The following is a 144,179-nucleotide window of genomic DNA, read 5'->3' as shown; positions in this document are numbered from 1 at the left end:
TGATAGTAGAGGTGGTAAGAAGTGATTGGATTATGGATATCTTTGAAGGTTGAGACAACTGGGTTGCGGATGAACTTTTTTTTTTCAGATTGTAAGATAGAGACAGGAATCAAAGATGACTTCAAGGCATAAAAGTCCTGAGCAACTAAGAATGGAGCTGTTATTATTAAAGTAGATAAGACTAGGAAAAGCAGTTTTAGGGGAATTGGTCAAGAGTTCTGGCCATGCGAAGACTGAGTTGTCCATGAGACATTCCAGTGGAGATACCTGGTAAGTGGTTGGATATAGACGTGTGGAGCTCCATAGAGAGGTCTAGGCTGGAGATACATAGGTAAGAGTTATCAGCATGAGTGTAGCACTTACAAAAGAGAAGAGGTCCCCAGACTGAGTCCCATGGATCTCCCGCGTTTAGGCGTCAGGAAAAGAAGGTGAGAATAGCAAAGATCTTTGAGAAAGAAGAGCCACAGAAGCGGAACGCAGAGTCCTGCAAGCCCAGTGAAAAGAGCATTTGAAGGAAGACAAAGTAATACATTTTGTCAAATGCTGCAGATAGGACAAATAAGAGGAGAACTGATAATCAGTGATTGGATGTGGCAATGAGGAAGTCACTGATGGCTTTGATAAGCGCAATGCTGATGGAGCAGTAAGGGCCCAAGACTAATTAGAAGGGCTTCATGAGGGCACCTGGGTGGCGAGTGAATAAGCATCTGCCTTCAGCTCAGGTCAGGATCCCAGAGTCTTAGGATCAACCCCCACCCAACCACAGGGCTCCCCCTCTGAGCAAAAGGGAGTCTGTTTCTCCCTCTGCCCCTCCCCCTGCTTGTGCTTTCTTGCTCTTGCTCTCTCAAATAAATAAAATCTTAAAAAAAAAAAAAAAAGAATGGGCTCATGAGGAAATGGGAGAGGAATTGAAGAGGGAATATGGATAACTCTTCCAAGGAGTTTTGCTAGAAGCAGGAGAGAGAGACAGGGCAGTACAAGAAAGAAGTGGAGAGAGGGTTTTGTTTTGTTGTCTTTAGGATAGGAAAATGTTTCGGTATGGAAAAGCTCCAGTAAAGAAAGAAAAACTGCTGATGCAGGAGCATGAAGAATTGTCAGAGTAACGTCCTTAAGCAGGGGAGAGGTCACTGGCTCTAGCATATGGGCGAGAGAGCCTCTGCTAGGCGCTAGGGCAGTGCTTCCATAAACAAGGCACAGTATAATGAGCACAGCTATCAGCAGGTGGGAACATGTAATGACATGGGCCTAGGACAAATCCCTGACGAGTGCTTCTTCTAGCTTCTCAGTGAGATCGCAAGCAAGTCCATCAGCTGAAGGTGAGGATGGGAAAGGAGATGCAGGAGTTTGAGAAGAGAGGAGACAACATGAAACCACTGTCTAGGGAGCCTGGGTGGCTCAGTCCCAAGAAGTGTCCGCCTTCAGCTCAGACCATAATCTAGGGGTCCTGGGATCAAGCTCCACATTGGGTTCCCAGCTCAGCAGGGAGTCTGCTTCTCCCTCTTCCTCTCTGTGATGTCTCTCTCTAATAAATAAATACAATCTTTGAAAAATATCTTTTAAAAAAATCTGTCTAGGAGAGTAGGAGAATGAACGAGCTAGAGAAATGTCTTATAACCGGCAGCAGCACTAAGAACCCACTGGAGGTTCATTGCCATGAATATAAAGTAAGATAATTCCCCAGGGTTCTGCATTTTTCTCCAGCCATGCTGATCCAGGTTTCAGGCTACCTATAATTAACGTATGATTCTTAACTGTTTCTGGAAGCAAAACAATCAACTGTCCACCAATAATCCTAGTAGGATACCCCCAGTGAGAAGTGTATCAGGAAAGTAGCTCCAGGAAGGAGAGAATCTCAATAGGCCACTGACCTCCTTTCCCAAAGGGGAGAGCTGTATCCCCAGCTGGACAGATGTTCAATGGTTAAAAGAACAAAAATCTAGGAAAAGTTGGGGGGGGCAATTAATCTCCCACCATGCAGATGGAAAGATTTCTTAAACATTCCTGGCTTCTTTCCTCACCTCTGACAGAGAAGAGACTGACACAATTGGTGAGCTTGCACCGATAACCTGGGCATCTTTGCCTTGGCCGCCTCCTTTCTTCTCTCTTGTGACCCGCCTGCCTACACAGCCTGGTGCTTTCTGGTCTGCTTGCTACACTTTCCCAGAGGCTTAGTGGGGCGGGTGAAACCCCTGTGGGGCAGACCTGAAATGTCGCAGTGGATAGTTTCAGTTAAACATCGGTAAGGTCCAAAAACCCCAGGTATGTTGTCCCATCAGCTGTATGAGTAGTAAAGCTGATTATTTTGATTTCCATTTGCCTGACACCTGGTTCTATCTCTCCATTGGTTCTAACCTCAGATAGGAGTTCAGGGGTATTTAGTAGTTCCCTCAAACCCCAATACAAATGCTCACACTGTTCAAAATAAAACCAATTAGTTAAGGGGATGGGAAATAGAACCATATTTTGGGAAACTATAGAGCTATATGATAAAATAGAAAATTACAGATCTGCCCAAAACACAGGGAGTGTTCATTGAACATATACTTAATGAATTTTGGACAGAGGTAGGGATAGCAATCCAACCAGCCCAAGAGCCACTACAAGCCTCATGTTGACTAGAACAAAGATTTTGCTGTCTTTTTTTTCCTCTTTACTTCATTGCTAAAATTTTTATCACAAATATAAGATAAAAAGCATTTCCCCACAACTCCCCTTTATAAAACAGGATGGAATCTAATAGAGGATTAGGCTTACCTTCACAAAAGGCCCTAATAATAATAGCGAGCCAAATGTTAATACTAATCCTTGTGAGATCTAACATTTATTGAATGTTTCCTTTATGCCAAGCACTGTTTTCAGTGATTCACATACATTATCTCATTTAATTCCCACACCAACCACACAAGGCAAATATTATTATTATTATTATTATTATTATTTCTGTTTCAGGCCAAATTAATTAACTTGGTTAAGGTCCGACAGCTAGTAAGATAGAAGAACAGGACCTCACATTCAGGATTCCAGAGCCACCTTCTTAACCATTAAACATTCAGTAATTGAGCAGGCAATATATGCTCCCTAACAAGAGCATCAAGGAAAAGCACCTGCCGGGAAACTGCTGAAATCCACAGAAACAAGCTCTGGTTTCCAACGGCATTTGTAATCTACTCTACGCAACAAGAATGTACATTCCATGGATAATGAGACTATGTGAGCCTATTTGCTGACACTCACTGTATAGGTCCTAGTTAAATAGGTCCAGAAATAAAAATTCTTGGTTTTTTAAGATTTTATTTATTTATTTGTCAAAGAGAGAGAGAGAGAGAGAGAGAGAGAGAAGAGAGAGCGAGCGAGCACAGGCATACAGAGTGGCAGGCAGAGGCAGAGGGAGAAGCAGGCTCCCTGCCAAGCAAGGAGCAGGATGTAGGACTCGATCCCAGGAGGCTAGGATCATGACCTGAGCCGAAGGCAGCTGCTAAGCCAACTGAGCCACCCGGGCGTCCCCAGAAATAGAAATTCTTAAGTGGATTTAAAGGGAGACTCTGACCTCTCACCTTGAGTCAAAAAAGTGAGTGCCAATCTCCCAAATGATTAAAAAAAATCACCAGTGGTTGAGAGGGCAAATCCTAATCTTACAGATTGGATCAGCACATAGCGGGGGTATACTGTACTGTAGGGTAAATAAACAGAGGCAGGAATCTTGCTAATGCAGCTGAATTCATGGCCAGACGCTCCCAGAAGAAAATTTCCTTGTCATCTGGCGCAGGCACTCTTCTTTGCCCGTTCAGCAGCGAATGGAAGCAGTTACTCCGCATCACCAGGCGCTGCAGAGGGCAGTGACGCTTGTTTTTCGCACTCCCCTGACCATAATTTGTGGCCACACGGAGCAGGGAAGAAAGAAAGGAGACAAGAAGGAAACTAGTAATTGCTAAGTTCTAATGCTGTGCTAGGTGTTTTCTTGTATGCGCCCTCATTTAATGAAGTAGGTTTTATCTCCAATTTACAGAGAAGGAAACAGAGGCAGGGAGCTGTGAACTGATTTCGCTCAGAATCACAGAACCACCAAGGAGCAGAGATGCGGATGAGATTTGCATTTATCTGTTTCGAAGCCTGTATGTTTTCAATATCATCTCTTTGAAGGAGCCTGAAATCTCCTCCAGGAGGTCCAATTCCTTTATTTTAAAAATGCAGAAATTGAGGCCAAGAGCATGAATCACCTTGCCCAAGGTCAGAGGTCTCACTAACTTCCCTGTGGGTATACACTCTAAGGAATCAGAGTGACGACATTCCCAATCCCTGCAGGGCCCTAAGTAGTAGGCAATTTTCTTGTCCCCTTCACAGGGCGCACATCACCCTCCTTGGCCCCTGGGGTGCAGTGGAAACAACAGTAATATCTGGACGCCCTTTGGAAGTAGTTTTTCTCAGCATCATGATGAACACTTTCCATGTATGACTCACAGGCCAGTATTATTTTCCCATTTTCTGAGGAGAAAAAGACACTGTGTGGCTTGAATCAAATTTTAACTACAGAGTCCCTTTTAAACTGAATCTCAAGCCATGGACAGCTCTGAAAGACTAGGGCAATGAAGGTCCACGCCTGCCTTCACTAAGACAGGGAAGAAACACAGAGGAGTGCCTCTTCTCATTTCTTACCCCATTCCATGTCAAGCTGTTTTTTGCACATGCTTGGCATGGGCCTTGCTGGACTATACCCTGGGGTCTGTAGAACTCTCTAGAAATGGATCTAGGGCAAAGATTTCGTGATTTTGGGCCATGAGATTTTTAGGACCCTGGTGAGGACCAGGCTGGGTCTCAGGGCTGATCAATATCCCATGACCCCTTATAGAAAATCCTGAGATTTTAATAGTTATTTAGGGACCAAGGAGGTACAATAGTCCTCATTACATTGAACAGGAAGTGGGACAGCAGACTTCATAGGCAGTCAGGGACTTGGAATACATTTACTGAGTGCCCGTTCGATGCCAGAATCTGTGCTTGCAGGATCAGGTTAGATGACAGTGAATATCACCGATGGGTCCCTATCCTTGCGCAACTTCCCGGAGAACACGTTTTATCACCACTGAGACAACTGAGAAGCCTCCTTTCCTTGGAGAATGATGGAGATAAGATGATGGAGGTAAGAGGGAACTCACTGGACAGTGTACCAGAGAGAAAATGTGCTGTGCAGAGAAACTGAAGTCATGTAACACCATCAAGGACTTGATTCAGGCTGCAATGACTAGGGGCAGCCCTGAGTTAGGGGTAGTTTAGAAAGGCCTTAGAAGAGGAAGTCACTTCTGGAAGCAACTGTCTGGCAGGCTAAGAGGAAGGCTCTAAGGAGAGACTTGTTAAGAGATGCTAGCAGAAGTTCTGGAAGGACACAGCCTTGGAGTTGAGTTTAGCTGCTAGCCTAACGAGCAGTCTCAGACTGAAACTCAAGGGTTATGGCTGGAGCTGGCCTAAGGAGAAAGGATGGAAAGTCTTCTAAATCAGGAGTAAGGAAGAGCTCACCAACCAGTATGAAGGGGAGGGGAGGAATTGAGTGGGGTGGAACAGAAAAAAATCTATGGTTCGAACCTCATTAGCATGACCTGAGCTATACGAGGGAAATCAGGTCATCCCAACACTTTGTCTACTAGGCATTGCATCACTTCACCAGTCCCAACGAACCATAGACTATCAGGACTGGAGGGGTTGTTATCAACCTTATAGAACCGTGGTGCTTAACCTACCTAATACTTGCTCTCAAAACAAAGTTAACACCTCCCGTTATCCCGAAATGGAAAACACTGACGATTCAACCTGCCTACACGTGTAATTAAAAATAATAAAAAAATAACATCCTGTGATGTAAATGAGGGGCAAGTGGGAAAGTGATTTCATATAAAACAAATATTTATTTCTACACTCAAAAGCTTGGGCAGAAATACAGGAGAAGACAAACATGCCCCCAAGAAATTTCTAAAACTTCATCTGATGGGCAGTGCCAGCCTGCTGAGGACCACTCTTCCACCCTGTTCTCAGTTCCCACGAGGACAAACTGGATCCCAGAGGAAGGACGCATCATGTCATGGGGCCCTTCCTTTGCCGAATCACTGCAGCCTTTCACTGGGGCCCACCAGAGTGATCCTTCCTTTTAGTCACTGGGCTGTATGATAGCAGGAGTGACTAGAAGCTTGCCATCACCTCTCTGATTCTGTTTTCTCATATGTAAATTGGAGGTCAGCCAGTACTGAGTCCATGGGATCAAGATAACTTAGAAACGAGGCCCGACACACGATAAGCTCCAGTAAGTTGTAGTTATCACTATTAGTGTTTGGGGCAGACTGCTAACCATTTCCTGTGCCCTGTGCATACAGTTGTCACCACTTCATTACCACTGTTGCTGCCACTGCCACAGCTAATGGGGTCTCCAATGGGGAGCATCTCTTCCTTTCAATACCATTTGCTTGACCAGCCTGATGTGATCTATCTTTATAGGCATACTACCTTGCATTAGGAGAGGTATTCCGAAAATTTTGGTTTTGTTCCTTCCTTTGCTATAGAGTCCAAAAGATCAGGCCAGAGGGCATATGAGGGCCACCCTCCAGTGCACCACTAAATGCAATTCTCGATGTTCCCAGACTAGTGTCACAGAAAAGAGCTCAGGGCACTTTCTCTCCTACTTTCAAGTGAGTTCCTGTCAACCATGTTGGAACAGTCTTTGTCTCCCTTCTTTGTTCACATTTTCAGTCCAGCTATGCTGAGAGCCTTCACAATTATCCCAGGAGGCTGGTGTCCTTATGCAAATGAGACTCCCGATGGCTTATTCTTCTTATCACAAAGTTCCCAAAATAGAAAATTGGATTTGGTCTCCATTGTGACCTTGTCTAAGTAATTTGGATAAACCCTATGGTTCCTTTCAATAATAATGAACCTCTGACTTGGGTCTTAGCCAGCCTGTAAGCCTGCCAGGCTCACTCTCCAGGGTCTGGAGTCTCACAACAGCAGAGGAGGTGATGTACGTAGGGGTCTTGGATCTTGGCGAACAACTGACTTCCACCAGCAAGTATGTTCTTCCCACAGCTGTTGAGTCACCTGAACACACATTCTTTCTCCTGCAATCCTTTCTGCCCCCATGTGAAAGCACATTTCTCCAACAACCAATATAAACAAGAGGTCTTGAGAAGTGTTTGCAAGGAGTATGTGTAGAGGAGGGGTGCTATGCCTCATCCTTTCTAATTTATGCTGGCTAGAGATACCAGTACAAATTTTATATCTAGCCATACTATTATATCCCTAAGGCCCAAGTAAATGAAAAATAATTTCTTCAACCTGATTTCTCCTTTCTTTTTCACAACCCTGAGAATATCACACTACCAGTAGCCCTCAGGGTACCTGCCAGCTTCCTGGTGGGTAGAGGCAGGCAGGCACATGTATATGCATGCAAGAGCACATGCATGTGCATATGCATGCACGCATGCACATATGCACGCACGCACGCACGTATGCACATAAACACGCACGCAAGCACAACTCGGCATAAAGCCAGAGTTGGCAGTCCGTACTCAGAAGTAGCTTCTCTACACCCTTAGAAACTTTCAGACAAAAGGAAAAAAAACCTGAAGTCCATTTTTAATGTTTGAAATTGCGAATCATCATTAAAACCCCTCAAGCATGCATATCACACATATCTGAACTGAGCATTCTTGAATATAATTTCCCTACCACTAGAGATATGAAGCCAAAGAGAAATAAGCAGGGAACTGCATGGGTACAAATATACTTATGCCTCCAAATCATTACTTGAATTTTGTCCCAGTGGGACCCAGCACTGCTTGGGAGAATATTTAAAAATGGAGATTTAAATTTAATGTAAATTGTACTTGGGTGACCAGGAAGAGAACAAAACTGGGAAGTCAAGACTGACAGGTTTTGTAAAAATCAGGAAATCAACAAAAATGTGAAGAAGATGACGGCTGGAGATAGAGCAGCTATCCCCTTTAAATTTACAGAAGCCACAGACCAGCACAGGCCACTCCCCCACACACACACCGCATCTGTTTCTCGAATGGCATCATTCTCCCATGTTGTCTCCATCATCCTCGAAGTCACTGAGCCGGTTCTCCACCCTCCCTACAGAATTCATCGCTCAGTACCTTCCACTCCATTTGAATCACAACCGCATGATCTGGTCACAACAGCCTCCCTTCCCAGGTCACACTCTGCTCAGCTAGTTTAAGGGTGCCCTCCTCACTACCTTGGACTTGGACTCCCTTCTGTTCATGTTTCAGCTGAACTTGTTGCAACTATATGACTTCCTGGCGATGAGAAGCTGCAGCTCAGCATGGCAGTAAAGAGTTCAGGCTCTGGAATCTGATGCAACTGGATTTGAAACGACTTGCTACCTGTATGAGCAAGTTACTTAACTTCTCCAAGCCTCGGCTTCTTTTTCTGAAAAACGGAAAGCATGATAGCACTGAGATCACAGGATTATTGTAAGAATAAATAATATCACCCAGGTTAAGTATCTGACCCAGAGGAGGCATTTTCTTTGTTGTCCTCGCCATCGACATCATCGTCATCATTGTCACCATCATCAGTCCTGCTCCCAGTGTGATAAACCTGTTCAGGGGATCCTTACACAGAAAGCTCCTTCTGTTGAACTCTGAAATATTCCACGTATCAAACAATGGAAATAAAGAAATGTCTTCCTTTCACCCTCTGATCTCATTTCTGTTGCTATCCTATGCCCCCAGTCTTCCATAGTTATGCAAATTAATTCCAGAATGTTTTCTTACTGTTACCTGCCTGCCCCATGGCTGCAAAGAACTGTGGAGAGCAAGATACTGGCCCTTGGGCTACCATAATGAAAGGTAAGCAGTGCCGCCCACTGGGCCCACAATGGAAAATTCCTCAGTGGGAGACTAGAGAACTGTTAAGAAGTTCAGCAGTAGATAGCCAAAGCTGGGCAAATGTCTATTATACCCTTGCTGCGGTGTGCAAACTACTAAGCCAGACCTTCTGAAGACAAAGCTTAATAAATGTTGGCCATCTTCATTTTCCTAACTCTTTTGGAAATCTAGAAGAAGAGTAGCACAGCAAGAGAGTCATCACATTCCGGGATGCTGAGCCATTGTGCTAGTATTTTGAGGGTCTGCCTCTTTCTTGGGATCTCCTCTTCAGGCAATCTCTTGGCTTCCATGATGTTAGGCAGGTAACAGCTCTGTTCCCTTCGTCTCCCGCTTCTCCCTCTCAGTCTTTTGGCTTGATTCCCTGCATGAGGTAAGGTGATGACAGGAGGGCCACAGGTGCAGAAAGATGGGCCAGTGTTTCTAGGTACAGAGGAAAATGCCCTTGCTCAGATCCTCTGAACTTCTCTCTCCAGTTTTTGCCCCCAAGATCATCCTCCGTTGTTAGCTATGACCACTCTGGTAGCAAGAAAGTACATGTCAGTCCGTGGCAAGCAGATTAACAGATTAAGGCAACAGAGTAAGACAGCCAGAATCAGAGTCAGAGCTTAGCCCAAACCTTAGCCCAGTAGCCTGACACCCCATAGGATAAAAGCCCATTTGAGTTTCTCCTGATATAACAGGTATTGTCAGAGCTCCCATAACTTCCCGTGGACCTTTCCATATCCTCAGGCCGAGTTCCCGCAGTCAGCATCTGCACAACTGCTTGAGACCTCTTCCCCAGAACAGCAGATCTCCATGCGGTCTCCATGCACAGCAACCCAAAAAATGGCAGTGAATTAACCTCCCCGCGCCCTCCCCACACCGAGTGGTGAGATGGGGCTCCTGAGTTGGTGTATAAATACTTCAGCTGCCTTGCCCCTCAAGTGGGGTAACTCTGAGGCATGGTGTGTGCTGTGGCATTTTCCAGAGTTGCCCTGTCTGATTAGGTGTCGGTCCACCACTATGGTAGCTGGCTTAACAGCACCATCGTTATTGAGTGTTTTCATTTCCTTTATAAGGATCCCATTCCCTTAGAGTTGTCAGCTGCAATTCCCAAACAAACTGCATCCATTCAAAAACCTTGTCTCAGAGTCTGATTCCTGGAGAACCCAAGCTAAGACTCCGCAATTATCCTTGAGTTAGTCCATAAAGAGCCCTGAATGAGACGGTCTTTGTCAAAGTATTTTTGCTATTGTATCTTACGATGATCTGTGTAACGAACCTTTGGTTCTTAAATCATAGCTTAATGAGGACTTGCTAGCCAAATGGGATATAGAGAGAGTAACTATGGATCAGATGAAGTATAATATACTTAAATAATTTCCTCTTGAGAGTATCAATCTTGTAAATATAAGGGATGTGGAGAATCATCCTTTGACTAGGAGGTAGGAATGTTGGGATCAAGGGTCATTTTCACAAATTGGCAAATTAAGGGGATTAGGAAAAACCACTCCTGATCACTAAAAAATGTAAACTTTCTCTGAATAATCCAAATGAATACACAAATGCTTGCCGAGATTTGTTTGAAAAAGTTGTTTGAAAAAATTAAGGATAAAGATTTCTGGAATAAGCTGAATCCATTTAAAAAGAAAGTGTAAATGGAACAATATGTTATCAGCCTCAACAAGCGAATGACAAAATCAACAACAAAAATACAAGATCATTTTTGGAGCACTTAACGTATGGACAGTTTGCTAAATGTTTTATGTAGACTATTTCACTTAATCCTCACAATAGACTCTTTTTTTTAAAGACTTTATTTATTTATTTGACAGAGATCACAAGCAGGCAGAGAGGCAGGCAGAGAGAGAGGGCAGGGAAGCAGGCTCCCCACTGAGCAGAGAGCCCAATGCTAGCCTCGATCCCAGGACCCTGAGATCATGACCTGAGCTGAAGGCAGAGGCTTAACCCACTGAGCCATGCAGGCACCCCCTCACAATAGACTCTTAAAGGTATTATTATTATTTTTTAATCCTCATTTTACACATGAGAAAACTAAGGCACAGAAAGGTTGAGTCACGCAGCTAGTAAAGGGTACAAATAGGATTTGAAATCATGTTTTTCTACTCCAAAGTGTATGCCTATTCTTTTTTAAAAAAAGATTATATTTATTTGACAGAGATCACAAGTAGGTAGAGATGCAGGCAGAGAGAGAGGGAGAAGCAGGCTCCCTGCTGAGCAGAGAGCCCTATGCTGGCCTCGATCCCAGGACCCTGGGATCATGACCTGAGCCGAAGGCAGCCGCTTAACTCACTGAGCCACCCAGGCACCCCTGCATATTCTAATTTACTTCTTTGCTTCTCACTCATGTACATTTTTATTAGTATAGTTCTCTTCATGTGTGTTTATTATTTTCAATAAAGATCAGTTATAAAACATAGAGCTGAATGTGATTTAATGTCTGAATCTTAGAATAGCTTATAATAACTATGTAAATAAATTTAATCATGAGAAAAAAAAATCCTTAGTTGGATCATGTATCCAACCTGGGATTTGTAAATTATAGTTGCCATATTCATAATGAATCTATAATAACAAATCTATAGCACATCATATGTCCAATCCGGCCTGGAGATTCCATACACTTGGCTTTTTGACAGAACCAAATCTGGTATGGTTTACACTCTTGATATGGCTTTGGTGTTCCTAATCGTCACATTCCTGATTCAGAACCGAGCAGGGTGCTTTGCACATAGTAGGCTTTTGATAAATGCATTTAATTGAGTCCCAAGGCCCTCAGCTCAGATTGCAAGTCCAGTCAACCTGATCACCAGGATTTGAGGTAACTGCTTTCCCGTTTCTGAGGTCAAGAATGAGAAGCTCTTTCCTTGAACGCACCTCACCGGTACTGGACAGTTTTCAGTTTTCTCCCAGGTCTTGAGGCTTGATTCCCATGTCCTCGGGCTTCTATGTCCCCCCGTGTTCCTGGGTACTAACAATACACCCCCCTCTTCCTCAGAAGTGCTCTGAGCCTTCCTGCTCTTTGCCTTCGTTCACAGAATTCCCCTTGGCCTGACATAGCCCCTCCCCCATGTCTTGGCTTCTGCTGGATCTTGTCTCAGATTCCTGAACCTTCCCTGAACCAGGTACAGATGTAATTCCAGCCTCGATCTCTAGTCCCAGCTCTCCAGACCAGCTGGGAGTACTTACTTCAGCCTACTGGGGTCTCCAACCTTGACCTGGCCCCTCAGATCTGGTGGTTGGCCAGCGTGAGCCTGATAAGAGCCCGGAAAATCACCACCAGTGTGTGTGTGTGTGTCCACAGGAGGCCCGGTTTCCAGCCTGCGCCTGCAAATATCTGACTTATTTACTCGTCCTGCCTTTTGTTTGAGTTCTTTGAACACAGCAGGTTCCCCCAAACGATTTCAGACAGCACAGAAAGAAACCTGCCCTCATCAGTCCAGGAGTGAAATGGCAAGTCAGGCCTGTAAATGGGATTCTGGCCTTTTCTATGGCTCCGCTGCCTGTCGAGACACGTAGCCCCACAGCACCCCCCCACAGAGATGCATGGCCCGGACGGGAGGTGCCAAGATGAGTATTGACATGATTCGTGCACCTTTAGATAGAGGATTTTATCTGAAAGGGAGACTAGGCTCAGAGTCCTGTGGACCCCATCAAGGAGAGCAGTCATGGGATGTTAACGAGGGTCTCCCTGGCCATTTAGGAAATCCAGTCACTTGGCCCGAACTGTGCCAGCCCTCAGCATACATCATAAAGAATTCCCCAGCTTTGTTCCTTTATTGCCTTTAGACAACTGAGCGTGCTTTGGATACACTTCTGGAATAAGAGAAAAGCAAAGCACTGCTGTGTTTGCCTGAGATACATTTCCACGCACGGTTACAAAAGAGAAGTCTGAGCCGCTCCCCGCTTCTTGCCACACTTCACCCTCAGCTGGAAATGAAAGCTCCAGGTGGTTGGAACCCTAACTGTCCCTGCTAATAGACCAGCCTCGCCCGGCACAGGGGCTCCTTCCCATTACCGTGCGGCCCCCAGAACACAGGTCCCGACTTGCCTGGGCGTGCGCTGCTCTGTAATCGCCCGACCCTGACCCCGATCCGGTCCCCTCCGCACCAGCTCTTCAGGCCCCTGCCAGTCCTCGCCACCTCCATAGTTCCACCCGGGCTATTTAAAATTATTAGAACACTCATATAATGATTGCTTTCAGCTCTATGAAAACATTTCTGCCAGGAAAAACAGGATCACCCATTGGTTTTGTTTCCAAACTGTCCGCATCCGCCCCCCCACCCCCAGAGTTGAATCCATTTGTTAATGCTGTTTACTCTATTGATTGGAAATACCAGGGGGTCATGCTCCCTAACGCGTCCCTTCACACAGTAAAGGGCAACCCAAATTGGATTAGTTGATTTAGCAAGGGTGTGAGCTCTTCTCAGGCGTGTGTGTGCCTCTGAGACAACCCCTTCCATTTTAAGTTACTGTTCTTAAGAAAGTTAAGATCCTTTTGAATAATCTGAGATGTGTGAAATAAGGTTAGTCACAGGATTTCCTGCCACCAGAGCTCACAAACAAACTTTCCTCACTTCCTCTTTTTTAAAGTTCAATTTAGCCTCACTGATCTAGTTGCTAACTCTTGCTCTCCAGCTCTTTCTCGCTCTTTCTCTCCCTCCCTCTGTCCCTCTTTGCCTGCTTCACTCTGTCTCTGCCTCTATCACATACACACACACACCCTAGAGGCACTGAAACGACATTGTTTCATTCATAAACTTAGACTCAGAAAACTCAAGTTTGCTCTAGTTTTGGCTTCTTCCTCTCTCTTCCTCACAGGCTTTGTTATCGGTCTGCCAATCCATGGAGCTGGCCACCCTCTTGTGCTAGCCCTTCTCTTGCTAGCAGCCTCTTCCCACCTCTTTAGTTTAGGTTGTCATTCCTCACAGAGCTCCAGGCTCAACTTTTCCTAGCCTCCCACAAATCCCCCACCACCACCACGTTGTAACCTCATTCCACCTACACCTCCCATAAGACCGATGTTCCTATGCCATTGTCATGTAAGGCCCCAGGCAAGGGATTCAGAGTTAGGTTTGACACACATCTGCATCCACTACCTTTGCACCCGGCCCTCAATATTTGTTAAATAAATGGAGACAAAAGTAACAAATCGGATAAGGTGTTACTCCTCCCAGATAGGGATATCTTAGTTCAATTAATGCACATGTTTCCACAAGGCCATGAAAGATAGAATCTCACGGTGGACATTTCAGACCCTGAGGCAGTTAGTTACCCCGTCCGGACATATCTCAGGTTATTAAGACACGGTGCTGATGCGTGATGAGGCTAGAGATTTCTTTATTCAGAGTCATAGGTTCCCCATTCTCACAGACTGTCCAGAGTTTCTAGCACCATTCCTCTCCTTCCACCTTATCCCCTGAGGACCAACACAACAAGTAATTTAAGCTTATAACGAAGTCTTCTCTCTGTGTCAAGAAATTCCAAGTTCGGGACGCCTGGGTGGCTCAGTTGGTTAAGCAGCTGCCTTCGGCTCAGGTCATGATCCCAGCGTCCTGGGATCGAGTCCCACATCGGGCTCCTTGCTCCACGGGGAGCCTGCTTCTGACTCTGCCTTGCACTCTGTCTGCCTGTGCTTGCTCTCTCTCTCTCTCTCTGACAAATAAATAAATAAAATCTTTAAAAAAAAAAAAAAAGCAAAGCCATAAAAAAAAAAAAAAAAAAAAGAAATTCCAAGTTCGCTTTACTTTCACCCTCCAGTCCAGAGTGGATCTATTATTTTTGGTTGTCATTCTGGTTTCTAGAGGAGTAAGGTTCTTTTTTTGCTTGAACCCTAGATGGAACCCATTTGCTTCTGGAAGAACCCATTTCTGTGTATGCAGCCTGCATCCTCATTACCAACACAACTGGTACATTCTGACTATTCTGTTCAATGAATGATGCTTCTTTTTACCTCCCTTCCCCAGCCTATGACATAGGCCTTGCTCTCGCCACCAACTTTCCTATGACCTTCACTGTCTTAGGAGGTTCTGCCTGGCATTACCCACTACCGTGCTTTGGATCTTCCTTTTCTCTTTTCTTAACTCTTAAGCCAGTCCCTGTCCCCAGCCTACATTTTCCTATCATAGCTTGTCTGCTCTTTTTGTTTTCTGAAAATGCCTGTTAATTGAGGGTCAACTTCACTTTTTCTTCCCATCCCTGATCCAGGCAAAGGGACCCCTCTGCCACCGAATTAAACAGTTTAAGGACAAGGACCATGGCTTATAGTTCTGCATGTCCCACACCACGATAAGCACAGGGCTTTACGTAGAGCCAATCCTCAGTAAAGATTTGTTGATCCAGTTTTCTTGAATGACATTCACCACCTAGCATCCCCCACAGCACATCCATGTTTTAAAGACAATTCGGATTTACTTTAACTTTACTGGGAAAATACTTAAGGTCCCACACTTTTTTTTTTTAAAGATTGTATTTATTTATTTGAAAGTGAGAGAGGGAGTGAGAGAGAGCGTGAGAGGGGAGAAGGTCAGAGGGAGAAGCAAACTCCCCATAGAGCTGGGAACCCGACGTGGGACTCGATCCCGGGACTCCAGGATCATGACCTGAACCAAAGACAGTGGCCTTAGCCGACTGAGCCACCCAGGTGCCCGGTCCCACACTTTTAAATGAAAACAACTACTTCCAGCTCTCCGGAGTGGTGATTGGGTGGCAGTTCAAAATCACTTCTGTGGGAAGACACGTAGCTTCCCAGTCAGCCAGCGGAGAGTGGAAGGGCACATTTCTACAGGTTGTGCTCTAGTATTCCAGAGAGTCTAAGCCCTACGCAGGAAGACCACTGGCATCACATTCTGTTTAAGTGTAAGGGGAGACTTGGCAGTGCTGACCTGGGAAAAGCAGGCCAGTGGGCAGCGCCAAATGTCCACCTTGATTTATTCAAACTTTGATGGGTTAAATGAAAAGCAAGTGTGCTTTCTTCTCCTCGATGAAAATAATGGATATGAATTCCCTTCAAGAAGGTATTCCAACCATGTGACATCCCAGCCAGGTAGAATTCTGCCTCCTAACACTTGGAGGAATTTAGTTTCAGTTTCTAAGTACTTTCCTTGAGTCAGTCTCCTGGGGGATGATATTTCTCCCTAAATAACAGAAAACACCTTCACTTTTCAAAGGACTTGGTTTTATTAAATCTGATTTACAATGAGTACTGTGACAGTTGCCAGATGGCAAATATTCAGTTGCTGTTGGCCCTTCGTAAGTAATCATCGGTTTCTAAAGGAAAAAGGTGTCTCCCTAGTTTCCAATCTTCTCCTGAACTGCTATAGACTTTCAGTCGGTACCACACAATATCTCAATTATAAAATGTCGTCTGTTGCTCCTTAGCAAAATGAATCGCGTAATTCTCTTTTCAGTTAAGGCTTGGACCTAGTACCTCCCTACGTGTCACAGAGTTGGGCATACGGCATATAATGAATCATTGCTTAGGAGTTTCACACAATAAACAGCTTTTACTCCCTACTATGTTCCAAATGTTGTTGTAGGCAAAAAGACTGGATATACCTTTCATCAGACAAGTCTTTGGCCTTTATTGCAGATCAGATGGACACGTAAATCACTAATTACAGCCAAACTTGTTAAATGCCATAACAAGAGTTTAAATGAAGACGAATGGGAGCACTACTTCAGGGTTAGACCACACCATCGAAGACATTTGTTCAAGGCTGCGCCTACACAGTAAGGCGGACAACAGGAGAAAGAAATTTTTCCAATAGAATGAAAAGCACAGAAACAAGATCGGTCCTGAGAGGTTCAAGGAGGAGAAGAGACCTAGTTACAACCAGAGCATACCGTCGTGTATAAGAAGGAGAAGAGGGAAGACAGGAGGCACGGCCATGCTAAGGAATAAGGATCTCATTCAGAAGGAGCTGAGGAGCTCTTGAAGGGTTTATAATCATGTGAGTGTTGTGGCCAGATCTGCATGGTTAAATAGCCCACTTTAGCAGCTGCAGGTGGGACAGATCAGACTATCCAAAGCAGACCAGTTAGGAGACAACTACAATTACCCAAGTGAGTAACAATGATGCCTTAGGCTAGGACCATGGGAGTGGGGACAGGAAGCTCAATAGGGGACAGATTTGAGAATTATCATGGGGGTAAAATTAATGGCTTCTTATGACTAGTAGAAGAAGGAGACTGAAGGAGGTCAAATGGGGAACCTTGGCAGATAGGGATAGCGTTCATCGAGATTAGCTGTGAAGTCAAGAGCCCAGAATTTGGAGTCAATGCTGGAATGTTCGTCACTTAGCTGTGAAGTCCAGGGCAAGGCTTCTCTCCCTGCAAACTCGGTTTCCTCACAGGAGAAGCGAAAAATAGCTATGATTTACATCACAGATCTGTTGTAGTAGTTAAATGAAATCATGCGGGAAAATGTGCTTTACATGCTGGAAGGAGCTACATACAAATGTTAATTGTTATCTCACTGACGTGAAAACTCACTTCTTGAATCTAACAGAACCAACTCTGACCTTTTTCCTTAGAACAAGTTACTGACACTGTGTCTCTCGTAATTAAAGAAAATGTTGCTTGTGCAGGATAGGTAGGCAGAAGGGCTTATTCAAGTCCTAATGACAGGTCAAGATGACAAGTCAATCACCCACACTCCCCAGCGCTCTCCCCTATGCTGTCAAGCAGGAAATGGCTGTCAGGGGTTATTGTGCGGGTGACAGTTAACAGCCATACTTTTAACATTCCATCAAACCTAGTGCTTTGGCCTGCTTTTAGTCACATAGGTAAGAACTCATTGTATATGTCCTTAAAAAGCAACAGTTGTAACTTGGTGATTTGAGATTTGTTTATACCAGCTAATCAGCAGATTCTGAACAAGAAGAATGTCCTCAGGCCCCAGGAGGACACGAACACAAATGTTATTTTCTCTGAACTATCAATTAAAAGTCTACATGCATAATAATAAACATGACCTTTGAGTAGGTCACCAGTGATGTCTTGCCCCTAAACTCCTATCTTGAAAAGAGGTTGCACTTTCATTGCCTTCCTCTAAATGGTTTTTGCAAAGGAAACCACATCTTATTTGTACAGGCTGACCAGAGATCACACACACAGCTTCTCTGTGAATAGGTAATGTGTGCTTCTACCTCTAGCTCTGTTTCACCTGTTGACCTTCTACACTACTCTGAGTTCTCCTGGTACTAATTCAGTTGTCAACTTCGCACATTTGATTAGACCTCATCTTTCCAAAGTGTGGCTTTTGGGTCTCTGCTGGAACACAGGGACCCTTGCTGACCTTTTGTTTTTGTTGGGCTTATTTCTCATGTTATTTCAGGTTTATTTCTTTCTAGCATCAAAGAAATTTGCTAGAGTTTTTATGTTGGGGTGGAATAAATCTGAATCCATGGAAGCACTGGTCCACTAAGAATACAGTATATATAGTTGAGGATAAAATACAACCTTAGATTTTTATTTATATAGTAATAGCTAACATTTCTTGACATCTGCATTTTCACAATAGAATCTTGCCTGAACCCAGAGTCAGTAAGAGGGGACCTGAAAATTTCAAGTCAGGGTCTTCTCAGTGCTACCTGTCAGTCATGCCATCCATATACAGGCTGTCTGGTGCTCACCACATCTCTGAATGAGAAAGCTAGTAGAAACTGCACACTGTTTTGTTATTCATTCAAGAGAAAAATGGGGAAAATCATACGTAGGATTACTACAGGATTTATCTGGAGTTATGTTAAAAATTATTACCCAAGTCATCATTAGAGGTGGCATTAGCATTATTGGACAGGGATTGTATAATTAGGAAACTACTATCGGAATGAGATATTTGCTAAGCATTCTTTGGGGTCCTTGAAGTACCATTCTGGAGAATCATTTTGTCTCTTTGTCTAGATAATTATTAATAAAACTTCTTTGTGTAACCGAATACACAAAACTCTATATAACACTAGGGAGTCAGCATTATATTTGAGTTTTCAAGAAACAGGGATGGAGTCGTGGCATAGATTTATCCATATTCTGTTACCCATGTTCCACTGGGACCTGCAATTGTGAAATAGCTAGCTGAGGTTAGGGTTACAAACTACGTCCATGAAACCGAATGAGGCTAACTTAAACAAATGGGAATTGAACCACCAACTTTGACCTCAGTAATTACATGCTCTAAACAACTGAGATTTGCCAGCATCCGAATAAGATTTAACAAGATCATTCTCTGGAACTGAAAGTTTGACTTTTTTCTGGAGGACCTAAACTAAACACTTTGCCAAATAGATGCAATACATAATTTGTAAATATCTGACACACACTATGTACCATTCACTATACATAGAAGTTAGACTCTCTTCACAAATAGAGATAAAATAATAGCTGAGTCACAGGATTAATATCTTATAATTATATAATAGCGGTGAAAACACAATATAGATATAGTAGATCAATACTATTGTCATAATTATCAGAGTCTATTTTCCAGAAAACATATCATATATCATATATATAATAAACATATATATAACAAGAATCATATATAAATATATATATTATATATATATAATAACAATCTGATACATACATGGGAATGAAAAGTATTAAGAGGAGGAGTAACATGAACACATCTGTGTTTTAGAAAGATTACTTTGGCAGAGGTGTGAAGAATGGACAGGCAGAGGGTAAGAAGCATGGAAAAGTAGGACAGGGAGAGACACTGGCCGCAGGGAGACCAGTTATTAGGACACTATTGCAAACAGCTCAGGCAAGAGATGATGAAGTCAAGAGACATTACGGAGGGTAGACTTAATGAGTCTTGGCCACCAACTGATGGGTGAGCTGCTGCAGGCAGGTGGGTATGAAGGAGAGGGGAAAATAAGTAATAATCCTTCACATCTGAGAAGCAAGAACTACTAAAGAGTAGAGGCTACAAACCATCACTTTTCTTCCTCATTTACTTTAGGCGATACAGAAATTCAGTTGGCTCCTTGGTAGATACTGGTTGGGCAATCAAATTCCTTCCTTTCCATTTGTTTTCTGTTCCTTCTGAGACCATTATCAAGGAGCCACAAATCTCTCAAGTCTGAGTTCTGCTTCCAGGACTCAGTCCACTGGGCAGCAGTACCTTCCACGGGTGCCTGTGTAGAAGTCCCAGGAAGTGGGCTGGTCCCAGTTCAGGGCACTCATCCATGGCTGTCCCCCACAATCTAGCCAAGTGGAGAATCTGATTCTTGGCCAAAGAGGACTCTGCAAAAGGCTCAAGTCGAAGAAGTAACAGCAAGTGCCAGGTCCTAGGGCGAGGCAAAGTGGTAAGAGGAAAAATGAGTCATGAGGTCAGAAAGGAGAACAGACTGAGGAAGGGTTAGGAATGAGTGTGAGATAAGCTGGGGTGAATGGTTCAGGACAGAAGCCATGAATTCTGAAAGAATGAGGGAGGCCTGTTTTCATGTAATGTGGGCAGGTTGGTACAGGCAAATACCTGATAGCTTAAAGGCACTAAACAGGCCTGGACACAGTATATGGAATCCCTAATCTCAAGTATCTCTGCCTCAAGAGCTAAAGAAACTTGCATTCTTATAATTACAGCAATGTTTCCTATTTGCATGTCAGTTTCTGAAAATTTGCACTAGAAATAGACATTCTCGGTAAGTGAAGCCACGAGCTCTTTGGCTCCCTTGGAATTCATGGGACAGATGATTTCTAATCCCTAAATCTAAATACAAGGCTATCCATCTTTCTTATTCTATTGGGTTACTATTTTCAAAGACAAATCCTCTAATCTGTAAACACAGACTGCTTCATTAACTGTGTTTAACAGGTAGCAGAGGCTTAGTTCCTGACAACTGCCAGGCAGTGACTTGGAATCCAGCCCTTGATTTTTTTCGAATTTGCTGTAACACGATACAGAGCACACAGCACATATTTTGCTTTAAGAGAGATGTCTAATTTTGTTAAACTTTTCGCTCAGGCTTCCATCATCTGTGCACGCTGCTTTAGGCTCTACAAGAATTTCATACTGGCCGTGCGGTTGACAAAGAGTAAAACAAGGAAGTAGGAAAAGCGCAAGAAGAAACTATAGTGAATCCTTCCCCTACCGTCCCCCAGCAGCCCAAAGATAGTAGTAGTTATAAAAGGGAGAAAAAGCTTATGAGGGAAAAATCAAGCTGGGAAAGGCTCTGTAAAACCCATCTGAGTTTTGACCTTTGTTCTACTCTAAGGCTGTCCCCAGCCTTGCGCCGGGGCCACCACTGACACCTGGTGATCCCTGCTTTCCAGTGGTCCTCTACACTAGCCCTCCTGGACCACTGATGGGCAATTCCCTTTCTTCTGCCAGAACAGGGGAGGCATTTTTCAAGTGGATTTTTACTGAGGAGAGAAGAGGAGATGAAAGCAAGGAAAAACTCTGATGCCTAGAATGGGAAAGGATTCTTTAAGACAGTGATTCTCCAAGTGGGCTCCCGAGGTCTATCAGCAACACCAAGGGACTCAATAGAAATGCAAATTCTCAGGCCCCATCCCAGATCTTCTAAATCAGCAACTCTGAGAGGGAGGCCTAGCTGTCATTGAAGAAAGACTTCAGGTGATTCTAACCCAGGCTCAAGTTTGAGAACCACTATTCTAAGGAAACCACAACCTCACTCTAAGTAGCCTTGACCAGTGGCCCCTGCAGAGCACCAAGCCTCCTCTTTCTCTCCTTGCGTCAGCCATGTTTGGTTCTGTTTGCCAATGGCCTGGTCTCTAGTAGCTAACTCCACGTTTGGGCCAGTGGACTCCATGTTCTGGGCCGGCATGTGTGCCAAGTATTACTACCACTAACCATCATTCCAGGAGCTTCCACAACTTTTGCCTGTTGCTCATGTGCTCTGCCCTGTCCTGAGTGCATTACACTCGGTGTTGCATGTAACCCTCACAACGCTCTTATCTGCATCTTCCAAATGAGGAAACATAGAGCCAGAGAAGGGAGCTGTCAAAGAGATGCCAGGTCCCAAGGGACAGGGACAGGATTCCTACCCAGGTGTGTGTGACTCCAAATCCCATCCGAATAACCTTGGTATCAAACTGCCTCCACACAGCCGCATGCCTCCTGCGCCAGGCACCGCTGCCTAGGCAGCTTCTGTAATCCTGTGTCATCTCACTCTCTTGGCCAGCTGAGTCTTCTCCTCGTGCCTGGGCCCTTTCACATACCATCCCAGGACAAGTCACTTAACCTCACTGAGCTTCAGTTCCCTTGTCTGTCAAATGGAGAACTAGTCCTTACCTCAGAGGGTGGCCGTGAAGATCCCAGAGGTAAATGTATATGAAAGTGTTGTCAACTGTAACAGAAACAAAAGGCCTAATTATCTCCTCTCTACAGATGAGGCAACCTATGGTCAGAGTGGCTTACCTCGGAGACTTTCCACCTGTTATCTGAGTGGGTGAGGAGGTCTCTGCTCCCCGAATCCCTCTCTCTACTTGCACTTAGACGTAGAGAGCCCTGTTTAGTAAGTAGTCTCTATTAAGATGAGGAGGTTCTCCAGCAGGGCAACGAAATGGGCAAAACATAGATACATTTGGATCCAGAGAGATGAGAAAAGCCCAGAACCAGGGCACAGCCTGGGGGAGTACTGGCTCAGCCACTAGCTGCCAAAATGGGCTTTGGACAGTCAGGGACACAGAGTCAGGGTCAGGGGAGTGGACAGAGAGCAGAGACTCTTCCGTGAGAAGTAGATGAGCTCAAAGGATTACACACCTTCATCATTTGGCTAATGGCCCGATTATCCATATTAGCACTGAAATCCACATTTTGTCCTCTCTCACTTTTTAAAAGATTTCCATGGACTTCAGAACAATCCTATCGTTTCATTTGTCCTTTTACCCTTTTTCTATTTCTCAGCTTTCCAGTTTTCGTTTTTCTTTTCATACATCCTTCCCACAGGTAAGGCGAGTTCCCTGTGAACTAGATGTTCACACTTAGGCTTCCTTCTCTTCCCCATTTCTTTTTCATGGTGTGCCTATAGCACATACAGTATTTCAGTAAGGCAGAGGTCACCAAGCCAGAGGAGGACAGGGGTACATTTTATGGAAACTAACCATGTTACACCATGAAGACAGAAGCAGCCCCGAGCAACCCTGGATGGCTCCATCCTTGGGATTTTTGAGCACCGATGTGACAGAGAAGATACTGTGTAGCTTTCATGGAAGGGGTTGTTATTGTAGTTCCTAAGTAATCTCTACACCCAACATTGGGCTTGAACTCCCAACCCCGAGATCAAGAGTTGCCCACTCCTCTGACGGAGCCAACCAAGCGCCCTTATGAGAGGGTTATTATACAGGGATACTCTTATAAGCTATTTTTCCTTATGTGAAATCTATTTTCTCTGAAATGGAATTTCTTAAAGAAATATGGGCATGAAATGCCCCCAGATGAATGCTGGCCAGAGAATGGTGTTAAAGGAAAACTCTCCACCTACCCTCTTTGCAGCAAATTATTCTTCTGCAAGTAATTGTTTTTTAGATTCCATTTCTACATGGGAAAGCTTTGCTCTCAGTAAGATTCCGTGCACATTAGGCTATCAATGAAAACAACAGCCTCAAGCATAGGATAAAGTACAACCATTTTGAAATAGCCACAAAGAATTTGCATGTTATTCCTCCATAATTAAAAAAGAAAAGCCATACTTGACCAAATTTTTGGTCTACCCAGCCCCAAATTTTTATAGGAGGACTCAGAGACATGTTGGCAGTATGAGTGGGAAGGGTGTGGTTGGCCTCCTTAATGACAACCTCAAAGGTTAAAGACATTTCACAAGATTCTCTTAGTAAGCTATCATGGTTTTATCTTCTACAAATATAGCCTAAATCCTTCCTGAATGTGTTTCACCTCAACTTGTTGCTTGAGGTGTTGAGTTCCCTAGGTTTTACTGCCCACCCCATGTAGACTCACTTTTGTTAGTCTCGAACTTGGTTCTTTAGAGTTCTAGCCAGTAAACAGCTTTGATCATTATTTACTCTGTACATATTCTTCATGATGCTTTTATAGTGTGGATAATAGGGGGGCTCGTCTCATAGGGGTAATAGGTGCTGAATGATCCAGGACATGTCAAGTCACAGAGGAAGCACTAAATAAGCAGTTATTATTCGTAGTGCCAATATTAGTATGGACTTTGGCCATTGCCTCAAATCTTTAATTTTTGGGGTTAAAAACTCCTAATACTTTCATTCCATTGTCCTGCCTGCCCACCTCTATACCATCTCGGATTCTGTTTTGCCTTTCTTGAATTAAACATTGTGTTCCTGCCCCAGGTTCTTAATTTTTTTTTTTTTTCAAAAACAGGATAATATATCATTCTGTTTCTAATCTGTTTTCTACGGACGCACAGAATTTTGTTGACCTTTCTGGCCAAAATGGTGCAGTGAGCTAAAAATGACAACAATCTTATCATTTGTATGATGCAGTTAGGGTTTCTTTTTTTTTTTCCCTAGACGCTTTACCTTGCTGAGATAATTGTTCATTTTTTCCCAGTCCCCCAATCCTTTTTTTTTTAAAAAAGGATTTTATTTATTTGACAGAGATCACAAGTAGGCAGAGAGGCAGCAGGAGGCGGGGGTGTGGGGGGGGGAGCAGACCCCCCGCTGAGCTGAGAGCCTGATGCAGGGCTTGATCCCAGGACCCGGAGACCACAATCTGAGCCAAAGGCAGAGGCTTAACCCACCGAGCCACCCAGGCATCCCCCGACTCTCCCAATTCTGAGACTTTCTTGCCATTTATGCTACATCAGCTTGGCATTTCACTACTGAAAAGAGCTTAGTGGCAGCTACAAACACAGAAATACCACTGTGTACACCTTATTTTATACCACCTGTAACACTTAAATAAATCTGGGACCATAGGAGTCTTAATGCTGACACTTCTCCATCCACAGAAGCAGCCATTCTTCTTACCCTCCGTTTCTTTTCTTTTTCTTTTTGAAGGGAGGGAACACGAGCATGAGCACAAGCAGGGGGGGTGGCAGGCAGAGGGAGACGCATGTTCCCTCCTAAGCGGGGACCCTGACTCGGGACTCGATCCCAGGACCCTGAGATCATGACCTGAGCTGAAGGCAGAGGCTTAGCCAACTGAGCCACCCAGGCGTCCCTCTTACCCTCCATTTCGTTCTGTAAGTTCGCTTGCCTTCCATGACAAAATGTTTTCCCGGATCCCACAGGGACTCATTTAATAACAAAAAAGTCAACAGTAAGGAAGCTTGTCAAGGGTTGTTTTTTTTTTTTTTTTAAGTCTGTGTAAATTCTATCCCCTGGTTCCTCCTCATCCATATGTTATTTACTCTCTTGAGGAGTGCTAATAGATTAGTCAGACATGATTTTCCCCTCACAGAAACCCTGCTGCCTTCTTTCTGAAAGGTCATGTTTGACTTTGACTTTAGATTTATTATTTGGCTATAAAATAATTGTTCAGAGAGTTCCAGATTTTGCTTTTTAATAATTTTTTTATATAATCATGAAATGTCAGTACTGGAAAGAACCTTACAGATGGCCCAATTCTCTCCCTTTTACAATGAGGAAACTGAGGCCTAAAAAACTTCTGCCAAATGCATTTTCCATTTCTTGGTCTCTTAACAATTTGAGTAAAAATTCTTACTTTGGCTCACACTAATATGTTTGGGGCTCGATCACAGCCGGGGCTTGATCTCACAACTGGAGCCAAAACGGAGAGTCCGTGGCTTAACTGACTGCACCATCCAGGCACACCTCCACAGTCCCTGCTCTTAATAAGCACACTCTCTCTCTACCAGCTTGCAGAACTGATTGTTTTCAGCAGCAATGTTAGTGGCTTCCTGATGGTGACTTTGTATTTGACCCTAACTGCACTTATTTTTGTATTTTCCCCTCATTATATATCACCCCCTTGCTCCAATGCATATACACATGCACGCATGTATATACAGGAAAATGCATTGATGACATAATTTCCCTGCCCTTGCCATCTCTTTTTATGCCCCTCTGTGTCCATTAGAGATGTCCATGGTGAATTTCCCCATGAGACTAAAGTATATAAACCCTAAGCTGAAACTCGAAGAATATTCTCATCATTAAAGGAAAATAAACACCCTAAAAATCCTTGCAATTAATCTCTAAGGGCAGAAATCACACTGCAGGGGCGGCTGGGTGGCTCAGTCGGTTGGGTGACAGTCTCTTGATCTTGGCTCAGGTCAGGATCTCTTGGTTTTGGAATGGAGACCCTCACTGGGCACTGGAGTCGGCTTGAGATGATCTCCAACTCCCTCTGCCCCTCCCCCAACTTGTGTTCTTGGTCTCTCTCTGTCCCTCTGGGTCTCTTTAAATAAACAAATAAAATCTTTTAAAAAAACACACTGTAATTTTTTGTTAGAACCTAAACATTTTAGGGGTTCAAAAAAAAAAAAAACCATGGAATGAAAGAAAATCTTTTAGGCACTGAATTCCAGCTGACTCAACCACTGATTGCTATGTAACTTCTGAGTGAGTGAAGACACTTTTGTACATAAGCATTCATGGACCGTCAGTTCTGTAAAGCAGTTTATGTTCATCATCTCATTTAATCCTGTCCGCATTCGAAAGAAGGATTAATAACTCCCATTTTGCAGATGAAGAAAAGGAGGCTCAGACATCAAGTTCACAAAGTTAATAAGGTCTGTGCTCCAAAGCCCATGTTTATTTTTCCCCCATTAAATTGTACTGCTTTTCAAAAAGTAGATGCCACTTACTCTGGTGTAGAGTAAATATTTCAAAGTAGGAAGAAAATGGTGGGACACCTAGGTGGCTCAGTCAGTTAAGCATCCACCTTTGGCTCAGGTCATGATCCCTCCCAGCTTGGTAGATCCCACATCTGGCCCCTTGCTCAGCAGGGAGCTTGCTTCTCTCTCTCTGCCTCTGCCAGCAGCTCCTCCTGCTTGCCTGCGCGCACATGCTCTCTCTCTCTCTCTCAATCTCTCTCTCATAAATAAATAAAATTTTAAAAAAGAAAAGAAGAAAATGGTGTGAGTAAATTATCCTATATTTCTCTTTTAGAAAGCCCTTAGTCTTTATAAACAACATAAAACTGTTTTGTGAAGGAAGAAAAATGGGTTTTGAACAACAGTACCTATCAGTTAATTCCATTCGTTGTAGTGAAGCACACTTTTTTTTAAACCTCTCCTACTGGAGAGCACGGAAGGAAAAATTCATTCAAAATGTTATAGATCTTACCAAGTTTAGAACAAAAATTCCCATTAAAAATGCTGTGCCCAAATGATATCAACAATCAGAGTAAATGAAAAGAAATTCAAACTTGTAGACCTGTGATCTCGCCCATGATATATTCATCAGCCATGATTTTTTTTCAATATTCCACATAGAGAAAATGAAGCTCTCTACCCCCCATTTCTTATAATCAGTAGAAGCATAGTGGTTAAAAGCAGAAATTCTGATGTCATAGTCCCTTGGTTCAAATTCCAGCTCTACCCGTTAAGAACTATATGACCTTGGCCTGAAGAGTTGTCAGATTGAGCAAGTAAAAATGTGGGATGTCCAGTTAAATTTGAATTTTAGATAAATGATGTTTTTCAGTATAAGTATGTCTCATGCAGGATTATTCATTACTTATCTAAAATTCAAGTTTAGGGGGAGCCTGGGTGGCTCAGTTGGTCGGGCATCTGCCTTGGGCTCAGGTCATGATCCCAGGATCGAGGGATCAAGCCCCGCACTGGGCTTCCTGCTCAGCAGGGAGCCTGCTTCTCCCTCTCCCTCTGCGGCTCCCCCTACTTGTTCTCCCTCTTCAATAAATAAATAAAATCTTTTAAATAAAATAAAATTAAATTCAAGTTTGACTGGGCAACCTGTATTTTATCTGGCACTCCTACCTTGGATGAGTTACTTCATCTCTCTGTGCCTCAGTTTTGTCACTATAAAATGGGAATGATGTTACAATCGTAGTAACAAGCCCATGGCGTTGTGAGAATGACATGGAAATAGATGTAAATTGGAACCATGCCTGACACAGAGCAAGCACTACATGAATGATAGCTCTTATAATTACCTAATTTTCTAGGTAATACAAGTTGTATTACTAGGTAATACAAGTCTTAATACAAGTTGGGCTTGGGCTCCTGCTTTAAAAAGGACAATGAAAGAATAACTTTATATCTCATTTACTAGGTGCAGAACCAGAGTGGAAGAGCAATACTGAAGTGTATTGTTATGCATACTCACATCTAATACCTTACTTTTTTACTGGGAAACCTATTCAATAACTCAGCATTTTACAACCAAGACACCATTTCTTCTGTTATTGTTCATATAAATGACCTTTCCAAACAGCAATAACCTTTTTATGCTTTGAGAGTCTGGAAAAAAAATAAGAAAGTATCTTTTTTTTTAGTATATATTTCATGAATTAAATCCATCCTTCACAACATACTAAGCACCCAGTTCTCTGTATTTGCATAGCAGGAATCTGTACATCGTCAGATGTGAAAGTAACATTAAAATTTAAGAGCTGGTATGTTTCAGTTTCTTGTAACACCTGAGAAAAACCCAAACACATAATAAAATGCATTGTACAAAACATTTAGAACACAATCTATTTGTATCTGCTTTCATGATTTCAGATTGTAAATGTCTACCCCTATTTTCCCAATTTATATGAAAAGCATGATTTATCTATGTTAATTTCAAGTTGGCATTTAGCCACTTGAATGCTTACCTTCACATATGGTAAACTACAGGGATGTGTGAAGTTTCACAAAAGGTCAATAGCACAGAAAGAATGGAAGAACCAGAATAGTATGAATGAGTCTGAAAAACTGGAGGAATATTAACTAAAGTTGCTGTGCACTTTCACAGCAGGCAACTAACATGGCTTTGCCAGTAATCTGCGCTTTAGATTGCAATAAATTCTTCCTGTTTTTCTTTCCACTGTAGAAGACACTAACTTGGCTTCATGAAACGAGGCATGCATGTCATCTCCCACCTCATTTTCTTTAGAGTGTAGGAGGAGAAATCGAATACAAACTGCTCTGGTGCACAATAATCTGTTTTACAGTTGCATGCAAGAAAACTGTCCCAGAAAACCTGGCCACGTAGCATTCAGATCTCTTCACGTCACTCCTGTTCTTTACTCCACTCTTTTCTTAGCTGTCATTATCATGCATTCAAAGGGCTATCTATGTATGCAGGGACACAGCAGAAATATTTAGTAGCATAATCTTATAGAGACGAGATTAATCATCACTGCTTTGAAGAAAATGGTATGCTTTCTGCAAACAGATCTGATGTCAGTTGGCACAGGCAGCATCTCACTGGACCAAAACATGGGACAATTATTCAAGAAGTGACTCTCGAAATAGGAAGTGAATGATTCCAACTTGGCTTCTATTTTTTATGTCCCTTATTGACAACTTGCCATCAGGTAACAAAGGATTCTTCTCTGCAATTCTCAATCTATATTTGCAATTTGACCTCTTGTTATTTTTAACCAGCTTCTGGACATCCATGCTTGGATATCACACAGGCACTTCGAACTCAGCGCACCCAAACGGAACTCCTTATCTTTTCCCCAAACCTGGTCCTCCTCCCTTATTCCCTGGCTCAGCTCCAGGAATCAACATTTACCCACTTCCCTAAGCTAGATGTCTCTGGCATTTTATTTATTTATTAAACCTCTCCCTGTGGTCCTGGCCACTTGCAATCAATTGAATGCTGTTGATTCCACCCCCAAATTGTTTCTGGAATCTATCCCCTGCTCTTCATCCTCGTAGCCATAAATATAACTCGGTCCTTCCTCTGTACTATTACAATGGCCTCCTAATGGCCTCTTAATAGGTCCCTCTGCTTCCAGTCTCTCCTTTATGTACTAACCAGAGGGGCGTATCGAATCTATCGAATCTATCCTTTATGTACTAACCAGAGGGGCGTTTTGTTTTTGCTTTTTGAACATTCAAATCTGGAGCAAATTCCTCTCTTCCTTAAAACCACTCCGTACCCCTAGGAGCTTACAGGATCAAGTCCAAAGTCTTTAGCATGGGCACACAAGGCTCACTGTCTGCCCCTCACTTCCCCTTCCAACCTCATTACTAGGATGCTTCATGAACTCTGTATTTTTGCCTGTGAAACCAAACTACCAGCTAGTCCCCAAAGAAAGCTTGTCACTTCTCTAAGCTAGTGATTCATAACCAAGAGGACACATCATGATCACCCAAGGAATTTTTTTTTAAGATTTATTTATTTAGGGACACCTGGGTGGCTCAGTTGGTTAAGTGGCTGCCTTCGGCTCAGGTCATGATCACAGCATCCTGGGATCGAGTCCCACATCGGGCTCCTTGCTCAGCCGGGAGCCTGCTTCTCCCTCTGCCTCTGCCTACCACTCTGTCTGCCTGTGCTCACTCTCGCTCCTCTCTCTCTCTGACAAATAAATAAATAAAATCTTTAAAAAAAAAAAAAGATTTATTTATTTATTTTGGGGGGAGGGGCGGAGGGAGGGAACCTTTCAAGCAGAATCGTCGTGGGGCTCCATCCCACAACCCATGAGATCATGACCTGAACTGAAACCAAGAGTTATACACTCAACTTACTGAACCACTCAGGAGCCCCACCCCCTGCTCTTTTTGTGTGTTTTGTTTTGTTTTGAAATAAAATACACAAGCCCTTTCTCCACCTCAGATCTACAGAACCACAATCTCTACAAATGGAACGGAATATGTAGATTTTAACTAGATCATCAGGTGATGATGCCCGGCTTAGGCATTTGTTTGTGCTATGCTTTCTATCTGGAAGGTTTTCTCTACTCCCTCTCCCCAAGGCTTGTCCTGGCCATTTTTCAAGGCTTAGTTCAAATGTCACCTTTTCTGTGACGCCTTCCAGGATCTATACAGGTCAAATGTACTTCTCTCTGGTGCCTACTGCCTTAACGTTCAAATGTAGTGTTATTATAATCAGTATCACTTTGAGTGCTCCTTGTTTTTTATAGTGTTCTCCTGAAGGAAGGCAAACTCTTTGCATTTCTTCGTATTCTCAGCACTTAGCACAGTTCCTAGCACTGTGCTCAAGAGATATGTGAGGAAGAGAAGAACAGGGAGAAAGAAAAGAAAAAAGGGAAGGGTGGTGTGGCCTCGGCTGGCTCTGGAGCCCAAGTGCAAACATAAAAAGACATCCTGTCTTCTATTTCTCAGCAAAAACCCCATTACAGTCTACAGTTGGACCCTGTGGTGGGCCTCATGGGATAACACACTGACTTTTTACTAATCTTCAACTTTCAATTCGGCACAGGAAAGAAACAATGAGTAGGGTGGAAGCTTTGCTTGTCTACAGTGTTGAGTTTCTGCCCCCAGAAACTTCTGGTAGTCCCTGATAATAGTCCTGCAAGGGCTGCCTGTTACTCCCCGGCTCTGTTCATGTCCTCTTGAGAACAGCAGTAACAAAACTATGGGAGCTTTTACCACAGGGTGACAGAACCTCACTGAGCAAGTTGAAGGGTGGTAATTTTACACAACTGCCTTTCTTAGAGGTTCTGGCGACAACTTCCTTTTCCTCAGTGAGAGCTGATGGCATAGTCACTTCCTATTTGGTCTCAACTGCCAGTTTTTTTTTCCTGTTTTTAACTGCCACCTTTGACTAGAACTGTTTTCTTGAGGAGCCTCCAAATTCAAGAACAAGGGGTCAATTCAATGCATCCTAAGAAGGTAACTCAGAGGGGAAAGGATCACGCCGATTGGGTGTTCGGCGTCGTTTCACGGTAACACATGAAGGGTTCTCCTGTGGCTAAAACCGGCATCTGAAGTGCACAGAGAAGTTACCTGACTCCATTACAAAGAGCCCAGTCTCCCCAATACTCTCTCCTAAGAAACTCCCCAGTCTTCATGTTCCCCATGGCACCACAAAACTCTCATTATGGGATGACTGGTGCGGCAAGCAGTGTCTCTGTCACCCCCAAGGAGGCTGGGAGTGAAGGCATGCTGGGTTCCGAGGGCCTTTGCCTTAGGTCCAAGGCCCAGAAAGATCCCCAGGGGAATTGTGTGAGAATTCCAGCAGCCAGCACAACTGGAACCAGGAGGAAACCTCTTCTCATGCCATCTTTTGACTCCTACCTCGACATGGGAATGACATTGTCTGGGCTGCACTTACCCCTTGGCTCTCTAACTCATCAGTGAGGGCAAGAGGTAACGAGCTCAATTCTTTCCGTACCTAAATGCAAGTGAGTGCGCGTACATGTAAAGAGATATTACAAGCAGGAAACCACTGAAGCAGCATCTGCCTCCACCCACCTCCTCTGCGGCTCTATTCCCTGCAGTAGCATCAGGAAGTAAGGTTAGCAAGACAATGCGGCTGGGCTGGGTCCTAGACATGAGTGTTTGTTGTAAGTGATACTGTGGTAGAGTCCTGTGCAAGCCCCCAAAGGTTTCACGCTCCTTGACCGAGAACTGATTCTCTAGGCTTTTCTCCAGATACTTTGCTGGAACAACAGCGAGGCTGCAACATCTACAAGAACTGTTACGTCATGGTTTCCAATCTGATGCCCGCAGACAGTAAAGAGGAGCCTGGAGGCATCACTTAGGTTTTTACGTATTTTAAAAAAAGGACCCTTGACCATCGTCCTTCCAAATATCAGTATGGAGTTTAGCAGCCTGAATCCAAATCTTCCTACCCCTGGACGGTGAGCTTCTGGAATTACCAAAATAATTCCCTTCCATTCCCAATATTTGGGTAATTGAAAGAAATTCAGATAACTGAACCGCTCGTCCCTGTGCTTCATACATTGACACATATCATACATTTCGATGTAGTTCTTTTTTTTTTTAACAATTTTTTTTAAGATTTTATTTATTTATTTGTCAGAGAGAGAGGGAGAGCGAGCGAGCACAGGAAGACAGAGAGGCAGGCAGAGGCAGAGGGAGAAGCAGGCTCCCCGCCGAGCAAGGAGCCCGATGTGGGACTCGATCCCAGGACGCCGGGATCATGACCTGAGCCGAAGGCAGCTGCTTAACCAACTGAGCCACCCAGGCGTCCCTCGATGTAGTTCTTAAGTAAGGCTCAAATTGTTAGAAGTCCCAAATGTGAAACCCTACCTCTAAATTTTGTCAAGTGGAGTAAGAGGTCAAATTTACCTCAACAAAGTCATATATTTGAAGGTTCCTAGGTAATGCCTAGTGCACTACAACCTGCTCCATGATTAAATAGTTTTTTAAATACGTGGTTACCACTTTATTATTTTTAAAGATTTTATTTATTTATTTATTTATTTATTTGACAGAGATCACAAGTAAGCAGAGAGGCAGGCAGAGAGAGAGAGGGGGAAGCGGGCTCCCCGTTGTGCAGAAAGCCTGATGTGGGGCCTGATCCCAGGACCCCTGAGATCATGAACTGGGCCGAAGGCAGAGGCTTACCCCTCTGAGCCACCCTGGTGCCCCCATGATTAAATATTTGTAAGTCAATCATTAAATTTTTCTTAAAGTTATTTTCTGTTCAATATTACTTTTTACCAGGTAGTATTCACTCTTTGGGGGAAGATGATCTATGGTTTCATACAAAGGTAACATAAAAATAACTGCTTTGTTTCCAGTACTGTCCCTTGATGGGGCCCAATATCTTTTGGAGTGGTTTTTTTTTTTTTTTTTGGTGATGGCTTTTCGGGCTGTTTTTTGGGCTTTGTTTTCTGCCCCAGCCACCACACTGAACTGAAATGCTCAGGGAACAGTATTTCCCAAGTCTGTTTCTTGGTTAGTAATCCTTAATGCAAAGAGTACAGAGCGTGGTTTCTCAAAGCTTGGCACCACTGACATTTTGGGCTGGGCAGTCTCTTGTTGTGAGGGCTGCCTTGCCCACTGGAGTATGGGTAGCAGCATCCCTGGCCCTTACCCACTCCCGATGGCATCCTTTCTTCCCCATTGGTGACAACCAAAACATCTCCAACAGGCAAAACTGCCCCTGGTTGAGAACCAGAGCCCTAATACATCATTACCTCACCACGGCCTACATCAAAGTTTGTCTGGCCATTTCTATCTCCCTACACTGTAGCCATGAACCAATTCACTCAGTAAATATTTAAAAACATGGGTAAAGTTAAATATTTAGTATTGAGGGTATGACACATGTCAGGAAATTGAAACCACAGATTGTAAATTTAAATTATTAAGCTTTGGTGGGCTCAAAGACAATGTCTAACTTCACTGACTTTGCTTAATCTGTATATGAGCTTACTTGACTTACACAGTTATTAAGTATTCATAGCCACTCAGGTCCCGACCGACAAGCAGGTAGCAAATCCACTCCGAGGTACAATCTTGCATTCTATGAGGCTACCAAAGAGCATACGATGTGGTGTTTCCCCTCAAGGAACTTCTTCCATCAAGTTGTGGGAATACATGGTAACGTATCATTTGACTCTGGGCTGACATTTTGAAGTAAAGCATTCAAGTGTCCTTTTTGGTTGGGGCGTAACAAAATCACACATGAATTTCTTGTCATTTTATTTAAATTAAGAAATATAGAGCACCTGGGTGGCTCAGTTGGTTGAGTAACTGCCTTCAGCTCAGAACATGATCCTGGAGTCCCCGGATTGAGACCTGCATTGGGGTCCCTGCTCAGCAAGGGGTCTGCTTCTTCCTCTGACCTTCCCTGCCTCGTGCTATCTTATTCTCTCTCTCTCTCTCTCTCTCTCTCTCTCTCAAATAAATAAAATCTTTAAATTAAGAAACATATATACGTATATATGAAAAAGCATAACCAAACCACAAGGAACTCCATGTCACAACTCAAATGATCATGATCAAGTATAATAACGACAACAGATAATTTCTTTAATAGCAGTGGACCTAAATAAGGGTCAGAAAGTTTACTAAGATTTCAAATGCAGTGTTTTTAAGGAAATGTCTCATAGTTCAGGTCTCAAAATTTAGCATTCGGTCTTCCACAGTCTGGCTCAGAAGGACGTCAGGGAAAGTCACTTCTCAGATAGGTGTAAATTCACTTATTTATTAAAATTACACAACTCACTCTTAGGCACTTGGGAGATTAAAGTAACTGGAAAGAATTTAGGACATAAAAAATTAACAGTGTAACATATAGTAAAGCGAACAATTTAAAGATTCAACAAGAGCAGTGACCAGGAGGTTAGCCAAGAATCAATTAAAAATACAGTGGACCCATTACTAGCCTAGCACTATACTAACCTCAGTGAACAATTCAAAGGAATCATTCATTCATTCATCATTCATTCATTCAACAAATATCTCCTGAGGGCTTATTATGTGCCACACACTCTTCTAGGCTCTGAGGATACAGCACGGAACAATCCAGACAAAAATCTTGCCTTCAGAAAGCTGACGTTCTACCTGAATAATTTCTAGGTAAGAGAAGCTGGATCTCTGGCCTCAGGGAGTTAATCATCTTGTTGGGCAGACCAAACAAATGAAATCCATGAAATAAGAAGAAAGAACTACAATGTTGGGCACTACTTCCACCAATATGCAAGAGGAGGAGTATCGAAGGAGGATCTGGAACAATGAGGAAGGTTCTGTGGGGTTGGGACTTGAGATTTAGACCGTTGCTACTCAAAGCACCACCTGAGAATCACCCGCACTGGCACCACTTGGGAAACAGTTAGCAATGCAGAATCTTGGGCCCATCCCAGACATGCTAAATCAAACTCTGCACTTTAAAAAGAATCCTAGGGAACTTCTTTTTTTTCTTTAGGATTTTATTTATTTAGGGGCACCTGGGTGGCTCAGCGGGTTAAAGCCTCTGCCTTTGGCTCAGGTCATGATCCCAGGGTCCTGGGATGGAGCCCCACATTGGGCTCTCTGCTCAGCAGGGAGCCCGCCTCCTCCTCTCACTCTCTCACTCTGCCTGCCTCTCTGCCTACTTGTGATCTCTCTATCTGTCAAATAAATAAATATAAAAAAGATTTTATTTATTTATTTGAGACAGAGAGAGAGAGCATAAGCTGGGGGGAGGCAGAGGGAGAGGGAGAAGCAGACTCTGCTGAGCAGGGAGCAGGATGCAGGGGCTCAATCCCAGGACCGTGGGATCATGACCTAAGCCCAAGGCAGACGCCTAGTGACTGAGCCACTCAGGCGCCCCCAAAGGCAGATGCTTAACCAACTGAGCCACCCAGGTGCCCCGAGAATTCTAGGGAACTTATAAGGACATTAAAGTTTAGGTGGAACTACAGATTTCCGGCCAGGCTGGCATTGTTAAGTGTGAGCTGGGCTGGTGGAAAATGGAGAGTGGATTGGGGCCTATCATAAGGTTATAAGTTGTGAGGGCCTGGACAGGGGGAACTAGGAGTAAGGAGAATGCAATTATATCCTTTATCATCTGAATGGATAATGAAATGTGATGGCTCTACATGCAATGGAATATTATTCAACCTTGAAAAGGAAGGAAATCCTGCCATTTGTGACAATATGGATGGACTTCGAGGGCATTTATGCTAAGGGGAAGAAGTCAGAGAGAGAGAGAGAGAGCGTGCGTCTAAATACTGAATGATCTAAAAATATACCAAACTTATAGGGAGAAGACTGGTGGTTGGCAGGGGCAGGTGAGAGGGGACATAAGTGAAGGTGGTCAAAGGGTACAAACTTCCAGTTAGAAGATGAGTAAGTTCTTGGGATGTCATGTACAGCATGGTGGCTATAGTTTACAACAATCTATTGTATCCTTGACAGTTGCTAAGAAAGTAAATCTTAAAAGTTAGAGGGACTTGTGTTTGGATTCTCAGCTCTACCACTTCTTAACTGTGTGATATTTGGATCAAATTATTTAACCCCACTGAGGCCTTTTCATCACCTGTAAAATGGTGGGGGAGGCAGTCTGACATCAGAGGGCCCTTGTAACGATTCAATCCGGTAATGCATACCTAGCACTAGCCCGGCAGTCCGGGCACAAAGAAAATGACAACCATTAATAATAATTATATTGATAACAATAAGATGCTATCTTTTGAGAAAGATTCAAAAGCACCCAAACCACCACAACAACAAAACAAAAGAAACTTTTTAGCGAGTGTCTACTAGAGCCCCAACACTGTGTTGGGTATAGACTTATAACAACCTGCAATGTAAGGAACTTCACCCTTGTCTTAAATTGGCACTTGGACATGACATTTTTAAATTTAATTAACCTCCGTTGGTCCGCAAAGGTGCCTTCGTGCTGAGATTTCTGTAATTGTTACTATTATCATTGTTACTGTTACTATCATTAGGGTAGTCTCAAAAGGACTCCTCTCCCTGCTGGAGTGGAATTTAAGAGCCAGCAGAGACAAGGAATTGCTGAAACCGCGGCTGCCTGTGTGTCGAGTTCAGTAAGGCATACTGCTAATGATCCAGTCTCGTCTTCCATGCCTCTACCATCCTCATTAATTTTCTGTTGATGTACTATCTGTTTTCCAATTTCCCTCTCTCTCTCTCTCTCTCTCTCTCTCTCTCTCTTCCACGTGCAAACTTGGGAAGAGAAGCCCCAGTCTGGCCGCCTTCCACGAACTGACAGCCCAAGAGGCAGGGGTAGCCTCAGGTTCAAGTCACCTGAAGCATGTCTGGGGGCGGGGAATCCAGAACGCGAGCGAGCGGCTAAGAATCCGTCCAGAGGCGCCGCCCCCGCCCCCGAGGGGTGGGGGGTGGGGGGGCAGGGACCCGACTGCGGGGATGAGTCGGGGTCTACCGACTCGGTGGTTTTCCGTGCCTCCACCCTCGACTAGATCGGGGAACCCAGAGGGACTTCCAACACTCCCCAAATTTCAACTCAAGTCGTCTCCGAAGCTGCGTGTGCCCCAGCTTCGAACGCTTGCCTGCAACGTGGCCGCGTCTGGGACGCCCTCCTACCCCCAGGGTCACCCAGACTCCTCCATTCCCTTCCCAGGCCGAGCCGGGTGCCGGGTGCCCCAGCCCCCGGCTTCTCCTCTCCGTGTGCGCGGGGGGAGCCCGCCCCTCCGCGGGCAAGCCCAGCCACAGCCCTGCACCGCGAGCAGCCCCGGCGCTCCTGACACCGCCCGGCGGCAGGGCGGGGGCAGGGCCAACGGCGGAACCGCCCCCAACCGCCTCCCGGCCCGGCGGGCTTGCTGGGGCTCCTCCACCTCCTCTTCCTAAAGCGGCGAGGCGCAGACGGGCGGCATCACTCGAGCCCAGGTCCCGGCCACCGCCACACGCTGTGCCCCGCGTTCGGGAGGAGGAGCGGCGGCGGAGGCGGCGGAGGCGGCGGAGGCGGCGGCAACAGCGGCGGGCGGGCGCCAGAAAGGTAGACTGAGTCCCGGGCAGCCGCGCCGCCAACCGCCCACCCCACCCCACCCCCCAGCCCGGGGCTGCGCGCCACCAGCCCCGTCACCCCACTTCTGTGTGTCCTTCCAGGCCCTGGTCGAAAAGCCTGGGAGGGCCGCCGAGCTACCCCCGGAGGAGGAGCCAGTCCGAGCCCCAGGCGCCGCCGCCGCAGGAGCAGTGCGGAGCAGCCTTCGCCTTCATGGCCCACTCACCGGTGGCTGTCCAAGTTCCCGGGATGCAGGTGAGGAAGCCCAGGCCGCCGCTGCCGACCACGTGACTGCCCCGGAGCCCCGAGCGCGGTCCCCGGCCACCGGAGGCGGCCCCGGGACTCCCCTGAAGGCAGGGCCGAGCGCAGGGGCCAGGTGACCCTGGAGTAGGGCTCGAAGCGTTTCCCGGCGTTTCGGCTAGCTGGTGCGCTGCGCGGGGGTGCGCTGCGCGGGGAGGGCGGGGAGGGACCCGGCGCGCGGCGAGGTGCGGGGGGAGGGGGCGGGGGAGCATAAAAATAGGCCAGATCCAGACACCTGCGTCTGCAGAGCTCGGTCCGGCTGGGGAGTGGAGGTGGGAGGTCTTAACCTGGGAGAGATGGAGGTGTTTCGGAATTTGTGGGGTAAAATGCAAGTCGTGCCCCCCCTCCCCGCACACACACAAGTTGGGGCGGAGCAAGACAAGGGGGTGTCGGTGGCGGCGGCATTGAATTGGGCTCTTCCTGTGTTCGTAGAGTGAAGAGCGAGGTGGCTTCTTTCCCCCTTTTGCTGTTGCTTCTTAAGGGCGAAGTTCTGTCTCGCTCCCCCCACCTGGCCCAGCCCATAGTGTGGCGTGAGAAATGCAGGGTCCTGTGTCAGAGTGGCCAAGGTGATGACTCCCCAGACCCCCCCCCCCCCCCCCGGCCTTTCCCACAAGAGACTGTTGCATGTGGTTAAAGGAAGCTTTTTGTCCTGGACAAGGGACTAATGATTGGGACCCACCTCCTTACTCCAGATTTACCCAGACCCCTCCCCCCGTTATATTTTTATTTTTGTTCAAGAAGAAATAAGCGATGTGTCCCTACACTTTTTACGCGGTTAGGTTTTTAAGTTGGTGCATTTCAAGCTATCTACTAAATGTTACTCAGATCTACTAACTTTTTTAAGAATTCACTTTTTTTTCCTTTGCTAAATAGTCTAAACAACCCATTTGTGAACAGATCAGAGACTAGAAACCCTAAAGCCTCAGTCCCTCATTATCTTCTAAAAATGTGAAAGCAGACTTTCAAGTTCAGAAAACACGTTTAGAGTAGTAAATAGACACCTTATGTTTCTAGTAAAAATCAAGCGCTGTGGATTGGGGACTCAGTTTACTAATCGATGCATGGAATTCATCCTTTTTTTTTTTTTTTTTTTAGCAATAGGTCATATTTTATGCATGGTCACAAAAAAGTAATTTTAAAAATACTTCATCACAAAAGGACCATTTGTGTGGGACATACATCAATTCTAGGACTCCCGTGTGTACTAAGCACCAGGCCTTTTAGCTGAGTATAGAGCATGTCTGTGTTGAGTCCCAGGAAGTCGGTGTGTATTTAATAAAAAGAGAGAGAGGGAGGGAGGGAGGAAGAAAAAGGGAAATGAGAAATATTGGGGCTTTTTAAAAGGTTAATCCATTTAGGCTTTACAGAATGCTTCAAACTTTTTTCTGAGGCCACCCCCTCCCCGCCTTGCTCGGTCCCCTATCCACCCTGCTCCACACTCCATTCATTCAGTCTGCCTTTGGTTGTAGCCAGAGATTAGTCGTTTGCAATACTAACTCCCAATTTTGCCCCGTCTGATGTGGAAGAAGTGCGAAAAACTTCTCACCCTGCTCTGCTTTCCTTTATGTGGAGAGTAGAACGGTACAGATGGAAAGTTTTTCTCTGGGGGTCTCCATGCTTGTCTCCATTGTGTGCGCCTGCGCCAGCACAGAGAGTGCCTCGCGTTCATCAAGTTTGCGATTCTGGGGAACTCTGTGTGCTAAGGAGAAAATGGTTTCTGGTCCTTACTTGATTTGTGTTTATTTGATTTATATGGTTTAGGACCTACGTGCTGTTCAGTATTTCTTAATGTTCCCTGTTTAGTTATCGGAGTTCCCTATCTCTTGAACTTTAAAATCTTAATTAAGGTAGTTTAGAATGTGAATCACATCTTTTAATTTACAAGTTCTGCTGTTCACTGTACGCCTTCTCAAGGTTGTGGTTACTTTGTCCCACATTATTTGGGGAGGGCATCATCTCCATATTAGCAAAGAAGAGAGGGATATTTGTCACTTTCTCCATTGTAATGAAATGGTAAATTCTTAGCTGCTTATTTCTACTTTATTTGTAGATGTAGTCCTTAAGCATTTGAGCAACACAAAAGTTTTCCACTGTTAAAATTGTACGGTACCCTAAAAATAAATTTGATGGCCTTCAGTGTGACTCTTGAGCCTAGACTACTTTGACTATTCTTTTGTTCCCAAATACTGCAGATGATATGCAGAAATATATCATGAGCTTGTAAAATTCTCCTGGACTTTTGTTCAAGACTTAGGAGCAACTTTTAAACTCTTAGAGTAGTAAGAAAACTTCAAGAACCCCATGTGTTCTTGAAATTAATGTCTAGTATTTCCACAAATCAGGGTGAAGTGGTTGACCGGCCTATAACTTTTTAACAGTTTATTTTAGAGAATTATGAAGATTGATGGAAAAAATGATTTTTCCAGAAATAAAAACAAAATTACTTTATCCGCAGTGTTTTTCTCCCCCTGAGGAGAGACATGAAGTTAGAAGCTGAGCTACCTGTTCTATCACTTAAGACTTCCAGCATTCCTGACTTTCGAACAAAGAAATTTCTGTTGCCACTAGTTTAAAATAGAAAAGAAACTTGGAGTGACGAAAGAAAATCCAGGATTTGGTCCAGTTCAAACTCTTCCTTATGAATTAGTTATTCAAACTCATATTGTTGATGTTTCTTAATATTGTGGGAATGAACATTTTTGCCCTATTACACCAAATGTTGAGGGTATGAATTTGTTTTGTAATTTGTGCTTACTTTGTTAGTGTGTACCTAAAGGAATTTTCCATACCAGGAGCTAAACTCTTGAAAAATATTTAAAGCACAACTTTAAAAAAATAATAATAAACCAATAAACCTGTTTCTTTCCACTCGAATATTTACTCTTTAATGATTTAAAACATATTTTTCTTTGAAGTTTTCAGTTATAAGTTACACTTAAGTTTAAGATATTTTCCCTTAGAACCTGCATTAGTATTTATTAGGCAAGTATTCTAAATTGGTTGTTAAATCTTCCATAAAATGTAGGTGGGAGAATAAAGTTAAATGTTGACTTGGAGTACTCAGTGGTATTATGTTATGCTTTATGTTAGGTCTCTTGTGAAAGCTTTTTAAAGTGTCTATTAAAGAATTTTAAAAGTAGCCTTCATCTATCCTTAAGTATGATAAAGGTGGTATGGTTTTGGTTTTTGGTTTTGGGGTTTTTTGCTTTGTTTTTAAGTCCTCTCCACACCCAGCGTGGAGCCCAGTGTAGGGCTTGAAGTCAATGACCCTGAGATCAACAGTCAGATTCTTAACTGCCTGAGCTACCCAGGCACCCCTAGGTGGGACAGTTTTTAAGTGGTTATTAATTGAGATGTGAAATGGAAATGAAGTTTAAGAATTAATGAACACTTTATTAAAGACTTTTATCTAAGAGATGGAAAACACTGTCTTGCATTGCTTAACCTCATTATTGGGTTCTGGGAAGGACACACAATTATACTGCATGATCTCTAGCCCTTGAAGGTCTTACGGATGTTGAGGAGTTAAATCTAGTACATGAAATATAAAATAATAAAAATTATTCTAGAATAGAACTTACTGACTGGAGGTGTTGAAGGCTTACAGAAGGTAAACTAACCACTAAGGATTATTGGGGTCCATATTGGGGAGGATGTTTCCAGGCAGGGACGTATCCTGAGCAAAGGCTTGTAGACAGGGAAAAGCGCACCCCCCACAAGTGTGCATGCACACAGAATCTTTGAGAGCGAGATAAGATCATTTGGATTATGATGAATTCCTCTAGAATAATAAGAGTTGAGATTGGAAAACATGACTGGGTCTAGATCATGGTGGTTCTTGAATGCTAAGGAAGGACTCTGGCCTTTGGACTGGCTGTGAAACTTCTCCAAGTAAAGGAGGCTCAGTGAACAGTTACATATAGAAAGAGAAATCCCAAGATGGGGTGCACTGATGACATGGAGGTTTCAGAGTCTTGAGGCAGTTGGATCTGCTGAGGCTGTTTCAGGGGGATGGTGATCATCTGTACAGAGGCAGTGGACCTTGCATTGACTGATTGCTTTCCATATGCCCAGTACTATGAAGAAAAAAAATATGATTACTAGACTTAATAATTAGCTAATTACAGAAGGAGGCATCGAAGGTGTTATGGTGTTGAATATGGGAAACTGGGAGTTACAGTACATATATGAAAGAAATTGGAAAATCAAGAGGAAGAGCCAGGTCTGGTAGGAAGCTAATGATTTCTGTTCTACAGTTGGGAAGTTTGAGGTAACAATGAGATGATGAAGTGAAAATGGAACATTCGTCTGTTACCTTGATTGTGGTGATGGTTTCACAGGTGTATATGTCTGTCCAAACTCATCAAATTGTATGCATGAAATATGTACAATTTTTTTGTACCACAGTATACCTTAATAAGGCTGTTTTTTAAAAAATGTCCCAGGGCACCTGGGTGGCTCAATTGGTTAAGCAGTCAACTCTTGATTTCTGTTCAGGTCATGATCTTGAGGTTCTGGGACTGAACCCCGCATCTGGCTCCACACTCAGCGGGGAGTCTGCTTGAAACTTCTCTCCTCTCCCTATGCCCCTCCCCCCAATAAATAAATAATTTTTTTAAATGTCCAAAAAATATTTGAAGATACAGATCTGGAGCTTTAGTCATTCATCAGGCATTTACTGAGCATTTATTATATGCTGGTCTCTTTACTTGAAACTGAAGAGGAGCCACCAAGAAGGGAGAAGTTGCTAAGGCCAGAGAGAATATGTGGCAGGTGTGGGCCCTCGGGAGACAGGAAGTGTAAGTGGGGGACTAGCTTGTAAGAAAAGGAGGGGTGACTTCAAGATCCATGGGAGGATGAGAAAATGTGTCAGCACCAAGAAGGGGTTAACTGGGGCAATGCTTTAAACTAACTCTGATCTTGAAGAAAGTTGGAGAGGAACTCAGCTTGGTGCCACAGTCTAGTATGTGTAGTTCTTACCTCCCTCACACCTTCCGAAGGTGTCATTTGAGCTTTGCAGTTTGAGGTGGAAAGAGTTTTGAAAGCATCGGCTTGGACTGATAAAGCCATACCATTGTCCATATTGATGAGTGGTTGATGCAGAAAAGTTGAATATACTAATGATAATGGCTAAGACCAACTGGAACAGAATAATCGGAAACAACTATTCGCTGGGAGAGTTGGAGGTGGGGGAAAGGTGTGGAGTTAGAGGGCCAGGGGCTAGAGGGAGAGTAACAGGAATGGGGGTGGTAGGATACGTGTCTTGAACACTAATGAGGGTCTGGAAATGGCACTTGAGGACAGAGGTCCATCATGTGCGTCCCTTGCTTGAGTCATAGAAAATAAGAGAACATAATTTAACTGGTACTTAGGAACCTATGGGCATCATGATACTGTGTTTTTTTATTCTGCCTTTTATTTATTCAGTGACCTTGAGCAAATCATCTCCAAAATGGGGACTAATAAAAGCTGCATTTCCTTTGCTTCAATGAGCTGTTATTAGGATGAATTAACTGTCATCTGTGGGGTATATTTCGAGCCCCTATATAAAAGGTGTTATGATGTATACGGGCTGTTCATCCTGCAAAACAACGCTAGACTAATCACATGAAAACACTCTCATTATCTTATCTCTCTCCTACTTGATAACCCACATTTTTCTGCTGAAATCCTGTCTTCCTCTTCTCTTCCCCACACTACCAGTACCCTACCCAAAGTCTTCTGCTCAGCTTTCCAGACTTTTCCGTTATCTGGCTCTGGTCTAGAGATGCAAACTTTGCATTATCACTATTTCCCTGGCAAGAAATCCCTTTTGTTCCACCATGCCACTTACCTTTTAGCAGTTACTGGCTGACCAGATCCTACCTGATTCTCAAGGTCTGCAAACTTACTATCTCTGTGAACTATGCCTGAGTGGTCCAGGCTACAGAAATCTCTGGTATTTCCAGGCACCCATTATATCTCTTGTCCGTAGTATGCAGTCCAGTCCTTGGCTTCATACACTGCCTTAGATTTTTTCTAACATACTTGTCTTCCAAACGGGGTTGTAAATTTCTTGAATTTTACTTTTTCATACTTTATTTATATTATGCTTTACTATATTTATATTTTACTTTTATTTATGCCACTAGGCATGAATTGTATGTAAAATTGTTGGCTAATGAGTCCCATATAGACTAGACTTTTCTAACTTTTTTTCCATTCTTTGTCTTTGAGTATATTGTGTAATGCTTGAATTCTTAAATGGTCATGGAGGCTGATTTATGTGTACACGGTGTAGACTTTTTATACTCACTAAAATGATTTTAATACATTATATGTAACATGTCTGACAACCTATACTTCTAACTAATCAGCTGTCCACACAAGGAAATTCTCATTTCTCTTTCCAGGGCCTTTGGGCGAAAAAGGAAACTCGTTGCTTTTCTTGTAACTCAGGCTGATTGCAGACAAATTTGTGTCTTTATGAGAAATAAACCATTTGTCTCTTCTCTCTGTTCCTCTCCCCACCCCACCGTCCTCAAAAGGCAAACAAATAAATAAAAGAAATTGTTTTGCTTCTCTGTCCCAGCTGTCACATTAGAAAGAATCTGATAAATTTCATATTAAGGTATTTTTGATTAATGGCTCAGTGAATGACCTCTCCCATGGATGTTCACATTTTACAGGGAATAATGTCTAAAAAATAAAAAAAGGAAATCCAGTAGTAGCACTTTAGATAGCTTGATGGTTGTTTTTGACTGAACCGTGTCTTCTGAATGAGGGCTGGTTTTATTCATCTTATTTGTTGCTAGAAAATGGAATTAGGAGAACAAAATTAACAGCAGCAACTGCTTTTCATTTCTTGTCATTAAGACCCGAACAATTTTCACCACAGGTACATGTAAAGAAATGTCTCTGGAAGAAAGCTGTGAGGTAATTTCGCTTTTAAGAGAACAAAAATTAATAAAATAGGCACTACTAAAATTAGGACTGTTTTTCATTTTGCCATCTGCCATTTTAGACTACAGGTGTTCCGTGGTCATCTTTGAATTAATGCTTGTGAAATCAAACATTTAAAAAAATACATTGACTAATCTGGGGCGCCTGGGTGGCTCAGTCAGTTAAGTGTCTGCCTTCAGCTCCAGATCATGATCTTGGGGTCCTGGGATCGAGCACCGTGTCGGGCTCCCTGCTCATTGGGGTGTCTGCTGCTCCCTCTCCCTCTGCTTCTCCTTGTACTCTGTCTCTCTCTCAAATAAAAAAATAAAACCTTTTAAAACATATATATTGACTAATTCCTCTCAGTAGTCCTGTGAGCTAGGAAGAGCTATCCAATCGGAAAATGCCTTTACATTTGGATTTTAAAGCAAACCACATTGCTAGCCAGCTCTACCCATCATCCTCTTCGTCGTCACTCCCCCAGATCCCTTGTAATTCAGGCGGTTTACTTGACATGCCCATTCAGAGAAGCCAGGAAACCTAGTGCAGCCTGATCGCGTCTTTCTCCTCCATTCCTGCCTCTGTCAACGCACCACCTGTCACCAGCATTTACCTCACTGGGGATGGAGCTACGCACCCCTCTCAGCCTGTTCTGGGCTTGTTCCAGCATTTCCCTGACTGTACCCTGCTGGCCTTGCTTTTCCTTCATTTATCATACATACCGTCATGGATTAAAATGATCCGTGTCCTGAAATATCAGATCAGTCACTGGTATGGCATAGCTTCGGCTCTTCTAGCAAAATGAGAACAGAATTGTGGTTCATACTTCCTGAGAAACTAACGCAAGCAAAATTGCAGACAGCTTTAGGTGAAAGAGTTGAAGATACTCTTTCTTTAAAGATTTTATTTATTCATTTGAGAGGGAAAGAGATGGAGAGAACACAGGCTCGGGGAGAGGTGGTGGGAGAAGGAGAAGCAGACTCCTATCTGAGCTGGGAGCTCAGTGCGCAGGACTCGATCCCTGGACCTAGAGCTCATGACCTGAGCTGAAGGCAGATGCTCAAACATCTGAGCCATCTGGGCGCCCAGAAATACTTTTTTTTTTTTTTTTAAGTGGCTACTTTCCTCCTCTTCGGTCAAGTCACTTCGAAAATGTGCTGCTGAGGAAATGGAAGACATTATATTTTTGTCTTTTTCTCACGAAAAATGTTTACAGGAAAACTTTTCAGTCTTTCTTTGTGATCCTGGTAGCAGATCGTGTGTTCTTTGTGGTGTTTTTCTGCTCTCTCCTCCTTTCACCTGTTCAAAAAATACGTAGGGAAAAGAAAGCGGTGTAAAACCCTATCAATTTTAAATGCAAAGGACAGAGAAAAGTAGTGTTCAAATCAGCCACCATTGGAATTTTCAGTTTGTTCATTACAGAACAATAGGGTGTCTAGCTGAAGAGTAACAGTTGCGTTGAATTATAGAAACAGCTCACCAGTACCAACTTAATGAAGTTTTACTGGATTTGAAATCCATACCACACTAGATAGGTTAGGGAATTTCAAAGCATACTAGTGAATTACTCTACCAGGTTTCAGTAGTGCCTGGTAACACAATCCTAGGAGTGAATTTTTGGCAGGTGGAGGAAATACTTTAAGGACATCTAGACGCATCCAGATTTTTTCTTTGAAAATGCATTTTTGAGTTGCTCTGTTAGTGCCCGTTTTATCCCCCTCCCCCCAGCTTTCCATTAAACCTTTGGCTTTGCAACATATCACTTTACAGTATGTTATATTAAGCTAGGACTTCACTGCTTGATGCAGTGTCGTATAAATAACACAGCAGTGGGTGACAGGAAAGGGATGGACAGCACAGATCATCGGGGGGGCACAAGTTGTTTTTATAAATTCAAGAAAATTTGGGGAAGCCAAGCCAGTAGAAACCATAAAGTCCTTATTTCTTCCCAGAGCCTCTGCCTCCTCTTTGTCACTGCCCACTCGACCTGGGAAAGTTTCTGGACTCCCTGGTCTCAATTTCCTGCTGCCTGCCTTCACTCTGAGCAGAAACACAAAAGAAACCAATCAGCAAAGCATGCACACATGCTACTAAGTATGGTGACAGAAAATAGAACTTTGACCTCTTGTGGTTAAGGAGACTACAGTCAGTGTGTCTGGCGGCCTCAGGGAAAGAAGCATTTTTCAAATATATGCTTTTAAAGTGCTACTGACCCCGTGGGTAGAACAGTAAGCAAGCTCATTAATTAGGGTCCTGTTTGTTTCTGTAGTTTTAGTTTAAATCCTTTGTTCGAACTTTTTAACTCTGAGCTTTCCTATGTGGTAATGGTAACATATTAGACTTTCCCAAGTTGGACACTGGTGATCCTGGTTTAATGTTTTTCGGCCCTTAGTTGTCATGAAACAACTGGGTGTGATTTAAGTTCGAAAATTATCAGCAACAAAGTTTGGAAGGCCTACTTTGCGTTGGACACGGTACTTGAAGCCTATCTTTGAGGTACAGAAAGTAGAAAAAAGAATCCCAGGCCTGGAGAAGATTTTGCCATACCTGGAGAGGCTAGACACCTACACGTTTAGGAAGCTGGCAAGGTGGAGCAGTGGCGATGAATCGCAAATGGGATAGAAACTGATTCAGGAGCATTCCAGGGTAGAGAAGACTAAGGAAGGGAACGGTCATTTACAGGATGCCATTAAAGGAGAACAGGAGATAATGCAAGGGAAAAGATACAAAGGGAGAACGCACCGGGTTCCCTCCATCACAGATTTGAGGTAGGTGCCACTGGCATCAAATCTTAGGGCCCAACTGTGATAGGCCTTGAATGCCAGACTGAGTTTTGTTTTGTTTTGTTTTGTTTTGTTTTTTTAACTCAGTCTACAACAAGGACGTGTTTTCAAGAAAGTGAAGTGATAAAAGCAGTGGTTATTTCGTTTGTTCTTTGTTTTTTTTGGAAAGTCGCGTTAAGCTTCCAACCCAACAGGATGGTTTGGAGAGGGGGAAGGCTGGATATAATCAGCGGATGTTGAAATAGCCCAGGCTTTCGTTAGCAAGGGTTTGATTTAGGGCAGTGATGGTCCCACTTGAGCATGCAGCAGAACCACCTGGAGGGTTTGCTAGACTGCCGGGCCCGATGGCCAGAATTTCTGATTCTGTAGGTCTGCACTGGGGCCTGTGTGTTTGCATTTCTAATGCATTCCTAGTTGCTCCGTGGATCTGGCGACCACTCCGAGCACCACTCAAGACGAACAGACCTTGATGAGTGACTTGGTATGGAAAGGAGCTGAAAGCAGCTTTGTGTTGGAAGTGCTGCAACTTGGCAAAATCTCAGTGTCACCCGTCACTTCCGTTTCCCTTGATCTAGGTAGATTTGAAAACTCAGTACTCTTATCTTCAAATGCAAATACGTTTATCAAGAACATGAAACCTTTTTATGTTTGTAGTTGTGAAAATGCAACTTGTCTGAAGTGAAATAAAATGCCAGTTTCCCAAATGCTAGCAAATGGCGATATTCCCCCCCCAAAGATTTATATTCTTAAGAATATTGATGCAGGGGCGCCTGGGTGGCTCAGTGGGTTGAAAGCCTCTGCCTTTGGCTCAGGTCATGGTCCCAGGGTCCTGGGATCGAGCCCCACATCAGGCTCTCTGCTCAGCCTGCTTCCTCCTCTCTCTCTCTGCCTGCCTCTCTGCCTACTTGTGATCTCTCTCTCTGTCAAATGAATAAATAAAATCTTTAAAAAAAGAATATTGATGCATCATATCAATTTTTATTGTTCAGAATCCCCCTTTTTTTCCCCACCCTGCTGCTGCTGCCCCCTCCCCTCCCCAAAAATACCCTGCTGGATGTAATAACTCCGGACTGCTATTATGTCAAAAAATGCCCATTCACGGTCCTGACAGTCCAAAGCCAACTTGTGCTTACATATGTAAATTCCTGGGGCGGGGAGAGGAAGTTACTTCTGAATCATTAAGGAAATACCAATTCCTAAATGGCCTTTTTGGGTCCAGCTCTTGCTCTCTAAATTGTTCTCTGTACCTGTCAGATTAATATATTCCCATTTGCCAACAGGTACCATGTAGAGAAGCTCAGAGCTTCGTTTAAACAAAGGATTAGGAATGAAAATAAGAGAAGCAATTAGGGCCTGCTTAAAGAGTTTGCCAACGCCAAACAATGTGAGCAAACTTGATGGTGCGCCTCATTCTTTGGCCTTGGATCTAAATCACTTTTCAATTTCTAAAATGAACCCAAAACCAACAGAAACAAAATTATCTTTCAGAGGGGCACCTGAGTGGCTCAATGGGTTAAGCCGCTGCCTTCGGCTCGGGTCATGATCTCAGGGTCCTGGGATCGAGTCCCATATCAGGCTCTCTGCTCAGCAGGGAGCCTGCTTCCCTCTCTCTCTGCCTGCCTCTCCATCTACTTGTGATTTCTCTCTGTCAAATAAATAAATAAAATCTTTAAAAAAAATTATCCTTCAGAATCAAAGATTTGCCCCCAATGCCCATGTTCAAAAGCATGCACAGAAGAAGTATACCTCTGAACACATTTAAAGCAATGATTATCATGAAGATAAATTGCTTGGGTCCCTAGGTAACTTGCTCCCCCTTGAGGGAATTCAGTTTCTTTGGGTGTAAAAATTCTGGTACTTTTACCTTATACTTCTTACCTCTTATGTGCTAACTGTCTCTTTTCCAGGATACTTAGTTACTCTTGTGACCCATTTTTTTCATTGTTCTGAGCAGTAGATTAACTTTTTGTTGAAAATTGATAGGGGTTGTATATATGCACTCACAATTTGTATTGTGCATAAAGTGTATTCTTCTCTTCAAGAAGATGAGGCTCAATGTTTGCCTTGGAATTTTTAATCAGCGATATCAATTTTAGACACAACTGTTTTAGAAGGTAGAAAAGTGGGGTATCCGGGTAGCTCAGTTGGTTAAACATCTGACTTCCGACTCAGGTCATAGTCTCGGGGCCCTGGAATGGAGCCTTACCTCAAACTCCCCACTCAGCAGGGAATCTGCTTGTCCTTCTCGCACTGCCCCTGTCTGCCCTGCTCTTCCATATAAATAAATAAAATCTTTTTAGAGGGTATGTGCTATGGTGAATGCTGTGAAGTGTGTAAGTCTGATGATTCACAGATCTGTACCCCTGGGGCTAATAATACATTATATGTTAATTTAAAAAAAGGAAAAAAATAGGCAATAATTTTAAAACATAGAAAGTAGAAAAGTGCATTGTTGAAATAAAAAATGAATACATGTTAGGATGGTCACTAAAGTCAAAAAGCAGGAAATTATTATTTGGCAATATCATTTAAGAGGGTCTGTGTATAGGGCACCTGGCTGGCTCAGTTGGTAGAATGTGCGACTCTTGATCTGAGGGTTGTGAGTTCGAGCCCCATGTTGGGTATAGAGATTACCTAAAACAGTTTCTTTAAAGAATTAAAAAAGTTCTGTGTATAAGGGCAATTCAGTAAAATACATATAAAAATTATGTGCTCAGTAACATTATGATATCCATGGATTTGCTAAATATATTTTTTAAAGATTTTATTTATTTATTTGGCAGAGAGGCAGGCAGAGAGAGAGAGAGGAGGAAGCAGGCTCCCTGCCGAGCAGAGAGCCCGATGCAGGACTCGATCCCAGGACCCTGAGATCATGACCTGAGCTGAAGGCAGCGGCTTGACCCACTGAGCCACCCAGGCTCCCGCTAAATATTTTTATTAGATAGAAAATACTTAGAATTCTTTACCATCTTTCAAAATATTTACTCTAAGGTAAATACGTATATATATGTGTGCCTTTGTCTATATATGTAACAGGGTTATCAGGATGCAACACATGCTACATTTTTATCATGCCTAGTTCTTTCTGCCTTTACTGCTAAAACTATTATTATTCCTGAAGAAATTGGGCTCACAGCAGTCTGTTCCATATAGGATACAGATCATGGGAAGTGACTTTTAGTGAAATCCAGTACCAGTGTTAAGCTGTTTTAGTGAGTTAGGGTTGAGTTGAACATTATAAAGGATTATATTTATCAAGATTCTCAGTTCTCTGCTTAATTTCTCCCATAGAATAGTTTTACAGAGCATCATTGCATCAAAGGAATTGCTTAGGATAAATAAATACCAGTCGGTTTACCTGTGAGTAAAATCAGAGTCCTGTGGATAGTATGCAAATGACTTCTGGTTAACAGAAACTTGTGATCGTTGTGTGTAAGCTCTTATTTTGAAGCTAAAATTGCTATAAGTACTTTACACTATAGATTCTGAGATGATAGGGAACAGAGGAGATGGGACATCAGATTCTGTTTCAGGGACCAATAAAATCTTGTACCCAGAGAGCTGCTTTTTTTTTTTTTTTTTAAACTATTTATCTCTTCATGAAAAATGTGGCTGTCATTGAAAGATCTTTTTTCTTCTGTCACAGCTTTCCAAAGGGCACATAAAATGAAAATGTGGGATTTAACTAGTTAAATAATGAATCAGTTTCGAGGATTTAGCATAAGTGACACTCCATGGTCGTCCTTTTGGACTGTGATTTCTGGTAATGGCAAGTGGGAAAAAAAAAAAAAAAAAACTATTAACCGCTGTTGCTATGGTTCTATCTGCTGAGTTTCAGGCATCGTTTTGGAGGCTGCAGTGCAAACCCTGCTTGAGGAAGGTAGAATTTCATAATACCAGAGGCTTCCTGCCGCCTCACGAGCAGACAGAAAATATAGGTGAGGGGAAAGGTGTGGACTCTGGAAGAAGAGAAAGACAGTATTTCCAAGGAAGGGGAGAAAAGTAGCCTCTCGCTTTAAAGATTGCAAATTCTCTCTCTGTTTTTGAGAATGGGAAATTTCTCTACTTTCTGCAGAGAGGAGAAAAAGCTAACAGAAAAGGAAATTGGGGAGGTAATAGTCATTCATTTCTTTCTTGTTGCTTATGACTTCTGTGATAACAGTTACATTTACATAATTGATTCGCTGTGGCAAGGGACCATATGTAAAGAGTCTTTTGGGTCAGGAGAAAGCTTGGGAAAGATCTGGGGGGGAAGGCATAGGGAGTTCAGCTGCTTTTCTGTTTAAGATGGGCAATTTTGGTGGCATGTGTACTGGGCCAATAAATTGTTTCTAGACACTTGGAGTCGTTTTGTGTGGCCTTTTACTTTTTTCCTTCTGTAGGCAAAATGAATACCTTTCATTAACAAGGAAAAGCGCTAGATTATCACTGGGTTATATTTGGCTCATTTGGACTATTATTTGGGTGGGGCGGGGAGCAAGGCTAAAGAGAAGGAAGCTTTCTTTGAAATGACTGGCTTTAATATTATTGTTACTTTTCCAGTAGGTGCTGGCCTTAAAAGTCTCCTTCAGAGAATGATTAAAACAGTTCTTTGGAGTATTGCGAGGCTGAGTGGCATCTCAAATTTACTTTAAAATAAGTTTGCTTAATGACTTTTTAGCACTATTTGATTTATGTCTTGGCTAAGAGAAGAGTTCTAAGTGGTATGTAATCCAGTTGGTTTTTTTCTAAGAACACTTACTGGTACTGAATACCATGTGTTTCTATTGTTGGCTGTTAACTTCTCAGGAGTTTAAAAGGTATAAATGTTCTCCTACCTAAAAACCCAACGAAGATTGTTTTCTGCTCAGGGATTACAACCTCCCCCCACCCCAGGTTCCCTGGTTCACCTGCTTGCCAAGGTTCTTGGCATTTTCATTTCTCTTGTGTGTCACACAATGATGGTGTAAGTATGATCCTGATTCAAAGACGAAGCACAGTTTTAAATGATTTTTTTAAAAAACTCTAACTGGAAAGATGATCTGTATATTGTGAAAGAATATTTTGATTTCATATGGGCAGGGGGTTCCAGAATTTGAGAATTTAATGATTTTTTTTTTTCCTGGTAAGACACGAAGTCATTTCCTCCTAGGTACTAGAATGAGGAATGTAGTGTATTCTGTTCCTCTGTACTATGAAACCATGCCTGCATGCCTGTCCTCGAATGTAAAGTGAGATCTGAAACTGTGAGTGTGGGGGATTCTGCTCGGGAGGCTGGACTAGGTTATTGTTTACAAAGATAAAGCATGTGTGACTGTGTATATATAGAAGGGATCAGGTACCTGTTCCAAACACATTTTGAATTAGATGTAATTAATTTTCTACTGAGGCAATTAATGTGTAATTACTTCGCTTCTGTGTGTAATTATAGTGAGGGCTGTAGTGTTTGGCTTATGCTTTGGACAAAAGTTTCTAGAAACTTTTGGATTTAACTTCCCCGCGTTAAATATTTTTGAATGCCCTTGTCTTTCGAAAATAATAACGATCATCTTCTTCCAGTAAGTGTTTTTGGACCTTTGTTAATGTAATGCAGCCTTTCTCAACCAGGGTTGTCATCTGAACCACAAAGCCGAGAAAAGGATTTAAGTTAATGTTTTCTCAAGCTAAGACCATTCTAGATGTGGTAGAGCAGAGTTTATGTATTACATACATCCAGTGGATTCCTTAAAGCAGCTGTCGGAGAACTGTAGCCAAGGGCCAAGCCCCGCCTCCAGCCTGTTTGTGTGTAGCCTCCAACCTAAAAAATATTTTTTCATGTTTTTAAAGAGTCATTGAATGAGACAAGGCATATGTGACAGGGGCCACAAAATGTACCTGGCCCACAAAGCTTGAGACATTTACTGTTTGGCCCTTTACAGAATAGTTCAATGACCTCTGTCTTAGGTTATGGGACCACACTGAAATTGCTGATCTAAATAAAGGAAATGTTTTATAGCATTTGCTCGGAGGTTAGGGATACAGTAAGATAATAGGAAAGTTGCTCTTTATGAAAGTAACTGACTTGTGTATTGGTCCCATTACTGTGATGCTAAATAGATAGACATTTTTGTTTGTTTTCTAGGCAGAAATTTTTGTGGTTGAATTATATGGAAAGTTGTACTGGTAATGATAATACAAATTATATGTAGGTGTGTACATATACAGATAGATTTTAATATTTTTCTTAGTTTCTAAAGCAAGAAAATAAAAGTGGGAGAATTTCATATAGGAACATCGTAGAAGGCACTGATTGCTTTCATCACTATTTTAAATTAAAGGGTTGTATCTGTTAGAGAAAAAAGTGAATAGAGTGCTGAGTGTCAGACATAATCACATTTGTTTCCTCCTTGTACTGAATGAGTGCCTTCACCCTACAATTAACGTCTCAGGTTTGTCAGCAGTAAGGAGAATAGTACTTAATCAAAAATGCATTAAAATTATTAGATCATAGCATATGAAATAATCAGGCTCTACCAAATGCCGCTTAACTACTTGATTTAGTGGGGGAGGTGCTATTGGCCATAAAACATATATTGGTAAATCACAGAATTATCAAGGGAGAAAAAGACTAACAGGCATTATTTGTAATTTGCTGCTGATTTCTTTTATCTCCATATTCAGTTAATCATGAAGGTCTATGAGGGCTTCCCCCCCTCCCCCCGAAAGTGTCAGACATCATCTCGTCTTTTATCATGGGACTCTAGCCTTTGTCACAAAGTAGGCTCGGGGCTAGGTGCAGACAGGAGGGAGCTACCTAGAACACAGACTTGATTTTTCCACTTGTCTGCTGACAGCTTTGGGTGACTCCGTCCTAGCCTGTCCAGAAATTCCTAGGAATGATGTGTTAAACCAGCCTGCGGGGATGGTCAGGAAAGGCATCCCTGGGTAGCTGAGCCGGCTTTAAGACTGGGTAGGAAGAAGGCAAAGGAAGGGAAAGAAATTTGCCAAGGCAGGAAAGGACAAAGGGTTAGAAATTTTTCAGAATGTTTTATGGGTCTTTTCGGGGTGGGCAGTGAGGATTTGTTTGGTGAGTGGTACTTTCTCTCTGGTTAGGGCTGTAAAATGATAGGGTACAAGTCAGCTCAAGTTGTAGATCACAGATCTTTTTGGGTAGCACACTGTTCAAAGCATTTTAATGACCTTGAATTGCTCATCAAGCTTATTTTGGCTGTGGCAATTCAAGAACTAATTAAGGAACTTTGTCATTTGTCTCCGTCTTGAGGTTGTTATGTTTGTTTATTGTCCCTCCCCACCCTGCCCCCAGCTGGAAATCACTCGTTATAAAAATCAAAAACCTAAATATTTTATAAGGGTTCCTCCCAGTTCTAAAATAAAATGACACTTTAACATTCCTAAAGAGACCATATAGCATATTTTTTTGGAGGAAAAACATTAAGATTTTGTACATGTGTTGAAATTTGGTATTGATGGGGCGCCTGGGTGGCTCAGTGGGTTAAGCCTCTGCCTTCAGCTCAGGTCATGATCTCAGGGTCCTGGGATCGAGCCCCGCATCGTGCTCTCTGCTCAGCAGGGAGCCTGCTTCCTCCTCTCTTCCTCTTTGCCTCTCTGCCTACTTGTGATTTCTCTCTGTCAGATGAATAAATAAAATCTTAAAAAAAAAAAAAAGAAATTTGGTACTGGATGTTGATTCTCCTTTTTGGAGAATTGCAGTGTTGTTGATTGGTAAATGAACAAAGGCTATAGATTTTAACTAATATCCCAAACACAGCTGTGTCAAGAACACGTAAATAGCCTTATGTTTATAATGGTATTCATTAAAAATTAAAAGATTCAACTCATGTTCGTAGTAGCTCATTATGTCAGTAGCATTAACCCCCTGTCTTTGAATATTGAGTTTGTCAAATGTTTTGCTTCGGTAACATGAACAGGTGTCAGCAAGGTCAACACAAATCGGTGGGGGTTCAAACTGGTAAGTTTGTACCTTTAGGGATAGGGATTAGGATATTCACGCGGGGACAGTGGGGTGTAGGGTAGGATGGAGATGGGTTGAGAAATTTCAGTTTGGGAAAAGTTTGTAAACTTCAAGAGGAGATTAATTGACAACAAAAAGCAGAAGAGGTCTCCAAGCTGGAATCCTTTGGAGAAATGGAAATACTGTGATAAACAGGGCCTTTTTTTTTTTTTTTTCCTTTTGGCAGATGAACTGGTATTCCCTATGCAAGGGGGAAGGAGTAATGGTAATAAAAATCCTCAGTGAGAATGTCGAAATCCAGCCCCTGTTTTGTTAGTGTAACAGGTTTCTTCCCATAAGCTAATTTCTCATATATGTTGGGTGCACCACAGTGCTGAGCTCAGAGCTAACTTTTATGTTCATTTGTAGTAGCTCTTCTTGCCTTAGGTTTTCAGGTACAGCTGTGACCCACAAAGACACCCACTTTACTTGATTCCTGAATGTATTGTTTATGAATGCACTTCTTCAAATTCTTTAAGGACATAGATATTAAGTAAGGTAAAATACGTAAAAATAACAAAGCATTATTCTTGTAGCCCTGCACCCATTCACACACACATAAACAAATGCTCTGATGATATTTCTCACTTTGAGGAACTACAGAGTGGATTATTGAAAATATTACAGACCATTCTTTTAGAGTATTCTAGAATCTTCTCTAGTCTTTGTATTTGCCAGACTTAAAATTCTTTAGTGTTGATACCCATCATCCCATCAGTATGATTTTCTTGGGATCATAGAATGTTAAAACCAGTAGGACCTAAGAGGTAATTTTCCTTAGTCCTAAGATTCCATTGGGTAACTCCTTGCAAATACAATTTGATTAAATCCGTTCAAAGTATAGATTTGATTAAAGAGAAAAATGTTGGAGGGAAATTATACTGTAGCCACTTTCTCATTAAGAATGGAAAGGTAAGTCTATGTAAAATTCCACTTTTTCAATCAGTGTTAATTTTCTAAAAGAACTCGTGGTGTTAATAATTTAGTACTGTGCTTACAAGCTTCAGACCTATTGATTTTAATTGGAGTTCCCCATCTAGAAGGAAGATAGGCAGTGAGCAAATCAATTTTGTTTTAATCTGATGCATTTTAATAAGTGTGCTAAAGATTCACAGTAATATTATCTGCAATAGCTCGATATTTGCTATAAGGTATCTCTGCCTTAGATTCTATCCAAAGATGTGTATTTCTGAAAGTACTTGAATGGCATCCTTTTATTTCACCTCCAGGATGGATAGCGTAAAATGAGGCTCTCAGCGTCCATCATGTTAAAGTGCCCTGTGTGTGGGTTTGATTAAATAATGGCTTGAATAAATTAGGATACCTGTTTTATCATTTCTGTATTAGCAGAATCTTTGTCTTCCTTTCACTATATGGCCTCATCCCCCTTTCCAAATGAATATTTTATAGTAAGAGCTTGTTATCAATCCCAGGCCATATTTATGTAACATCCTGTCTAGTAAGTAATAATCCCTTTACTTTAACATTCATGCTTAAGGTTAAACCTGATCCCTGATGGAATTGTGTATTTCTATATGTGTTTAGCCCAGGTAAATTAAAAGAAATATACAGCAGAATGATGCACCGACTGCCACTCTTCGAGACCTTTAATCTTTGCCTTGGAGTATGAAATTGTGCTACTCTCCAGGACACACAGTCATATGGCTCTCATTAATAGTAATTGCGGATGTGCTTCCAGAATCATATTTGCATATATTAGTGATATGCATCCTTGTGGGTATGACTACTACCTACTCTCCTTTGGGTATGGCTGCATATTAATTAAGAATTGCTATTTTGCAACCTAAAGAGCTCTCCAAGTAAGAAAAAAAACTCTCAAAGTTGTCACTTTGGAAAGTTTCTATTATGTTAATCACATGCAACAATAGCGATTGACACAGAGAATTTCATACCTATTTTAACATCCTTCAAGTGTACCGAATGCACTCTCCCTTGCACCAAAAGTCTGAAATCAAACTACAAATGAAAGGATCGCTTCAATGCCAAAGATTGCAGGTAAGTTGCACACACCTTGCAAATAACCAAGAACTACAGCCAGTATGCAAGGCGCTGCCCTGGGTGCTGTGAGGGTACCTGGTGCTTACTGAGACAGAGCCCCATCCTTAGTGAGCTTATTCATTTGAAAAAAGAATGATCATGGCAGTGAAAGAGAACACAGAGATAATAAAATGTGTGCTGAGTCCAAGGCTCCAGCAAAGAGCTATGGGAGGGCAGTGGATGAAGCAGTTGACTGTTAGGTGATCAGGTTACCCTGGGGAGTTGGGAAGGTGTTTTGTATGTTTGTTTGTTTTTAAGAGTTGTGGTATTTCCAGAAATGGAGGGAGAGTGAGGGTTGTATTGTTGGCAGAGAAAATGGCATGACTCAAAGCCTCAATAATAAGAAAGTAAGAGGGTGACTGGGTGACTCAGTGGGTTAAAGCCTCTGCCTTCGGCTCGGGTCGTGATCCCAGGGTCCTGGGATCGAGCCCCGCATCGGGCTCTCTGCTCAGCGGGAAGCCTGCTTCCCTTCCTCTCTCTCTGCCTGCCTCTCTGCCTACTTGTGACCTCTGTCTAATAAATAAATAAAAATCTTAAATAATAAGAATGTAAAATTGTTCTCCAATGGAGCATTGCCTTCAGATTTTTATGTCCGAGCTACTACTCACTGAAGCTTTGTGTTCGATATATGAGAAGCTATCCCTGACGTTTTCCCCTTGGGCACTTAGTTTTGTTGGGCGTTCTAGTTCTGTATATGGGCAAGTACAATTATGTTACTTTTCTGAATATTACTTTGGGAATGAATTTACAATGAAAGGAGAAGGCGACGAATATAACCTTGAGTCCTGTGTTAGCTGCGCTTCTGGCTCCCCTGACTTCCTTAGAGCAGTCGCTCATACTCAATGGGATCTGGTCCCTGTGAGAGGTGAGAGGGCAGTCTGGACAGTAACTCATCCTGTTGCTCTCCGTCCGGCCTCGGCTTCTGAGCCTACTTCGTTACAGTATCAGCGAGTTGGGCCTTGAATGCAGTCTGCCAGTGAGATTCTGAATTGCTGGCTGCAGCAGTGGGGTAGCGTAAACTTCCCATTTGAGCCATCGTATACCACTACAGAATTGCCAGTTCACCCCCTGCCTTCGTGATCGCTTCGAAACTAGAGTTGGCAATTGCCAGTGATGCAAGGAGGGGAACAAAGCGACTTGGCTTTAATACCTCACAGATTCGCAGTGTCAAAACAGGAAGCGATTTAGAGATCACCGAGTCCTCTTTCCCTCATTGTACAGATGGCGAAGCCAACATCTAATCTCTGAGTTCTCATAATTTCCAGGATAAGCAAAATGAGGGCAATTCTGCCTGACCTCTCTGCTTGCTTTACCTCTGCAATACTTGTAAGAAACCAGACCTCCTTTTTCCTCTGGATAGCTGTAAGGTCACAGAGAAATGAGCTAAATGATGCAATGGCATTTTGCATCCAGCATTTATTGTGATGATAGCCTTAGACTTTTTGGTTTATTGAGAAAAAAATGTGATTGTTTGCAGGATGTCTCCTTCCCCTTACCCGTGGTTATAATTAAAGGCTTAAGGGAACTGCACATCCCAGAAAGTTAGTCAAAAAGACAAAATTAGTTATTTCCTTCCATTTAAGTGGCCTTAGACCTGAAGGTGATTTACCTGGCTGAACAGAATAATCTGATGTTTCTACTTTCAGTTAAGATGGCCGGAATTTCAAGATCTATCTAAGATGGAAATAGAGCTAATAAAAGCGCCTCTGGCTAGGATTCTGTTTCTTAAGGATTTCGAAGAGGGGAGAAGCTACGGTGAAATTTCTTTTCATGCTTTTCTGCATTTAATTTTTTTTTTCTTTAGAAAAAATGGGGTACGTGGGAAAGGGACAGTGGAATCAAAGAGATGTTTTATTCTTCTTTCCCCGATTGTAAATTGAACTGTCTTACCAACATGTGTAAAGAACTTCATTCTTCACATCCCAGAATGTGTCCCGCTTACTCCTTTGTTCTCTCCCTCTGCTCTGAGCTTAAGTACAAAGAAGAAAGCACGTTAGGAGGACAGAGGAAGCTCTTCCCTTACCCTCTCTTGAGTAGGAGGAATTCAGATGGAGTATTTTCAATTATTCTTTTGTTCTTAGAGGTGAAGTAGACTCAAAATTAATAAGGAGAAACTCCTCAAACTGCTGTGTTATTCATGCCACCGTGTCAAAACCTTTTGTAATAATTTCAACGAATTTATCCTTTGCTACAATATTTTCCAAGTATTTTTGCTAATGAGGTACATTTAAAAATAGGAATAATAAACTAAAGGAAGGATGAAAAAGTACTTATAAACTTAATTCTATTTCTGCCTTATGAACACATTCTTCTTCTTGTTGTTGTGCACAAAATTGCTGGAAGTTTAAATTGTTGCTTAAGAGTACAAAATAATACTGTATGAGACCTTCGACTTCGTGCTTTTTGCCAGTGAGACCAGGGCTGCCTCAGCTGTCTCAAAACTTCCTTTTAAGTGGTAAGAAAAGAAGGAGACGCCACTGTGAGTTGATAAAATGCCGTGTGGTGACCACAAGGAAGACCGGGGTTGTCGTAACAACTTTTTTTTTTTTTTTTACTACAGTTCATTTATTTTATTGCATATACATAAAACTGGGCAGTTTGACATGTGCAGTATGTTGGCAAAGCAGATCATGACCTTTGAGAGAGAAAAAAATGTGAGTGTGGCATAAAAATAGGCAAACTAGGAACATTTTCTGTATGCACTTAGATAAATATTTTGAGCTCTCAGACATGGAAATAAAAATTCAGACGACTGACCACCTCAAGCCCAACTCTCCATGTTTAATTTGAAACACATACAGACATACCAGTTATTACCTTGGTTCTTATTCTGTCACATACAGAATACAGTGAAGCTAAATATTTTACTCCAGAAATCTAAATCACAGAGGTCTCTTAAGAATTCCATCAACTTTGTTATCAGATACTTGTAATATGAACCTGAGGTTGTACAAAGGAGGAAAACACTCTGCTAACATCACATCCTTCTAAAGTCTAGAAAAAATTATGAGTTTCTTTTATTCTCATTATTAAAGTAATCTGAGTGTTCACATGGTCATGTGAACAGTCTCTGCCCTGTATAAAACCTAGCACAAAAATAGTATTTTTATTCTTGGACCATTTCATCAACCTCAGGGTCTTTTTTTTAAAGGAACAGAACTGAAAGCCCTAGTGTTAAGGGTTATGAAAGTGTTAAGGGTTACAGTAAATCACCGATAAAGCTGGAATTGGAGCTCTTGGTTTCCGGACATTGGATCCTGTGGGACTCATGGTATGGAATACCATCACTACCTTGCCTCCCACACTCCAGAGGCTAGCCCATTCCAGATTAGTTATTGACATGGGAAAAAATGGGCCAAATACAGTACCCTTGCCTGAAAGTCAAGATTACATACAGGTTACTTCTCTGTGGAATTGTAGTATAAAATATTTGGTAATCATGCATATCTGCAGGGATCAGTCAATTGCAGAGTAATTCCAAAATTGTAAGAAATCGTATCATTTGGGGGAGAGGAAAATTCTACTTTTTTTTCTCCAAAATTTTTGATGTTTAAAAGTTTTCAGACTCTTTAAATGTAGGGATATTCCAAAGTAGACCTTCAACAGTTACGTGCTCTGTGTGTGATGGAAAATAATTTTGGTTTTATAGCAGAAGAGTATAATTTAAGTTACAAATTGGTCCAAGCTGTAGTGAAGGAACCTTGCACTTAGGAGTCAGGGGACCTGGATTCAAGTTGAGGCTTTGCCATTAGTTAACTACCTTACATCCTTGAACAGTTTCTGACCTCCATAAGCTACGGAGTTTTTTCCCCGGTAAGAATGGATTTTGGGTCAGATGTTTGCTAAGTTCCTGTTCATCTCAAAGATCCCATCAAATCTTTTAGTTTCAGGATTTCTGTTTCCCTTCTTAACCTTTCCCTACCTTTGCCATCATTTTGACTTAGGTGGCCTTAAATTTCTTAGCTTCCATTTGGTGGTATTAGCCTGGGACCCAGTGGGCATACGGTAAATGCTTGTTACTAATGGTGGTGATAAGGAGTTGGTGTGCATGACCTACACACTCCCTTCCAGCTGTAAAAGCCTGTGACGGTTCTATCTATCTAGGGAGCAGTCAGCTGTGCCTGGATAATATATAGCACTTTAAAAAGATAGGTAGTGTCCTGTGGTCTTGAACACAAGCAGTGCTAAGAGATGTGTGGCTGTTGATTTTAAATCTTTACATATTTTTTTTCTGGCAGTATCTTGATTAGGAAGCATTCAGTATAACTTTTGAGGCAATATTGATAGGTAGTTGACAAATCTTAACATAGGCAGGCATCATAGAACTAACTGCATTTGAGGCTCATAGAGCCCCTAGAAAATGATTTCTATGCATTCTACTTGTTAGATGACAAGTAATAGTGTAGACATGGAAGTATTCCAGAAAAGCGTTTCCTCTCTAGCTTGGGAGAACTAACCTGAGCAATTTCAATGGGTAGATTCGAGTCGTTAGTATATTGTTAGGCTACAGTTTTTAGTTACCCTCTGTGACTGTCCAGGCTTCCTGAGTTCACTGCAGGTCACTCCTGGTGTTACACTTGAGACTTTGAAGAGAGTAAGAGGTCTTCTTTTCTAAGCGGATATCATTAGCACATTCTTTGCTCATTATTTCCTGTATACCTGTCTTCATCCGTGAGTCACTGGTAGGCCTCTACACAGATCAGTCTTTGTAAAGTATACAGAAAGTATCATATAACCAAGAGCATCCATAATATGGCTTTTATTTAGGTAGGGAGGCAAGTGCAAAACCTATGTTGAGGTCAGCTTTGCTCAGCTGGGTTCTTAGTTCTTGAAGGTTCTTTCACTTGAGCTCTACCCTTCCTGGTCAAATTCTCCGAGAAATCTACCTTCTCTTTTCTAAATCTGTTACATTTTTACTCTCAGCTGCAGACTAGAGGTTTTACTTTGACTACCTCAGATTCAAAGAAACTAGATTTTGTACCTTTGGGTTTTTTACCGCACCTTTGGGGTTTTTTTTTTACTGCACCTTTGGCTCTCCAGGTCTCCATTCTGTTAAAACCTCAAGGTTAATTCTAATTCTGTCCACAGTTTTCTTGTTTCTCCAGATTCAGTTATTCTTAACGCCCCTGGTGGGGTTCAGGATATGCTACCCCAAAATACAGCACCTTGGCATATTGAATATTTTAAGCTGAAGGTGTTTGAGGAAATAGAAGCAGGAAGGTTACTCTGACTGACTCTCCTCCTTCCATTCCCCCCTGCCCCTCTCCCCTGAAGTGGGTCTTAAGACCCTCATGTGGAAGGTGTTCTCATAGTACTTGGAAGAAAGGAGCATCCATATCTCCAAGGACAAAGGGATGCCAAGAAGAGTCTGAACAAACAGGCCTTGCTACGTTTCCCCCAGTTTGCTACATTTAGTTCATACTCTTTGCCCGTTTCCACATTTTTTTGCTCTTTTGTCAAACCTAGCTTTAAAACACACCAGTTTAGGGGCGCCTGGGTGCCTCATTCCGTTCAGCATCCAACTCTAGGTTTTGGCTCAGGTCATGATCTTAGGGTCATGGGATCGAGCCCCATGTTGGGCTCCACATTCAGCTTGGGGTCTGGTTGTCCCTGTCCCCTCTGCTCCTCTCCTGCTCATGCCCTCTTGCTCTCTCTTTCTCTCTCTCCCAAATAAATAAATTATTTATTCTTTTTAAAAGGACCCACCAGTTTAACCATTTCTTTGAGTCTTCATTTCCTTATGGAGGATCCAGTATCTTGTAAAACTTATATTAAATCAATATATATGCTTTTCTTCTGTGAATCCATCTTTGTGAGCTTAATTTTCAGACCCAGCCAGGGACCTTAAGAGGGTCAAGGAAACCATTATCCTCCCTCCACCCCCTCCACAATTTGTACCCATTTTCTACTAGCTAAACTTTTACTCTTTGCCAGAGTTGACTATTAACTCCAAACGGTCATCAATTAGATCTGAACCTGTTACGTACCCTATTATTACATAGACCATACTGTGTTTTTTTTTTTTAAGTGTTCAAAGATATACACACCAAGAGTAAGGGAGGTTGCACTTTGGTCTATCCTGCCTCAGTTTTGTGGCACTTCCTGGGGCCCTGGCCTCCAGGTAGTAAAGGAACAAACTGAAGTAATTACCAAAAAAAAAAAAAAAAAAACCCCAAAAAAGTACAGGATACATTTTGTGTTTTGGTAAATATTACTTTTCTGGCCTTATTTGAGGTTAGACATTAATTTTAGAGATGTGTCATTAGAATTATTACAGACTAAATTTTTAAAATACAGCTAAGTATATATATAAATACCAAAGTCCCTTTGGTTTACTTTTTATCTCTTAAGTTGTCCACTTTCAGTGTGCACAGTTAGAAGAGAGCCAGAGGCTTGTCTGGGAAAAATAGGGGTGATGAGTTCCCTATAATCAAGGATAGAAATTTCAGATGTCTGCTCGGTAGTTCGCAATGCCGATGTCAAGGCTTGTGCCACAATAACTGCATAGGAAGCAGTTCAGAGTACTTTAAAACAAGAACTTACTCCTGGGCTCTAAGCTCAGAGATGCCCAAATCAGTACTTTGGGGATGAGGCCTAGGTATCTGCATTTTAAAAGTTACACTGCCAGCTCTACTGTGTAGCCAGGACTGGAGAGCCCTTAGAGAACCCTTAAGAATCTTTCCAGCCCTCTTATTCTGTGATTAAAGTGTGCAAGAAGCCTTCTTCCATCTGCCCCTGACTTTCCATGGTTAAGGTGTCCCTTTTAGAGATACTAAGAGTATTTCCATACTGAAAGCTTGTTGCTGCCCTTAGTTACTGTTTTAGTAGTAATGACAACTTCTAAGACTTAAATATGTAACACTGTACTTAGAGCCGAAGAGTTCAGATCCAATCACAATTCACTGAAAATCCTGAGGTGGACCTGTGAGGTTCCCATGTGAAAAGACCGGTTTCCGTGGGGTCATATACAAATTGTCTACCATTAGTTGTAAAAACCATGAGTTAACATAGCCAGTCCTCTTGTTTGCTGCTACTGACCTGAGAGCTGCGTCCTGTGCCATGGCTTTGAGAAGGCAATGCAAATACGGATCTAGAAGTAAACTGGAATTTTGCAGTAGAGGTGGGAAGATTAGGAGATTTTAATATTCTTTGGAAATGCTTAATATTCTCTAATATTTTAATATTCTTAAAATTTGATTGGGATGCAGAGGGAGCCGACTTGGTTTTCTTAGAGACTCTGAAGAAGAATGATGCGAACAAGTGGGCAGTTCCATTTCTTCATACAGGTTTTATCCTACTGCATTGTTTGAGATACTTACCATGTATTTGCTTGATTTTGCCCTTGCACAGAAAAAAAAAAAAAACAGGAAGAATACCTGTCCTAATAAAGATTTGGTATACTTTGGCTTAAGAAGCTAGTGAGATAGAAGAGGAAGAGATGGAACTTTGGCATTATCTAGCCCAGATTCAGGACTTGATAAGCAGGGCAGGGACCTCTAGCCTTCTGAAGTCAAAGAGGTGAGGTTCTACTCGGGAAAAATTGTTTTCATGATCTCCCCCCACTCTAGATACTGGGGTTCTGTGTGACAAGTTTTCATCTCAAGATAAAGGAGTAGAAAGTGCAAGCTTTGTGTAAAAGCTTTCTCTTTTCCTTTCTCCAATTTGGTATTCCTTGATTTAAAATCCGAAACTATCCCTGAGTGAGGATTCACTTCAGAGCTTGTTTAAAATGCAAAATGTGACTTGATGTTTAAATCTTTGTTTACATACTCTCTGGAACCCATTTTATTATAGAACAGCTGTGTTCTCCCAGGGGTGGATTGTTTCAGTGAAATCCTTTTAAAACTTGAATTAAGGAGATTAGGATTTAATCTTTGTTGCTTACAACAACAAAGAATCTTGTTACAAAGTAAACGAATACACTTCCTAGTCCAGAATGTGTTACCAGAGAGTGCATACTATGTAGTTTTTAATCAGTGGTATGCTTATAACTTTCAGGTTTGTTTTGTGATTATATCAGAAAAATGGAAAGATTTGTTCCTTTTATTTTTCCAAATCCACTGTATTTAACAACTTACAGAGAGGTGAATCTGTCACCGACCTTGGCGAGTATTTTTGCCACAAGATACCGGAAAGACAAGAACCATCACCAAAAGTATGAAGAGGTAACTGGTGGTTTTGCTACTATGTGATATTAATCACAGCAAAGTATAGTGTCTTGCTAAGAGAACACCAAGGAAATCAGTGATGATGGTACTAAAGTGTTAGAGAAGGTATATAATAAAATGTAAGTAGTAAAAACACATTTGCAGCCTACTGGAAATCTAAATTATTTTTTTTTAAGATTTTATTTATTTATTTGACAGACAGAGATCGGAAGCAGGCTCTATGCTGAGCAGAGAACCCGATGTGGGGCTCGATCCCAGGAGACTGAGCCGAAGGCAAAGGCTTTAACCCACCGAGCAACCCAGGCGCCCCCTAAATTATTTTTAAAAGCCCGTATGGGAAGCTCAACATACATTTATTCTATGTGGGTACTGGAGATGGGCGGGGATAACAAGTAGCTCGCAGTATCAAGGAGACTACTGCTTGATGCTGCCAAGGCTACAAGCAACTTGATGAGAGACAAAAATAAACTTCGATGATCTTGTCTAGTAACAGAAAATCTAAGGGACCACACTAACTCTATAGTTGTCTCCTGAAATTGTTGATCAGGTGAAATTGTAGTAAATGAACAGATAAATGTCGGTCCAATGGACAGACTGGATATACAGCTTACCACAACTAGCTAGCATCATCCTTCTGTATTTTGAAGCATTTAAGTACAAATTAATAACGTGCCTTTTGGGGGAGGTTTGGAAATCCTGTTTCTTCTTGATCAGCAGTACGTATTCAGCTATAGGAGTTTTAAGAAAGGATATAAATATTGTGAGTCTTCAGTTCAGCTGTATGAGTTTTAGGTAAGGATATAAATACCGTCTTGCGAGAGGAACATTTGAATTCTGAATTGTGGAAGACACCGGATATTTCTGAATCAGGAAGGGACAGTGAATTTTTGAATATCCAAAGCATTGGTTCACCTAAAAAACTATGCTTCATTCCAGATTTTATTGTAGCAAAATGTTGACTTACTCTGGATTTCTGCTGCAAGATGAGTTGTGGGAGCTCAGCCTGTTACCATTGCCAAGTGCACTTCAATGTCATACAGATAGGATCCCAAGCTAAGAAAAAAGACTCCGAGATTCTTGAGTCTTTTGCATTCCGTGATTACATGGTGGTTCAGGAGTACAGGTGGGGTGACTAGGATGTCAGAGCTGGAAAAGAGGAGAGTGAAACAGTAATGTTCTGCTGGCCGAATGTTAGAATTTTAAGCAATTCACGTGCTTCCCGCTCAAGTTAGTCATTGTGTCACCATCCCTACCCTTGCATTAATGTACAAACTCTTGTCTAGTCAGCTGCTTTATTCTAAAAAGTACCTGCCCCCCCCTTTTTTGGGAGTATATAATTCACATACGATGTTATAGTAGTTTCAGGCTTACAACATAATGATTCATTCATCACTGAGTGCTCACCACAGTAAGTAGAGTCGCCATCTGTCACCAAACAGTGTTACCAAAGGATTGTTGACTGTCTTCCCTGTGCTGGAATTTTCCTCTCTGTGACTGATTTCTTTTATTACTGGAAGTTTGTACCTCTTATTCCCCTTTATCTCTTTCCCCTGCCCCCAAACCCCTTCTTCCCTGGCAGCCATCCGTTTGTTCTCTGTATTTAAGGGTCTGTTTTTTGTTTTGTTTTATTTAGGTTCCACATATAAAGGAAATGATACGTTATTTGTCTTTCTCTGTCTGGCTTATATCACCTGGCAGTATACCCTCTAGTTTCATCCATGTCGTCACAAATGGCAAGATCTGGCTGTTTCTTTATGGCTGTGTAATATTCTATCGTATATAACTTCTTTGTCCATTCATCTATCAGTGAACACTTGGGCTGCTTCCATATTTTGGCAATTGTAAGTAATTCTGCAATAGACAGAGGGGTGCCTATATCTGTTAGAATTAGTGTTTTCATCTTCTTTGGTAATTAACCAGTAGTGGAATTACTAGATCATATGATACTTCTATTTTTTTAAACTTTTTGAGGACCCTCCATACTGTTTTCCACAGTAGCTACACCAATTTACATTCCCACCAACTGCACAAGAGTTCCTTTTTCTCCACATCCTCGCCAACTCTTGTTATTTTTGGGGTCAGCCATTCTGACAGGTGTGAGGTGATACCTCATCGCAGATTTGATTTGCATTTCCCTGATGATTAGTGATGTGTTGAGCATCTTTGCACGGGTCTGTTGGCCATCGGGATGCCTTTAGAAAAATGTCCCGCATCGGGCTCTCTGCTCAGTGGGGAGCCTGCTTCCTCCTCTCTCTCTGCCTGCCTCTCTGCCTATTTGTGGTCTCTCTGTCTATTTGTGGTCTCTCTGTCAAATAAATTAATTAATTAAATCTTTGGGGGAAAAAAGAAAAATGTCTATTCAGGGGTCACCTGGGTGGCTCAGTGGGTTAAGCATATGAGACTCTTGATTTCAGCTCAGGTCAACATCTCAGGGTCCTGGGATCAGAGCCGGCATTGGGCCCCCGGGCTCAGTGGGGAGTCTGCTTGAAATTCTCTCTCTCTCCCTCCCTACCTGTTTGCGTGTATGTGTATCCGTGCACGCTCTCTCTCTCTCTCTCTCTCTCTCATAAATAAATCTTAGAAAAAGGTCTACTCAGGTCCTTTGCCCATTTTTAATCAGATTATTTGTTCTTTCTTGGTGTTGGCCTGTATACGTGTTTTAATGTAATTTCAATATTAACCGCTTATCTTAGGCATATCATTGACAGATCTCTTCTCCTGTTCAGTAGTTCCTTTGTCCCTTGGTTGGTGGTTTCTTTCCATGTGCAAAAGCTTTTTTATGTTGTAGTTCCAATAGTTTATTTTTGTTTCTATTTCCCTTGCCTAAGGACGTGTATTTAGAAAAAAATGTTGCTAAGGCCGTTGTCACAGTAAAAAGTACCTGGCCCTTTGGCAGGCAGCAGAGACAGCATTTGTTACAAGGGACTGTTTGTGGTAACAGGATCAGCTAAGCCCAGTTAGCGTGGGTGACCCTGTAGAATATGGACTAGCTGGCTATTTGGGATTGTAATTGCAAAGCACATGCGGGGAGTCAGGGGAGTTTGTATGCTTTTAAAAATGTGTTATTGTCTTATGTGATTTATTTTCCTTTCATGTAAAAAAAACTTGATGCAAAACATTTGTGTTCTTTCTTTCTTTCTCTCCCCGCCACCCCCCCGCCCCTAGAATAACATAGCTGATCCAGAGGAACTCTTCACAAAATTAGAACGCATTGGGAAAGGCTCCTTTGGAGAAGTTTTCAAAGGAATTGATAACCGTACCCAGCAAGTGGTTGCTATTAAAATCATAGACCTCGAGGAAGCCGAAGATGAAATTGAAGACATTCAGCAAGAAATAACTGTTTTGAGTCAGTGTGACAGCTCATATGTAACCAAATACTACGGATCATATTTAAAGGTAATGTGTGTCTTGTATTATTTAAGTCATAAGGTATTTTCATTAGAAGTTTTTCTTCCTTTTTTTTTAAATCTATTTTTTGAAAGGCAATGTCTTAAATTAGGATTTGGCAGTCTTTGGCCTCCAGGCAGAGTCCAGCTCCATTTATAGTGCCAAATAGACTGTTTTTAGATTTAGCAGCTGTATCCTGAATGCATCCCAGCACTCGGCTGCGCCGTTACTCCACACCTGAACTCCGGGTTGATGGGGGAGCAGAAATGCAGCTGGTCCTTGAGACGTATCCTTTGTCAGGAAAGAGCTTTCCCCCTGGGCTTTGACACATAATTCTCAGTGGTCCAGTCTGTCTCAACCTAGAATTGATGGAATATATAAGTACGTCACTTACTCCGTTGAACTATGGTGGTTATATACACATCTTTCTCTCCCTCCAGATTATGAGCTCCTCGATGGCAGGGAATGTAGCTCAACAAGGCTTGGTTTTTACATCACTTAGCACAGGACATGGCACATCTTAAGTCCATGATAAATATCTGTTGAAGTAGAGTCAAATGGAATACTATCTGTTCTCCCTCCCTCCCTCAACAGAAGTTGGAATTTTAGTTTCCAGGATCATGGAATTAGCAGACACCTGAGGTCACAGCAGGTGGAGATGTGATTGCATAACACAATACTCTGGTTAGTAAAACCCAAGAATTCTTGGGTTCCAGAGTTAGAGGTCAGGATCTGGGGGCGCCTGGGTGGCTCAGTCGGTTAAGCATCTGCCTTTGGCTCAGGTCATGATCCCACAGTCCTGGGATCGAGTACCGTGTCAGGTTCCCTGCTCAGTGGGGGGTCTGCTGCTCCCTCTCCCTCTGCTACACCCCCTGCTTGTGTTCTCTCTCTCTGTCTCAAATAAATAAATAAAATCTAAAAAAAAAAAAAAAGGTCAGGATGTGTGTCTATTGAAATGTGAAGAATAAATAGAAAAATCTAGCTTTGGGTAGAGATACAATTACTTTAAAATTAAAAATTTGTATCCCCATATTGTAATTTTTCAGAGGAAGGCAGTATTAGTTAGTTCTTTGCTTTTCAGGGTTTACGGGGCAGGGCAGAGGAGTCTGGATGGTTGGTTAGTTGTTTTTTTTTTTTTTTAAGATTTTATTTATTTATTTGCCAGAGAGAGAGAGAGAGCACAGGCAGGCAGAGTGGCATCAGAGGCAGAGGAGAAGCAGGCTCCCCGCGGAGCAAGGAGCCCGATGTGGGACTCGATCCCAGGATGCTGGGATCACGGCCTGAGCTGAAGGCAGCCGTTTAACCAACTGAGCCACCCAGGCATCCTGGTTGGTTAGTTTTATGTTCACCTATCTCTGGGTCAAAAAGAGTGTATTTATAATTCATCAGGCTACTGGCCTGAATAAGAATTAATGCTATCTTTTTTTATTCTGCTGACCGAATAAACCCTAGAATAATCTAGCTATATTAGTTATTATTTATTTAGAAATCAAAAATTTCACTGCCTTTTTACAAAGCCTGTTTATTCTAGTATTACATGAATTAGATGAATGTGGAATGAATGCATAGTAGAATAAATCCTTAAATAGGCTGTCACTGTGTGTCATACACGGCTTAGGTGCTGGAGATAGAAAAATGAAGAACCTGGGTGGCTCAGTCAGCCGAGCCTCGGGCTCTTGGTTTCAATCCATCAAGCCCTGCGTCTGGCTCCACGCCCAGCAGGAGTCTGCTTGCTGATTCTCTCTCCACCCCTTCCTTCCCTTCTTCTCACTGATAATAAATCTTTTAAAAAAATGAATAACTCAGTCCTGCCTTTAAGGAGCACACAATCCCACGTTGCACTAACAGAGTGCAGATTTTGTGATTACGTATGTACAACGTACAGACAGCACAAATAAGCATGTAGTCACTTTTCTTATTTGGAGGGGAGGGCGGTGGCGGTTCCAAGAGGAGATGGTACCATTCAATTCACTTCTCAGTATTAGCCTTTACTCTCTCTAATTGTACACACAATTATTGGATTCTTCGTGGCATATTTTGCTTGTGAATTCTTACCTACAAAACTTACTTAGCTGGTCAGATTCTTTTTAAGGAATCCTGAAAGGTCACTCAGTCTCAATATATTCAGGTCTCCCTCCTGATTCCCATAGCACACTTGGTTTGAGGCAGCCTCAAGAATCTGTTGTTGTTGTTGTTGTGTGTTGTTTACAGATTCTGGTTTACTCTTTCTGGATTGAATCCTGGTGATTCCAGATCTACTCTAAAGCATGTCTGGTTTACTCTTTCTGGATTGGACTCTGGTGATTCCAGACCTACTCTAGAGCAAACCTAAAGGTTTGCTATTCTTAGGCACTTGTAACAACAGATAAGCTCCCTTTGGTGACTGACTTAAAATATTAAATAAGCCCTATTCCTAATGGGTTATTCTATATTATATTGAAAATGGGTACCAACATGGTTTTGACTGTTTTCATTGGTTGCTTATAGCCATTGTTGAATCAGACTCAGTACTCTTATGGAAAATGAATTATAGCTCTGTTTGTATTATTTATTCCTAGAACTTTAAAAAGTTTTTTAAAAATTCCCTTCACAGTGTACATGTACCAGTCACCCAATGACTACTTAATATTTAAAGAAACAGATTGTCATGCCCAATTCTTGATTATAGAATGTTTTCAGACTAGTGAATGAATCAGGGCCATTATCCATGATGTCTTCTTAAAGGATTAAACTGAATAATTTTTATCCCCTTTACCATCATTAATTAAAGTCTACAATATGAAAGACTACTTTGAAAAAACATGTCACTTCTTGATAGAATTGTAGAAATCCACAGCCGGCTGATACTGATTATTCGTATCCTGAATTTATTCACATTAGAGTAAATAAATGCATGTGTATTGTCTGTCTCTGTGCATATATACACACAGAAATAGCCTATGATTTTATAGCCTTGTAATATTTATTTAAGTGACCAACTTAAATTGACCGACTTCTTTATTTTCCATTTATTTTAAAACAGTGAGAGTCTGTAGGCTTGCTTTTCTTTAAACTAAAATCACATCAGATGGAACAGGGTTCTGTTTAATGCAGTCAATATAACTCAAGGCTACATCCTCTAAGTACCATCAGGGGCCTGCATTATCAATCGACTTAGGGTTTATTGTGGCGCATCCTTCCATTTCAGAAGACATGGGGGATTTTGTGAGTCAGGTTAATTGAGTACAGTAGGATAAGGGTTTTTCTCAGGTTGTCTTTACACAGGATATTATACATAACCAAGACCGCACTGTAAGCTGGAGGAAAAGTTACTGCATTTGAGAGAAAATTATATGCTCTCTGAAACTGTATGCAGTTGTAGTGATTTCCTTGAAACATGCAGAAATGTACAAGGTATTCATTTTGACTGAGCTCACTGTATAACTTCATTTTTAAAAACAAGAGTAAAAACCAGACAAACATCAGTATGACCACAGTATTTTCCTTTAATTTTAGTTCACTGCAGATTTTCTTGAGAGACAAAGTTGGTCTTTATGAAGAGTGCTAAAATAAGCAAACCCTTCCCTTCTGATCTCATAATATTGGAAAAATCTTTTATAATCTTTAAATATTTTTCTAGTTCGATGTAAATCTTAAAATGAAGCTCACTCAGGCATTGACTAGAATTTGAATCATGCCTTTATTTGCTGCTGAAAATCGCCTTTAGATTTCTGTTTATGTTAAGGAACTATGCCCCCCCACATACACACCACCACCTTGATACCAAAAAAAAAAAAATGATAGAAGTAAAATATTCCAGAACAGAGTCCAGTTTTGTGGCCTTCTCACTGTTTTTCCTGAGACTTTTGTGTGTGTTTATTCCCAGCCTATGGTGAATGTTTCTGGAATGTTCCTTAGTTAAAAATTGTGTTTTGGAGTTTTCTTATAAAACTTAAAGGAAATTTAAGAGGGAAGAATGTTCTCCTCCTTACAATGTTTTTTTTTTTTCTCAAAACAAATACAGCTTTAAGCTTGAAATAACACAGCTCTAAGGAGCCCCCTATTAGATTCAGTTTCGCAGACATTTGCTTTTCGAATGCCCTACTATGTATATTCCTTTCATTCTGCATATTTGTCGTGGTCCATCTCATCCACTCTGTTGTGACAGCTTCTTTCTTTTTTTAAGATTGATTGATTTGAAAGGGGGCACGGGCAGAGGGAGAGAACCTCCTGCAGACCCCATGCCGAGTGCAGGCCCCGTGTGGGACTCGGTCCCACAACCCTGAGTTCATGACCTGAGCTGAAATCATGAGCTGGATGCCTGACCGGCTGAGCCACCCACGCGCCCCTAGGGCGACACCTTCTGAATTCAGGTCTCTGGTTCTAGCCTCTCTACTTAACCCCAGATAGATACATCTAACTTGCTTCATATTACCCACGTATCTATGGGTCCATGAAGTACAGTAACCCTGACAAGGAGGAGTAGCATTTGAACAAGAACTTGAGCGTCATTTTGGTGAGGGTGGAGTATAGAGATGGTCTTCCAGTTTGGAACAAAGGAACTCAGGGGTGGTAAGGCATGTGGCCAGATGATCTGTCCTGTCCCTCATGGTTCTCTAAAATTTTATGTGCTGTTTCTTCTTTATTGCGGTAAAATATACATCATAAAATTTACCATTTTGACCATTTGAAGTGTACATTTCTGTGGCAGGAAATACCTTCCTGTTGTGTAGCCATCACCACCATCCATCTCCAGAACTTTTTCGTTTTCTTCAACTGCAATTCTGTACCCATTAAACTGTAATTTCCCATGGTCTCCTCTCCACAGTCCATTCTACTTTCTGTCCCTATGAATTGGACGACTCTGGGTTCCTTATATAAGTGGAATCAGACACCATTTGTCCTTTGATAACTGGCTGACTTTAGTTGTCCGTGTTGGATTATGTGGTCAATGTCATGATTCATAGACCAGCCCATTTAATTCAACATGTACTTAATACATAGTACAATAATCATCTCTCAGATACATACAATGGGTATTCAAAAATTTTTTTTCTATGAACAAATGAATCCCAAATTTCACAGTAGCCCTTCTCCCTCCTTGCTTTGGCCAAATGTCTATTTAGCAGCAAACAGTGGGGTTCGGGGGCCTTCTTGTGGGGTGGCAGAGATAACTTGTTAACACTAGGCTCCAAGTTCTCCCCAGTAAATAGTACGACTCTGGAGTCCTTACGCTTTAGGCATTCTGAATTTTGGATCAGAAAGCCATTTCCTAACCCCTGACCACCCATGTTGATGCAGGACTTTAAACTTACGCCTCCAACCCGTTGTGAAACTGTGCGGGTCACTTTATTAGTGGAGAAGTGGAGTTTTTCCTTCAGGGACTTCCTCTGCTTCAATGTGCCGGATGTACGGGCATGGTTTACAGTCCCTGGCTCTTTTGGAATTTTCAGCCGGTATGTAGATATCATCTCAGCCTTTTAAATTATTTAAAAGCAAGCCAAACATACTGATTTGCATTCTCCAACACAAACATCTTTTCACAGAAATCAAAGGTAGAAGTTGTAGTCCTCCAAAAGAACACAAACAGAGAGTCTAGGCTTTTCAGTTTTGTTTGGTTTGCAATTGGTGTTTTCCCTGAGGCCTGCTGTGTACAAGGAACCTGTCAGAAAACGCTCTGTGGACAAAGCTTCCTTGAGCAGAGAAGAGCCCCACGAGCCTCACTTCAGTCCCCACACCTGCGTAGCAATCTTCTGAAGGGCCAGACCTGTGGCCATCATCTAGTGAGACTTGGTCCCCAGAAGTGGCAATCAGAAGGAAGCAGGCAGAAAATTCTGTCTGGCAGCTCCACTTCCTTCCCTGCTGTTTCCAGAGAGTCCTGGTCCCACCCAGTGGCTTGCTTGGGAGGAGGAAGCCGCCTTTTTCAGATCTGGAAGTTGCTTACTCACAACTTTAATAGCATTTTGAGCTCTCTGTGAATATGCTTAAGTGGAGAACAGATGGTAAGTTTCTGTTTTGAGCTCAGTAACCCCCCCCCCCCGCGGCACCCCCAAAAGGACACACATTGTTTCAGACTCGGAAAACAGATGCTTTCATTCATGAAGAACTGTGTTTAATAAGATCTTTTCGTTTGCCTTGTAAGTATCAGGTGAATGGGAAGCATTCTGAGCTCATGAGGTAGAAGGTAGGGCTGATTAGAAACAAACTGGCAAAAGAAAAAATTCCGCAGGCTGTGCGGCCTTGTGAGAACCACTTCTTTCTTCTCTGGAAAATCAACTATAAAGACACGTGAGGTTGTCAATTTTCAGGTTCTGAGGGCCTGATTCTAGACATAAAAACAAGTTACCTGAAGCACTCCCAGAGCTCTTTCTCCTTCCCCACTGTTAAGAGAACATACTTCCTCTCTTTCCTACCCTAGACACCTCCACCAGCAAAGACTCTTGGCTGCTTCTTCCTTCACTTCAGGTTGTGATAGGGGAGTGGCTGGTGGCTGTCAAGAGCCACGGGGTGGGGGGGGTGCGCATTGTTGCCTCCCAACCCCCACCCCCCGCTGTGCATCCTACATGGTGTCAGCATCCAGAAAGAAAGGAGGAATCCTTGCATATTAATTTAACCGGAGCCCTTCCTCCCCCGGCCCCAATACTAAGCCTCTTTTCCAGTCCCTTCACTATAGTGTCACCCATCGTCCTATTACTGGGGTCCATTCTTTTGCCATGCTAAAGCCCCAGCCTCATGGGGACATGTAGACATTTTGATTGGAACTCTTGAGTACTTCCTGAGGAGTTTAGAGTTTGATGGCTCCTGGCAGTAGCTCGAGAATCTTTATCCCACAGCTGAGGCTGTAAGGGTAAAAAATGTGTCCCTGGCATCCCAAGTTGAAGCACAACACTGAATGTGTTTTTCCCCTGGAAACATTATGAGGGTGTAAACAGTCATTTCTTTGGCATTCTTTCTGCTACACTGTGGAGACCGTCGTGTTCAGCTCTCTTTTGTGGGGGACTACCCTAGGAACCTCGACATTATTTTTTATGGGAAAAGTGCTTGCTTTTCAAATTTGAAACACCTTACTTAAAATGGACTTTTAGAACACCAGCCATTCACAACTTGGCCCCTTGCCAGGATAGTAAAATCAACCATTCCACTTAGAGTCAAATCTGGGGTCCCACAAAAATGCAGAGAATAACACTCATGAAATGATTTGGGGAGAGAAGTGTCCCTCGTATTTCAGGCTATCGCTGAAAGAGGTTTAATGGTTGATTCCAATTTTTATCTGACAGAGCTGAGTGGTGCCTGTGTGCACGTGTGTGTGCACCTGATTGAAGTTTACATACTTCAGGTAACTTGCCCCATTCCTTCTGTACAGCTCAGAATGAATTCCAGAATAATCAAGTAATTCTATGCTTTTCAAGCTACACACTCCCTTTCTCTTAGCCATGTACCTCGGCAATAGGAGTTGGAGGCCAGGAGGAACAATATCCTTTCTAGGTTCCACATGTGTCCGAAAAATGCCCAGTAATCATGGCTGATAGAAGTGGTACAGTACATGAGAACAAAAGCCAAAAACCGTAATAAGGCAAACTAACCAGTGTACTCAAACTCTTAAAATCACATGGGAGGTACCCAGAGGCTCCATTTAAAACTTCTACAAGTCTCCATATACCTCCTCGTTCCTTAATGTGACTCTTTTCCTTTCAAAGTCATCCAAAATAATAATTTAAGGCTATGGTTTCTTTATTCCGGGTTTTATAAAAATTGCTAATAGTTCAACAGTTTAAAAAAATAATAATTTCTCTGTCAAATAAATAAAATCTTTTTTAAAAAGGGGGGGGCGCCTGGGTGGCTCAGTGGGTTAAGCCTCTGCCTTCAGCTCAGGTCATGATCTCAGGGTCCTGGGATTGAGCCCCACATCAGGCTCTCTGCTCAGCAGGGAGCCTGCTTCCTCCTCTCTCTCTGCCTGCCTCTCTGCCTGCTTGTGAGCTCTGTCAAATAAATAAATAATTAAAAAAATAATAATTTGTTCTTCATTTAGCCGTATCACAGGCTGAAAAGGTTGGGAGGAAGATCAAGACTCAGAACTTTACTTTTATTTGTAATGTTCTATGGAAAAATATATGCTGGGCTTCAAACAACTAATTTTAAACTTGTGTTTTAAGACCAGTACATTAGTATGTCAGATTTAACATATTATGCTAGTTATTAGGCTCAGGTTTACAATGATTAAATTGTTTCATGGATTTTACAGGGTTCAAAATTATGGATAATAATGGAATACCTGGGTGGTGGTTCAGCACTGGATCTTGTAAGTATTTTTAAATAATTATACACTTAACATATCTATACTTTAACTTTTTTCTTTTAACTGGCATAAGCAGTGGCTTTTGGGTGAGCTGAATGGTTGCTCTGGTAATATGTTCAAGTTAAACTCTTACTTCGGGACCCCTGCCCTTATGTAGATTGAGCTAGATTGCAGGATTGAGCATATTGCTGATATTCTTAGCATGTGAATGAAACATGAATATCTTAATAAAATAAAGCTCTGCAAATTAGCAGTGTATGTGGCCATTGCTATCAGTTTAGAGTTTTACTTCGCAAGGATTTCCCTGAAAAGACCGCGTTCTTGGATTTTTAAAAATGTGATTAAACTGGTTCTTGTGTTCTCACCAAAGAGGCCTATGGACCCAGTTCCCTACAGAACTCTCTGCCCCTCTATAAGCCATTTGGAAATGTGATGGTATTTTTGGTTGTCATAATGACTTGGAAGTGCTAGGGCCATTTTAGTGGGCAAAGATCAGGGTGCTGAAATCCTCCGATGGGCAGGAGAAGTTTCACCCAGTGAAGCTGTGATCACACACATAATCCCTTTGAGAAACACAGGTGGTTTTCCCTAAATTGGTGTGATTCTGTCATTGCTGTCTCCCCCTTTTAAATCTTTATTAATATGACATTGTATTTAAAATTCAGTATGCATTACTAAAGGCAACTTTGTGTAGTAAGATGACCACTGAGCTGGCCTATAGGAGTTTGATCTTATGGGGCTGTCTTCATAACTAAATCTGTGCCTGTGAACCAGACACATAAATTCCTTAGACTTGGATATCCTATAAAACGAAGAAGTTATTTCTAAGTTCCCTTCTGTCTTGAATATTATATGACTTATATTTTCTTAGCATGCTTCTGCTTTTGAAATTATAGAGTGTGATGTTTCTAAAAATAAAGTGTTTTCATGATTAAGATCATCAAGTAATATTTTAACTCTTATTTTCAAGTGGAGATGAGTTTTCCCAACCGTGAGTGATTAAATATTTCTAAAAGGGTTTAATCCTCCCTGCTAATGACTCCAAAGTTTCAAATAATCCTATGAACAGAAATGACGGTAAGAGATTTTCTGTCCTTGAAACAGAACCAAATTTAAAGCTTTCTAAAGAAATGGTAATTAAACTTGACGGAGAGTCTCATCTCCTTCTAGGAATTCATCTCATTTTAATCATTTGCTGAGTTAGGTATTACCCTCCTTGTATCTAATCTAATTCTTACACCCCAAAGCTGGAGTTCGTGTTTTCTCTCTCTCCTCTCTAGTGATAGAACACAACTGGTGTTTCTTTGTATAATAATCCTTCACAATAGTGTTTTCATTAGGGCTACAAGAAGCCTGCCAGTTGCTCCACGATCCTCCTTCTACTTTTCATATAGTTAAGAGCCCTTTTCAAATTGATCACAGTTACCTTATCTGGTCCCCCAAGGTGCTCACCATATCCCTTCCCTGTGCTGTAAAAAATTAAGAAACCTGGGTCCTCGTCCTCGTTCTACGATTGACTAGCTGGCTAACACTGGACAAACCATCATTGAACCTCTGTGCCTTGATTTCCTCAAATACTGAAAGAAGAAAGGCAATTAATAATTGCTCGAGGTTTGTTTCTCAATTTCAAGAACGCTGTGATTGAATGATAAAGTTCATGTAACTGGCCTTTGTAAGGAGGGCGCATGATGAGAAAATGTGCTGTACAGATGAAGGCTAGCATTTGGGGAATGGAAGAAAGGATTAGGTGGCAGGGAGGGCACTGCTGTTAGGGACAAGAGGAAATAAGAAGGATGCTGGGCAGAGAGGATTTCTCACTTTAAGGTGGTGCCCAACTAAAGGAGCATGATTACAACTTCTAACTGACATCAACATTTCAGAGTGTATACCTCAAGATTCTCTCCCATTGGAAAAAAAAACGAGTTGTGTATGAACAGACTTTGTGCCTATTGTAGGTTATTTGATGGAATTGATCATACCCGACTTCTTTCCAAGAAGAATTGCGGTGGCTTACAACAAAAACTCATACGATAAGGCTAATAGAATAAAACAGGAGCACCAAAGAAAAAAGTTGGAAACAATATGCCAGCCTTAAAAGAGAAGACATCATACAATGTACTGCCTTGGGACTGGCTGATTAGGACCGGCTGGAAGTCTAAAGGAGTGGGGGAGAGCCCCAGGCCCACAAGTATATAGTCTGTGAAAGAGCAGATGTCCCTCTATTGCACACTCTCAGCGGACAATAGAGGCAAAGTACCCAAGGCCGGTATGCGGCCCCAAAGGCATGGGTATTAGCTATTAGAGACATTGTCACCGTCTTCAGTCATTGAGGAGAAGTTCAATTATGCACTCCAAGGCCAGTGAACCAAGATTTCATCATGATCTCTCCCAAGGTCGTATGGCCAAAGGAAAAAAAAAAATGTCTCTGTTGCATAGACTTTACCTTCGCTTTCTTTCCCAACTCCCTTTTTTTTCTCCTTTTCCCATTGTTGTCAACATGGCTAAGGAAACATTTTAACCACAAGCCTTGAAATAGTTTTATGTCTGATAATGAACCAGAAAAACTGAACTGCAGCACCCTATTCCCAGTTCCCTGCCATGGAGTCTCCCCCTTTTAGCCTCCCCCAGTAGCCCGTTCATTGCGAGTCTGTGTTTCCTGTATTTTAAACCGGTCCTAAATATACCCAATAAGCTAGTGGGTCTGTAGGACCCCTTTTTTGTTTTTGTTTTTGTTTTATGGAAATATATATTTTTTAATTTCTTACTTAATACACTGGCTTATCCAGGCCACTTTTGGAAGTCCTTTAGAATGACAAGTAGTATCCCTTACAGATCTTGCCTGATTTCTTTAACTGAGGATATACGTCTTCTGCCCCCGTCAACATATTAGGATCAGTGATACTAACTACGAATCCTTAGTATGACCTCGGTCTCTCAGTTCCTTGGTAGTCCCTCAGAATTTCATTGCTAGCGATCAGTAAAATGCCATTTTCACCTTTGAGAACAACTTTAATCACTCCTGTTTAAATAGAAACTTTTGGGGTGGAAGTTGATAGATTTATAAGTAAATAGATAATGTTACCTAGGAAAGGCACCTATTGAACTATGGACATCCCCGGAGTATACTGTATAGCCAGCCCACAGTTCCTATTCAATGGTGAGACTGAAGTACAGAGTCTATTTTAAGCTGTTAAATTTCAACATGAAAGTGCCCTTTATTCAGAATAAATATGGTATTCATGAAAGATGAAATACACAAGGTGCCAAAGAGCTGTGAATCCCTCCCAGTGTGAGGCAGAGTGGGCGATGTTTGATTTTCACCACCTCTTCCCTCCTTCCAGCAAACAGAACTCTACCTCAGCGCTGACTTTAGATTCCCACCCTTTCCTGTAATAATATTGTACAGTCCACTGTTTGTGCTTTATGAGGTACCAGAACTTTAAAATAACCATTTATTTTAAAGAGAGATTTTCAGATATTCCATTACAAGTTCTCCTGAAACCTAATCATTGCTTTCCTTGTATTCCAGTTGGAACGATTGGCTTTGGTACAGAGATGGGGAAAGAAAGGCAAATGTGTTACATTTATTTGAAAAACCGTATCCCTTCACAATTTGATCTTTTTTTTTTTTTTTACAGTGAAAGTCTGAATAGATTAATTATCGTATTCCTGGCTAACTTTTAAATTTCAGTCTCAAAAATTCTCTCTGCTTTCCAAAGTGATTGAGATCACAAAAGTTAAGAACTGTACTCTGGGCCGACTTACCTCAAAATCAGTTCAGTGTAAATAGTTAGTCATTGAAATAGCCAACACCAAAATTTAAGTAGCTGATTTCTTTTTTTGTAGCCAAAAAGGAAAAGAAATCTAGTTCTGTCATTGTTTAAGCATATTTCTTAAATCTTGGAGGTAAATATTTAGGAACCCTGGAACTTGGAGCTAGTACAGAGGTCACACTGCTTATATTATCTTTCGAGATTAAATCTAATCATTTAAAAACCTTTTCAGGGGGCGCCTGCATGGCTCAGTGGGTTAAGCCTCTGCCCTCTGCCCAAGTCATGATCTCAGGGTCCTGGGATCAAGCCCTGCATTGGGCTCTCTGCTCGGCAGAGAGCCTGCTTCCCACCCACCACCCCCTCCGGCTGCCTCTCTGACTACTTGTGATCTCCCTCTCTCTCTCTCTCTCTCTCTGCCAAGTAAATAAATAAAATCTTGGAAAAAAACGCTTTCCCTTCGACTTAACTTATTTAGTCTCTTCCCTCACCTTTTAAATTATTTCCCCATTTGTTTCAGTGTTAGCTTAATAAGCAGAATTGCTTCGTATATCTAAGTGATTCCCTGATTTCACAGATAATACCAGGTTTGAACTAGATTGTTCAGTTGTGTATAAAAAGTGTGTGTGTTTTCCCTCCTCAGCTTCGAGCTGGTCCATTTGATGAGTTCCAGATCGCTACCATGCTAAAGGAAATTTTGAAAGGTCTGGACTATCTGCATTCAGAAAAGAAAATTCACCGAGACATAAAAGGTACACAGAAATCTTATATGACCCTGAGAAACATAGCTATATTCTAAGGAAGCTGAGGGGTTTTTGTTTCTTTTTCCCCCCAGCTGCCAACGTCTTGCTGTCAGAACAAGGAGATGTTAAACTGGCTGACTTTGGAGTTGCCGGCCAGCTGACAGATACACAAATCAAAAGAAATACCTTTGTGGGAACACCATTTTGGATGGCTCCTGAAGTTATTCAGCAGTCAGCTTATGACTCAAAAGTAAAGTGTTACCTGTATAAAACTCTTTTGTTTTTAATAATAGCTTTTATATCACATGCTATGCTATGTAAAAAAAAAAAAAAAAACTGCCCTAATTTTCCTTCTTTTAAAAGTATTTCAAAAGCTAGTATTTTATCAAGTCTTCTGCTAAATCATAAGTTCCTGTATTTGGACTCGATTTCTTCCCTTCAGTAGCCTTCCATCCCACTTAGAATAAAATCCAAGGTCTTTACGATCACATACATAGTGGTCTATGATCTGGCCCTTGTCTGCCTCTCCTGCTTCAGCTCCTTTCACTCTCCTCTGTATTCTGTCTCCTTCAACCACAGGGGCCTCACTGCTATTCCTCAAACCTATCAAGTACTACTCCAGCCTCAGGACCTTTGCACACACCCTTCCCTCTATCTGGAATAACCTTTCTTCCAATCAGGTCTCTGCCTAAACCTTACCTCACAGTAGGGGCACCTGAGTGACGCAGTCAGTTGGATTTCCAGTTCTCGGTTTTGGCTCAGGTCATGATCTCTGGGTTGGGGGATCAGCCCCATGTTGGGCTTGGAACTTAGTATGGAGTGTGCTTGAGATACTCTCCCTTTCCCTCTGTCCCTCCCTTCTAAAATAAATAAATAAATCTTTTTAAAAAATTACTTCACAGAGCAGTCTTCCCTAGCCATCCTGTGTAAAATTTCCAGCCCCTTGACCCCATCATTCATTATTCCCTTACCCTAATTTTACTCTCCTTCACAGAACCTAGCACCGTCTGACATCATACTATTTATTTACTCATCTGTCTCTTCTGTTGGAACACAAGCCCCTTGAGAGCAGGGATTTTTTTTGTCTGCTTTATTCACCACCTGAATTCTCAGTGCTTAGAATGTGGTATCTGGCAAACCATAAGGAAATTTGGTCATTAAAAAAAAATTAATTAATTCAATTAATAAAAACTTATTACATTACATTGCATTTCTTGAGATACCTTGTTTTTGTTTGTTTGTTTGTTTGTTTGTTTAAGATTGATTGATTGATTTCCTCTCTGTCCCCAACGTGGGGCTCAAATTGACGAGCCCAAGACCCAAGACTCATAAACTCTTCCAACTGACCCAGTCAAGTGCCCCTCTTAAGACACTTAACGTCTTGTGACCCATAGGCTATTTCATAGCAGTCTGTTGGAATGGAATGTTAGGCTAATTTTTTCTCTCTCTCTTACATCAGGCTGACATTTGGTCACTGGGCATCACTGCTATTGAACTAGCCAAAGGAGAGCCACCTAACTCTGACATGCATCCGATGAGAGTTCTGTTCCTTATTCCAAAAAACAATCCTCCAACTCTCGTTGGAGACTTTACTAAGTCCTTTAAGGAGTTTATTGATGCTTGCCTGAACAAAGATCCGTCATTTGTGAGTATATATTGCTATTGCTACTATTTGGTTTTGATTATTAAATCTGCATTAGCAAATGGGGTTTTTCTGCAGTGAGGAATACAGTGACTGTGAAAATTGCCTAAGATCCTTCTAGGAACCTGATTCTTCCTTCTCTCTTAATAGTTCTGTTCTTCCTTTTCTCCTTCCCCGGTGTCTTTTGCACTTTCTCATGGTCCCTAGCTCCTTCATTCTGTTGATTATTTCTTATTTCAAAGGGAAAGAAATTTGAGAAATAAAGTTCCTGTTATAGGAAGTCATTATTAAAGTACACTTGTAACTATCCACAGTGGTTTTTATTCAACTGTGTTTTCATTTTTCTTGAAAAGTGATGTGTGCATTTCACTTCTTAAAGAATTTAATATTGAGAAATTCCAGCATACGGAGTCGTACGCTTTTACTGAAGTCTAGGGGGCTCTACTCATTTACCTGGCAGAATTGATCACAGTTGCTTTACTGTTTCTAAAATAAAGCTGCCTGGTGACTTCTAGAAGCTAGAAGTGTACAAGAACTCAGTTCTTGATGTAACTGTTTTTAAATTGAGAGTGAATATTCTGATATTAACAAAGCCCTAGGGGAGAAATAGCCCCTATAGCCCCTGGTATTTGCATTTAGATGCACTTTGAATTAATGGGTGATGGAGAAAGGGTTAATCTGGGGATCATACGTGTGTAGTTGATGATCAAATTACAGCCTTGCTAGTTGTCATCCATTTTTTCAACTTACAGTAAATATAATAAGAGTATTTGAAAGCACTATTTTGAAACATTTTTCAGTTTTTAACTTAACCTTCAAAATCCTGCCATGTGATTCTCTGGTTTTGAGAGGTTTCCTGCCTGCCAGTTTGCTGGTAGGTAGGCTACCGCCTTGCCCACTGGGCTTGAACAAATTGGTACCAAGGTAGTAAATTTAATTTGGTTGTCTTGAACCACTTCAAAAAGTAGAATTAGCTGTTTATTGCCCTATAGCATTTTAGTTGTCCTCATGTTTGTAGACCTACTTTCCAGGTGTACCTTTCCTGCTTAATGATTGAAATAATTTTTTACCACCCCTTGTAATCATAAAGAACCTGGAAGTATTCATGCATCCTTATTATTTTTCCCTAGCGTCCTACAGCAAAAGAACTTTTGAAACACAAATTCATTGTAAAAAATTCAAAGAAGACTTCTTATCTGACCGAACTGATAGATCGATTTAAGAGATGGAAGGCAGAAGGCCACAGTGATGATGAATCCGATTCGGAGGGCTCTGATTCGTATGTACAAATCATTTAATTTTTTATGTAGGTAGCTCATTCTAATATTGCCTGTCTTTTAGCTAGTATCCACTGTGCCTTCTCTAGCATAAAATACAAACCTTATTTTAGAGTTTTACTTTAGAAACTGTGGAAGTCTTTTAAAATCACAGTCTGTGAAGTAAGTACAATGAATTTGGAAACTTTTTTTTTCCTTAGAAGTGAATTGCTCTTGTTTTAAATGGTCTCGGTCTAACCCCTAGTGGATACTTGAGTATATTACAAAATTTGGGGGGAAAAATCGATCAAAAGTGTTACATTAGTTTGCTTCAAGTGATAAGGTGCTATGTCTTCTCATACTTAGCGGTGGTGGGGGGCAGGGAACCTGCAGAATCCTTCTGGAGAGTGACCTCTGGGCCTTTCCCACCCCTTGGCCACATACTAAACTGTGATCAGACTGATACATTAAAATACTCATCTATATATGATTTCTACCCCCCTAAAACGGTTCCACTGTTTTTCTAACTGCAGCATTGACATTCGACATCTGAGATTCTAAGTCCATACTTAATGTAGACCAGGGAAGTCTGTAGGTCACACCAGAATTTACTCTTCTACTGGATGAATCAGCACAAAGGCAACACGAAATTTCTTTCGATAATATTCTCAGAGTCCTGCATTTATGAGAAATTGCCCTACTTTTGAAAAGGATAAAAAATAGCAGGCTGATTCTTGTGCCCCTGTTGGTTTGTTGGCCATGGTTGTCCATGAAAGTGGCCCATGGAACTTTAAAAAAGAAGCAAAAGGCACTCCAAGAGATCCTGATCTGGTGAGTGCGGAGGGGGTGGGGGCAGGCCTTTCTATGTGGTGAGAGGTCTCCACATGCCATTCTGATGCACGCTTAGGATTTGAGGATCACTGCCCTTCGTCAGTAAATAGTCTCCACCCAAAACTGAACGCAAATGCTTTTAAATACTGGGATTTTTTATATATCGGAACAACTCTTCAGAGTCTGGCTGCATTGATTTGGTATCTTCACCAAGCTGAATAATTTAGGAACTTATATCAGTATTTTGGGCATCTCTTTAGGGAATCCACCAGCAGAGAAAGTAATACTCATCCCGAATGGAGCTTTACCACCGTGCGAAAGAAGCCTGATCCAAAGAAACTCCAGAATGGGGCAGTATGTACATGGCGATGATCACTATCTCTCGATAGGACTCTTGTGGACTAATACAGTGAGATTGTGATGGCCAGAAATTACTAGAATTTAATACCCCTAAGTGCCCGTTTACCTCATTGTGTCCATAGAATGCTTCATGTGCCGTTAGCTTTGGGCTCATTAAAAATTACTCATTATTTAAATTATTAAAAATTATTCCCATTATTCATGGGAGTCATTTAAGTGGCCATCAGTATGTTTTTAAATGCAACCTAGACATGCATAAACCCAGTGGAATCGTGGGTATCTGTTGTAATCCTAGAGGTTAGAGGTCTTCTGGATGATGATGGGAGAGAGGTTTCCAGTTAGCCCTCACTTGTTAAAGAGTAAGAAAACCGTGACTACTTATGTCAGTTTCATCATCTGCATAATCTATATTGTTTGTTCCAAGGAGCAAGATCTCGTGCAAACACTGAGCTGTTTGTCTATGATAATCACACCTGCATTTGCTGAAGTAAGTACGGATTCATTAGCTTTGGATATCTATGTTAAGAAGTCTGGCGATTTCAAATGTTATTACTATTGATCTTCCACAGCTTAAACAGCAGGATGAGAATAACGCTAGCAGGAATCAGGCGATTGAAGAACTTGAGAAAAGTATTGCTGTGGCCGAAGCCGCCTGTCCTGGCATCACAGATAAAATGGTGAAGAAATTAATTGAAAAATTTCAAAAGTAAGCTTGAAATGTCATTTAAGAAATTATTTTTACATTTTTCTCTGGGATGTTTATTTTACAATATGATTACCTTGATTCAGTCATTTTGGCTCTTCTTCATTATTAAGTCCCTTCATAATAGTTGTATGCATAAAACTATTTTATTTGTTGCTCATCTTAAACACGAGCTTTTGGAATTGTTATCTTTGGGTATTACAAGGTACTTTTCCCCCTGAAAGAAATGGCCTGTTCTGTCTTTTTTCTCCTTTGCCCGCTAGTAGGGGTACAGACAAAAGGTCATGGAGTGTATTTTTATTTGGGCCCTTATAAATACCATTTAGGAATGCTTTCATTCTTGCCAGTACCCTCATCATACTACTATTCACGCAGTTTGCAGTGCTGAAGTTCTTACGTTTAGCCCCCATAAGAAAAGTTAAGGGAAGGATTGTAGGTAGAGGAAGTCAGTACAGCCTACAGAAGGTTCTTATGAGTGACTTTAGTTTCCACACTGTCTCAAATTGTTGGTTTAACTTTGTTCCCATTCAGTAAAGTTCATACATTTAATTTTTAAGTTCTCTTTTGAAACCAGACTTTTGTTTGCAAGCACAAACATGCATACACCTCCTTAGCTCCAACGGAGCCTGAACTCACAACCCTGAGATCAAGACCTGAGCTAGGATCAGGAGTCAGACGCTTAACCACCTGAGCCACCCAGGTGCCCCACAGAAGAGATTTTTGAACTTCTTTATATTTTAACTTCTACTTGATAAGATTCAGTAAAAGAATTAGTTTGCTGAATCCGTACCTTTATTGCAGAGTTCATACAGATGAGAAATACAAATGTGTATTTGTATATAGGTTTAAGTTTTTCTTCATTTTATAGGTGTTCAGCAGATGAATCCTCCTAAGGAACTTCTTACTGGCTTCTATTTCATACGGACCCAGAGAAACCCACCAAAGCTACTTCAAGCTTAACAGTGCTTAACTCATGAGCTCCATGTGCCTTTTGGATCTTTGCGACATTGCAGATTTGGAAGAAGCTCTTCAACTATTTTGTGATGGTGTTTATCATTTTATATTTTAAAGAGATTATTTTGTAAGGAATAACTTTTAATACTATAGTTTCACCTGTATTCTACTAAATGTTGAGATACAGTTTTGCTTTTAGGTATCATTATTACTTAAGTTACTGGGATGAATACCTTTCATGTTTTGATCTTTAGTTAACTGTACACTCATGAAACGTACAGGTCTTTCAAAGTCCTCCTAAATACCGAATGTTTGCAAGTCATCAAGCATCAAAACTCTTTAAAAAAAAAAACAAGCATATTCTAAAAATGACTTTTGGTGGGGAGGTAGAAACAAGTCATACTTTCTTAATTTTCTTTAATAAGCTCTTAGAAATGAAACCTGAAAAGTATTGACTCCCTTTACCAACTTGGGATGATTTTCTAGGCAGCTCAGTGATGATCGTATTTGAGAGCCCTGTGTTTGAAGCATGTCTAGGCAACATGTAGCAGCGGAGGTACCTCTTGGTGTGTAGTATTGACCTTCTCTTGCGGAAGAGGCGGTTAACCCTTATTTAACATGGATGGAGATTTCAAGCAATGCTAATTAACCAAGGATGGGTTGTTGGCAGTCCTGGAGGAATCTGTCAGGCTTCATTTTTAAAGTCTTCAACTCATATCACATACTATATGCTTGGATTGGGGGAGCTTAAGTAAGAGCTGTTATTCATGTGATTAAGTACCTGATCAACAGGTGTGAATATACCTTAGACACCAGCATATTTTCATTATGGTAGTGAAATGTCCTATAAACTATTTATACATTTTTGTTCTTCATAATTATCCAGTGCAAAAAGCATCATTTGTTCATTTTTGAAAGGGTATTTAAATAAGCATTTTCTAGTTCATGTGAAAATAACCATAGTACGGGATGACCTATGTCCGTAGAGAAGTTGTTAGACTGTACAGTTAATTTTCAGTTATATTTATGGTACTGTTACATGGGTAATAATACCTTTTTTCTTTAAAGCCCAGTATATATATTACGCCTGCCTAAGTTCCAAACTGGGGCTATATTTCAGTAGTTGTAGAATCATTGATATTAATTAGTTTTGGTAGTTAACGTTTTGTTGTTTGAATCTGCACAGTTTGGTTTTTGCACCGAAGTCATTTCTAAAAATCTGAATAATTGCCAAATATTAGAAGAAAGGTGTTCTTCAAGTAGAGAATACCGTTTTTACTCAAAGTGGCCATTACCTCTTCTCTTTCTGTAATAATTCAGACACTTGAGTAAGTCGTGGTCATGTCATATGCCAAGAAAGTTCTTTTCATTGGTGCCTATACTGTAACAATTACTTTTAATGCATTGTATTTTGAAGTAATGGTTCAGTTGAAATTTTCACCTTCTCTGCGACTGAAACACAGTTTCAGTTCGTAATCTATTAGAGGTCTAGAAGTAATTTTTCAACTTATATCATGGGTTAAATGAATATTTTTGTAAAAACAAAAGCAGTGAATTTATAAATGGATTATTTGAAACTTTACAATACAGCTGCATCATGGTTAGGAATCATATTGCTTATTCATTAGAGTTATTAGTCCTATAAACTGTGTCTAGGTGAAGCATACTCCAGTGTTGTGGGGGATTTAAAAATAAATATTTAAATTACATGGCCCTCAGCGTCTGTTTTCTCCAGGTGGGGGTATGAGGCAGAATTTTTATTGTTTGACATTTTGTCTCCTCTGCCTTTTAATTTGTTGTTGGAACTTGGACACCAACATCTCCATTGAAAACTAGAAGGTATTCTTCACACTGAAGCACTGATGGTATTTACAGTGCATATCTGTCCCCCTGTCCTGACACAATTACTGGTAGAGTCGTCTTTCGCTCAAAAATGCCCTAGGTTGGACAGTACATTGTATGGTCACCCCAACTATAGTTTTATTAGGAAGTCATACACAGATTTGAACCCTGTAGTTCTCTGGGGAAAAGAAATTTCACAGAGACTTCCAGAAATTGAGAGCTTAAAGGAATTTGAGTTTTTCCTAGGGAAAAACTCAAGGATGAACTTACTGTAGCTCTGAGAATCTATAGGATTAGGGCGCCTGGGCGACTCAGTCGTTAAGCATCTGCCTTCAGCTCAGGTCATGGTCCCAGGGTCCTGGGATCGAGCCCCACATTGGGCTCCCTGCTTGGGCAGGAAGCCTGCTCCTCCCTTTCCTACTCCTCCTGCTTGTGTTCCCTTTCTTGCTGTGTCTCTCTTTGTCAAATAAATAAATAAGATCTTTCTTAAAAAAAAAAAGAATCTATAGGATTAACATATAGGTGACTAGGCTTCAGTATATTCTTAAGTTTAAATTGCTTTTTTATATTCATGTTACTGGGTAGGAGCAGGGAAGAAAGTGCTAGAGTGTGGGAAAGGGCTAGAGAGAGGTGTATTAAAAGGAATTTTTCTGATACAAGGACTAGGAAAGTAATACCATGATGCAAGCTATATATACATTTATATATTGTTATATAAAATATATATTTATATTTCTAAATATTTATTTATATATTACATAAATGTATATTGAGCTTGCATATTGGCACCTGGGTGGCTCAGTTGGTTAAGTGTCTGCCTTCAGCTCAAGTCATGATCCCAGAATCCTGGGATCAAGCCCCACATCTCTGGGCTCCCAGCTCAGTGGGGCATCTGCTTCTCCCTGTCCCTCTGCCCTTCCCCCTCCACTCCTGCTCCCTCACTCATTCTCTCCCTCTCAAATAAATAAATAAAATGTTCTAAAAAATAGCTTGCTTCTATAATTGCATCGTTTCTTTGAAGTTAGTACCTACCATTATCTTGTAAATATGTTGTACTTAACATTAAAATCAATAAACAAAAGTGCTCAAATGGAATATTGGACCTTCCAGGGGGAATAGTAGGGAAATTTTGAATGGTTCAAGAATGAATCTTGGTTCATGAACTCAGTCTGGTTTTAGCACTATCCTTTTTCTCATCAACTACCCCAATTCTACATCTTCTCCTTCCCTGACTCTACATTTTCACCTGTCTCCTTCCTTTTTCTTGTTCTCTAACTGTCCCTTCCCTTGATAATAGACCAGAACCAGCCATTTCTGAAATTGACTAAAACAAAATGAAGATCATACTTGCAATTTATTTTTTTAGTAAATGGATTTCCATCACTCTTTATTAAAATACCATTCATCTCATTTCCTTGCCTACATACATGCAAGAGATGGCAAAACAATAAAGTCTTACAGGAGAAAGTAGAGAAACCAACATGTAAACTTTTATCTGTCACTACATATCATAGTTAAGAGTAGAGAAGTAGTAAGTCAAACGTCATAATATCTTCTGGGCATCTATCTGGCTTTAGAAATTGACCGATTCGTGAAATTCCAGGGTTTAGAATGCTTCCAAGTCCCAGATGCATCTGATGGGAGGTTCTATGCCACCATCTTGTTCTTGAGGTATAGGATGGCCATGTTCCCCCTTACATATGTTAAAAAAAAAATTGAAGTCTTTACCATAAAACAGAACCATTTTTACAGGAACCTTTAGTCACAGTATGGCTTAAAAACTAAATGGCCAACACAGTCACAATCTACCAAATCACGAAAAGACATCAGAGGCCAATGCTATGCCAACCCATACTGTCAACATCATACAATGCTGACAGTCACCGATGTCTCTATGGGGAAATGTATAATGCAGATGACAAGTAGCCATCTCGCCCCACCACAGTGCTGATGAGGAGAGGGTATGTTCTAGAGCCCCTTCAGCGGAAACTGAAGAAGGGAGCTTGAGGAATGAGGCAGCAGCTGGATCTTTTCCTGAGCTAGGTGCCCAAACATAGCAGATCCCCTCATTACCAATGAAGGGTAACTAAGAAAATGGTTTGTGCAGAGGTTCCTTATTTTTTATCCAAGTTGACAACGTGGAACTGGCCCAGAAACGTTCACTGAGTTCATACCTTCAAGCTAAAAAGTAATTACATGGTTTTAACAAAGTCCTGTCTTCAGCAGTTGGCGTATTGAAAGAAACACCTTCATCCTCTTCATCAAGCTGTAGACTACCAGAAGACAAGCGGATTCTGGCCATGGGCGACCTGATTCCTTTGCCATACAAAGAGTAGTAGTCTGGTTTAAGAATTTCTGATTCCGAATCACTGGATTCACTAGCTATGTACCTTTCTGCTGCTCCCTGATCCATTAAAACTGTTGGAAACTCCTGCTCTGCAAACATATATGTAAAAAGGTCAGTTTTACGACTCAGAGTAGGACAAGGCCCTAAAGGTCTAAATTCAGACCCAAAAGGAAAACGCATCGTTTTCATGTCTGACTGGCTCTGGGATCGCTTGGGGGTTTGGTCTTGAATGCTGTATGCAAATGCATCTTCTAAATTTGGGTCTTCCACTTCAAGATCTACATTGATGTTGCTCCTCCCACTAGTCCTGGCCATAGCTTCTTGGAGTTCTTGAAAGTCTTGCTGAAAGCTCTTCATTCTGACATTCCTTGGGCTTCTTTTGGCTGGCTTCATTGCAGTGGGCTCTAGACAGCTGTCTGGCCTTTCCCTTTCCTCTGCCATGACTGGGGACCGTCTGGGCACCTGGGGTGGTCTGTCCACATAAAAAAAGACTTGGGGAGGCATAATATCAACCTGCTGACCTGTGCAAGGAATATAGGGCACATCTGTGTAAGTTAGCTGCTTTGCTGGACTCACTTTGCTTGCAAGGCCAGAAGATGTGCTCATGTGCTTGTCAGCAAACTTACAGCTTGGTTGGAAGGAGCTCAGAGGACTCCTTTCCTCAAAGTAGTCTCTGGGATCCGGGTCAGTACTAAAGACGGGGTCTGTATAAATAAAAGGGAAAGAGGAACTGCTTTGGGACTGGTGTAACAGTGTGGGATCCGCCTCTGGTTTGGAACGCTCCAGCTCTGCTGCAAACGTCACCTCCACTGCGGAGTTCCTCCTCCTACCATCGAGCACCGGCTCCGACGCGTGCCCTCCATTCACATTTCTGTAATACCCACCGCCGTATGCGAGTCTCAGATCTTCCACCTTGAGAGAAAGGACACGTTGGTGAAAGAAGAGAAAAGCCATTTGCTTGGGGGTGGGGCAAGGATCTCAACTGGCCTTGAATTTCACGAAGGTATTTTCACAAGGTCATCTCAACTCCATGTTCTATTCCAAGTTGATGAATGTATACAGAAAGGGAAATACCTTGTATCCTATCCCAATCCTTGTGCTAAAGACCCACGACAGTCTCCTTTCTCACTGCCATCCCACTCCTTGCCTCCTGAGTTCTCCATGTACTTCCGCTCGCATGGTACTTCAGGCAGAATGGTTTAGTAGCTCATTTATAAATGAGCCAGGGGTTCTGCTTTCCGGTTCTGGCTCTGCCTTGGGACTTGAGGTGGATCTCCTGAACTTTCTGCTCTAGCTTCCTTCCTATTCTCTGTAAAATGCTGGGAAGGAGGGCTACAAATGGCATCAGAGGGTCACTGATAGACCCTCTGATGGCATTATACCTCCGTGATGCCTTTGAGATAAAAACTGCCTACGATTTGAATGAAGACATGAGAGGTGGTGAGAACTATAATTTTTTTTTTTTTTTAGGGAGAGCAAAAGAAAAATAATTAACATGGTTAATGCTTTTAAAACTCAAATGAAGCCATCATCTCACGGTTCCAGAATAGCACTTTGTTCTTAAATTAAGTGACAAAATTACACGACAAGGGTACTTTAAAACGTTAACCCAAGACCTTAAAGCTTCCTCTAAGCCTTAAAATTTTTCATTAGGTAAAAAAAAAAAAGAGCTTTTAGTTTAAAAAATTCAAAGCCATAGAAATTCACTTGGATCCGCATTTTATGTGACGTTAGCAATACAAGTTGCAATTTAGAGATGTGCCAGATCCTTTCAGTCCATAAGGTGCACACCAGTGGTAATTTATTAAATGGTCTTCTATTGGCTGGAAAGATTGAGCTAACAGACCTCCTGAGGAGGCTAGCCTACTCAGAGTCACCTTTTCACACACCGGGAGGTTTCTGGCAGAATCAATTCTTAAAAGCATTTGACATGTAGATGCAGTACATTTATCTAAAGAAGAAGGGATTCTCAGAAACCTTACTTGTTTTGACACATCAGAGAGGAGGTCTGGTGAGGACCGGCACTGTCGCTCATGGTACTCAGATGGGTAATGTTTCCTGTAATCCACAAAAGGAAGGAATTGAAATGGTCTGCAGGCACACAGAGAATACACAGAAATCTCTACATTCGGCTTCAAATCAACATGAGAGAGAGAGAAAATCCCGTACCTCTCAAAGGGCAAGCTCGTCAACCTCCCTTTCTTTCCATATTCCAAAAGCTGCCGTTGGGTCCTTCCACTGTGATTAAGAATGAGAGAGAGATTTTATTGACACCACTCCTAAGCCAGTAGGCTACTAAAACTCCAAAGCTTCAATTACTATTGAAGTCAAGCGTCCCCATGAATGACATATGCCCTGAATGGCTGACCATCAATCACAATAATGATAACTACCCGCTTTTTCAACTATCAGGCCTAGAGCAACCTCAACTACTCAGAACCCAGAAGATTTTGAAAAGCTTCGGAACAGGACTATATCACAGTTAAAAATTCTGGCCTTGAAAACAAACCGACTTTCCTATAAAGGCTTTTTCCCTACCTGCAAATTTATATACAATTTCTAATAAGGCTATTTAGCTGGTTTTCCAATTCCTGACAAGGAAAACAGCTAACTAAATAGTAGAAGACGTTTGCAACAGCCAGACATACACCAGCAAAGAAAGCCAGCTGACGGCGGGGAGAAACACAAGAGCCAAGAAAGAAATCAGGAAAAATAATAAAACCCAACAAGTCTGAGCCATTGATCACTGAGGTACAGAGACTGATGTGCCTCCCCTGCCCCGACCCGGTGGCCATCACTGGACCACAGCTGCCCACAGAGGATCATAAGTGATGTTTATAATAACTCTGGTCGTTAAGAAAAGGGCAAAATATGCCCAGTATCATCTGTTTAAGAAGGTGGGGATTTGTAAAAACACATTTTGGGAAGATTCCATCAAAAAATACCTATGTTTTTGAGATCTCAATTCCTAGGAGGGCTTCCACTGTTTGAAAATCCCCTATGGGAAACATTCAGTTAAGAGGGTTTTGTTTCATTTTGTTTTGTTTTGTTTTGTTTTAAATCTTAGCTAAGAGTTTTGAAGGCTTCTTCCAAAGAATTCCTAGGCTGGTGCATTCGTGTAAAAATGAGATCTGATTTTGACCTTGCTTCCATTCCTCCAAAGTGTCACCTGCACCAAGGAGCCTCTGCCACCGTATAGCTCGGAGTTTGGCCTCCCTGAGCTCCTCCAAGACTGTCTCCCCACCTTTCTTGCCCAACCATCACCAGATACCTTGCACGTAAGTTGCGATATAAGGAAAACTATAGGTTCATTAAATACATATTCTTTTTTTTTTAAGATTTTTTATTTATTTATTTGACAGACAGAGATCACAAGTAGGCATAGAGGCAGGCTGAAAGAGAGAGAGGAAGAAGCAGGCTCCCTGCTGAGCAGAGAGCCCAATGTGGGACTCGATCCCAGGACTCTGGGATCATGACCTGAGCTGAAGGCAGAGGCTTAACCCACTGAGCCACCCAGGCGCCCCTTAAATACATATTCTTAAACAGCATAAGCCGCCCCCCATCTTTGCCAATATTCTGATCTAGCCCCTAGACTAGGGTGCTTCCCTTCTCTGGCCTCCCCCTTAGGAAATATGGACCTCAGGTGTGACACAGAGAAGGAGCAGTAAAGGGGATTCTTTATTGCTTCTAGAATTTAATGCCTCCCACTGCCTTCCACGCTACTGAAAAGAAGTTGCGTGTCCCGTTTGCTTATGTGCAATATTTCATTACCTATAGCGGAAACTGGAACCCTTGCTGCACAGTAGGGTTTTGGGCTTGGATTTGGGCTCTTCGGAAAGTCTGAAGAAAGCATGGTACTCCACACAGGTCTTCCAGAAAGCCTTACAGGCATCTCGACTGGCCATGGTGAACTCCAAGGTGTCCTTGCACAACACCTGTGTAAACCAATTTCCATCAAACCAAACATCCTTCAAGACTATCAAAGCACTTTGATTCCTAATGTTTTCCAAACGATTGGTTCAGGGGCCCATGCAGCTTCTGATTTTCCACCTGGCTCCCTACAGTCTTCACACCTACTAAAACCAAACGATTGGCAACCTTCCGAGGAACAGACATGGCCAATGCTCAAAAACAGAGCCTTCTCTGAGAAGCCAATCTTGCTCTGGAGCCCCCACACCTCAAACGCGTTTTTACCCCCTCTTCTCTGCCAGGAACATTTTTATGAAGTTGTAAATTAGGTTAAAATGAACATCAAAGGACATCCTTTCAAGGTGACAAGAAGTTATAAATGACCAACAGGAAAGAGGGGGAGGAGGCGATTTCCTTATATAGATGGTAGGCTTTGTAGGATGATTACATGTATAGCAGTCTTTCCAACATACCAGCTAGAAACACTTCGCCCTCCCTATGCTTCCATTTGCGCATGTGTGCATGCAGCCCTGTTTTCTGCTGATTCCCCCCTTCCCTCATTCCTTTCCAGGTTCCCACATGCAGCCCTGGGACACTCCCTGAGTTTTACACTGGAGACAGTCTCCTGAACTGCTCAAATGAACACTTTTGTGTGAGACTAAGATCCAGAGAATGAAGGCCATACTGCAGCATCTTCTGGAAGTCAAAAAATGAGCTGATACACATGTTCATTTCCTTTAGAGTCACAAAGCATCCTTTCTAGCACCTTTGTCTTACCCTGTACAATCCAGCCTTGATCAATAAGAGCTGCTTTTGCCTAATCTATACCCCACCCCCTCATACCGCATCCTGCTTTGGCAAATAAGTGTTCAATTATTTGGCACGTACTCAGTGTTCAGTTGTTTTTGTTTAAGGAAAGGAGACGAAAATATAAAATGGGGCAGGTAACAGCCATTAAACATGTCCGTAGTCCTAGATCTGGTCACTTGAATTTGACTTATCAAATCCCTGGGGGGAAAAACATGGTTTTTAAGGAGACTTGGCTTTCATTTCAGCCACCCCATTTTCCGACATAGTTTACTCATTTTGAACTGCCAATAGGATTTCTTGGTGTTTTGCCTCGAGTAAAAATATGACTAATGCTCCGGTTTATTTATGTAGAGGCAAAAAAGGGAGTACCTCACCCCTCAGCTTTCACCACTCACATTCAGACCATTTGCTGAAACAACCAAGAAATCCCAAGTGAACAGAAAGTAAAAGAATTTATTAGAAACTACTTACCAAGATGTTGGCATGAAGTTTGATGAGAAAATGCTTTCTCTTAAAACTCAACTTGCGAATTTTAGCCCAGTTGAAAGTATTGATCTTGGTATTGCCCTGTAATGACACGCATGGCAGATTTCAAGGTGAATGTCAGCACAAGCTGGTTTGGAAGACAATGAGAACCTCGTAGAAAACGTACTTCATGCATGGGACCATCGCGCCTCTTGCACGGGATGATCCTGTTGTACTAGGTAGGAGCTGTGGGCAAAGAAGGTATTCCAGGGGGACATAAGGCTGTTCTGAAGTGCAAGCAAGAAGGGGTTCACGTGGGAAAGTTCTCTAGCCAGGATAGGGAGACCACGGGAGGAAGGGATGACTACAGTCAGTTCTCTAACTGCACCCCCTTCCTATGTTTCCAGATTCAACGGCCACTGCATTTACTCGAATACGTTCCAGAACTTCTCACTGCAGGCATCATCAAGTCTAAACATGTTTGGCTGGGGTGTCCTGCCTCAGCTGTACTGAACATCCAGCCTTCTACTCCACTGATCCTAGAAAACACCCTTCCATCCAACTCTGTGCCTTCCCACCCAGAGGGCTCGTCATTCTCCTTACCCAGAATTGCCTTCTCCATAGTCAAGCTGTCTTGCCAGTGTGCCAGCACCCCCTTCTAAAATATTCTGTGTAACTATCCATTTCTAACCGCTCTGAACGCCTTGGGCTCTTCTGGTCTGCTCAAACCATTTAGCTCTTTTGGGTGGTTGGTTGGTTGGTTGGCCGGTTGGTCAGTTGCTTGATGTTTGTTTGTTTAAATGGTCCAAAAATCAAAGGTATACAAAAAATATACACATCGAGAAGTCTCGCTCCCACCACCATCATTCCTGTATCTGTCCCTCTGTACCCATCTGTCCATTCTCTATGGATAACCACATTTATTAGTTTGTTAGGTATGCTTGTTGTGCAGCTTCATGTGTGTAGGATAGATTAGCTTTGGATTACTTATGACTGATTACTGATATTGATCACTATTACTCTGGTCTCTCCAAATTGTGAGAATCTTAATGACCTGAGCCATAGGTCATGCTTAATGTTAGTTTGTTGACCGTGCCATCCTTCACCCTTCTCGGGGCCTTTGTCTGGAATCCGCACCCCGCCCCCAGCCCCAGCCAACCCTATCTCTTTGATCTGGACAACTTCCTTGGGTCTTGGCTTAAATTTTTTTTAAGTTTATTTATTTACTTATTTTTAGTAGTCTCTCCACCCAACATGAGGCTTGAACTCATGACCCCAAGATCAAGAGTCATAAGCTCTTCCAGCTGAGCCAGCCAGGTGCCCCCTTAGCTCAAATGTTAAACCCTTTTCACATGCATTACCTTAGCACCCCATACTTCTTCGAAAACAAATACATGGCATTTGCTTAAAATTACTTGCTTCATTGTCCATCTTCCCCTCTATTAGAATGCAAGGTCCGTGGGGCACCTGTGTGGCTCAGCCAGAAATCTTGATTTCGGCTCAGGTCACGATCTCAGGGTGCTGGGATTGAGCCCCATGTTGGGTTCTGCACTCAGCAGGGAGTCTGCTTGAGGATTCTCTCTTCTGCCCCTCCCCCTGCTTACATTCTCTCTCTCTCTCTCTCTCAAGTAAATACATCAATACATCTTTTAAGAAAAGAAAGACTTTGTCAGCATCCCTCCTGTTTACCTCTGCAGCTCTAGTATCCAGCACTGGCTAGCTATACAGTAACTACACCGACAGAAGGATGGCAGAATGAAGGAATAGTTGCTGCCAGACTCTGTAAATATACTCAAGCCCATTGAACGGAACAATTAAACCAGATGAATTGTAGATTATGCAAATTATATCTCAATAAAGCTGTTTTTTTTTTTTTTTTAAGAATAATGCAATACCGAACACATACAAAGTACTCGGTACACAAGTATTCTTAGACTGCATTTGGGGTAGGACAAAATAGACTGGCTACTTTATTCCACACTGTCCACAGAAGTGCTCGGGCTGGAAGAGCTCCCGACTAACATGACAGCCTCCCCTTCCCATTTTCTCCCACATAGTAGGAAACGGCAAGGACTAATGGGGGGCAGTTAGAGTAGAATGGGTCAAATTCCTTCCTGGGGGAACACTTATTCCTATGACCCATTGGGTCTTTTGCCCACCTGTGTGACTCTTGTGCTGCAAAATTTACAACCCGAAACAGGAGAAGGCCAAGAAACTTCTAGCTGAGTCTGCACCTGACCTGTTTGGGACTTTCTTCGGAGCTCTCATTGGGTCTCTTTGGGTTGTTTCTGGTGGATCTGGACAAGGTGGGGGTACTTAGTGTCACAGCCAAAGCTTTTAGGATGCCAAAATCCATATTCATATGTAGGGTCTAAGAGTTCCAAAGGGCCTCTTGACTTTCTCCGCCACGCCGGCCCGATCCAATGATCCTCAGAGTCAAATCAGTCCGTCCGAGACCATAAATGGAGGCAAAGCCCAGGCAGGCAAGAATCTGGCCACGGGACAGTCATAAGCATCCCCTCCCTTCCTGGCTGGTGGTAGGACTGAGGGGCAAGGTCACCCAAGTTGGAGTCAAGATAACCCCCAAAGCCGCAGGACTTGGAATGAAATGGTTGTTACCCGTAACACCAGTACTCCCATGTGAGCAACCGCCAGGTGGATCTGCGTGCCTTCCCCGTCGCTGGCAGGGTGAGGCCTGATGCCGTACATATCCAGCTTCCTCGCTACATCCAGTAGCAGGATGTCAGATTCCGCGGGGCTCCTGCCACTGCAAAGGGAAAGAATTTGTGAGCTTAATAAATGCAGCAAGAATGCCACCTCCTCCCTAAGGGATCCTGGAGGAGCTCAGTGTTTTCTTGAGCCCGGAGCTTCTCTGACTTAAGGACTTCCTTTTTTTTTTTTTTAAGACTTCATTTATCCACTCGACAGACCGAGATCACAAGTAGGCAGAGAGGCAGGCAGAGAGACAGTGAGAGAGGGAAGCAGGCTCCCTGCCGAGCAAAGAGCCCGATGTGGGACTCGATCCCAGGACCCCGAGATCATGACCTGAGCCGAAAGCAGAGGCTTAACCCACTGAGCCACCCAGGCGCCCCAAGGACTTGCTTTTAAGAGGCTGACCCCAGCTGTCCCATTCCCTGCTGGTAGAAGTGGGTACCGGTTGAAGGACTCACACGTGCTTCTGATGAAAGTGCACAATCTTGCTCTCTAAACAGTCCTGGTTCGGTAAGTAGCGGGTTTGTGCCAGGTGTTTCTTGTCTGTTTCTTCATGAAAGTCTCCCAGTTCTGCTGCATGATGGAGAAGTGACATTTTTCATATTAGCATTGGGGGGTTTAGCAACGGAGCACTCAGCAGACCCTCCAACCACGCCAACAGCCTTTTCTTTGCAGCCAGTGCAGCCCTAGGCCCCCTACTCCATGCTTTATATGTATTTATGTTTTAGGATGGGGGGGGGATTAACTGGGTCTTTTTCCTTTTTTTAAAGATTTTATTTATTTATTTATTTACTTACTTACTTATTTACTTATTTATTTGACAGAGAGAGAAACAGACAGATAAGCAGGGGGAATGGAAGAGGAAGAAGCAGGCTTCCCTCTGAGCGGGGAGCCCGACGCAGGGCTTGAGTCCCAGGACCCCGGGATCATGACCTGAGCTGAAGGCAGACACTTAACAACTGAGCCACCCACGTGCCCCATAACTGGGTCTTTTTCAAATCAGAAGCAGTGGGTTGCCATGAAGTCTCGGTATAGTAAATCATAGGCACAGTGTGTCTTAAAGGCTCCAGGATCACAGATGAATATTTCTTTGGTTCCTTCTTCCACACTCTGTTTCTGGTCTTTTTCTTCTCACCAGTGCCTATTATGGGTTGAATGGGTGCCCCCACCCCCTGCCCACCAAGGAAGTGGAAGTCCTAAACCCCATAGCTCAGAACGTGACTATATTCAGAGATAGGGCCTATAAAGAAAGGATTAAGTTAAAACGAGTCAGTAGGGTGGGCCCTAAGTGAGTTGGACCTGGTGTCCTTAGAAGAAGAGCAAACTTGACCCTGCAGAGAGACACCAGGAACCTGGTACCTGGAGGAAAGGGCGGGTGAGGATGCGTCCAGACATTTCTGTTGTTTAAGCCACCTGGTTCCTGGTGTTTTATTATAGCAACCCTAGCAAACTCACACGGGCCCCTAATCTCACTCTACCCCAATTGTGCATTAACAGAAAAGGAGACTATGAATCCCAAGTACAAATGCAAGCCAGCCACAGCCTTTCATCACTGTGGACGAAACGAGGAAAACCCCAGCTATCCAGAATGCCCAGTAAATGAATCATTTTGGAAATCATTCTGGCTTTCCCAAATCACTGGCAGCTTATCCCTGATCATAATCTACTCATTTCTAGATGTCTCTAGCTTATTGTTATAAACACCTGTCACAGCACAATGCCTACAAAGGTGATTGAGGTATATAGGATTATCTGTTCCTATAGTTAATGGCTTCAAAATCTTTCAATTTTTGAATTCCTGGGTCTTCCTTATAATTTTTATGCCTTTTCCCTCTCTGTCAGATTGGTATGAATCACTTCTTGGTTACCGACTTCTCCCGAAAAGGTTTCCACACTTGGTCATAATTAGGATTCCTAACCAAAATATAGATATCCAAAACAATTGGCATTTTATGAATTGTAAGAGTAAATACATTCTCCATGGAATCCTGTGACTAAAATATATGGATATGGGACACTGATTTTGAGGGCTGGAAACTTACTTCCTCTTTTCTCTTTTTTTCTATTACATTTCTTTAAAAGATTTTATTTATTTATTTGACAGAGAGAAACACACAGCAAGAGAGGGAACACAAGCAGGGGGAGTGGGAGAGGGAGAGGCAGGCTTCCCGCTGAGCAGGGAGCCTGATGCGGGGCTCGATCCTAGGACCCTGGGATCATGACCTGAACGGAAGGCAGAGGCTTAACAACTGAGCCACCCAGGCGCCCTTGTATTACATTTTAGACAGATGACATGTTCACCAATATGCTCATGACAGATGAGGTATGTATGTATATAAGTCGCATTACATAAAAATCCTCATAAACAAGTTCTTTTTAAAAAGGCCAAATCAGTGGCTTTTTAATTTATTTTTTGCCAAAATTGATAAATGTACAAATCTCATTAAAACACAATCAGGCCCATATGATTTCACTGATTCATTCTATCAAATATTCAAAGAAGATATGAAGACCAATTCTTCACAAACTCTCCCCCAAAATAGAAAAAATACTTACTAATTCATTCTATGAGGGCTGTATTACTCTGATACCCAAACCAGACAAAGTCATCATAAGGAAACGACGGATCAATATACCTCATGAATACAGAGGCAAAAATCCTCAACAAAATACTAGTAAACATTTGATTCTTGATTTCAGCTCCGGTCAAGATTTCAGCGTGGTGGGATCAAGCCCAGTATCCAACTCCATACTGGACCCGGAGCCTGTTTAAGACTCTGCCTTTCCCTCTCCCTCTCTCTGCCCCTCACCCATGCTCCTGCTCTCTTTCTTTCTCTTGCTCTTTCAAGAAAAAGATAATAATAAAAAATTTTTTAAAATCCAAGAAACACAGAATAGAAGGGAACTTCTTCAAACTGATAAAAGTTATCTATGAAAAACCTACAGCTAACATCATAATCCTACTAAATGGTGAGAAACCGAATGCTTTCTCTTATGACCAGAAATAAGACAAAAACATCTGTTCTTGCCACTTCTATCCACCATTGTACTGGTGGTTCTAGTCAATCCAATTAATAAGCAAGAAAAAATATCAATAATTTGCACTGAAAAGGAAGAGATAAAACTGTCTTTACTTGTAGTCAACACGGTCATGTGTGTGGAAAATTCTGGGGAATCCACAAAAAACTTCTAGAATATAGGAGTTCATCAAGTTAGCAAAATAGATCAATATACAAAAAGGACTTGTATGTGCATACACTAGCAATGAACAATCCAAAAATGAAACTAAAAAATTTCCATTTCCAGTAGCATCTAAAAAATAAAGTGCTCAGGAATAAATTTAATAAAAAGATGTATAAGGCTTGTATACTGATGATTACAAAACATTTTAAAATTTTTAACAGATTGTATAAATGGAGAGACATTTTGGGTTCATGCATTATAAGACTCAATATAATTAAGGTGGTAATTCTACCAAAATTGATCTATAAATTCAATGCAATTCCCACCACATTTTTAAATAGAAATTGATAGATGATCTTAATTGATAGATTAATTGATAGAAATTGATAGATAATCTTAGCATGGAAACACATGGATGCAAAATAACCAGAACGATTTTGAAAAAGAAGAACAAAGTTGGAAGATATACACTTCCCTATTTCAAAACTCAATCCAAAGCTACAATAAATAAGACAGTATAATAATAGCATAAGGACATATAGATCAATGGAATATTGTTAGGAATCCAGAAATAAACCCTTACATTAATGGTCAATTGGTTTTTTATAAAGACACCAAGACAATTTAATGGGGGAAATGATAGTCTTTTCAACAAATGGGGGAAAATGGACAACCACACGAAAAAAAAGAAGTTGGATCCCCACTTCACAACATACACCATACAAGCAGACAAAAATAAATAAATAAATAAAATAACTCAAAACATCATATAACTAGACCTAAGAGGTAAACCTGCAAAGGCTCTAGAAGAAAACAGGAAAATCTTTGTGACCTTAAGTTAGGCAAAGAGTTTTTAGGTACACTAAAAGCACGATCCACTAAAACATATTGAGAAAGGGGAATTCTGGCAAAATTAAAATCTGTTCCACTCCAAAACCCAGGATTAAGAAACGGAAAGTTAGGTCACCAAGCTGGGGTAAAAATTTTTCAAATTACATATTTCACAAATGATTTTTAATCAGAATATATAAAAATCTGGGTCCCCTGGCTGGCTCAGTTGGGAAAGCATGCAACTCTTGATCTCAGGGTCATGAGTCTGGGCCCCACATAGAGATTATTTACAAAAATAAGTAAACTTAAAACAGAGTATATAAAAATCTCTCAAAATTCAATAAGAGGACAACAATCCATTTTAAAATGGGCAGAAGATCTGAAAGGCATTTTGCCAACAAAAAGGGACTGTTAATAAACAGATGAGAAGGTGTTCCACATCGTTACTCACTAGGAAAATGCAAAGTATAATTGCAGTGAGATAGCTCTTCATATCCACTAGAATGGCCACAACCAAATAAACACCACACACACACACACACATTCCAAAACTCAGATAATACCAACTACTGGTGAAGATGTGGGATGTTAGAAATGTGATACATTTCTGGTTTTACTGTTAGAATTTGGAAAACAGTTTGGTAGTTTCTTACCATTTTTAACATAAATTTACCTTAAGATGAGGCAATTACCCTCCTGGGAATCTATTCAAAAGATATGAGAACGTGCCCAAACAAAGACTTGCACACGAATGTCCATAACATTATTCATATTAGCTAAGCTGGAAACAATCCAAATGTCCACAGCCAAGTACAGAGATGAACAATATGTGGTATGTCCATAAAATGGAATATGACTCAGCAAAAGAAAGGAAGAAATAGCTGTGATTCATGGTGTAACATACATGAATTTCAAAAATATTATACTGAGTGAAACAAAGCCACATAGATGCAGAAGACCACATATTCTATCATTCTGAGTGAAATGTCTAGAAAGGGCAAATCTATAGAAACAGAAAGTAAATTAGTGGTTACTGGGGCTGAGTGTGGAAACAAGGAGTCACTGCAGATGGGCAGGAAAGGTCTCTCAGCATGATGGGAGAGTTCTAAAACTGGACTGTGGCCATGGTTGCACAGCTTTGTAAATTTATTGAAAACTGTTTAGTTGTAGCCTTTAAAGGGGTGAATTTTATGATAAGTAAATTATACTTCAATAGAGCTGTTTTTAAAAATAAATTAGAGGGGGTGCCCGAGTGGCACAGTCAGTTGAGTGTCCAACTTTTGATTTTGGCCTAGGTCATGAACTCAGGGTCCTGAAATCAAGCTCCCCACTGAGTGGGGAGTCTGCTTTTCCTTCTTCCTCTGCCCCTCCCCCCACTCATGCTCTCCTGCTCTCTCTCTCAATTAAATAAGTAAAATCTTTAAAAAATAAATTACACACACACACACACACACATCCAACCCTACTGTTTATTAAGCACATGACCCTGACCCTATGTTGACCCTTGGAAAACACAAGAACACATAAGACTGCTAGTTTTTCACTCCATGCAAGACTATGACAATCTAGGAAGAGACCTATGAAACTCACATGAGTAAATATCAGCAGTACAAGAAGGTAGCAAATGTTATGAGCATATTCACTGTTACCACGCTGGCCCAAAGTACCATCGTCTCTCTCTACTGCTACAGCCTCTTCTCTGGTCTCCCTACTTCCACCATTCCAGAATAAGGTTTTCACCCCGGCAGCCAACAAGTTCCCGTTAAAACCTAATTCCAATAATCTCATTCCTCTGCTTAACATGCATCAATGGTTTCCCATCTCACGTAATGTTCTAGTTCTTTAGTAGGTTTTTAAGGCCCTCCATGATTACTTTCCCCCCAGCTCCAGCCAGCCACAAAGTCTGCTTAAATGTTTCTGAACACTCCTGGCGCATTCTCACCTCGGGCCCTTTGCACAGGATGTTATACCCGCCTGGAACAACCTTCCAGCAGATTTCTGTAAAGCTTGCCCTCTCACCTCCTCCAAATCTTTGTTCACCTGTCATGTTCACAGTGAAGCCTACCCTGACTACTCTATTGAAAAATTGAGTATCCACTCCCTGGATTCCCCATCTTCCTCCCATATGTGATTTTTCCCCGATGCACTTACAACTTTCTAACATACATGCTATATTTCCTCATTTAGGTTGTCTGATTGTCCTTCACTGCCAAAAGGTGAGCTCCATGAGAGCAAGGCTTTGTGTTTGTCCATCTCACTGCCCAGTTCCCCGTGCCTATAACAGCACCTGCCATGTGGTAGGCACTCAATAAGTTTTTGTTGAATGAATGACAAAGAAGTTACTAAGAGCGTTCATAAAAGAGATGTGTAAGAGAGACTTAGGCAGATGAGGTCAGCATGTGGAGATTCTGGAGTGCCTATGATGTAAATATCAGATGAATGACTAAATGGGCAAAATAACGAGCCACCTGCTGATGTTCTGCACACTGCCCTAGCTTCCAGTGACTTGCACTGGGAGGATTGGGACTCACTGAAACTTTAGATTTTTCCCTATGGAAAGAACTTGTATTGACAAAGTATTCTCTAGAAAAGCAAAAGTCCTCAGTGCTATGCCTCAAATGGCCACTAGGGAATGCCCAAATCCATAATGCTCAGCTATTAAAATTGAAATGGGGCTCCCCCACAGCCATGAGAGGCTCTGGGGGAGCCCCAGTCATTAACAGGCTGATAATGAAAAAGGAGAAGTCTTCCAACATTGTTTTGTCTATGCGCCTTACCCCGCACCCCACCCCACCAGCCGAGCATTCTAAGCCCACCCATACAACTTGTAGTTCTCTGTTACTTCCCCTAAACAGACCCTATGCTTGACCTATACCTGAGCTGTGTCTCTGCCTATCACTACCTATGTGCTCCTTTAAGGTCCAGCACAAAAGCCACCTCCTCCAGAAGCCTTTCCTGATTACTATTGTTCTCACTGCCCACTGCATTCCTGATACCCTGGGGCTGTGGTCACCTATCCCGGGCAGGCATCCCCGAGATAAACACCGATTTAGACAATGTCTCTCTCCAAGCACTTCATCCTGGTGCTCCCAGTGAAATCAGAAATCGACCAGCTCTGGCCTGTCAGAATGGTCAGGGACAGAGGTCAACACCGAACTTGTAAAACGAGCCAAAAAATGATGTTATGATTCCGCAAAAGTGGTAAAGAACAGCCTGTTCTTGGAAGGCCTCTCTAGAAAAGGGAGAGAGTCCACTGGCCATAGGAGATGAAATAACTGTCTCCAGCCGCCTCGACCCCGCTGTTAGGGGCGCAGGAGAAGACTGGCTTGCCTTGCTTTACCCCCTCCCAAGCAGGCCCCCGCGGTTCCCCGGGTCTCCTTCTCCCTGCCTTCATTATTCAGCCTAGTCCAGCTACTTGGCTGCCAGCAAATGGGGGGCCCTAGTAGACCCCTGGGGCCTTTTTCCCTTTTAGCCTCTTTTACTTGCTGTACTCGGTGCTTGGTTCCCCAGACTCAGGATAAAGAGCAATGCAGAAATGCCATCAAACATGATGGTGTGCTACAGAAAGCACATACCAGAAATGTATCCCGGGGCAAGCAGAGGAGGTGGAGCTTGCCTGGCAAAATCCATGCCTGGACAGATGAGTCCAGCCCAGCTCCTGGACAGCAAGCCCCAGGTGGGGGTGGGGAGTGGTGAGGGTGGAGGTTACACCATGATGGAAGAAAACCCGCATTGACTTTTATAATCTACATAACTCTATGAGAAGAACCTCTTGTCACTATTGTAAAGACTAGGAAACTGAGGCACAGACAGGTGAGGGGACTTCACCCAAGCCTACAACAGCTAGAACATAGCAGGGACTGGATCTGGAATCCCAAGCTGAGTGGCTATAATGACCAGCCTCTTTGTACTGGTCCATGCGGATTCCGGACACTTTATGCAGGCTTTCTCTCCTCTGTAAGTCCTACCACAGGACGGGCACAGGGAGGGTGCTCGGCTCCCTTGCTGGGCTCTCGCCCCGAAGCCGCCGTCTGCTACTTACACTGTAGGATGTGAGATACCATCAACGCAGTACAGTTCTCACTGCATGGAAGCCTTCCTAGAGCCAAATCCTTCTTTATCTGAAGAGTAAAAAGATACCTGAAAAGAAGTTGGGGGAAAAACTCTTGAGAAAGAAACAGGAACAAGAGAGAATTATTTCCTTTCTCCCCGATCCAAGATGTTTCAAGAAAGAAACGGCGACCCCAAGACAGTGAGATGCCTTTTTGGGAGGGTGACTAAGGCAGAGGTCTGGTGCAGCATTTTGGCAGGCCTCCCTCACCCCGGCTAAATCCTTCCGCCAGCCTGGGGGAGTTGGCCAATCATCCTCTCGTGGTTTCTGCCACGGAGCAAAGCCACAGACCCAGGCCGAGAGAAAGGGAGATTCAGCAATACAAAGCTGGCTCGGGCCGCTCTGTTTAGCAAATGCTTATCAAGCCCTCTCTATCAAACAGCTTAGGTTGGTGGGGCAGGATCGATCAGACCCATTTTGCAATTATAGAAGGGCAGAGGTGAAGGGATTTTAAGCAAGGTGATTTTGCCCAAAGATAGCAAAACTGCAGCCAGATGTCAGGTCACCCACTGAGTTGAGGCCTCCTCCTACCCAAAAGATTGTGTTGTGGAAATCAAGGACGTGAGGCTGGGCTTCACCTGTACCACTTTTTCTGTATCCTCAGAGCCTAGCCCAGCACTTGCCACGGGGCAGGTAGGAAATGCCAATGTTCTGAATGGAATGAAGCCACACTGCCCTTTCGCTCACCGAAGGCTCGTCAGGGACCCAGCAAGTACGGGTAGGTATCCAACATTCATGAGTATCTACTGTGGGCATTTCCCAATATAAGATGAGCCTTTCTAAATAACATTTTTATCTGGGGACGCCTGGGTGGCTCAGTTGGTTAAGCAGCTGCCTTCGGCTCAGGTCATGATCCCGGCGTCCTGGGATGGAGTCCCGCATCGGGCTCCTTGCTCGGCGGGGAGCCTGCTTCTCCCTCTGCCTCTGCCTGCCATTCTGTCTGCCTGTGCTCGCTCTCTCCCCCTCTCTCTCTGATAAATAAATAAAATCTTTAAAAAAAAATATTTTTATCTGGACTTTTTAATTTAAATCAATTAAGCCTTGAAAACAATGTGGTAAATCAAAATTAATTGCAGGTGATAGAAAAACAGGCAAAATTAGTAGGTGATTATTCAATTTTAAACGCACTCATCATTATAATCCTTCAAATTATGAGCTCCTCTAATGGGCTAGAAATGACTCAAATAGAAAATTTATATTTGCAGACCACTCTCAGAAACTCACAGATTGGCCCCAAACGAGGCATCTTTGTGAAGTCAGCTACGGTTAAGTATCTTCAACGGACCACCAAGGAAAAAATAAAGGAAGTCTAACCTTTGCCATTGCCTGCTTTCAAATATAGATGTGAATGGGAATAATAAGCCTCAATTGCTAAAGGGAAAGAGAATCTCATTTTGCTCCTAGCAAGCGAGAAAGGAAACTTCTTGTCATTTGACACGTTCCTCGCTATTAAGAGGGCAGCTGCCTGCTCCAAATACCAAATCCTCACTCTGAACAGCTGATGAATCATTTATCATCACATTGATTTTCTCATTCCTTTTTTTTTTTTTTTTTTTTTTTGGCGGCCGGGGGAGAAAGTTTATCTCCATTAAAATTGGTCATAATTTGAGACTCAAATGGGTTAGCTAGTGCAAACCGATACAGATACCAAGATATCGGGTTATCTGGGAAAGTGGCCTACAACTCACAAATGTGGGGCGAGGGGCGAGCCAGTGACAGACTTGTGAAAGGTGACGTCTGCAGAGACCCCTCAGAAAACTAGGGCCCCTGTGCAGAAGGGGCGATCCGTGTGGTGGGCGGGGGTGGGGGGAGTGGGGGTGCGGAAGGCCCAGCCAAGTCACTCTAACTCCCGGAACTTTCTCCTCCTCTATAAACCAGGAGGGTTGGGCTAGATGATAACATGCATCCCTTGTAGGGGAAGATTCTAGAGTCTAGCAAGCACATTCAGGTTTGGAAGAGCGTTAGGTTGACAGTGCATTTTTGGAGAAACAGGGTTACGTTGTAATAATGAAGGGCATTGTATGTAAGTATAAATATACTTTTAAAAACTGTTTTATACTGGTGACTTTTTAACTTTTTTATTTTTATGAGTATAAAATATTTTACCTATCGAAAATTATGAATAATGTATAATTATAAATGGTTGTTAAAATGATATAAAACAATGAATAATTTATAATTATTAAAGAATTATAATAAAATTATCAATGATTTATATTATATATGATAAATAATTTATTTAAATCATTTTTTAGACTTTTAATTTTTTTACTTTTTAAATTTTTTATAAGTACACGTCATCATCACTCTCTACCTATGGGATGCACGCACATGTGCACGCACGTGCGTGCGCACACACACACACATACACACACGGTTTTCAACATCTACGGAAATTAGCTGGTATCACACTTGTGCCATCAAGCTGCCCTCTGACCAGAACACAGATGCACTGAAGGCGAGTGCTCTTATTGTTGTAGCAATTAATGGCAGAACCCCCAAGTGGGCACCCAGGCCGGCTACCCTGCTAGAATGCCACCCTTCCTTCTCCCTGAGGTCCCCAGTCTTTGCAAAATTAACGCTTTGGGGGACCAGCTAGGCCCACCTTCTCTCCAGCTCCTCACGATCTCCCAGAGAGTGAGAGCCAAGCTTTCCAAAGAAGTCTGGAAGCCCGTTCTCTGATAAATGGAGAATAACAATTCTTAAGTAACAGCATGCAGCAGACACACAGGGAATTTACTCTACCTTGTAAGCTCTTCTCGAAGATGTCCGGGGTCCACTGGGAAAAATTTCACCATAAATTTGAAAACAACCTCCTTAGGATCTTAAAACACAATATCTCCATAAGTTTTATTTAAATGTCCATCACAATAGTTACAGGTTTTTACACACACACACACACACACACACACACACAGATATGCTTCCCCCTGTCCTTTCTGCACCCCCGCCCCATCACTCCCTCCCTCAGACTTCTCTTTTAAATTTCAATTTTCCACTTTTCTAATCTGGTGCTATCTCTGGATTGTGTCTTCATGTGGCTAGCAATCGGGAAAGTTCTCCTGCAGCACTCTTTCTACCCTCTTTCCCTCTGAGTTTCTTTCTGTAAAGTTGGCGCCTCTTTCCGGAGCCCTCGTGGGTCCTCTAAGAAGTGTCCCATTTAAAAAGATATACACCACTTGCCCCTTGGGCTTCTGCATTCCCGGCTGAGGGAAGAGCTCAGCTTTAGAAGCAGGTGATTATCATCTGGCATCAAGCATCTTATAAGGGGAACTAGAAGTGGATGGATGCTGCTTCTTTGTTGCTTAAAATCTGCTTTAAGAAAACACATCAACTTGCCTTCACTCCTGCTCGGGTTTGAAAAGAAAAAAAAAGAAACTCTTTGCATCAAAAGCAAACACATCCATACACCATTAACACCATTAATTCAGCAAATATTTGTCAAATGCCTATTACAGGTCAGGCATTGTACTAAGCGGGCACAGGCACCCGGAATAGAAAGACAATTAAGCCCTCAGAAGAGGCAGCCTGGCGAACGGCGGACGGTTGAGAGCACAGAGCACTGAGCAAGCACGAGAGGGAGGACAGAGGGCTCCGGTTAGATCGAAATTGGAGATAAACAATCATAACACAAGGACATACTTACACCGAGAAATTTTCTTTCTTAATTTGAAATTCCAATTTAGGTGGACATGTTTTCTTTTCTCTGAGGGCCCTACACCTGAAGTTAGTTTTGCCACAGACAGGAGAGGTAGGCATTCGAAGGGGTCAGTGGCAGAGGGAAAACTAGACCGGCAGGAGCGCTTCGTGGCTCAGGCGAACAAGTTCGGACTCCATTCTAAGGGCAATACGGAGCCACAGAAGCCTGTTAAGCCAGAGTGTGATGTGGTCACCTTTGTATCTGCAGTAGTTCCCTTGGGAAGTAGGGTAGGTGACGGATCAGGACAGCCAGTTAGGAAGCGGTTGGAGTAATGTGACAGATGATTACAATGCGGTGGGAATAGACAGAACCAACACCAACACGGAGAGGGCAGGTGAGCCAGGGGACACCATACGACAGCGTTTCTCAAAAGTGTTCACTGAAACCCCCCTGCGTCAGAAACACCTGTGGAATTTAACACGCAGGTTGCTGGCCCCCCAACCCGGGAATGAGGCCCAGGAATCTGCATTAGAACAAGTGCTCCTACTCCCCACTGGAATCTCAGAACCGCCGCACTAGGTGCTGAAAAAAGGGGCGGGGTGGGGGGGGAGATTTCGTACACTGCGGGCACTCGAATGTGAACTGAAACAAATGGACAATGTCTGTAACATGATAAAACTAAAACATCTTCAGGCCGAGCGTGAATGGAATTATAAGTAGCAAGGTCAGATTGCCTAAAATGGGCCAGTTGGGAATTAAGATTATGTTGCATTAAGGAGCACCTGGGTGGCTCAGTCAGTGAAGGGTCTGTCTTTGGCTCAGGTCATGATCTTGGGATCCTGGGATCGAGCCTGGTGTCAGTCCTCTTGTCCCTTTCCCTCTGCTTCTCCCCCTGCTCATTCTCTCTCTCTCTCTTTCTCAAATAAAATCTTTTCTAAAAAGAGTATTCTGAATTAAAAGCAATCAAAACCCAGACAGTTCAGGAAACGCTCTTCACCGCCCAACCCCAACAGGCTAAACCTACATTGCAAAGGAGAGCCTGTACCAGGAAGAGAGCTATCACCTTAGATAACTACATTATAATATGAACTAGGTGTGGTAGACAGGGAGGGACCTCCCAAGGTCTGTTTGATCAAAGTCCTCCAGTTCCATTGTTTCTGAGTGGCCCAGCAAACATTTGTCTACCAAACATTTACTTCTCCTTTTTCCCTGCGAATTGCTTTCTTTGCTCAGGATGTCTGACTGTCTTTAATTTCCAGGTCTGTGTGGCCTCCCCCTATGTATGAGATTAAATTTGAATTTCCCCTGTTTATCTGTCTTGTGTCAATTTGATTCTTAGTCTGACTAGAAGGACCTTGAAGGCCAGAGGAAATTCTTCCCTCCCTGGGAACGTCAAGGATGCTCCCAAGATCTGAGCCAATCCCCAGGATGCTGTCATTACCAGCATTCTTCCAATCTCCCCAAAGATCCAGCAGCATGATTTTTTCTTCCATCTCGGACAACATTACAGTGATTTTTTAAATTGCTAAATTCTCTGGACTTGTGAAGGATTAACACGATGCTTCGAAGCCCTTTTCTCCGCTTATATTTGGTGAGGAATAGCATGGTGTCACTGAAACATTTTCAAGCTGTAACTGGGAATTAGATGCCTTCGGTGATTTCCCATACTTACTTTTCACTTGCTTTGTAATTGGCTTCAGCAGTTCCAACCAGACCTGTGGTAAGAGTAATGAAAAGAAATTGGTAGAACATGGCATTGAGTACAGCTTTTTTTTTTTTTTTTTTTTGGTAACAAACAGAAGTCAGCACAAAATAATCAAATACCAAACTATTTTGGCCCCCTTCTAAAGAAAGTTAGAAACAGCCGTGTCAAAGAGCTGACGTATCTCCACCACACTCAGTTAGCCCCCTTGTATTTTTCCAGTGACAGTGAACGTTGTTGATCTATAAATTCTTTGTTGTTGACATTTGAATCACTGCTCCCTTGCCTAAGTAGGGTGACAAAGGTGTCACATCCAAGGCTCATTAGTTACTACAGAGACTAATGAAGGCATTTGGCTCTGCATTTGAATCCTATATCCCCCAAATGCCAGCTTAATCGATCTAATGAGCCTTTCTGGGAAGGTGCCAGATAACAGATATGCCAAGGCAGGACACAGGAGGAAGAACTTACAGAGAAAGCAGGGAGCTGAGAGAGAGGAGTGAAGAATTCACTGAACCCTCACTGGTGAGTTAGGAGTCTTCCTGGTAGAGGCTGAGGTCCAGCCTCTGGGAAATCAGAACCGATAAAGCAGAGGTTCTAGTTCTCCGGGTGACGAAAGAGGAGAGGGGAGAAAAGTTTGGGAAACTGAGGTGATTTTAGATAGGCAAGGAGGGAGGAGGGGAAACTTCCTTATTAAATCCAGGCACTTTGCAAGGGTTCAAACGCTTTTTCATACTTTCAATCCGATTTGAGCCCTACATCCCTAGCCGCAAACAGCCTTTTAGAGGCTACACACACAAAAAAAAACCCTGTAATGAAACCAACTTACATTATTTCCAGAATGGCTACAGAATTCTAATCCGAAATACTCCTTTTCAGCGAGATTTAGGTGGCTGCAACTCAGGTTAAACAGCGCCTTCCCGGATGACTTTTGCTAAACAAAACAGAGAGATCATAGCACAGTCTGTGTTCCTAACCCGAGATTGTCAGGCCACGTGGAAGAAGGGGTGGAAGCCACCCACCTCTTGGCAGACACCGTTTCCTCTAAGCACCCTTCGGCCGTCCTGCATCCTCTCAAACCGCGAAGTTTTACGGATAAATACATGCATCTACCTGTAGCTTGTTTTAGCCCTCCCGCCCCCCTCCAAAAAGCCCCAGACTCATCACAAACCCTCTTGGAAAAAGAGAGCCTTGCATTGAACTACGTTGGCAGTGTTACCCTTTCAGTGGAATTCTTTAATCAATTCATCCCACGGGCAATTTGAATGATTTCCCCCAAACTGACAGACAGTTTAGTCAAGAAGCAAATCTGACCTGCTTAAAAATCCTTCTGTGGCTCCCCTCAGTTTACAGTCTAGGCTCTCCATTGGGAGGCTGGGCCCTCTCTCCCTCCCTTGGCCCTGCCCGCCCCTCCAGCCTCTCCTCTTTCTAAGAATCGCAGCCCGCTTGCCCAGGTTCCCCACACCTGTCAAGTGGTTTCGCGCCTCGTGCTTTTGCTCCTGTCATTCCTTCTCCACAGACCGCCCTTCCCACCTTTCTTCGGTTTGGCTTACTCCTACTCAGCTTAAAGGCTGTCTTGCCTGGAGAACTTGCCCTGATCCTATCGGCGACAGGTTGAGACAAGGGCAACCTCTGTGCTCCCAAGCACCCTCGCTTGCCTCACACGTGACACTCTCAACTCAGGATGTGTGTCTTCCCCATTGGACTGAGTCCCTTCAGAGAAGGGACCTCGCTTCATTTCTCCTGTGACTCACCACGTCTAACTCAGAGCCTGGCACCTAGTAGGGACTCTTGAATGTCTGTTGCTCTGACGTGAAACTGACCCAGTGACGCATGGGAGCTCCTTGAGCAGACTTCACTTTGCAGCTTTTCCCACCACATCTCCCAGCCATTCGTTCCCATAACGCCACACATCATGTTTCCTCCCCTAAAGCCCGCAGACTTGTGAGCACAAAAGAGCCCCTTTCCCAGGTTTCTCTGAGAACAGGAGCTTTGAAGATCTCTTTGCAAATCTCTTTAAGCGTAGCACAGCTTTAAGCGGAGCATCAGACCATTCCAGACTGATCTCCAGCCACCATCAGAGCTGAACCCGAGGGTGGCTGTTGCAAGGAGGACTGTGATGGGAAAATTGGGCCCTGGTGGATGGGTGCAGAGACACGCCACTGAAAACCCCTAGTTAAAGCCAAGTCACGCAGTGCCCATGGTGCTGCTCAGGAAGCCGGGCGAAGGGAAATGTAGCTGGAAATCACCGACCCGTAGAACTCACGGCAACCTTGAGAGGTCAGAGAGTCTGGCCACCCCCCTCCGACCCCCTACCCTCTCCCCCCAGGCAGTGCCACGCTGAGCAGGGGGACCACATCTGGGATTTAATAGCTTCCAGGAAGGTGGCCTACCCCACTCTCTTCCCCCAGTGACCAAATATCCTTCCTTCTCCCCTGGACCTCGCTCCGCTTGGTTTCACCCCCCAAAGCTGCACGGACTCAACAGGCACGTGGGTTAACCAGGGTCCTATTTTGAAATGCAAAGAGGCCGCCAGGGGCGACACCTACTGCATCCCCAGCACCTGGACAGAGCCCCCCCCCCGGGGGGGGGGCACTTGGATTTTTATGTTCGAGGTCACATTGGAGCTGCGGTCCTGGAGAGGGGGGTCAGCCCACACAGAGTTGGGGGTGGAACACAAGGGCGTGAAAGGCCTTGGGGGGCGGTGGAGGAGGGGGCGTCTGGGAGGGAGGAGGGAAGGGGGAGTTTTTGCCTATGTGGCAACCTTGCCTAGGGCAAATGCTGACACAGACCATTCCAGACAGATGAAATCGCTCCTATTTTTAAAGTCGTCCAGACAAGGAGCTGCCATGGGATTTTTATTATGAGAAAAAAAAGAAGAAGAAGAATTTCTAAAGAGAGATACGACAGCAATACTTTTTCCGACACCAAGGAAACATTTCAGTCATGAGGACCAAATTCCGTCACAGACTCCAGTTTCTTTGCAAACAATTTAAAAAACTCAAGATTTTCCTTTCTCCTCCTCATTTTTGGATTCTTTTTTTTCCATTGAAGTATTTAATCCTCCCCATCAAGGCTGCCACATTCCATGTGTTTGTATATTTAAAGGTTTTTGCTGTCACAAAGAATATATAGCCCTCTTGTAAGGATGCCAGTCAAGGCTTCCTTTTTACTCTCTTCCATAAGATTCCCATACCATGTTTATAAGAATAATCTCCTGATTCTTCTGTCCCTGCACATGTTGCCAACTGGCTCTAAAAGCCTTTGGCAATAATGCATTTGGAGGTCAGTGCTCACGTGGCTGGGGCTCTCAACCCCCACCTCGGGAGAGGCATTTCCCTTCAGCCCTCCATAATGTACTTCGAAATTGGCCAGCCTTGTGGAACGTGTTGCATAATAGGCAAGCTCTTGGTTCTGTCTCAGCGTGCAGACTTTAATATTGTTTAACCGTTACAATCCAATTCTGTGATTTTTACGTTGCGATTATTTTTCTCATAATAACTCTTTACACGCAACTTTTCAAGACTTTTTTCTTTTTTCCCTTTCTGGACTTCTGATTCTCTTTTCTATTGCAAGTTCTTCTTTAAGCTGACATTGTCAACATTCTAACCCAGTTCTTTCGTCGATCTAAAGTCTTTACTACCAGTCCTCCCACTCAAGGAATTGGAACTACAATCCTGAATCTTGTTTAACCTTCTCCCCTGATTTTAGTAGAACAGCGTTTGTCTTAAAAAAAAAAAAAATTACGCACACACACACACACACAGCACAGAACATACAAAATCTGCATTGTGTTATTGGTAAAGCTTCTAGTCAACAGTAGACTATTAGTAGTTAAGTTTTGGAGGAGTCAAAAGTTATGCATGGATTTTCAACAGTGTAACTCTTGTGTTGTTCAAGTATTGTATCTATATCTATAGATATAATACTTATATATATTTTTATATATTATATATATATATAATTTAGAACTTTTTAGAACTTCTATCTATAATCTCCAATTTACAAACTGTGTTTTACTCATAACGATTTCTGGGGGCTCCAAATTCCTTTTCTCATGGGCACAACAAATATTCAAGGTGGTTTCCCATACAAAACAATCTCCCACAGCCTTTCGGCAGCTAGACCTGTCATATAACAATTTGTTAACTCAAACCCGAATTGTAATCCTGCTCTACCCACTTACTAACTGGATGAATTGGGGAAAATCTTTTAGCTCACAGATTGACCTGCCTTTTCCAGGTACCTGAAGACACAGGCCATGTGTTTGAATACCCGGCAGTACGTACAATGCCTGGTAAAGAGCGGATGTTCAATAAATATTTGCTGAATAAATGGACGGAGCCAAACGATTAACTTGATTCCTATGCATCAGTAAGACAGCTCTTTCAGGAGGAAGAACAAATTAGTCACTATGTGACCTAGGGCAAATTACTGACTCTTTCTGAGCCTCAGTTAACTCATCTGTAAAATGGAGATAATAGGAGTATTATCCCATAGACTTGTGAGAATTAAACAAGATAATTCACATCAAAGCCTTTAGTACAGTGCCCAGCACATCATACGACTTAAGCAATGCACATATATAGATAAATGCATAGGAGAGTCTGGAAAGATACACAGTAAATGGAGGGAGGATAGATTAAAGGGGAATTTTAACTTTTTACTCTGTGAATATCTCGATACGTTTTTTTTTTTTAAAGATTTTATTTATTTATTTGACAGAGAGAAATCACAAGTACACTGAGAGGCAGGCAGAGAGAGAGCGAGAGAAGGAAGCAGGCTCCCCGCTGAGCAGAGAGCCCGATGCGGGACTCGATCCCAGGACCCCAAGATCATGACCTGAGCCGAAGGCAGCGGCTTAACCCACTGAGCCACCCAGGCGCCCCCTCTCGATACGTTTTTAACGAGCACTCAGTGATGCACTCAGAATGTTTTACATTCCCTCTTTACTTATTTTTAAGCTTTTATTTTTAAGTAATCTCTACACCCAACATGGGACTTGAACCCACAATCCTGAGATCTAGAGTCCCATGCTCCACTGACTGAGCCAGCCAGACACCCGTACATTCCCCCTTTAAAACACTGACAGGAGGGGTGCCTGGGTGGCTCAGTGGGATAAGCCTCTGCCTTCGGACCAGGTCATGATCCCAGGGTCCTGGGATCGAGCCCCACATCGGGCTCTCTGCTCAGCAGGGAGTCTGCTTCCCCCTCTCTCTCCGCCTGCAATTCTGCTTACTTATGATCTCTCTCTCTGTGTGTGTCAAATAAATTAAAAAAATGTTTAAAAAAAAACACTGGGGCGCCTGGGTGGCTCAGTGGGTTAAGCCGCTGCCTTCGGCTCAGGTCATGATCTCAGGATCCTGCGATCGAGTCCCGCATTGGGCTCTCTGCTCAGCAGGGAGCCTGTTTCCTCCTCTCTCTCTCTCTCTGCCTGCCTCTCTGCCTACTTGTGATCTCTCTCTGTCAAATAAATAAATAAAATCTTTAAAAAAAAAAAAAGAAAAGAAAAAAAACAAAACACTGACAGGACCCTATGTCATGATGAAAGCCCATGACCAGTAGGCTACTCTAAAGGTTGTGTACTTCTGCACCCATCAGTTGAGTTCCATGCTCAATAATAATTGTTTTCTTGAAAGCATTTTTGAGAATTCTACTTGTTAATGTAATCACACCATTAAATTGCATGGACCCAGAGAATCATTAAATTGTTTTCTAAAAGCAAGCATTGTTTCTATAAAAACTAAGTTCATCACTTTGCAAAGACTCAATAGAGGGGAATCCCCAAAACTGTGCCGTCAAATTAGCTTTAGATATGACAGCAGTAAAATATGGGGAAGAAAATACCGGAAAGATTCTGTACTCAAAATGCTTTGCAAACATCCACATTCTTTCTCCACGCTAAATAAGCAAACGCTGGAAATCATAGAGGATGCATCATGGGTGTGGTGTATAGAAGAAAGACAAAAGGAATCAGAAGTCCTTACTCAAAAAACTTTGACCCTTGAGCAAAAGATTGGCAAATGAATAATGATGTATATGTTTTATGTCAAAATTAGAATTTTAAGGGGCACCTGGCTGGCTCGATTGGCAGAGCACGAGAGTCTTGATCTCAGGGTTGTGGGTTTGAGTCCCCTGTTGCATGTGGAGATTACTTTAAAAAAATAAAATCTTTAAAAAATAGAAGTTTAAGGTGTTTGTGTGTGTGTATTTATGATTTTCTGCTTTAACAAATTTTGTTGATTAACTGACCAACAATCACCTTTGACGACATTAGGTAAAGTAGAGTCTAATGTTTTTACACCTGAATGTGTACTTTAAAAAAATATACACTGTCATTAAGGTTTTGGAAAAGAATGAACTGGAACCGAATACAGCATATTTTTAACACTAGCATAATCAATTATTTTCACGTTTTCCTTATAGTTGTTACATTTTTCAGAAAGATGCAATAGACAGCATAAAATCTAAAAGTGTAGTGCCGTACAAAAAGTCTTATAGAAGATGCTTTTCCTGTTTCCAGGGCTGATTCCCACATTCAAAATATTTCTCATGTTCCCCGCAGGAAATTGTTCTTGAAGTCACAGATGGTTATCACTCATTCTCCTGACTCTATGGTTATGTCTTACTTTTATCCCCAAATATGACTGGATTAGATCTGGCTGCCATCACAAAACACCATAGACTGGATGGCTTAAACAACAAACATTTATTTCTCATTTAGTTCTGAAGGCGAGAAGTTTGAGATTAGAGTACCAGTATGGTAGGGGTTCTGGGCGACCTCTCTTCCTGGCTTGCAGATGGCTGCCTTCTTGCTGTGTCCTCACCTAACGGAAAGGTAACTGTCCCCTCCCCGCCCCCCTCCCCCTCTACTGCTCCCCCTCCCTCCTCCTCCCCTCCCCTTCTTTCCCCTCCCCCTCCTCCTCCTCCTCCTACTCCTCTGACCACCAGACCCATTGGATCTGGACCCCATCCTTATGATCCTATTTAACCTTAATTACTTCCTTAAAGTCTTATCTCCAAACAGGACCACAGTAGTCCCATTGGGGTTAGGGACTCAACAGACACATTTGGGTGGGACACGATTCTGTCCATAGCCTTGACCCAGCTGGAGGCTGGAGGGCCCACTTTAGTTACCAGATCCACTCTTTATGACTTTGGCTCTCTCCGAACATTAAATCCACTCTCAAATAACGGAGATTTATGAGGCATTTGGGAAAGAATGTGCCCGGTTACAGAAGGCCAAAACAGAGTTCCAAGACTGTGCTGAGCACCTGTAATAAATACAAGGAGGTGGCTAAGAATGTGGGCCCTGGAGCGGCCAGCCCTAGCTCTGCCCTCTACCTGCTGGAGGGACGATCTCCGACAGGCTATTTCATCTCTCTGAATTTCAATTTCCTTAATTGTAAAATAGGATTGTCAGAAGCCAAACACAAAAGGCCATATGTTCTATGATTCCATTTATAGGAAATGTCCAGAACAGGCAAATCCATAGAGACTGGGGTGGGGGGGGTGGAATGGGGAATGACTGCTCATTAGGATGGGGTTTCTTTTGGGAAGGATGGAAATACTCCAGAATTAGGTAGTTGTGATATTTGCACGACACAGTGAGTCTACTAAAAACCACCGAATCGTACACTTTAAAAGGATGACTCTTATGGCATGTGAATCGCCTCTCAATTTTTAAAGATTCATAGAGAGCATTTTATGAGAATATTGACATTGAGTGCTTTACATAATGTCAGGGCCGTGCGAAGAGCTCAAAAAGAAGTGTTAAGTGTCGGAGGACCGTCGTCCAAACTGGCACACTCTTAAGGGTTGACAGGGCTACTAATTGTTATATCGTCACAATAGCTGCAAACCAGGATCGTCCTGGACGAAGCCTGGTGGATGGCCACCTAGCTGTTAGAATCTGGATCACCCAAGGGGTCTGGGTTTTTTGGTCTTAATATTTTATTTATTTACTTGGAAGAGAGACAGAGGGAGAAAGAGAGAGAGAGCATGAGAGGGGGAGAGGGTCAGAGGGAGAAGCAGACTCCCCGCTGAGCAGGGAGCCTGATGCGGGACTCACTCCCAGGATCTTGAGATCATGACCTGAGCAGAAGACAGTTACTTAGCCAACTGAGCCACCCAGGTGCCCCCCAAGGGGTCTGGTTTGATGAGGGTGGCACTGAATATTCAAGATCTGGAATATTAAGGATCACCCACGTAAATGTAGGTGTCATAGAGGCCAGTGCCAGTGGATCAGACCTTCGTTGGCAAGTGAATGAGTTGCCTTTGGGGCCTGTTTACCCTCTGACTCCACAGAACAGCCTCGCAAAAAAAAAAAAAAAAAAAAAAAAGACAGGAAGAGAATGCCTTCATCAGTCTTAGCCTTCTCCTTAATAAACCCTCTAAAAGCTAATCCCTCACCTCCCCTTTAGCATGTTTTTCTCCATTCTCTAGTCTCTTTATCCAATTCTTTTTTTTTTTTTTCTATTGTAATCATCCCCCTTCCCCTGGCCCCAACTCCGGGCTTATTTCTCATGCCCTTACCTTGGTCATTTTATGTATGCCTTTATTCTTTTGTGACCTTTCTCCCGTCTTGTCAATGTAACACACATTACTGAGCACCTGCTCTGTGCCAGGTACTTTATGGGGCTCCAGGGATCCTGGGGTGAACTGGACACAGGCATTACCATGAAGGAATACAGAACAGGCTAGCAGGCCAGTCAGGCACTTCAACAGGTAATCGCAGTAGCTGGGGCTAACTGCCCTTGTGGCAGTATGTAAGCAGAGGGTAATAAAAGATCACATCCAATGGGCCCCTAACCCAGAAAGATGGGAAAGGGCATAGCATGATGGATTCCGATTGGAGTGGACACCTAACCCAAGACAGAAAGCAAGAGTTGGAGGATAAGAGAAGGATGTCAGAGGCAGAGCCTAGAAAGCCTGGTGTGAACGAAACTGTTAGCAGTGAGGTGTTCGGAAAGGAGAAATTGAGACACGGGGACTGGAAAAGTGGGTGGGAGCCTTACCAAGATGGGCCTTTTGTGCCAGGGGAGCCATAAACCGGAAGGCGAGGCTCAAGGTGGGGATCGCTGAATGACTTTAAGTGGAAATTGACATGGTCAGAGCTAGGTTTCCGGAACACCGTCTGGACAGTGGTTAGGGCAGAGGCTCCCAAACTGTAAAGTGCATATGAATCACCTGGGGATCTTGTTAAAATACAGATTGCGATTCGATGGGTGGGAGGAGGGGCCTGAGAATCTGCACTTCTCGCAATTTCCCAGGTGAGACTGGTCCTTCTGCTGCTCTGTTACCAACACCTTGCAGGATGAGGGTGTAAGGAACAGAGGGAGTGGGGGGCAAAAGAGGCAACAGGCGGAGCCGGGGTGGGGGCTCCTTCCACAGCTTGGATGAGAGAAGAGAGATGGTGGCCTGGACTTTGGCAGCCAAGGAGGTGAGGTATGAGACACGCGTCCACGGCCAGTGCAGTGGGGCTGGGGAGGTAAGGGAGAGTGAGAGGCCTGGAGGTCCTGGTGTTCCCTTCACTTGCCCCCCTTTTGCTCTCGGCCAGGGCCAGAGTTTGCATCAACCATGGCCGTGCTTCTGCTGCCTTTTATTCGCCCTTCTGCATCACCCTGCTCTTTCCTGACATCTGTTTCTTTGCTGGGTGCCTCACCGACCACATGCACAACAAGGGGCTACCGCCCCCCCCCCAGAAGCTTGCCTCCCTCACTTCCCACCACTCCTTGCCACTGAATTCTTCCCAGACCCACCTATCTGAGAGTGGGGATGCTTGGAACATTCCTCACCAATGTCTGCACATACTTGAGCCCCTCCTTGGACACTCCCTACCCTGTGCGTCAGTCTGGAAAGAAAATCATGGTTTGTCATACCCAAGTTTTCTGCCGATGTACACTTACAAAATATCTTCTTGACACTCCGTCTCTCTCTCTCTTTTAAAAGATTTTACTTCTTTATTTGACAGAGAGAGCACAAGCAGAGGGAGCGGCACACAGAGGTAAAGGGAGAAGCAGGCTCCTCGCTGAGCAGGGAGCCTAATGCGAAGCTCGATCCCAGGACCCTGGCATCATGACCAGAGCCAAAGGCAGATGCTTAACCCACTGAGCCACCCAGGTGACCTTGACACTCTGTTTCTGATGTTCGCACTGATTCCTTCTAAAGTCATCCACTTGGAAATTTTTTTTCCTGGTCTTTTATGATGCACCTGAGAGCTTTCTCATGTATTATCCCATTTGCAACTTACCCCAGTCACCCGCTCTGTAACTGGCTGAGAATCAGGTCTGTCCAGGATAGGATAGGCACATTGCCACTCGGCATCTTTATGTAGACGACTGTGAGCTAGTCCCTTCTGGCCAACCTGATGGCTAATTTCCATCTCTCCTTTTCCTCTTCATGTACCGAACTCCGAATGGCATTTCAGAACCCAGAACCACAAAGGCACTCTAGTAAGAGTATCTGATTTGTACTGAGTAGAATAGTCTGGAGATACTTCTGGACTTGGGTACCATTTGCTACAGATCCAGGGCTAGAATGTTTTCAGTGACGCTGGTTTAGTTTCAATGATGGAAAACCCTCCTTCACCTCAGTCTAGCTCTTTGTTTATAAACAGCAACAGGCATACATCTCATTTACAGAGAGTGTGGGTCCCTCCAGAGGTAAATCTTTTTGTTTCCCTGTCATGCACAGGCTATATCCAAAAAAATCTCAGAACCCCTTAGGGATTAAACCCTGAGGTGGCCCCTTTTAAAAGGCTGTTTCACTTTTCATTAAAACTGAAAATATCCTGGGGTGACTGGGTGGCTCAGTCAGTTAAGCTTCTGCTTTCCACTCAGGTCAAGATCTCTGGGTCTATCTTTCTGTCAAATAAATAAAACCTTTTTTAAAAATGCAAATAACCTGAAGTTGCAAAAAATAAAAAATAAAATAAAACAGATAAGCCCATGTCTCATACATTTACCCATGGAGTCAGACGCAACCAGTTTTCTAAGAAAGAAATTGAACATGATTTCAGAGTATGCACTAGGTAAACTCCCCAGGAACCTAGGAAATGGAGCTCCTTCAGGGCAAGGCAGAAGAAATGATTGGCTATGCTGTAACCCTTCTGTGGGGGGTTGAACTCCTGGTAAAAAGAAAGAACCACTGAGAGGCTGATTTCCAGGTAGCAGCCATTCATTCTAAAACGGAGCCCTCTCTGCAGGCATCCGGTGGAGAGCAAGGTGCAGTTAGACACATCAAAGAGCAGAGAATAAGTAGGAAGTCAACCAAGGCCTCTTGCAAGGAGCACAGAGGCTCAGCTATAAACCCCGGAGGGAAGCACAGTTTAACTGGGTACTTACGATTTCCTGGTGGGGCTAAACGGAGAGAACGCCCCTTGTATTTGCTTGTGCATGTGTGACCTTCACACCAAGCTACAACTGGGTTTTGTTTCATTTCTGAGAACACAAGGCAGTTCAGAGTACTGCGTGTATGATAGATGGGCGCTCAACGTTGTTTAAGATTAAGTGCTCAGAAAGATTGCCAGCCCACGTGGCGGCCCCGGCAGGGAGCAGTCCGGGAGAATCAAGGAGAATCAAAGTGAGTGGCCGCCTGACTGCCGCCCTCTTTACCGGCCGTATTGATACTGACCAAACCAAGTTCGGGAGAGAACTCTGGAGACAGAGAGCTAGTCTAGTACCTGATAGATACTTTCTGGCAGACACCTTTTTGAAGCTACCAGAAAATGGTTGGTGTTATTGCCTGAGGCCTTACGGAGGCCTGGCAATGATCTAGACAGGTTGCAACTGATTCACACTCTTTGCTGGATGGTGTCTCATTGCTCAGAGTTAGCCTTCGTACTAAAGGAATAAAAAGAAAAAAAAAAAAAACCAAGAGTACCACTCTAATAGCAATCTTGCCCCCACTCCTGGGACACTGTTATTACCATGCCTATGTTGGAAAGGCTGTTGAAAAGTGACAGGGTAATAATAGCGTTCTCAAGACAGTGCTCCCAAGTCTTGTCGAAAATGCTAGCTACTCCGGGTAATTAAAACAATGATAATTGTTTGTTTCCATGTAATGCTTTAGCACTAAACCCGTGTGGTGTGTGTGATGCACAACCAGTTCCAAATGCTAGCAGGAGTTTTCTTTAAATCTGAATTCGATAAAACATTCTGTATGTATGCAGCAATACGGGACACGCAGGGCACAAGAGAGACCATCAGATGTCATGTAGTCTGGCCCCTTCGTTTTCTAAGTGAGGAGATTTGGATCTAGAGCAAGGAAGAGACTCGCCCAAGGGCTTTCAGCAGGTTAAAAGCAAAACTGGGGTTGGGGGCACCTGGGTGACCCAGTTGGTTAAGTGTCTGCCTTTGGCTTAGGTCATGATCTCCAGGTCCTGGGATCGAATCCCACATCCAGCTCCCTGCTCAGCAGGGAGTCTGCTTTTCCTCTCCCTCTATCCCTCCCCCCTGACCATGTGCTCTCTCTTTCTCTCTAAAGTAAATAAATAAAATCTTAAAAAAAAAAAAATAAAAGCAGAGCCCATTGCATTACACCAGGCTGTCCATGGAGGACAAGAAAGAGATAAACACCCAAAACGCCTTCCTTTGATCCACTCTTCCCTTTCATGGTCACTCTTTTCTCCTAACCTCATCTTTTCTCACCTTTTGACTGTACTGTTGACTCCTGTTTCTGTGCTGCTTACAACTCCAACGTCTCTCCATTTCTGTCTCTTCCTTCCTTGAATTAGTTTTATTGCCTTTAGAAAGAGTGCTCAGTATGTCGCCCAGCGGGGCTCTGAACTGGTTGGAAGCCACTCTGTTCTGACAGGTTGTGAATGTCACAGAAACTCTATAAAGAAGCCATTAAAGAATAATGCCTTTTAAAACATCTACTTAATAAGAGGCCATGAAACACAACGTATTAAGGTTACTGTGGAGAAGCTGTGCTGTCTGAACAGAGAATCTTTTAAAAATATATTCAGAAAAGTCTGCCAAACTAAATGGAGTGGGGGAGGCGCATGTGAAGTTTGGGGATTCCTAAGAACATAGTAGATCAGTGTATAAAATATATACCAAAATGTTAAAAATCTAGGCGGTGGAGTTTTATTGGGATTTTACTTTTTTCTTTTTGTTGCCAGAATTTTCCAATCTTTCCATAACGAATGTATGTCTTATCACGTATTAAAGCTGGATGTGAAAGTGGAAAAATAATAATGAATTTCTAAGGGCTTTTAACTGATTAGCAAGACGTGAGGTCATATGAACTATCACTCAGGCTAATTTCCCTGCCACCGAGTGTCTCATTCCCACACCCCGTCAACACCCCCACGTTAGCCAGGTGTGCTGGCGTTTTCGACACCTGCGGACGACACCAAGAGACCAGCTCTACCCTGCAGCAAGAAGCAAGTAAGGGGCTCCTGACTCAGACCCAACTTGGCCTCTTGCCAAGCTCCACCCTCAAGGTTTTGTTCCTCTTTCCCTACTTAGACGTCTGTCTGAGTTCCTGACCCTCACTCGCCTAGTCTCTGACTTGGGCTGCTGCCCGTTTGCTGCTGGCTCGGTTCCACCAGGCTCCGCCCCCCACTTGCTTGATCTTCACCTTGCATCATGCACACAGGTGAGATTTGCTGAGCCCGTGGCTTAGCGGTATCACCGAACTCCTGGGCCTGCGGGCTGCATTCTGCTCCTTTCCTGCTAGTCTACCCTGCGTATAGCCATCCAAGTCCTGAGTGCTGACTCACCCATACATGTGGGTCTTGCGGCAACCTGGGCTCTGCCAACCCAAAGCCTGGTGGTTACATATTCTTCTCAGTCGGACTTAGTCGGGGGCTGATACCAGGTTTGCAGACCTCTGCCATCCTCCCTCCTCCGGGCTATTTCAATATGGCAGATCTGTTGTCGTTGGGATGTGCAGCCTAACTCAAAGCGGTTGTCTGGGATTCTCTTACTGCACGCAGGGACAAGCACGGCCAAGCCCGGAACAATTTGCATTCATATATATTTTTAACTACTGGACCTCTAAAGTTCCAGCATTCAAGAAAGAAAGACAAAGCATGGTTTCACTTGCAAAATGTAGAACTGGGGGAAGCTGGGAAGGAAGTAGCGGCAGGAATTGTCACGAGCCATCCTCAGTGGGAAACGGGGGTCCCAAGAGATATTAACCTTTGGGTCTTAAAATTAGTTGCACAATCCCAAACCCCACACTCCCATATCTTGCTCCTTATTTCTTAGGTGTGATTATCTGTGCAGAAGGATCTGGTGAAGTTGACTCATTGATGTTTATAAATCAAAACCAAAAATACTCCTCCTTTCTGAATGTTGAACTTGACATCTGCTCGTCCCGGCTGAGGAGGCTCTACCCCACATTCCTACAAATGTGGAATCGAACAGGCATGTTGGTGGCATCTCCAAACAGACTTGGAGAGCTTATGCAGGCTATCAGGAGAGGACACGACCTCTCCTTTGTTGAACTTTGGGGAAGCCCAATCATAGCATTTCTCATCTCTGGCAGTCAGTGACGGTTTCCCGTGACCACATGGTTTTACCTGGGTGCAGGTTTAGTCCAGGGAAATTTTGTTACTGTAGTATATGAAAGGTTTGTTCCACATCCCCCCTGACTTAAGACTTGATTTCCTAGAAGGTTTTCTTACCTGACATTTGATCAGTGAGCTCATCGGAGCAGGGATTAGCTGCCTGGCAGCGGAGAACAAGAAGACAATTCATTCTTTCATTGCTTCAGCGGATAGTTTTTGAGCATCTACTATGTTTCCAGGCTGGTGCTGACCATATACTACAGACAGTCTCTGACTTCACCAGATTAAGACAACTAATGGTGCCCTTTTGGAAGGATACCCCCCACAACACTGAGCCCCAAAGAACGACCTATCCTGATTGCCTCATGTAATTCTCAGACACCCTAAACCTTGTCTCTCTAACCCTGTCCATTTGTGAGAACTGTTTCCATTGTCCATCTGTCCCACGAAAGCCCCTGATAGCTATGTCAGGTCCTGCTTACCCCAAGTCAGTTTCCCCTGAAGCTGCTGAGCTGGTTTTCTGCATCACCTCTCCGAGCACACACACAAGCCCTAACCACTGAGGAGGCATCAATACCAAGATAACACCAACACAGTGACTCCTGAAAGACAAGCTGTAGAGACTGGATATGGTGGTCAACTGAATGAGTTCTTAACCCAGAGTTCCCGTGCAAATTCTGTTTCAACCACTCACTATACTTCTCTGCCCAGATTGCTCATCTGTCAAATGGGGATTTCAATGAGCTAATATGTGTAAAATACTGATACTAGTGCCTAGTACATAATAAATGTTCTTGTGATGTGTATTAGCTTTTATGATTACTTTTTAGATTGGAAAGGAGTTGAGTAGTAACTGTGGACTACTGGCAATGGGGTTGATACTTTGAGGCAGGTGTGGGTGTGAGCAGATTGGAACATGTGACCCAGCCATTTTGAAAGAAAATCCCTAATTTGATTGCTTATGAGGGAAATGGACCTCATACAGCACCATTATTATAGAAATGAAGTTTCTTTCATTGTTTTCTTTTTAAGTGGGATCCGCGCTGGGCCCAACGTGGGACTTGAATTCACCATCCTGAGATCAAGACCTGAGCTGGGATCAAGAGTCAGACACTTAACTGAGCCCCCAGGCACCCTCTTTTCATTGGTTTTTTTTTTTTTTTTTTAAAGATTTTATTCATTTGACAGACAGAGATCACAAGTAGGCAGAGAGGCAGGCAGAGAGAGAGGAGGAAGCAGGCCCTGCATGGAGCAGCGAACCTGATGTGGGGCTCGATCCCAGGACACTGGGATCATGACCTGAGCTGAAGGCAGAGGCTTTAACCCACTGAGCCACCCAGGCGTCCCCCTTTTCATTGTTTTTGAGGGTTCTTCTCCACCCCCATTCAGAATCAAAATATGCTCATTTAAAAAGCAGGGTAAAAAAGAAGCAGAAAAGCTAGAGGAAGAAATAAAGTATTTATAATCTCATCCATCAAAAGACAGACAGTAGTAGGACCTTAGGGTAAAGCTTTCCAGATAATTCCCAATTCACGTGATATAATAACACTTTCTGGTCACTAGATTTTTAAAAAGTTAGCATTATATTATAAATATCATCATTAGTAGGGGCGCCTGGCTGCCTCGCTTGGTAGAGCATGTAACTCTTGATCTTTGTGTTGTGAATTCGAGCCCCACATTGGGTGTAGAGATTATTTAAAACTAAAATCTTATATAAAAAAACTGAATACCATCCTTAGTTACTGTATAGGAAACCACCTACATGATGGACACATACATCGTTTCCTCCTGTTAGCTATTGCAAACACTCCAATGATGTACCTCCATCTTGGAACACAACCTTAATCATTCCTTAGGAGACGTTTATCCAGCAGTAGAGTTCCTCAGCTTATTTAGGTTGCCTTGTTGGCTGTTTGTCTTATTTTTGTCTGAGAGTTTCTTTTTTTAATTAATTATTTTTATTAATATATAATATATTAGTAGCCCCAGGGGTACAGGTCTGTGAATCGCCAGGTTTACACACTTCACAGCACTGACCATAGCACATACCCTCCCCAATGTCCATCACCCCCACCCCCCTCTCCCCCACTCCCTCCCCTCACCCCGCAACCCTCAGTTTGTTTTGTGAGATTAAGAGTCTCTTGTGGTTTGTCTCCCTCCCGATCCCACCTTGTCTGGGACTTTCAGTGAAATATTAGAGAGTTTAACTTCTGTATCAGATTTTAATTAAATACCGAAATACAAATACAAATCGTGAAAAAGATCATGGCGGCGTCGCCCTTGCTGGGTAAAGCAGCGAAAGCACTTTGCGAACCCAGACTTGCTGCTGGGAAGTCTGGAGGCAGCAGGCTGTAGGGAAAGGAGGGGGGGGGGCTCTACAGTCAACACAAGTACTTACTTGCAGTTGTCTGAACTTGGGCTCGTTTTTAACCTTGTTGAACCTTAGTTTCTTCATTTGAAACATCCCTTTGTATGACTTGGCTCATGCTTTTCTCTCCTAACTCATCTCTGCCTCACATGGCTCTCAGAGAACCCTCTGCCCTCCGCTGCAGGATCGGGTCAGACTGAGCTCCTCCCCCGGCCTTTCCCTGTGTTTCTCCCTTTGTCTGGACCAACCTTCAACTCTAGTCCAACTCCCTCTCCATCGCGCAGTAATTAGTACTAATCATGATGGCTTAAGACAGAGATCATCTCCGTCAAGGAAACCTTTCTGACTGACCCCTCAACACTCACACTTTGGTCTGGGTTAGTTGCCCCTCTTCTTTTGTGCCATTCAAACACCATCCTTGCTGCTGTCATTTGCACATGTCACACTGTAGTGTGGGTACCTGTTTGCATTTCTCGCTCTTCCATGAGTCTTTGAGGTCAGGCACTATTTCTTACTTTTCTCTGCATCCTCAGTAGCCAACACGGTGCACGGACGCAGGGAAGGCTCCTAAGAACTTGTCAACTGACTGATGAATGAACGAAGTCGTGTAATCATACCTATTTACCACACTTATTAACTCACAATTGAATGGCATAATGTAAGTGGAAATTCCTGGAACACAGGTCAGGAAATGGTATCTCAGAGCACCAAAGGCAATTGACAGTAACTTTGTGATGGATCTCTTGCAATCACTTAAAACGTTCTGGTGTAAAATTCTGGAGAAACTTTGTCTTTGTTCAAGTCTGTTGAAAGGTGAATTTCATAATCATAGAACGAATCTCAGAGGACAAAGGACCTTTTGTTTAAGACAGCTAAGCCGGGCGATTAGTGGTGAGGTGCCGCGCCTAACTGCTTCCAGGGCCTGGGGTCAGCTCACCCAGACAGACCACCCCTCTCTGGCCCCACACCTTGGACCCCGAAGAGAAGGAGGAAGTGGTTAAAGGAGAAGACAGGGAATAGAGCAAAGAGGGCTGGAATAAGATCCTGTGGGGGTAAATAATTGCAGCTTTTGCAGAGCAGCTGTGTTTAGAACAGACAAGTTCTACATCAGAGAGTTCCACAGCCCCCGGAGAAGTGCCCCCCTGAACGCCTGTCACCTTCCATTCTTCCTGAGCTTTGCAGATCTTCCCCGTGCTGCCTCGCCTAGACACTTGATTGGCCAATCTCCCAGGACCTCCCCAGGTGCAAATGATCAGCTAAGGGTGGATCTCTCCCACGGTAGAACTGGTCTAACCGAATGTTCTTCCAGATCTGACAGTCTGGGAAAAAGTGTTTCATCTCCCGAAGGCCAGCACTGCTCTCAGCAGCTGGGATGACAGGACCCGGGTCCTTTTAAGGAATTGCTGGCTCAGTCAGGCCACCTCACAGGTGGTTCTGCTCCCCAGATGGCACTGGCAATTCGAAGAATTGCTATGGGTGCAATTGACAACAGCCTTGGCTTAAAGCGCCAGTGAGGGCTGAGCTCTTATTCGCATAATAGGTTCGGATTTGTGACAGGCCGATAATGCAACTGCACGGTCAAGGGCATTTGAAAGAAAGAGAGAAAATCCTACAGAATTCAGGGGAATCTTGCCCTTTAGCATTGCATTCACAGAAGCCCCCAGAGGGCTTTAGCTGCGGGGCGGGAAGCCTAGGCTAGTCCTCCCTGAGATGGGGCGAGGGTGGTGCACACGGTGGGCCGGGCCTTGCACCCGGATGAGAGGTGGAGTGGCAAAGCCCCAACTCACTGAAACTCTTTGCAGAGATTCCCACGAGTGCAGACTTGAACGAGCACCCAACCACCACCCACCAGCTCCAGAAAGAGTTCCCAGTTCCCGCCCCCAGTGCCTCCAGCGCTTTGGAGTTCAGGTTCCCTCCTCCTCTCAGATGCAGGGATGCGGGGAGAGGGGCCCGGCAGCAAGCAGCAGGGGGTGGGAGGCTTGAGTTCAGGCCTCTTCTCTGAGATGGAGCATCTAGAGGGAAGGCTGGCAGCCAGGTGACAGCAGAAGGCCCGGGGCCCCTAAAGGAGTGGGCGGGGCAGCACCCAAACCCCTCTTGGCCTGCTGCTCAGCCTGGCCCGGGGCCAGACAAAGCACAAGCACTTTCTTTCTTTTTCAGTTCAATTTATTCTCTGAATCAACAAACCTTAGGCTATGAGGGGCAAAGCAAACTCAGTAGTTTAAACAAAGGCATTCATCAGGCAGCTGGGGCCCCTGTAATGACAAATAAATCCCTGGCAAAGAAACGGCCTCCATTGGCTAGGCTGGGATGCTATGAAGATTGCAGGATAGTTTTTCTGACGTGGTTTGGATGCTCCTCGGAGTTCTTTGCACAGGCATGGCGTGGTATGAGTTGAGACAGGCAGTCTGTCATCTGGCACCGATGGAATGCCTGCCTGAGCCAGGCTGCTCGGAACTAGAGGGTACATCACGAGGTTCTGGAAAACCAGGAAGCTTCACGACTCCTACAGTGACCCCACTTGAGCTGTAAACCACACCTACAGCGACCCCCCCCCCACCCCGACTTGAGCCCTAAACCAAACCTAGAGTGATTCCACTTGAGCCGTAAACCTACCACCTAAAGAATGACAAGCCAAGGTTTTCAAGCTACGCAGACTGGGGCTTGAACCCTGGCTCACCCATGAACTTAAACAGCACAGTGACCTTGCCTAAGTTGACCTCTCTGTACCTCACTTTACATGCTTGTAAATTGGGGATTTTTATTATTTTTATAATAATAGTCCAGGCCTTATCCTCATTCCAAACCTTCCTCCTGCTTGGACATAAATATCAGTACATGTGTTCACCATCTAAATTTGGAGCCAGGTTCCATAAGACATTGGTGTGGCAAACACTTTTATAGCACTTACTGGTGTTGTTCTAAGTGTTTCATGTGTATTAATTCATCCGACCTTTGTAGCAATCCTATGGAGTGGCTAACTAATGTTATCCTCATTTTACAGATGAGAAAACCCACTACAACAGAGAGTTATATAACTACCCTAGACAGTGCTCCTTCGTTGATTTGTGTAAAAATTACACGCGATAGTCCAAGCAAAACATACGTACAATGTAGGCTGTGAATATATCAGATCTGTGGTTATTAGCCAGGGGTACTGTTATCATGATTAACTACCTTAGCATTACTATGAGTAGTGACCACAGACTAATTTAAAATGTAGGTAAACACAAAGGGTTTGGCAATTTCCATCTGCTTCCTTAAAGGAAGCCTAACATTATTTTAGGTAACTCTAGACAGTTCTTCGGGACCCTCCCAGGATTAATGGTTCCAGGGGGAAGAGCAAATCCCCTCCCCCACAGGGGCTGCTGACTAAGCAAAGGGCAAACTGCTAGAAAGGCGGGATAAATTAACCCCAGGAAGTCCCAGAGGAAGGCAGACCTGGGGAAAGAGCTATTTGCCTGGAGGTAGGCTGTAAAATCAGGGCTGATCACTGTCGATTTGCCAAGTGTAGAAGTCCAAAGGTCTGTAAGCAAGGGCGGGGTGGGGGTGCAGAATTAACATGCTTTGACTCTGTACTTTGGGTCAGGAATCTGGTCATTTCATTTGTCTTCACAGCGACTTCATGAGGTAGGTGCTATGATTATCCCAGAGAGCTAAGGGGACTCACCCCGAGATCATGACGTTCCTCTGCTTAAGGCTGCCAGGGCTGGGACCAGAACTCTTTCTTTCCATAATGCCATCGATAAATCCAAACAGAACTCATTATTGCCCACCCTAAACATGCTCCTTTCATTCTGTTCTTCATCTTGGTGAATGGGGGCCCCCATGCAACCGGTGGCCTGAGGCAGGAATTTGAAGGTCATCTCCTGTATCCGGACCAGCATCATTTGCTTCTAGAAATTCTACCTCATTAGCATCTCTGTATCCGTCCTTCCGGTCTCCACCATTCCCTATCAGGCCGGAATACTGTGATAGTGGGCAGTATGGGTTAGCACAGAGGCTGACTAACATTGGCACCACTGAACTTGAAACTATCATCCAGACTCTCCCTGGCACCTCCAGCATGTAGAGAGTGAGCACGATCAGGGGGGAAGGGCAGAGGGAGAGGGAGAAGCAGGCTCCCCGCCGATCAGGCAGCCCAACAGGAGTCTTGAGCCCAGGATCCTCAGGTCATGACCTGAGCTGAAGGCCGCTGCTTAACTGACTGAGCAACCCGGGCGCCCCAGTCCAAGTTTTCAGAGTTGACAGAACTCAGTTTCAGATAGGCCAAGTGACTTGCCCAAGGCCACACAGCTTATAAGGGGCAGAGTCTAATTTACCCTGTTTTATGAGATTCCAAATGCACATTATATAATTTCTATGACTTCTCACAACAGCTCAGGGAGTTAAGGGGTTAAGTGACTGGACCAAGATTACACACTAAAACCATGCAGTTCTTGTAGCCCTAAATCCAGGTACATTCTACTTACACTGGCGCAATTCCATCTCATTGGGAGTTTGCAAAGCTTTGCCTTCAGAAGGGGTGGCATGTCTATTGACATATAACATCTAACTGTTGACAGAGGTACAAAAGATTCCTCATCATTATAAGTTGAAAAACCACCTCCTGGACAAACAACCAAAGGTAAATACCATTACCAAAAAAAAAAAAAAATTCCTGGACAGTTCTTTGCTTTCTTATTTAGCTTGAACAGTGCTTAGTCCTGGCACGGCCTCCCCTCTGCCTCTTCCAGAGAATGAGGCCCGGTGGCCTTTTGAGGGGTTCCCAAGGGATTGAGGTAAGCAGACTCATTACCTTCTCTCCCTGGGTAAGCCACGAGGTACCCACTGCAGTGGTCAATGCTGTCACTTAGCAATCGGGTAAAATGTAAGGTCTGAGAGGTTTCAGACCTCTTCTTTGGACTTTGGGTTCTAGAAACCATTGAAACAAAGTGTGCTTTTGGAAATTCACCAACAACAGCTTTTCTTCCCCTCCACCATGCTTCTACCAAGGTAGAACTGTGTCAGGTTCAGGGAGTGGGGTGCAGGGAGGTGGGGGAGGTATCAGACAGAAATTTGTCAGATATGGTGATGGGATTATTTACCCTGAAACTCACGGTCTAACCCAGAGATAAACAAACATTAGGCTTAAAGGAAGGTCAGCCTCCAAGGACACAACGGCACCTGGCACCTGTGGGTGTTGGGATGATTCAACCTCGAGCTGGACACCTGACCTCCTCTACTTTTTCTGAAAGCTCAGAAGGCCTCAGCTTTGGTCTCATCCTCCCTTTTTCTCTCACGAAGAGTCCTGGTCCTCATGTTGAAGAGGCAAAACTGAATTTACACTAAAATCTGAAATTATTTTTAAAAAGTAATGACCTTGTTTCATTTCTCCTCCTGACTGTCTGCTCCCATCATCATTCTGTAGATCGAGTCCTTCTCTGTCATTGAAGGATCAGTGCAACACTAGGGATGGTGTCGATATTTGAAAATGGTCAATTTTATCAAATAAATATGACACCTTGAAAAGTAAGATGAGGTTTCTTATCACTAAACACATTTTTCCTCATTGGATTACAGTTTAGTAGGCACATGCCAGCAATTCTGAATTGTATCTGTATCTACCTTGTATCTACCCTGCATCGCCCCAAATACTCTTGGAAATGCATAAAGGAAAAGTTTGACTAATATTTTCAGAGAGTTCATCTATAAAATCAACACATAGAACCTCAGAGTATAGATATGCAAAGAAACTTCGAAGAGCCAGGCTGTCTCAGGGTCCAGAACAGAGACTAAATGAATGAATGGGTGACTGGAAGGTCTCAGTGACAGGGCCTTGGAGGAAATGGCTGCCCTATCAGCTCATCAGGTATTAGCATCACGGGTCCGATTCCTTTAAATCGGACTCTTCTGATACTCGGCATCAGATGTAACTGAGGGGGGATCCTAGCGTCCCCGGTCCCACTGTAAATGGTGCCACTGGCATCCCAATTGTAAATATCAAGATAATGTTGTGGGGGGGGGGTGTAGGAGTAAAAAACAGAGGGTTCTGGATGTCAGTTAGTCTCATCCGGGAGACATTATTCTACCTGAGCATGCATCCTTGTTGTATTTCTACCATGCTACTTTCTATAAAATCAACACCAGTGCCCAAGACACCATTCTTTTCCCCCGTGCAGCCAATTCTTTTCTTAAATTCCATCTTAAAGAACAATTCTCCCCGGGACTGATCCATGCCTCTTGAGACTTCAACTTTGCTACCAAAAGCCCTTCTGCGTGGCTTTCTGTCACTGTTAATGGTTCTCTTTACTATAGGTCCAAGCATTTCTTCACCTGTTTTAGATATTAGTACTAATGGGGACACCTGGGGCACTCAGACTTTAAGCTTCGGGCTCTTGATTTCAGTTCAGGTCATGATTGGGGGGGTGGTCTGTGCTCAGTAAGGAGTCTGCGCCTCTCTCCTTTCTCTCTCTCTCTGCCCCTCCTCCCACTCACACTTCCACTCTCTCTTTCAAATTAATACATAAAATCTTTTAAAAAATTTTATTAGTACTAATGAAAGAGGATGTTTAGGTTGCTTTTTCCCCCCTTTTCCCACTTGAAGTCTCCCAACGTATGGTGCAGGGGTGCATTTTAAGAATTATTAATAGGATTGAGGGACTTTTTAAAAAGATTTTATTTTTAAGTAATCTCTTCATCTCATGTGGGGCTCGAACTCATAACCCCGAGATCAGGAGTTGCATGTTCCACTGACAGCCAACCAGGTGCCCCTGAGGGACCTTTTTAAGCTTCTGAGTCAATGAAAAAAATTCACACCAGGGTCTTCCTGGCCTCTAGAAACCACTCTCTCTCATAACTCCTCAAATATGTGTAAGGAAGGAAGGATCTACTCATTGGTTTACAATTGTCATAAAAGGCTCACTGTAGGTATGACCTTTGAGGGTAATAGAAAATAAATACTGTGCATGAGCAGTAATACAGGACTAGAAGGCTACTGGCAGATGAGCCTTCCAGATAGAACACTGTGTATGAACTAGTGGAGAAGACTTCTGCATTGGAAGTCCCCACTCTGCATTTATCTGCCGCGTAATCTAGCACAAGTCACTTCAGCTCCCGAGGCTTTACCTGTTAATTTGCAAAATGGGCAAAGATGAACGTTCCCCCTCCCCTCCCTCACAGGGTGGAATGGAGGGTCCAGGGAACTAATGGAGGCGAGATTGCTTTATCTATTTTCAAGTGTTAGCCACTCGTGACTCCATACTGATGCTGTCATTCCCACCATCATCGTCAGCATCATTACGGCCCCCTTCTCATCAGTCTCCCGTCGTTAAGGAGAAAAGACGGTGTTGGACGAACGGATGCTAAGTTAAGGTTCCACGCCCCTCGGGACGAAGCTGCCCGTGGGACTGCCGTCAGTGCTCTTGCCACTCTGGGAGACACCACGATTGCTACTTACAGAGGAGCCTTCCCAGGGCAGAAGGGATCAGATGCTCTGACACCCGAATTGCTGGGTATCAAATCTCTCCCATTATCTTCCCAAGGAACACAATGTGCCGCAGCTGGAAAGAGACAGACCGACTCGAAGCAAAGTCAGGCTGGCTTCCAGTTGCTGTTACTGGTTCCCGTTCCCCAGAAGGTGAATTTTATAAAGCTCTGGTGCTCTGCCCCCCGCCCTCCCCCCCCTCTCATTTAACTGGATCTGAATTTAAGCTACACATTCAGAAAGCTCTTCTGTCATTTTTGGTCAAAGATTTCTCTTTGAGTCGCTTGAAATCTCTATTAAAAACTTAGCCTAAAGCAATGTCTTTTGAATTCCCAGCTCACTCATTCAGGTCCGGGAGCACGACGAGCCTACACCACCAGCCTGCAAATGGATAAACTACTCAAAAGATATTTTCCACCCTTTAAATAGAGTTCCAAGAAAGACTAGGAAATGCCTCATCCCTATAATGGAAGCTATGTGCTACAAAAACAAATCATTCAGGTCCGTGGACCTAGAAATGCCTTTTGCAAATAGAAGTGAAAGGAAGAGACGGCCATGAAGTCATCACCCACGAAGCACATGATTCAAATAAAAATGAAATACTCATTTGAAAAATGGGTTACCCACACACCCAACAGCCGTTGTTAGTTTGTGTATAAAAGAAAACAAGCGGCGTTTTGTACGAATTTCAAAGAACATGAACTGCTTGTTCCTTGTTAGTAGCTAATATAAATATGAGAGCAAAATAGCATCTTTTGTTCCAATAAAATCACAGAACATTTCAAAATGCTCCTACATAAATCCTTACATCAAAATGTACGAATCTTAAGATTCTGGAAGACAAGCCCCAAATGATGTGCTTAATACATTTGTTCTTCCTTGAAGAGATGAGGTATAATTGTACGCAATCATCTCGTAGCTAGGAATTATATTAAGAACCCTGAACTATAAGTACTAAATCAAACTAAATAGTCTCTTATCCTATTTTTCTCTTCATACTTGTCATTACTTCCTGAAGTTCTCATTACGACTGCATAATTCTACCCCCCCCCCCCACCGCCGAACCCCCAGGTTTCCTTCAGAAAAGGAGGGTAGCCTTCGGCTTCTCCTTTCCCTCACAACCATACTTTTCTCCCCACAAATGTTCCTGGGGTGAGACTCACAAGTTATTTCAGTGAGCACTAATACCGTTCAGGGTAAGATGAATAAGTTATTGCTGCTCTGTCTTTTTACAAATATTTAGCATCTCTTCCAAACTCGCTGTTGTTGTCCCTTGAGGAAAGAAAACCTGTTCTAGAAGAAAGGTTAATGGGAAAACACAAGCTACACTGTGATATTAAGCACAGATTTCTTTTTCCAAAGCTAAAAACCACAGTCCTCCTTCATTTGGTCCTAAAGAAGACATAACATCGCCGGCTAATGGGCTGTCCACAAATGACCACTATTGAATGAATAATAAAGGAATAATAGCAATGTGATTTCCACTTACATCAACCACAAAAATCTTCTGGGAATCATCCAAAAACTGTACTTTTAAATGTAGCATTCTCGGCGAGGCCGTTGGGCTGCAAGCAGGCTTGGAGTGCTGTGGGAGCTGTGACAGGAAGAGGGGCTTTCTCCAGCTGGATGCCGAGCGCTTGGGGGCCCCCACCCCCACCCAGCCCCCCCCATCCCAGCAGGGCGTTTGTGCTGCGCCGCGCTGGTGATCGATAGCATCTGGGCAATCTCGTCTATTTGGTCAACATCAAATCCAACTGGACTCTCTCTAGCTCTCTGAAACTAGTTCCTTTCTTCAAAGGAAAAGAAAAAGAGAGAAAGCATTTGCAACCCCTGGGGATTTTCTTTATTTCACAAGAGCACGGTCTGAAATCCTGAGGTGAAGCTTGAATAAACTGAGAACAGCTCTTCTCCAAAGTCAAGGGATTAGGTACTCACCTTAGTCTCATAGGGTACTAGAAAGCTCATAGCCAAACTAGGAAGCTTTATGTAGAATGATTTTAATTGTTTTGAATTTACATGATCTAGAAACAAAAACCATGTGAAAGGGAATATACCGAAAAGCTTCATTTTCCCCCTCTGCCCACCGTGTTCTGGGGGCTTCCCATGCACCCCTATCAGTAACCAATTTTATTACGGTTTTTTTTTGCTGTTAGTTATTTAGCTTTCAGTGTTTCTTTAAGCAAATGCTGTACAAGCACATCCGAACATATTTCTTCTATGTAGGTAGCATGCTATTACACTGCTTCGTGTCTTCCTTTTCTTCGTATGTCGCTTTAGCCGTGCATGGAGAGAGCTTCCTCGTTTCTATTGACAGCTCTGTGATTTTACACCACGGAGGTAAAACACAGTTTATTCAAATGGTTCCTCATCGGTGGCCGTGGGTTGTTTTCAACCTTTGGCTATTATAAACAAGGGTGAAACGAATATCCTCATTCGTATGTCATCTTACATGTGCGCAGCTACAGCGGTCGGATAACTCACCGGAAGTAAGATGGCTGGCCAAGAGTTACATGTTGGTAATTTTGATAGCGATTTCAAAGTTTTCCTCCATAAACTTGTTATGGGTTGAATTGCATCCCCCTAAATTCATGTGTTGAAGTCATAACCCCCAGTTTCTCGGAGTGTGGCTGTATTTGGAGATAGGGTCTATAAAGAAATAATGGAACTGAAATAAGGCCATTAGGTTGGGCCCTAATCCAATCTGACTGGTGTCCTTCTAAGTAGAGAAGATGAAGACACAGACACGTACAAGGGGAAGACCATGTAAGACATGGGGGAGAGAAGATGGCCACCTACAAGCCAAGGAGACTGGCCTCAGAAGGAACCAACCCTGCTGGCCCCTCAATCTCAGACTTCAAGCCTCCAGGAATGGTGAGAAAGTAAATTCCTGTTGTTGTAAGCCACCCACCTCATCTCTGATGGGAGACCTACCAAACTAGCACACAGGTTGTAGCAGGGCACAGTCCCACCAACAGTGTATGACAGGGCTTCTTTTCTCCAGGCTCACCGACAAAGTGTGGTGTCAAACTTTGGGGTTTCTGCAAGTTGTTAAGTGAGAAAAAGAAAAAGAATCTCAGTCCAGTTCTTTTTTGTTTTGTTTTGTTTTGTTTTCTAAATAGTATACATGCCCAGGGTAGAGCCCAACGTGAGGCTTGAACTCATGACCCATGATCGATTCCTAAGCTGAGATCATGAGTTGGACACTCAACTGACTGAGCTACCCAGGAGCCCCTCTCAGTGCCGTTTGAAGTCTGAATTTTAATTTTTCATTTTATGAGAGAAGCTGAGCATCTTTTCAGGTGCTTAAGGGCTGTTCAGATTTCTTTTTGTGTGAACTCTCTGTTCACACAGTTCCATAGACTCTCTTTAAAATATTGGCTATTGTCCTTTTCTCTTCAATCTCTAGGAACTATTTTAACACTAGCCCTTTGCCCATGATGTGAGTTACCAATATTGTCCCCTATTCGTCCTTTGTCTTTCAACTTTGCTTGTGGTGTAGGTGTGTTGTTTGCCATGGCAAGTTTTTGATTTTTCAAAATTAATTAATTAATAATTTAATTAATTGATTGATTAATTATTATTTTTTATGAACATATAATGTATTTTTATCCCCAGGGGTACAGGTCTGTGAATCACCAGGTTTACACACTTCACAGCACTCACCATAGCACATATCCTCCCCAGTGTCCATAACCCAACCCCCCCTCTTCCGACCCCCCTCCCCCCAGCAATCCTGTTTGTTTTGTGAGATTAAGAGTCGGATCACTATGTTTGTATCTTTAGGGTAAATACCCAGTAGTGCAATTGCTGGGTCATAGGGTAGTTCTATTTTCAACTTTTTGAGGAACCTCCATGCTGTTTTCCAGAGTGGCTGTACCAGCTTGCATTCCCACCAACAGTGTAGGAGGGCTCCCCTTTCTCTGCATCTTCGCCAGCATCTGTCCTTTCCTGACTTGTTAATTTTAGCCATTCTGACTGGTGTGAGGTGATATCTTACTGTGGTTTTGATTTGTATTTCCCTGATGCTGAGTGATGTGGAGCACTTTTTCATGTGTCTGTTAGCCATCTGGATGTCTTCTTTGCAGAAATGTCTGTTCATGTCTTCTGCCCATTTCTTTTTTTTTTTTTTTTTTAAATTTTTTTTAAGATTTTTTGACAGAGAGAAATCACAAGTAAGCAGAGAGGCAGGCAGAGAGAGGAGGAAGCAGGCTCCCTGCGGAGCAGAGAGCCCAATGCGGGGCTCGATCCCAGGACCCTGGGATCATGACCTGAGCAGAAGGCAGAGGCTTTAACCCACTGAGCCACCCAGGTGCCCCTGCCCATTTCTTGATTGGATTATTTGTTCTTTGGCTGTTGAGTTTGCTAAGTTCTTTATAGATTTTGGACACTGGCCCTTTATCTGATATGTCATTTGCAAATATCTTCTCCCATTCTGTCATTGTCTTTTGGTTTTGTTAACTGTTTCTTTTGCTGTGCAAAAGCTTTTGATCTTGATGAAATCCCAATAGTTCATTTTTGCCCTTGCTTCCCTTGCCTTTGGCGATGTTCCTAGGAAGATGTTGCTGCAGCTGAGGTCGAAGAGGTTGCTGCCTGTGTTCTCCTCAAGAATTTTGATGGATTTCTTTCTCACATTGAGGTCCTTCATCCATTTTGAGTCTATTTTCATGTGTGGTGTAAGGAAATGGTCCAATTTCATTTTTCTGCATGTGGCTGTTCTATTTTCCCAACACCATTTATTGAAGAGGCTGTCTTTTTTCCATTGGACATTCTTTCCTGCTTTGTCGAAGATTAGTTGACCATAGAGTTGAGGGTCTATTTCTGGGCTCTCTATTCTGTTCCATTGATCTATGTGTCTGTTTTTGTGTCAGTACCATGCTGTCTTGATGATGACAGCTATGTAATCGAGCTTGAAGTCTGGAATTGTGATGCCACCAACTTTGGCTTTCCTTTTCAATATCCCTTTGGCTATTCGAGGTTTTTTCCATATAAATTTTAGGATTATTTGTTCCATTTCTTTGAAAAAAATGGGTGGGATTTTGATAGGAATTGCATTAAATGTGTAGATTTCTTTAGGTGGCATAGACATTTTCACAATATTTGTTCTTCCAATCGATGAGCATGGAACATTTTTCCATTTCTTTGTGTCTTCCTAAATTTCTTTCATAAGTACTTTATAGTTTTCTGAGTATAGATTCTTAGCCTCTTTGGTTAGGTTTATCCCTAGGTATCTTATAGTTTTGGGTGCAATTGTAAATGGGATTGACTCCTTAATTTCTCTTTCTTCTGTCTTCTTGTTGGTGTAGAGAAATGCAACTGATTTCTGTGCATTGATTTTATATCATGACACTTTACTAAATTCCTGTACATGTTCTAGCAATTTTAGAGGGGAATCTTTTGGGTTTTCCACATATAGTATCATATCATCTGCGAAGAGTGATAGTTTGACTTCTTCTTTGCTGATTTGGATGCCTTTAATTTCTTTTTGTTGTCTGATTGCTGAGGCTAGGACTTCTAGTACTATGTTGAATAGCAGTGGTGATAATGGACATCCCTGCCGTGTTCCTGACCTTAGCAGAAAAGCTTTCAGTTTTTCTCCATTGAGAATGATATTTGCGGTGGGTTTTTCATAAATGGCTTTGATGATATTGAGGTATGTGCGCTCTATCCCTACACTTTGAAGAGTTTTGATCAGGAAGGGATGCTGTACTGTGTCAAATGCTTTTTCAACATCTATTGAGAGTATCATATGGTTCTTGTTCTTTCTTTTATTAATGTGTTGTATCACATTGATTAATTTGTGGATGTCGAACCAACCTTGCAGCCCTGGAATAAATCCCACTTGGTCATGGTGAATAATCCTTTTAATGTACTGTTGAATCCTATTGGCTAGTATTTTGATGAGAATTTTCACATCTGTGTTCATCAAAGATTTTGATGGAATCCTTGCCTGGTTTTGGGATCAAGATGATGCTGGCCTCATAAAATGAGTTTGGAAGTTTTCCTTCCATTTCT

General features: G+C 42.8%; 2 protein-coding genes across 10 annotated transcripts; one reads left to right on the top strand and one right to left on the bottom strand.

The window, feature by feature from the left end:
• Positions 1-37,740: 37,740 nt before the first annotated feature.
• STK26 (serine/threonine kinase 26) lies at positions 37,741-89,970 on the top strand (the record flags this gene model as incomplete). Of its 2 annotated transcripts, XM_082717686.1 has the most annotated exons (12): positions 37,741-38,117; positions 38,228-38,378; positions 69,509-69,739; positions 77,952-78,008; positions 82,419-82,527; positions 82,611-82,768; positions 83,978-84,163; positions 85,291-85,439; positions 86,508-86,601; positions 87,032-87,094; positions 87,177-87,313; positions 88,179-89,970. In XM_082717686.1, the coding sequence occupies exons 2-12, from the start codon at positions 38,337-38,339 to the stop codon at positions 88,201-88,203; spliced, it is 1,251 nt and encodes a 416-aa protein (XP_082573812.1). In that variant the 5' UTR covers positions 37,741-38,117; positions 38,228-38,336. The 2 variants fall into 2 exon arrangements, with proteins under 2 accessions (XP_082573812.1, XP_082573813.1); XM_082717687.1 differs by lacking the exon at positions 88,179-89,970 and having other exon boundaries at positions 37,915-38,117; positions 87,177-87,317.
• A 1,471-nt stretch (positions 89,971-91,441) lies between these two features.
• FRMD7 (FERM domain containing 7) lies at positions 91,442-139,728 on the bottom strand. Of its 8 annotated transcripts, none has more exons than XM_082717685.1 (12): positions 139,657-139,728; positions 114,646-114,750; positions 113,787-113,829; positions 111,220-111,298; positions 108,406-108,503; positions 100,808-100,922; positions 100,257-100,404; positions 97,644-97,739; positions 96,225-96,388; positions 94,623-94,691; positions 94,436-94,511; positions 91,442-93,365 (listed from the first exon to the last, which is right to left on the bottom strand). In XM_082717685.1, exons 1-12 carry the CDS (start codon positions 139,711-139,713, stop codon positions 92,283-92,285), a joined length of 2,133 nt encoding a protein of 710 aa, XP_082573811.1. In that variant the 5' UTR covers positions 139,714-139,728; the 3' UTR covers positions 91,442-92,282. The 8 variants fall into 8 exon arrangements, with proteins under 8 accessions (XP_082573811.1, XP_082573806.1, XP_082573805.1 ...); XM_082717680.1 differs by having other exon boundaries at positions 111,220-111,253; positions 139,657-139,722; XM_082717679.1 differs by lacking the exon at positions 139,657-139,728 and adding an exon at positions 115,640-115,868.
• Between the last annotated feature and the right edge of the window lie 4,451 nt (positions 139,729-144,179).

Source organism: Mustela nivalis, assembly GCF_964662115.1.
Source record: "Mustela nivalis genome assembly, chromosome: X".
In the NCBI taxonomy this organism is placed as follows: Eukaryota; Metazoa; Chordata; class Mammalia; order Carnivora; family Mustelidae; genus Mustela; species Mustela nivalis.
The sequence above is the reverse complement of the archived record's forward strand: the minus strand, read 5'-3'. Positions and strand labels throughout refer to the sequence as shown.

Excerpts from the sequence above, each read along its gene's own strand:
- FRMD7 (XM_082717678.1), bottom strand. The coding sequence starts at position 114,925 with ATGCATGTATTTATCCGTAAAACTTCGCGGTTTGAGAGGATGCAGGAC. Across the intron at positions 111,299-113,786 it reads AATTACAAAGCAAGTGAAAA|ATCCTAAGGAGGTTGTTTTC; the intron begins GTAAGTATGGGA and ends TTGTGTTTTAAG. Across the intron at positions 94,512-94,622 it reads ACGAGCTTGCCCTTTGAGAG|GAAACATTACCCATCTGAGT; the intron begins GTACGGGATTTT and ends TGTGGATTACAG.